Source organism: Eschrichtius robustus, chromosome 3 (assembly GCF_028021215.1).
Source record: "Eschrichtius robustus isolate mEscRob2 chromosome 3, mEscRob2.pri, whole genome shotgun sequence".
Lineage (NCBI taxonomy): Eukaryota > Metazoa > Chordata > Mammalia > Artiodactyla > Eschrichtiidae > Eschrichtius > Eschrichtius robustus.
The window spans coordinates 73,722,926-73,867,104 of NC_090826.1; the positions used below are offsets into that span (position 1 = coordinate 73,722,926).

At 35.8% G+C, this 144,179-nt stretch overlaps 1 protein-coding gene across 4 annotated transcripts; it reads right to left on the reverse strand.

The window, feature by feature from the left end:
- Positions 1 to 1,587: 1,587 nt before the first annotated feature.
- On the reverse strand, positions 1,588 to 100,226 carry TTLL7 (tubulin tyrosine ligase like 7). 4 transcript variants are annotated; one of them, XM_068540180.1, is made up of 20 exons: positions 100,057 to 100,226; positions 99,723 to 99,818; positions 95,306 to 95,427; positions 94,608 to 94,675; positions 92,293 to 92,451; positions 87,759 to 87,975; positions 83,103 to 83,267; positions 78,019 to 78,177; positions 67,182 to 67,276; positions 52,519 to 52,666; positions 52,360 to 52,433; positions 51,131 to 51,266; positions 47,021 to 47,107; positions 42,708 to 42,903; positions 38,994 to 39,199; positions 37,765 to 37,899; positions 35,893 to 35,973; positions 22,371 to 22,531; positions 15,810 to 15,983; positions 1,588 to 4,961 (listed from the first exon to the last, which is right to left on the reverse strand). In XM_068540180.1, exons 1-20 carry the CDS (start codon positions 100,079 to 100,081, stop codon positions 4,841 to 4,843), a joined length of 2,625 nt encoding a protein of 874 aa, XP_068396281.1. In that variant the 5' UTR covers positions 100,082 to 100,226; the 3' UTR covers positions 1,588 to 4,840. The 4 variants fall into 4 exon arrangements, with proteins under 4 accessions (XP_068396281.1, XP_068396282.1, XP_068396280.1 ...); XM_068540181.1 differs by having other exon boundaries at positions 37,765 to 37,824; positions 99,723 to 99,854; XM_068540179.1 differs by having other exon boundaries at positions 99,723 to 99,854.
- Between the last annotated feature and the right edge of the window lie 43,953 nt (positions 100,227 to 144,179).

Here is a 144,179-nt window from a genome sequence, read left to right on the forward strand (position 1 = left end):
GAGGAATTGACACCAATTCTGTTTACTCAACCTGACTTTAATAGCAGGTAAAGTTATCCCCACAGTTCTACTGCTGACTCTACAGCAGAAGAAAATTACTGTGAAAATATATTTCATCACCCTGAAAGCTTAATTGAGAGCCAGTCTCTTCTACTACTAAGAACAGTGTGTGTGTGTGTGTGTGTGTGTGTGTGTGTGTGTGTGTGTGGGCGGGGGGTGGGGGGGACAGAAATAACCATTTGATGACATATGTAGCTTTCTTATATTAAACATTTTTTATTATAGTAACATATCTGAGTAATTGAAATAACTTCACCGTACAGATATCACATGCTGAAGCATGACAATGCAATACTAATTGCACATTGTGTTGACATTTCAAGCATATTTTCTGTAACAGCATTTGCATTCATATACAGGTAGCAAAACACATGGGGATAATTTGAGTCATGATTCATGGTAGCAAATGTATTGCTTTCAAGCTAATCCTCAAACCCAGAATCTTCAGCAAATCTATTAATACTCAGTGTAGTAGCATGTACATTAGTTATTGTATGAACCAACCAGCTCAGGACCAAGAACTGTCATTGTTAGCCTTTGAAAGCGAAATATCAGCATTATCTGATTATTTTTGTAAGGTAAGTCTTCTTACTAATTTAGAAAATATTAGTGCACTGATTGATGATTTTACCAATAGTTTTCAAATTAGCAGGTGGGGATAAAATACAAACTTTATGTAGCTCTTTTTAGGTAATACAGCCCAGTTAATGCAGAATGTTTCACCTGAATAGTTTTCCTTCAATACCCATAACAAGGCAAAAAAGCACCAAAAAAGGGCAAGAATCGCAAAGTGTGCAATTAGTTTTAATTTAACAATTTTTGGTCGCAAGACTGTTATTTGTGGCCATTATCTTGGTTCATATGGATCCAGACAATTAGTGCTTTTCAGACATTGAAACTTCAACCTTGTTCTTAAAAATCTCAGCAGAAAAACTGAACTTGATCCAATAACACATCTTATAAGTTTTATTGTTGCTGAAGCAAAAATACACCACCATAAACCAATGTTTAAAAGGCAGGATTTCTCTTTTCTTAAATTTGTCCATGCAAAGGTCAAAACTTCAAATGGAACTTAAAGTTTAAAAAAGAAGAAGAAAAGGAAGAAAAAACAGTTGTAAGGAGTAAAAATTTCATCATCAAAATACTTTCAAAATTTTAATTTATTGGTAAGTAGCATTAGTGCAAAATATTTAGATAACTAATTCAGTTCTTGAAAGCTTTATTAAATTTCTCAATTTAAAGAGAAAAGAAATTTTCAAAAATCATCAGGTCACAGGAACACAACTAATTGTACTTACACTTTTTATTATTTAACCCTTAGAACCAAGTAAACTGAGACTCAAAATGTAAAACAGCATTACAGAACAGAAAAGGAAAGTATTTATTGTCACTCTTCTCAAGGTATTTGCTATTATATTCTAAAGAATATACGTTTAAGAAGGAATCAATGCTTTACAGAAAACTAGAAATAATAGAGTTTATGCAACTATCAATTTTTTGGTACTTTTGAAAATAAGTAATGTGGAAGTTTAGATTTAAAGAGAAGTTTTAAATGGAATGACTTTGTCATGCTAAAGAAGAAAGCATTTGGATTAATTTATATTAAAACGTGAAATTTAGAGTTAGATAACAAAATTCTATAATCATATACTTTCCAAATTAACAAAAGAATTAGAATGAAATCTTTTTCTTGATGTCTAGAAGCCACTATCATCTAGCTGTGTGTAAATGTTAGATGAGAAGAAGATCGGGGTTTTTTGCTTGAGTTTGGTTCATTTTAGTTCTGGGGGGAGGAATTAGTAGAAAAATTTTGTGTATTTAGACCTAATTCAGATATATGAAAAAATCTGTATAGATCTTTGCATCTGATAGAGGTTACCATTGGCATTTCCATATTTGATCCTGTTATAATTTCATTTTTACACATGCAACATGAAATAAAATTTGTTGCTAATAATCATAATATGAATCACAAATAGTTCCTTCAACAGAATACATAAAGCAAATGGTAATTATTACAATGCTGGGTTATTACAGTGAAAACGAATCTGCAATCTCATACAATGTTCATAGATGATAATTTAACATTAAAAGGTTACTTCTTGTACAATTCTGGAATCATTCCAAACATATACAGTTCTGGAAAGCATTAGTCACAGAATGAGCAGGGATATATTTTTTAATAACAGAATGAAAATATGCTTTCATCATAAGTAAACCAAAGTCCCTATCAAAATCTCTTGGTAAGATTGAATAGCTTCTGAGTTTTTCAGATAAAGTTATTTTCTCTCCTAGAAGAGAGAGAGTCAGACCCATACTATCACTTATACCGTTACATTTTAACCCTATGAATAAAAAACCTATAATAAAAACTAAGGAATATTTTATATCACTAAAATATTTCTATGGCCTCTAAAGACTTCCACGGTTTATTACTGTATCTTCTTTTCTTAGTTTCTCATTAGGGAATAAGCATTAACACAACCGTAGTCCACAGCATACCAGGTAGTATACATAAATAATGAGCACATGGCTTTTATTCACAACTTCATCATATCAGACTAGATCAGGATAAAGAGGCAAATGTGGGCAATAAAATTCTAGCACTCAAACAAAGGCAGACTTAGGTAGCTAGAGGAATGAAAATGAAATTTGCTCATCAGTAACTAACTGGGTAGTTTCATCCATTTAAATTTACTTTTTTTGTATTTATTTTTCCCCAGGGGGAGACATGTTGGACATTCTTTTTTTGTTTTAAATAAAATTTTCACTTTTATACAACTAAGAAAAGAACTTCCAAAGTACCCACTCTAGCAAATTAAGTCACCATTGTGATTTAAGCTAATGCAAGTGAGTGGCCAACAAAATGGGTTGATATCATATATCAGACACTTGAAATTGTGTCTCATTCATGAACAAATCATGAATTTCAATGAAAAATGACTAAAACTGCTCCATGAAAAGGCCTACTTGATGATCATTCTTATAATAATTTTGCTAATATCCCAATTTTTGCATTATTTATTCCAAAAAATTCTAAACATATTTAAGAATTCACAAAATGGCGTCATAAACACTCAGAGCTACACTGCAATTTCCTTCATCCTGACATCCTTAATCCTCTTTTCCCACAAAGACAATAACAAACTCTTCTTTGGGATGCAATTAGCAAGGAAAAGTATCCACTGGAATACGGATGGTAGGTAGTCATAAAGAATCAAGTAGCCATCAATAATTTAGGGGAGGACCTATTTTATCCTAATACAGCCTCAGGACATGGCTTTAAAAGCACAATATATCAACTTACAACTTTGGGTTGCCAGTTATCCAGCTTGTGAATTAAAGCAGGCCAGTTTGCCCCTCTCAGTTCTCCTTCTGCTTTGGGACCATTTCTCGATTTACTGGAAATAGCTTTCAGGATAGTAAAAGGAGGTAAAACACTCATGAATGTTGCAAATAATTACCATCTGTGAGAAAATAAAACTACTGGGAGAAGTTTAAATAAAATTCTAAAAGGTGAATATTGCAGTCTCTAAGGATATCCATGGTACTATTTATATTTTTATAGGAAACTGAAAGCTCACTCATTGTTTTTGAAACTGTAAGCAAAAAAAGGAAGTAAACTGCTATGAAACTTACACATAATAACTTTGGACAAGAAGAAAACTTCAAACTCTATTTTGATTTTTTTAGAATTCTCAAGGGCACGTCGATGACTAATAATATTTAGTAATCAGAATCTTCTATTTGCAATAATTTAGATTATTTTCTATGGTGCAATATGAAACTCTGTATTAGTCTTTGCAATGTAAGTTGGTCTCAGCATTGAGAGACTTATAAAATAAGTGTGACACATCATTCTGTAACACTGAAATAAGTTTAAATATCAGCTCTTTGAACAGAAGAAATTGTTTTTGACCATATGTACTCATCAGAGATATACTTTCCAAAAAAAAGTGAGTGGTAACAGTGGTAAGAGATACAAAAATCATATGGAACGATTTTGTCATTACCACCATTTTCTGTTCCCTTTATGTGACTCCCAATAAAAAGTAAAAATACAAGCTAGTAAGTTTTGTTTATTTTTAACCCACTGGATTGTCTTCCATTTTAGATCATAATATGACCTTACTAGATCCTTACTGAAAATTTACATTATCACTTTCACAAGTAGCTAAATTTCCACACTGAGGGACAAAAATCTTGGAGAATCTGGTTGGGATTTTTATAGTACTTTACAGTGTGCTATAGTAATGACAAACCTGTTTCATACTTAATCCTATTATCAAGCAACACCAGGCTTCTAATTTTTGTTTTCATTTTAAATAGCTACTATATATGAGAATTAATAAGGTAATTTACTATTAATGCTTTTTCAAGTCAAAAGACATATTACCTAGAAAATAATTTAAGACTGTAACGGGATCTTCAAGATCAATTCTGTTTTATATACTCTGCAGCAAAAATAACATTTCTAGTAGGAAGGTATTAATTATAAACCTAGCAAATTCTAGACATTCACATATTTGTGTAAACAATTTTAACATGGTTTATTACATTTCCAGAAAGGTTAAATCTTATATCCAGTTTCCTGCTAATTCTTCCTTCATATATTATAATAAATATATATGTTATTTGAGTGCATGTGTGAATATAGTTTCACACACATATATGTCATATATACATAAAACAGCACTTAATGGTCACTGTCTTTGCAATGTTAAGTTGGGAAAAATATGAATTGCTATTATGCATAACCCATGGCGATCTTCCCTCTGTTTCACAAATGGCCATACCGGGATGTAAACAAAACATTGGAGCGAGCCATTCCAGGTGAACTGTATTTCAAGTTGTAGGTTGGTGTTCTCATGAAGAATTGTGTACTTCCTGGTAGTAAATACCTAAAAATGATAGTTAAAAAATTAGACTTTACAAACTAATATTAACATCTTTCACTAAAATATTATGTGGTTAATAATTTGTACATCTTACATGAGAAATGATACTATAATAATGCAACCCACATAAAAAGACTTCTTCTCCTGAGCTGAGGAGGGGAGGCAGGGAGAGGGTCATAAAGCCTCACCCAAAGAGTTGAATACAGATGTAACATGTGATCTTAGTGTCCCGAGACATCCCATAAAGAGCCATGAACTCACATGCTAGGAGACTGTTTATATGACTCATGTTAATTTGGAATTCATCATTCACCTCTGTAAATAATGTGTGTAACCAAATAATTCTTAAAAACATGTGACATGAGAATTTGGCTAACCAATTAAAATAATTGTTTCAAGGATGTTGAAACCATTGATTATAATTTAATAAATATATCATTGATGTGTTATGACTATAGGTAATCTAAAAGAAAAAGTTAAAGATTAACATTCATAACTAGATTGTAAATTTTATATTCTTGGACTACTGGGTGCTTGTGATTACAGAAGACCAAAAACAATCATAATTACAGGTTGCATGCCACCTTTGTAGCCAAATATATTTCAGAATACATAAATTTTCCAGATTTTTGGACACTATAGTATATATATTATATATAATGTAACATCATCAGGGTCTTGGCGCAGCATCCTGTAAACAAATCATTAATATTTCTGTAGTGAAATAGAGAAATATTCACAATAAATTGGATAAAGACTGTAAACAACTTCGTGTCAATTCAGATGTGCCAACAAATGGGTTACTTTTATTTTATTTTTATTCGTTTGAGTTTTCAGAGCTTTGGGATTCAGTAATTGCAAGTAGGAGTGTGTGCCTGTATAATCTGTTTTCTCTGGAAAACCTCTGATTAGCATTAGGCCAGTCCAATCTATATGTCGAGAGAGAAATGATCAAGGAAATCCACATGAGCAAATGCAAATAAGCATCACTATTAAAAGCGTTAAGTCCTGGTAATGATGAGAGGGACATGCTAGAAAGTCAGGACAAAGATATCTATAAAAAATTCCAAGAGCAGAAGTAGCAACAGAAGGAGATTTACAATTAGTCTTGAAAAAAGAAACGAAGGTAGAGCATCAAGTCACTTATTTTCTTCACTTGACTTTAGCATCTTCCAGCCACAGTATCATACTTCCAAAGACACATGAAGAAATTGAAGGCCAAGGATTAGCTACCTATTCTATACGAAATAATGTTGGTAACTACTAACCTCTGTGTCAATGGGAAATTACATTTATAGTTGTGTTATATGAATTTTGTAGAAGAATATGAATTCATTATGATCAAACTGCATACAGCATTCAGATTAAAATGGCAGAATTCTCCATAATATTCATAAACATCATTTCATCATGAAGTATCTGGTAATATCCCCTAAATCTATTACTTAATATCACGAACTATAAATAATTGCTCAAATCATTAAGTTAATAGAGCAGTTAAATAATATACAACAAGCTAAATTAAATCAAAATTGCCCAATGGGTGATGAATAATGAAACAATTGATTTCTCACATCACAGATTATATAAATTATTTTCTTAATATCACTTAGGTAATTTATATGGATTACTTATTATGTCAAGAGCTAGTGGAGTCATGATGATTGATCTGATATCTTCTGCCAGGAAAAGGCTACCCTTCCTATCTAGGGCAAAGGTGCAAAAGAAACTAAAGCGTTTGTTTGGTCAAAAACCACTATTCCACATTAGTTGAGAGTTATTCTATCTTCTACTGAAAATACATTCTGATTTGATTGATAATTATTATAGTAAACAGTAACTTTTGCCGACTTTCTTTTGAAGAATTTCCAAGCAGTAGTTACTACTGACATTACAATAACATTCACATAGCCTTCTGAGCTAAAGATCTCCATTTTCACAGATGAAAAAATAAAAGTACAAAATCCAGGGTTACAGCTAACTTGTACTATTTTCTTTAACACTATTTTGTATTTTAAAAGTGTTTTTGTGTGCCAGGACCATTATAATTGATTTAAAAATATTAGTTGTTTCTAATGATTCTCTATGATATGTATTATTATCAGCTCCATTTTAAAGATGAAAACACCAGAGTGCGCAGGAGTTAAATGCCTTGCCCACAGGCACGTAGCTAGTAAGTGGCAGAGCCAGGATTCAAATCCATTTGGTCTCACTCAAGAACCAGTGCTCCCAGCAACTATACTATACTGTCATTTCTGTGTGAATCCCAATTTTAAAACTAAAGGATATAAGGATTATACTCATTTTTTTCATAAATATAACATGTAAAAAACCTAGAGAGTAGAAAAATATTATATATCCGCAAACCTAAACTTTTTAATAGAAGCAGAAAAGGCTAAAATAAAACTTTTTTAAAGACTTAGAAAGGAAAAGAAAGTCAGTGTGAACTAGAAAAAGCATATAAAATCACATGGGAAGAAACACTTTGCTTCCCTAAAGCAAGTGCTGTGGGATATTTTAAAGCATTACAGGGAAACACAATGGATTATTTGCCTTAATATCTCCATTAGTATCTCTTGGGAGATCCCACACTAGCTGAACATCAAAGATTATTTTTGAAATGTTCTTTGCAATGAAGTTAAATAATTTGATTTTTTTAGCAGGAAGAATCTCTAGAAAGTGGATCTGTAGACTGTATCTAAAGAGTTTGTGCTAAAGCACCAAAATATGTGAAGTTTCCAGCTTTATTTTTATTGTAGCTTACCCTCAAAGTACAAAAATAGCTAACTCGTAGCTAACTCATCCCAAGGAGAAACACCTCAGACTGCCCTATTTGCTTCACACACATACCCTTACTCCTCATCTCTGAGACTAGCTAGGCACATCTTCACATATCTATCATATAAATGTAAAACATGCATTTGTCTAATTCCTCCTTGAGATAGAATTGTTTGGTTTGTCATGTACCAACTTACTGCTGCCCATGGAGAATCTCTAGAACGTGAAGTATTTCGAGAGTGGTAAGTTAATTAGGCTTGAAAGAAGCTACACCCACCACTGAGATCTTCCTGGAGGAAGACCAGGACCCCCAATCCTCCTAGAATAAACTCAGCTTCCTCGTTTGGGGAACACAAGGTAAATAAAGTTCATCGCCATATCTGGGCTGTGTTCTTTTTAATTTTTTTAAATTGTGGTAGAATATATATAACATGAAGCTCCTTACCATTTTTAGGTATGCAGGTTCAGTGCATTAAATACATTCGCAATGGTTGTGTAACCATAACTATGATCTGGTTCCAGATCTTTTTCATCATCTCAAACAGAAACTCTGTACCATTAAACACTACATCCCCATTTCCTCCTCCTCCAGTCCCTGGTAGTCTCTATTCTGCTTTCTATCTCTATGAATTTGTCTGTTCTAGGTACCTCATATAAGTAGAATCATACTACATTTGTCCTTTTGTGTTTGGCTTATTTAACTTAGCATGTTTTCAAGGTTCACCCATGTTGTAGCATGTATCAGAACTTCATTCCTTTTTATATAGGCTGAATAATATTTTATATTTATAAATTTTATATAATATTATGTAACAGTATTATATTTATATTTATAATTTTATATAGGCTTAATAACATATGTATATACCACATTTTATTTATCCATTCATCTGTTGATGGACATTTGGGTGGTTGCCACCTTTTGACCTCTGTGAATAATGTTGCTAATAATAATGTGTACAAGTATTGGTTTCAGTCCTTGTTTTCAATTCTTTGGGGCATGTACATAGGAGTGGAATTGCTGGGTCATATGGTAATTCTATATTTAACTTTTTGAGGAACTGCCACTGTTTTCTACCGCAGTCACACCATTTTATATTCTGAACCAGTGCCAGCTTCTCAATGTCCTTACCAACACTTATTGTTTTGCATTTTAAATATAATAGCCAGCACATTGTATTGTGGTTTTAACTTTGATTTGGGGGGAAGCCCTAGTTTCAAGTCCCACCTCTTGTCATATGCTAGCAACGTGGATTTGGACGAGCCATTTAACCTCTTTGGGCCTCAGTTTTCTCACTGGTGAAAAGAGCCCAATAGTTTCTGCCATGCCTGTCTCACAGAGTATGGAACCAATTAAACAGTGCACATAGGTGGAATATTATTATTTATGTGTTATTAACATCAGCCTTATTAGCCACGCCATGCCTGTTTTAAGATAGATGTATCAAGCTATCTTAGCCTAAGATCAAAATGGTACCATGTATTTAACTTGATTTTTTAAACTTTTTAATCTTAAAATATAGCACACATTCAAAAAGTGCATAAAACATAAATGTCCAGTAAATGAATAGTATAAAGTGATTACTTATGTAACCGCTACCCAGGTTGAATGACTGAATATTGCTAGCACCCCAGAGCCCTGTATTACAGCACCCTCCCTCCCCATAAACTTACCCACTATCCAGACTTCAGTGGTAATTACTTCCTGTTTACCACCTAAGTACACATTCTGTAAACACTATAATTCAGTTTTCCCTGTTTTTTTATTTAAAAATAAATAGAATGAAGTATGTATGCCTTTGGATCTGGCATCTTTTGCTCAACTTTCTGTTTGAGACTCATCCATATTGCTATGTTGACATGCAGTTTGTTCATTTTTGATGCTGTATAACATTTCATTGAGTGGATATTACAAAAAATGTGTCCACTCTTCCAGAATAGACATTTGGGTTATTTCCCATTTTTAGCTATTATAAGTAAATGCTGCTATGAATAATTCTAATTATGTTCTTGATGCACATGGGCATACATTTCTGCTTAGAGTTACTGGGAATAGAAGAGCTGAGAAAATGGTAAACCTTAGTAGGTGATGCCAAACTTTTTTTAAAAGGTAACAATTTTCACTATCATCAGCAGTGCAAGAGAGTTCCCATTACTCTACATCCTGATCAACTCTTGGTCTGAAAGATGGGTTTCGCATTTCCCTGAATATGAGCTTAAACAGTTTTTCAAATATTTACGGTCTTTAAAAAAAACTCTTTTGTGAAGAGGCTCTTCAAGTATCTTCCCCATTTTTCCATAGTGTTCTTTTTTCTTCTTAGAAATCTGTAGGAGTTCTTATACAGTCTGTATAACAATCTTTGGTAGGTTATATGGGTTGCAAAACTATCTTCCATCTTGAGGCTTGCTTTTTCACCTTCTTAGTAGGGTCTTCTGATGAACATATGCTCCTAATTTTAATACAGTAAAATTTATCTTTTCATTTATGATCTGTACTTTTCAGCCTGATATTTTATAATCTTTGCATACCTCAAGTCATGAAAATATTCTCCTATATTATCTTCTCAAATCTTTGGTTTTGCCTTTCACATCTGTGTACTCAATTCTTTGGAAATGATTTTGTATATGGTGTAGGTAAAGGCAAGTTTCTTTTTTTATTATTATTTGGAAACCCAATTGCCCCAGAACCATTTGCTTAAACAAACTTTTTTCCCATTTGTTATAAGTTAAGTGTCCTTTTGTCATAAATCAAGTCCCTACATATGCCTGTATCTATTTATGGCCTTTCTGAATGGTTCCATTGGTCTATTTGTCTATCCTTTTGGCACTATTACACTGTCTTAAATTACTATAGCTTTATTATAATTCTTAGTACACTGTAGTTAATAAATTCTACTATTTTATTGTTCTAGTTCAAGAATGTCTTATCTATTGTTGACCCTTTGCTTTTCTGTATAAATGTTAGAACATGCTTTGGTCAAATTCTGCACCCTCCAAAAAAAAATTGTTGGAATTTATATGAGGATTACATTGAATTTATAGATGTGAAGAACTATTTGAGAAGAACTGACATATTCATATCGATTTCAATGATGAATAAGGTATAACTTTCCATCTTTTACATTTTCCTACTTAAAAGTCTTACACATTTTTGTTACACTTATTCCTAAGAATTAGTTATTCTTTGATGTTATTGAAAAACGATATTGTATCTAAAATGTCATATTCTAGCTGTTTGTTATTAATATAGAAAAAATACAATTGATTTTATCCCAACTTTGATTTCATCAAAATTGTTAAATTTACTTAATAATTTATCTGTAGATTTACTTAGATTCTGTGAACACAATCATATTCTATGAACACAATCATATCCATTAGTAATGAGTTTTAGTTCTTTCTCTCAAATCCAATGCCTTTTACTTCTTTGGCATGCTTCTTTGAACGAGCTAGGTCCAATACAATGGTAAATAGAAATGGTAATAACAGGCAATCTTGTCTTGTTTCTCATCTCAGAAGGAAAGCCTTCAACATTTCACCATTAAGTATATGATTGTAGGGTTTTTGTAGTTATCCTTTATTAGATTAAGGAATTTCCCTTTTGTTTCTAACTTGCTAAGCATTTTTTAAGCATGAATGTAATATACTGAATTCTAACAAGTGACTTATCCATATATTTTTAAATGATTTTTTGTTCTACTAAAATTACATTGATCACTTTTTAATGTTATTGTACCATTAAGTTGATGCAATAAACAAAAGTTAGTCATGATACATTATCCTATTTAAGGTTTCTGGGTTTGTTTTGCTAATATTTTATGTAAGCTTTTTCCATCTATGTACAGGAGTGAGACTAAACTGTCATTGTCCTTTGCCATAATGTCCTGGTCGGGTATCAAAGGTATGGTAGCCTCATAAAACAAGTTAGAGAACATTCCTTCCTTTTCTCTCTTCTCTGGGTGGGTTTAACTAGATAGAATTAGATAGTAATTCTCTCTTCTCTGGGTGGGTAGAATTAGATAGTAAAGACCTACGAATCTGGACTTGTCTTTGTGGGAGGGTTTTTAATTATTGATTCAATTTTTTCAATAATTAAGAGAACATCTTCTTCTCACTTTTGGTAATATGTGTTTTTCAAGGAATTTATTAACAATCTAAATTACCATATTTATCAGCATGAAATTATTCATATTTCTTATAAAATTTTCAATATTTATAATATCTGCAGTAACATCTCTATTTCTATTCTTGACATTAACTATGTTTGTCTTTTATATTTTGATCAGTCTCACCAGTTGCTTATCAATTTTATTAGCCTTTTAAAAAACCCACTTTTGCCATTTTGATCTTCTTTATTCCGTTTGCGTCATTATATTAATTTCTGCTCTCATTTTTATTATTTCCTTTTTCTGTATTCTTTGGGTTTACTTTAATATCATTCTGTCACCATTCAGGACGGTTGCTTAGATCATTTAATTTTTGCCTTACCCCTCCCTAATATGTTCATTTAAGTCTGTAAGTATCCCTATAATAATGATTTATGTACATACTGTGTTTTTATTTGTAATATTTTTGTTATCATTCAGTTAAAAATATTTTCTTACATTCATTATGATTTCTTCTTTGATTCATGGGTTATTTAAAGTGTATTTTTTATCTTTCCAAAGTATGGATTTTCTGGATATTTTGTTATTTTTAATAGCATGTGATGAGAAACAATACTCTGTGTGATTTCAATTTTTCGAACTATGTTTTATTATTCCACTATATAGTTGATTTTTATAACAGATTCAGATATGCTTCGTGTATTGTATTCTGAGGTCACTGAATTCACTATTATGTGACAGTTAAATCTGTTAATCATATTGTTAAAATAGTCTTTGTCTCTAATTTTTTGAGAAGTATATATTAAAATCTCCCTCAATGGTTGTAGATTTGTCTATTTTTCCCTGTAATTCTGTCAACTTTTGCTTTGCAAAACATCTGGGACATTGTCACTTGAAGGAATCTATGGTGTTTATCAAGGCCCCAATCTTTGACAGGCCCTGAACTCCTACGTTTTTCCCTTAGGCCCATGAGTCTGTCAAAAGCATTATTCAGTACTAACAAGTACTCACTAACAAGTACCTGGTTTTAACTCTGATGTCTTCAAGCAAATGTTTTGGTATTTTGTCCAGCTTTTCTTGTTGTCAGCAGAGGGAGGATTTGTCCAAATACCTAGTGCTTGCTCTATTACCAAAGGCAGAAGCCCTAACTCAGTGGTTTTTAAAAACTGTTTTTAGCCACGGAAATGAGCTTATATGGAAGCTCAGTACATGAAAGATAGAAATACAGAGATGCTGAGACTGAAAATTGTTTGGAGATCCCAAAGCTTTCCAAATAAGTCTGGTTACAGTGAAATATTGAGTTGGTCCCAAAGACTCTAGTATCTTGGAGATATGGGTATAGATATAGATATAGATATGTATATAGAGACAGAGATAGATATAGAGATAGAGAGAGAGAGAGATGATAGAGATAGAGATAGAGATAGAGATGACCATCTGGGTGTAAATATCAATTATATTTGCTTAGTTATGAGTCTACCTCTGAGAAATGGCTTCTCAGTTGGCATGCCTATTAAATTGTTATTTCTGCGAGACTGCAAGTTTGAAGGCCACTCTCTTCCATGTAACAGGGGACACATACACTTTTAAGCCTTTTAAGAAATATCCTGCAGATAATGTGGTCAAAATAAAGATGGTACATGAACCTGACTGATGTTAGCTCTATTATCTTCTCTTTTAATTTTACAGATAAATTAGCCAAATATATATCTCCTTATAAAATATTTAGGTATACCCTACACATTATTTATATTAGGCATATTTATATTTACTTATAAATATAAATTTATATGTTACTAGGCATACTTCAAAAATGAAATTTATCCAATCTATTAATTAATATGAAATTAATTGACTCCTACATATAAAGTAAAATGCTATATGTTCCTAATCTACAAGGGAAAGAATATATGGCCACTTTTTCCATGTTTTTAAATTAATGTGACATTGACTTGGACTTTAATAGCTAGATATTAGGAGGACATGTTTCTCTCTCTTCTTTGTCTCCAAGTAAAACCTTCACCAATATAAACTTTCTGGCCTCTTACCAGAAGTGAGTTATCTAATATGCAGGTTTAAAAGAAGGAACCAGGCAGGCTTGGCTCAGCCCCTTTCTCTTTTTGGGTCAGCCTATCTGCAGAAAGAATGCATTTTTACTTGCTCTCCTGCCAACATTAATAGAATTAGACTTCATGGGATAGTGCTAGTGGAAGGTTTGGGTTGATCCAGCTCTGTCTTTGACTGGACAGGTACATTTAATTCTGGAATTCAATATTAGAAAACTCACTTGGCTCACATCTACTCCATGTCCCTCAATAGCCTTCCTCAGTAATGAAGGTACATTTTGATGATCACCTGTCTGACTCCTACACTTCTCTCTCAAATGGTTCTGAACTTGGGAAGGAATGAAAGACTGGTCCACCCCTCCCCTAAAATGCTTATAATCACTACACTGGGGTCATAGGGAGCGTTTACCAGAGTCCGGAACTCAAAATTCCAAGCTGAGGAATATTTCTTCCGACCACTAAAAAGGGAAGAAAATAAAAAGGACTGAAGCAACTGTAAAGTATAATTTCTCCCTACAGAATAGCCAGGAAGACTCATCCTATTTTGCTCACCCACAAAAGTTACAAGATCCCTCAACAGAAAATGGGTTATGAAATCTGGAATTGCAAGAGGATATTAAAGAGTTTGATACCATCCTTCCTAGACTGGAATTTAAGATTTTCCTGATCATGCTCCCAGAGTTTCATTCCTTGAAGAGAAGGCTCTTCATTTATATGTTGTAATGTCTTAAAGATGGCCATCATTAGTTTAAATCATATGAGAATATTAATGAAAGTAATGTAAGCTTTATTCAATAATTTGCTTCAGTCAAACCATTAAAACTATAGAATACAGCTTTGGTATTTACATATTTTAAATATTAATGTCTAACTTTACCTCTACCATTTTTGTGATCAATCAGCTTCCGTTGGCAGGGGGAGAGTTGAAATAGGTTAAAGGTACTGCATTATACTACAATAGTATAATGACAGAATACAAGACAAACAAACATTAAAAATATATCTCTCAATACTTTTTGTGAAAAGTGTTCCAAACCATTCTGCTGTTGCAGGTCAATTTTGTAGAAAGTTAGCTATATTATAATCCCTGTGATCGTTTTAATAAACGGATCAATTTCTAGACGTTTCAAAAAGAAAATCCAAGTTATGGTAGTTTCATTTTCCTAACCGTCTATTCGACTGTTAGCAGATCCTATTATCTTTTGACTATCACTTAGTTTTTCAAAGTCATGGTTTATTCTCTTCTATCCTGAGAGTACTACAACTTACACATACTAAAAGTCACATATTCGTCTTTAATTCTAAATGAAACTACGACTGTCTTGAGAAGTGCTAAAATGTACTTCCTGTTTATTCGTGTATCTTTGCAGCTTAAAAACAATATTTTCATACTTTTGGAAAGCTACCTATTTTAACTGGACAATATTTATAAAAATCCAGTTTTTAAATGGAATTTAAAATACACCTCCCACAGATCTGTTTGGCGATGAAGGGAATAGTAGAGGCATACTGAACAATAAAAATTAAACTAAAGGCATCTTCTCAACTATATTAGGATAAAAGACAAATGTTGAAATATCCCTATTGGGGGAAAAATTAAATTTATTACCCTTCTGTATGCTCTTTCTTGGCTTTGAAAGCAAAAGTATGTAAGTTAAATAATATCATCTCCATGTAGGTTATTTCTGTCACCTCCGGGTTTGTGATTGCTGTCCTTGTTCAGTCCTTTAAAGGTAAAGATTGTTCAAATTAAAAGAATCTTATAGATAATAGCATGTATGAATTTTTAGTCTTTAGCTTTTTCTCTAGCCATAGAGACAAAAAGAGACTTTCAATTTCAAACTGCATTGTGTCCTTACTTTATATAAAACTCATAGGGTCTAGGAAATGTAAGCAAGTACCTGGAATTACCCCAATTGGTACCAATGCCTGAGAGTGATCCTCTTGAGTCAGTTGCATATTTGTAAACCACTAGCAGGCAGTGTTTACAAAGCTCGACCAGGCGCTGGCAACATTGCAGCTGCAAAGGAGTCACCACCTCCGGGCTTTTACTGAAAATACTCTCCCAAGAGGATCTGTTGGCATGGAAACAGACATGACCTCATGTGGCTGTTAAAAATGGCAACCAACTATATCACTTACCTAGCAACAAGCCCATTAAAAAAACGTAGAAATGGCCTCACACATTTGAAGTGACTACAGATGGTTGAGAGGTATAAAGTAAATATATAAATTTGGAAATTAATCTTTACATTAAAAAAAACACAACATAGAATTCATATCTTTAAAGACTTCACTGCTGCTAGCTCTAAGTAACAGGATGGTTTCCCAACACCTCCTAAAAATAGAGTTACTCTACATTAAAGTAATTGTAAAATACTGAGCTAATTTCTCACAAGTTAGGTATCCTAGGAATTTACGTTTTCTAGGAAGCTACATTCATTTTTATATTAATAATGATCCCACAAACAAATTAAAAAGTTGCTGCAACTTAATTTGTGATCTCTTAATTGTGATCTCTCAGATTCTCTCTGAGAATTTAGGTTAATCCTTTGCTTATGACCACCCCTTTCAAAACACTTTCATATGTAATTATGTCCATGATATTCCTAGAGCACAGGTTCTATACTGTAGAAGTAATGTAATCTCCACAAGTCCTGCCCTAGTGCAGTTCCAAAGGCAGTGTCTTCCCCCCTTCAGTGCACTCAGCTTAGTGCACAGCAGGCAGTAGTACATACTGTCTTGGTAAATTTAAATGCGTGCATGCGTGCGTGCGTGCGTGCGTGCGTGTGTGTGTACACATATATATATGTATTCACAGTTTCTAAGCTGATTGTCATGGCCCAAATCAGGAAACATCTTATCACCCTACCACCATCGAGAAAGAGAGAGAGAGACAGAGAGAGAGAGAGACTGACTTATTTCCTTAGTGTAACTGAAACTCCTTTCAAGCCTCAAGGGGAAGGTTTGCTTTAAGACTTGGTAATGGTTCAAGTCTCATTTTACATAAACCAATTCGCTTAACCCACAGAGAGAGAAAAGACTAGATTTTCAGAAAGAAAAAAATATTAAGGAAAATATTTTTCTGAAGAAATGTACTTCCCAATGGGAAATTCAAAGATTCCATTTGCAATCTTCTGTGGATATTTGGTATCATTGGAATTTTTAAAAAATGCTTTAGAAACTCAGAAAGGTATTTTTTAGTAGAAAGGCTACTGTTTATTTTTTCAGGAGAAACATGGGCCCAAAAAGACAGCATGTCATCAGTGAATGACAGATTTTCTTAAAGGGAATAAGATTCAAATAAGTAGATTGAAAGGAATAAATTTTCTTCCATGTTCTAAGATGTTCAGGGCTAAATACAATACTGTTTTTATTATGTAAAAAGGATTAAAAGTTACTTTCATTCAAGAAACAGTAATATGTTAGTTAAATTAACTCTAAAAATTTAAATTATTACTAAATATAAGAAAAACTAGATATGATATGCATGTGTTTATATCTCTATATTTGTGTGTATATAGATATATCTCCAATTTACTTAATGTAAGCAAGAAAAACAGGAGAACACCAATTAATAAGGGAATATGTTTATAACTAATAAGTCTTGATCTAGCAAGGCTTACATGCCTGGGCCCAGAGAAATCAAAATTTCATACAAACGTAAATACACAAAGAAAACAGTCTGACTCTCTGACTCTCAGCTGAGCACTTTTACTTTCTCTCCCCTGGGATTCTGGGTATTTCTGTAAAAGCCTACCTCCATCACCACCCTCCCCCCTGAATTTGAATATATTTATATTTTGATACTTTGGAGCCATCTGATTAGATTCACTATCAGGTTACTCACATCACAGTAATTTTTCTTTTGCTGACTTGGAGTACAGACGTAAGAAAAGAACACATAAAATGGAGGAAAGGCAAAGGACCTTCTTCAAATAACACCTTAATTTGATGTAACACTCTGAGTAATATGTGACTTATAATATGAGCAGCTTTGGCCTCTCATTCTCTCATTGTTCCTTAAATATTTAAAATAAACATATGAATCAAGATTCTCTACCTAATTTTGGTGTGTATGTTCACCACCACTGACCAAAGACCACATTCTACTCTATTAATCCCTATTTAAGTGTCAACACTCCAGAATCACTCATAAAGAAAAAAAGAAAATGACCAGGACTTGCTTTGTTTGGTACTAGGCTAATGGCACCCCCTCTGCACAAAAGAAACCTATTCTTCAACCTGAATGTTTTTGAACCGTGTCCCCTCCCTCCTACCCACTACCTGGCACAGCTGAGTAATATGAAATGCCTCTAGAACACTACAGTATCTCAATTTTCAATACTAACACAAAAAATTTTAAGAAGCTGAAAGGATGGAGAAATAATTTAAAATACCAGTGCCTTTATCAAAGAACCCAGGGTCTTATCTGCCTGCTTTCTAAATCTAAATTCCAAGGAAATGGGAGGGCCAAAATCTATGAATTCAAAAACAAAAATTAAATGGTTAAAAAGTTCTCTCCAGTACTCCCTAATCCTCAGAGAAATATGAAAAGAAATGACTTCAAATGACATTTTTAATAATATAACAATAAGATACAGAATACTGAATAACCTCCCGGTAACAAAGGGGAATGATTAATGAAATCCAGAGACTTGAAAAGCCTCATATTATCCAGTAATCCAATAATTTTTACCAGCTTTTTCATCAAAATATTTAATAAAGCAGCCATCTAAAAAGTGAAACATTCATTTCTTTCTCCTCTGGTAGAAGCCCTAATGAATGACTGAGTAGCCCAAAGAGGAAAGGAAAGTAAAAAAAAAAAAAAAAAAAAAAAAAAATCTGGACTACACCAACTTGACAATCAGCAACAGAAAGATTAATGAGCTGAAAAGTATGAACAACACAACATCCAGTTGAAAGTGATATGAGAACAGTAAGATTCACATCATTTTAAGTAGTCTATATGATATGCATACATTTTCAGGTAGGCATATAATTCAGCCTAGAAGCAGACTGCTGCCTTAGAATATTCCTTACAATTTCTTCTTTCCCCGAGATTGTAAAAGAAAAGCTTATCTATGACAAACTTCCATAGGAAAATGTCTTTGGCTAAAGGGTCTAAACTAGATTCTTTTCTTTGGGGTTTACATATCAGGAGTTTGAGTGGAAAGAGGGCTTTTCCAAATAATACATTCCTTCTCCCATAGTCCCCCTGCCTCCTCCTCTTTGCTTTACCTGGCAAATTCCTCTTCTTCCTCATCCTGCAAGTCTAAGCTGAAATGTTACTTCCCTTGGCCACCCTTCCTGAGCTCTGTGGCCTGAGTTTGAGTCCCATAGCACCTAGGCTTCCCCTAGCTCAGTAAAACATGGTGGATAATTGTATGCATGAAAATTCCAAGAGCTATTCCCCTGGAGAGGACACATTCAGAACGTGGAGCATCAATCTGAATAGCACTCCCAGGAGGCTGCATGTGATAAAAACGGTCACTGAGCATGGGCTTCAGCAGCCTGGAAGAGCAAGAGGCGGGGGGAGGGTGTTTTCTATCTGATGCATCAGCAAAACCCCGGGGCCAATTCTAGGCAAACCTATGACAAACATCTACAGTATTCTTTGAAGTTTCTGGACGTGGACAGGGAATGGTTTATTCATTTTGTTTTATTATTGAGATGTTGACAGGCAGAGGCAGGAATCAAGGTGGCCCAGCATTATTTGGAATATTTTTTCTAAGAGTTTTACACCTAACTGTGAAAGACAGCTGCACCTTTTATTAAAATCATTCCTTTAGAAATGAGCTAAGAGTAGATTTTTACCTAGACCGCTAGGCTGTTAGATCAAAGGTTAAAGGAGTATACATTGACTAGATACGATTCAAAGAATAAGCGGAACTATTCTGGGTCCAAAGTGACAATCAAACACACACAACACTATGTGACTTCACTAAGTTGAAGAAGCCTAAGAATGCCATTTGTAGAGGTACAAAAAAAAAAAAAAAAAAAAAAAAAATCTGATGTAAAACTCATCTCTACAAGCCTCCAAGTTTTTAAAGAAATGGATGGAGAGTGGAGGTCAAATTGGACTCAAAGCTACTCCTGCAATGGGCTGGGGATTGGGCTAATGCTATGGGGCCTGCAGTATAGCAAGCTTGGCAACCATGGGCAATGCCGCTTTGAGAGGACTGAATAAAGCACAGAGTTAAGAGCTTGGGCTCTTGACTCAGACAACCTGGGTTTAAATCCAGGCTCACTATGAAAACTTGGGCAAGTTATATACTTTATGCTTCAATTTCCTTATCTATACAATGAGAATAATAATAATAGTTTACTCAAAATATTGTAGTGGTAATTATAAAAATGTTTAATATGAAAAACAGTATCAGGCACTTAGTAATCTTTCAATAAATGTTATTTACATTCTTTATGATTACTAGTAGTAATAGATACCACCGGAGAAATCTGGGGGGAAGTAGTGTGCTAGGTACAAGAGAAAACGATTCTGAATGGAGTCAGAGTAAATTACCAAAATAGTGTCATCAGCACCAATTTCAGTAGCAGACTATCTCACTGCCTTCCATTTGTGAAGAGTAGCTGAAATCCATGTTCAACATTCCAACCAATGGACCAACAAACAGAAAAAAATTCTAATTATGACTTTAGATTAAGAGAACTTCTACAGACAGCCATCAACTAAGGGCCATGGAGTACAGTTCAAATGTTTCACTTAAGTCTCTGTAGAAATAATTTATGGCCAAGATTATTCTCAGATTTCATCACAACCCAGAGCACCTTGTGAATTCTCCCTGTTGGTGAATGGTAGCTGAGGAAAATTATGGTGGTGAGAATAAGTCTGCAAATGGTATAAATGATTCAGTACTAGATGACTAGAATATTTAAATGGAAGACATTCAGAGATCATGTCAGACTAGAATAGTCTGTTAAGGTTTTACCCAAAAAAAGGGCATGGTCTGGGTCTTTACATAGGATTTAAATAATGCAGAAGGGATTGGAGAAATGGGGTTGTAGAAGGCAGCCCAATCAGCTACTCACTGACACTAACAGTTCGGAGGCAGAAAAGGACAAATTTTTAAGATATTTGAAAAATAATGAATTTGGTTTTGGGGAGCAAAGTTTAAGTAGGAGAGTAATGAGAGAGAAGACTGGAGAAATAAGAAAGAATCAGCATATTAGAGAGTCTTATATCTCTAGATAAAAAGTCTAGACTTTAATGATAAATGAGAGAAATCATTACAGATTTTAGGAAATGACTCTGACAGTAGGATGGATAAGGGAAACAAAAAACTGGAGGCAAAAATGCCTGGGAATCTATTAATTTCATTTAGCCTTTCTACCAAAAAGGCTCCTCTTCGCTGAAATCCTACAATAATGTATCTGTCATCTCCTTCATAATCATGACTTTTGCATGTATCTTATTTTGTCTATTAGAGACAGCAGAGTTTTATTGGTTAAGAGCATGAAGTCTGGGGCCAGGCTGCTTAACTTCAAATGCCAGTTGCACTAGGTCCTTAGCACCTATCTGTGCCTTGGTTTCCTTATCTATAAGATGGAAATTACCGTAAAACCTGCTTCAAAGTGATGTTATGTGGATTAAATTACTTAATACATGTACAGTGCTTAGAACAATGCCTGGCACATAGTATAAGTGGTATAGTGTTAGCTATTACCATTTTTAAGTTTCTTCAGGGCAGGATCTATGTCAGATTCAGCTTTGTATCTCCAAAAGTATTTAAATTATCAAGTAAATACTCGATAATTGTGAAGAACAGTGAAGAACAATCTACAATTAAATAATTGATAATTGTTAAGAATAATGAAAAACAATCTAGAGTAGCCACAGTGGGGATGTGACAGAAAAACTAACAAGATTTAGCACATGACTGAATAAAGACAATGAAGGAGAACAAGGATGCGGATGCCCCTGAGATATCAAACCCATGTGATTGGGAGAATAACGATGGGATTTTGGGAAGTCCAGAAGGGAAGCCATTTCTGAATAAAAGGGAGGTATGGAGCGTTTGGTTTTAGATATCTTGAAGACAAAATGACAGTGTGTCACAACAGCTTTGACAGGACTGAAAGTCTGGAGAGGAGCAGGAGTGCAGCCATGATTTTGGAAGTCTGCTACATAAAGGCAACAGCAGAAGAGCTGTAAGGATACAGATTTGGATACAGAAGGATACAGAGAACTGAGATTTTTCGTTAATTAAGACTACTTTCTTTCCACTGAATTCAAATTTGTTGGGTGGTGTTGTGTTCATATCCATCATCTCATCTACATCAGCTTAAATGCTATAAATTATAGTTGAGTACTGAAACTTACATGCAGTTACAAATCCACATTTTAAGAGATTAAAGAAATTCAGCCATTTTATTGAACTAACTTTATAACTAAATAGTAAAATATTAAAAATGACAATAATAAAAGATAACTTAAAACTTACCCTGAATCACAGAAACAGTTCCACAGTCCTTGGCCATGACTCCAGAGTAAGCGATTAAAAACTCGGTTGAAAATCCGATATAAATTTACTTCCTCGACATCAGGTACCTTCCAGATGCGTGGAAGAACTGTACGGACACTTGTTTTTACTATGTCCAAAACCTAGTGGAAAAACCAAAATATTTCAAAATCTAGGTGTATACGTGTGTGTCTAAAATTCAAAGAGAACATATATAATTCAAAAATGAATACACAGACACACATACTCACTCACTCACTCACTAAATGACAGCACGGAATAAAAAGTCCAGAAATAGATCCAGTATTTATGAAACTCTGGTATATGACATAGGTGGCAAACCTGACTCATTGGAGTAAGAAGAGATTAAATTTAAAAATTAAAGGTAAGTGAAATTTAAATTAAATCAATAAATGGAGATTTTTTAAATAGTAATCTTCATGGAAAAAACAGATGGAGTTGAATCACCCAATTCACAAAAATCAACTCTAGAGTGATTAAGGTTTTAAGTTTGAAAAATAAGCCATTAAATATCTTAGTGAAAAGTATTAGTGAATATCTTTTAGACCTTGGTTTAGAAAAAGGTTACTTAAGTAGCAAAAAAGTATAGAACATAAAAGATTAATAGGTTTCCCTTATATTAAAATTAAGAACTTCTGGCCATCAAAAGATACCTTAAAGGAAATAAAGATCAAGTTACAAACTGGGAAAATACATTCAAAACATACACATCTAACAAAAGATTAGTATCAGGAATATATAATGAACGCCTAACCAATTGTTAAATACACACCAACAAATTAACAGAAAAAAATGGACAAAAATACATGAACAGGAATTTCACAAAAGAGGAAATAAATATGCATGATAAACATAAAGAATAAAAATTAAGACTATAATAAGACATCATTTTCTACCCATTTAATTGATAAAAATGAAAAGTCTGACAATACCAAGTGCTGGAGAAATATGGATCTATAGCATCTCTTAGACATTGTTGGCAGGAGTACAAATTGGAAAATAGCTGGGCATTATCTCCTAAAGTTGAAAATGCATATTCCTAAGAGAAACTCTCTCACAGGTTAAAAACAAGAGCCATGTACAAGAATGTTCAAACAGCTGTTCACAATTACAGACACCTTGAAAAATCTAACTCTCCATCAATGGGAGAGGGAATAAATAGTCGTATACTCATTCCCTTGGACTTTTATACAGCAGTCAAAATGAATGAAATAAAAGGACACACAACAACACGGAGCATCTTAATTATTAATGGTTACGTTTTTAAAAAATACATATCAGTCATTACATACGGTATGAAGCTCTTTTAATAGAGGTAAAGACAATTAAATTTTAAAAATACTTACGAGGAATACACATAGATATAATAAGTATATATAAAGAAAGAAAGCAAGGGACTGGGGAATACTGAATTTAAGAAAATGTCTACCTGAGACATGAAGGGCCGGGGGATGGAAGGTAGTCATTTGATAAGATAATAGATTATTGCCAAGATACTTGATTTGGGTGTTGGGTTCACAAATGGTACAATAACTTAAAAACACTAACTAAATAAAAGCAGACCATATATGCACCAATAATGAGAAAGTATCATGAAACAAGGCCTAGGATTAATCTAATTCTGGGAAACTAAAATCCTAGAGGTTCTGAAAAATTTATAAATCCCAAAAAGCTACTTTGACTAATTCAATGGTTTTATTTATTTATTTATTTATTTTTAATTAATTATTTATTATTTATTTATTTTTTGGCTGTGTTGGGTCTTCGTTTCTGTGCGAGGGCTTTCTCCAGTTGCGGCAAGCGGGGGCCACTCTTCATCGCGGTGCGCGGGCCTCTCACTATCGCGGCCTCTCTTGTTGCGGAGCACAGGCTCCAGACGCGCAGGCTCAGTAGTTGTGGCTCACGGGCCCAGTTGCTCCGCGGCATGTGGGATCTTCCCAGACCAGGGCTCGAACCCGTGTCCCCTGCACTGGCAGGCAGATTCTCAACCAGTGCGCCACCAGGGAAGCCCAATTCAATGTTTTTAATACTTTTGCAATTCAGGTGTTTGCAAGGAAACACTTTTTTTAAAAAGTAAATGTGAACAAATACAGTTATCCTAATTTCAGTTCACCAAAGTAGATTTTTCACTTCTGATTTCATCTAATTAAAGGAACTCCTTGTAAAGATGAGAGTGAGAGATGAAAAGAGAAAGACTTTCAAACATAAAGACTGAATGAAGATACGATTTTTCTCCATAGGCACACACGTATAGAAAATTGGAAGCATATAAAAGAATAATTTAATTTGTTTTGCTTTAAAACAGCCATATTTAAAGAAGTGATATTAGTTCTCTCTGATAAAGGCAAATTTAGAATAAACATCTGTTTAAAAATCAATTTAGGGAAAAAATTTCAAAATAACATTTTATTTATAGAAGAATATCAACTACAGCTTCTCACAGTGAATTGTGTAAGCAGCATGATTCCTTCCTTTCCTGCACCAGCTTCTTTCACTGTGAAGTGGGAACAGTACGTAAACCCTACAGGCGTCAGGGGTGTGTGGGCTGAAGGGGAGGAGAATGAGGAGAGATAATGCAATCTGTTATAAAGTAGCCTGTGAAAAAAATTGTCCTGGAAAAGCTTGTTATTACAGATAATGAAAGCTTAATTATGAAGAGGGATTTAAAATTTTTTGATATGAGTTGTTCACAATAATACTGATATAATTTGGACATCAGACATTAATTCATACCTATTATTTTTTTACGATTTTCAGTTAAGCTAATAGTTTAACCTTTTATATTTTTAATGTAGAAAACGGGACTCATAATTGATGTGATACAAGCATCAACACTAGCAGTAAACGGTAAATTTTAATCAATTCTCTTCTCAATTTCCCTTCCTCCTTTCTATGTATTAGTGAGTAATAACAGGCCAAAAGTCATAACGCAGGAAGAATTTAAAAAGCAGCAAAGATAACCCATACATTGGTTTCAAGAATAAATACGAGTTCTACATAATAAATGAAATTAAAATGTTAACAATACTGGAAATTTTAACATTACCTTCATTTCATATTCTATTATTAAATAATTATTCAGCTTTAAAGTGACACAGCATTTGAGATGACGGATTACTCGTTATTTCCTTCTGAATATGCGCACAGTGAAATGCATACGATGCGAAAGAACCAAAGAGGAGGGCAGCTCACATGAACTGGCTGCCTGCTCCGCGCCAAGCACTGCTCTCGGTACATCACTTAGAGAGGCTCTCTTGGCCGCTACTCTGTATATGCTTTATTCTTAATTTCGAGGGAATTTTAAAGCATGATGGTCTAATATACTAGCCTATACATGGCTAAAAGCAGCAACTTCGGAAAACGGCCCAGGAGTTAGGGATAGGGAATGCAGCTGCTCCACTCCTAATGTTTCCTCCAACATGGAGATGGACAAATCTTCAGGCCTCTTGCAACCCAGCAAACAACTCTGCCTGAGGAGTGATCTCCCAGATTGTGAGACCAGCCTGGTCTGGGCAACCCAGAAACTTGCTCCTTCTTTGCCAGAGCACCTCCTGGGAAGATACATTCTCCTTTGCTTCCCTTCATCTTTCAATTTCAAGCTCTGGTCCTGGAGAAAGGAGTGGGTTAGAGAGACCTGTAATTTGGAGGGTACAAGGGCATATAAACCAAGGAAGCAAGAGCCCAAACCCTTCATCTCTCGTCTGAGTCTTCACATAGCCTCTCTCCTCTGCCTGGAACAGTCTTGCCCCATCTGTTCACCTGGTGAACTTCTATGTTTTACCTCAAACATCACTTCTTCAGGGAGACCTTTACCTGCCACTAAACTACTGTATGATCCCTTAACGCCCAACTCTTCCCCTATTAGTAATTATCTCACTTTATGTTAATTTCCTGTTGAGTTAATGGAGACTGTTAGCTACATAAAAAGAGGAATTATACCAGTATACCTACCATGTCCCCAAGGCTCAAAAGAGGTCTAGCACTTAGTAGGTGTTTGTCTTAGTGAAAATGCTTCTTGCAAGAAAGTAAAACCTATGCAAACAAGGTAAAAATCAGAGCTAACACTTATTGAGGGCTTACAATGGACCAAGCACTGTTCTAATCACTTTTACATATAGCAATTCATTTAATCCTCAAAATAAAAACATTGAGATAGATAAAATTGGTCCACAGTCCCTTTCCAAAAATCTTCAGTCTAGATTTCATAATCATACACATTACTACTTCCACAGGAAAACATGTGAATATTCAAGCCAAGAGACAGACAAAAATAACAAATAACTTCCTGTAGGGTCATTGTCTCCAAATGAGTTCCAGTGGGTTAGGTTTTGCTGCCTAATGGTTATGAAAAATGTTTGGTTTTGAAAACATTTTGGATCTCATTTTATGGATGAGAAAACTCAGGCATAGGGCAGATAAGTAACTTACCCAAGATTGCACAGTTAGGTAATGGATAGCTATGTAGCCAGACCCATGATCTTAACCACTACCCGACAATGCCTCACAATTAATTTGATCTGTCCTGGTGCCAATAGCAAAATCCTAGAAGAAACTGTCTCTTCTTAGATTCAGATTTACCTCTAGTCAAGTAATACTTGGGAAAATGGGTGGAGTCACTGTGTACAAACAAGGTTGCCCAGGCACCCCCTCCAATAAGGCCACGCAGTCCATCAGGAACCAGTTTGCTTAAAAGGCCACGCAGATGGGGAGACAATGCCTGTACCTCTAGCAAAACACTGGCTGAGTAATTTTAGGAAGGCAGAAAACAGGCAAGAAATCAGACTGGGATGAGGTAAATTAGTGTCAGTTCTATCTGCAATGCTATTTGGATTTCTGGGTGTTTTGGGGTTAGAAGTAAATGCATGGGAGATGAATAACTTGTGAAACACAAAAACAAATAGTCAGCAAGGTGCCCTTTGTGTTTATCTGTGGACTCACGTGAGGCTAACTTATACAATATGGGTATCCATTTCCTGACATTGTGACTTTTAAAAGCATCCCGAGCTTGATCCCAACATCAGGCTCTCCAAGGGAAAAAATAAATGGGATATTCAGTCAATGAAAGCATTAATAACATGAAAAGATTTATCTTTTCCATATGAAATATAGCACATTTGAAGGCATAAAGCACACAGACAAATTCATATTTTGCAAGAACATACAGATGCTGAATGGCAAACTACTCCATATGGCTGAACAGTTGGTCCTAAATTAAAATAATGGCATGAGGTGAGGGCGGTTTAGAAATAACATTAAAATCACTACATGCTGTACTAATGATGCATGCAGCAGCCATGACTATAGGGTAAAGGCATCTTTGCTGATGGAAAATGAACAGCCCTGTACAGCATCTATGTCAGCCCAAATGAAAAAGAGATGGAAAATAATAACATCAAAATTCATGCAGAAGCAGCTACAGTAGGTATTTTAAAAACTGCTATTTAGAGAAGAAATACTTGATAAACAAGGATTTCTTAGAACCCTAAAATAAATGCAAATATTGTACAACCTTATTATCACCACTTATTTCTCTTCCTTCTTCAATCTTAGTTTATGCCTAGATATCAGAGAATAAGCTTTTCAGAAAATTTGGCATTCTTCACAGCCCACCATCACTGCGATATTTTCATACTTCAAATATATTCCTTACAAACTATATAAAGCAACTGCATTCTTAGCAGAAAGCTGAATTATGCTAGTGTGGAGTTACCACAACATGACAGTAAGTAAGATTAGCTGATTCCATTTTCACCTGGTGAGGATTCCTTTCAGTAGTTCAGTCCTACATCGTTAACCCTTAAATTTTACACGCATTAAGGAAAATTTGAAATAAGACACGTGTTAAGAGTTTGTGTGTGTGGCATTCTAACCTTAAGAGTTTTGCAACATTCAAATGAGCAACTAGCAAAAGCTTCGATACTGGAGCAGAAAAAGTGAGATACACATTTCAACAATGGTTTCTAAATGGAATTAAGAGATTTAAATGAGAGTCTTGTGCATGCCACATCTAGAATTCTGCTTGGGACGTGGTTGTCTCTCAATCAACATTGTTGAGTGCATGTTTTAATGAGCAAATAAATAAATGAATGAATAAACAACTCTCAAAATCCCCAATAGTGCCCAGTATAGTTCTTGTACAAAATTGGCAACCAATAAATGTTTGTCAAATTAAATTGTATCACACACAACCTTTGTGGTAGTCATGGAGACATGCCATTTGAATCAACCAGCTTCTAAGAGTGCAGTTAGCTGACAGCATCCATCCCCATTCAGGATCCATTACAACAGTCAAGCCAAGCTTATACTCTCCCCAGACTGCTCCCGACCGAGGATTGAGCATTGTTGGGATACCAGAGCGGGGCTATTTCTGCCCAGTGTGATCCCTCTAACAGGCAATCTGTGTTCTGGGCTCCCCATCAGCCTGACAGGCCTTTCTCAGAACTTCACTAAAGTCTGAAGATCTTCCTCCCCAGTCCTCCTGCCTTCCATTCACTGGTGTTAGAGCAATATTGTAGGTGGAAGGCTCTTCTACCTGCTCAAACTCTCTCTCCCCTTTATCCTTCTTGGGTGTCTTCTCTCATAAATGTTTTTCACTTCTAATTCTGTCTTATGTCTGCTTCCCAGGGAACTGAACTGACATAGCCATCCAATGATTATTGACTATCATCATAGTCCAAAGGATAGATCTGATTAATCCACATCTAGATGTTAAATTAGTTAAGTTCTTGGCCTTCTAAATGGGTAACTTTTAATAATACCTAATTCTACATTCTAAAGCTGACCCACATTTCTAGGTTTCTTTTTTGTCTTGGATGCAGTTTCTAGCTTAATAAAGCAATAGCACAGGTTTCAAACAGATAGTCAAATGAAGAGTCAACATGTTACAACCCAACAGAGAAATTTTTATACTTCATTTATACATATTCTACATAAAATAATTCTACACATGAAGAGTTCTTAGTAAAATAAAATACATCAGAGAAACAGCCTGGCATGAAGATCCTTAGAAGGAAAAAAAGTCACCTGCATTTTACACCTTCTAAGCCTAGAGCACCTTGCCATATGATGGCTTACTTCCTCACAAGAAATGTCCAATACTTAATGCTACGAACCTCAGAGAAGTTGTGAGAAGTTACCTGCCCCCGCAAAAAGGGCAGGGGCAGTACTCAACCCAAGTCCATATGACTACAAGTCCAGTTCCTCTTTCCACTACCTATTATTGCCCCTTTAGTTTAATATCAACATATAAAAGCTTTAAAAAAATTTTTCAATACACTTTGCAGCTAATTATTATATTGGCTCTCTTGTTGTCAAGAAAAAAAATATTCCAGTCAGTCAGTCATTCTCTGATCCCACTTTACCTCTGATTTCATCTGAAATAAACAAGGTAGGGAATAATGTATAATGTATACATTATTATAAATATATAAGGACGTCTCATCCATCGCTATATATCTGGGAAATTAGAGTCTGTTTTGGGGGAAAAAAAGCCTTTTAAAGAACAAAATGGTTGATGAAAGAACGGGAAACAGAGTAATCGTAACAACTGCAAGAAAAGTTGCTACAGATAAGTTGCACACTGTGTAAATGCTGGGCTTCCTCTTCTCATCATAACCTACACCTAGCATCCCTCAGCCACCTTTCCGGACCCTCCATGAACCTGGGCAACTTAGCAAGATAAACTTATTCTTGTTAAGATCAGCCCTTACGCTTCTCTGAGAGTCAAAATTCAAGCTATGAAATAATGTCATTTGCAGCAACATGGATGGACCTAGAGATTGTCATACTGAGTGAAGTAAGTCAGACAGAGAAAGACAAATATTGGGTTGGCCGAAAAGTTCATCCGTAAAGTGTAATGGAAAACCACGAACGAACTTTTTGGCCAACCCAATATCATATGATATCGCTTATATATGGAATCAAAAAAAAAAAAAGGGTACAAATGAACTTACCTAAAAACAGAAATAGAGGCACACATGTAGAAAACAAACTTATGGTTACCAGGGGGTAAGGGAGGAGGAGGGATAAATTGGGAGATTGGGATTGACATATACACACTACTATATATAAAACAGATAACTAATCAGGACCTACTATATAGCCCAGGGAACTCCACTCAATACTGCGTAATGACCTATATGGGAAAAGAATCTAATAGAGTGGATATATGTATAACTGATTCACTTTGCTGTACAGCAGAAACTAACACAACTTTGTAAATTAACTATACTCCAATAAAATTTTTTTAAAAATTCAAGCTATGAATTCTTCTGCCCAAAATAGAACTGTCTATTAAATTACCTTGTAGAAGAATGACTGTAACTGCTTGGGTAGCTTTGTGTTGGAGATGGGACATCTTATCACTGATAACAAGCACAAAGGAAATATAGTAGCTTTGATTAATGCCAAAATGGAAGATGCAACAAAGGAGCTCAAAGAAAAGGTAAAAAGGTGTTTAAGTTGTAATAAAAAACATGCCCTCTCTCATCAGTGCTCTCATTCCCTTAACATAACAGGGTATGATGAATGCAGAGGTGTAGCTGCACATCTGAGAACTGGAGGGAAGGATTACACAAAGATGACTTACTCCACATATTCTTAGAGTAAATCAGTGTAGCAGAAGTCACTATACTGACACAAGTACTTGCTAGTAAATTTATAAGCAAGTATTTACTTTTACTCGAAATTTATAAACACAATTGAGCATAACAACCCTAAAACATGAAATAGATTGTTTCTTCTAATTGATAAACATCGTTACTATGCATGCACATCATTTGATCACCCCATACAATGTTTTATCAGACCTTCTCATATCACCTGTTAAAAAAACATAACAGCATTATCTTAATTTGTTGATGTTCAGATAAATACATAGCACTAGGAAAGAAACAAGGGTAAAGAAAGAAGAAGCTAACCTGCTATTGACAGAGTCCACAAAAGAGTCTAGATTTGAATCAACTGAACAAATGTTTATAGAAAGCCTACAGCTGACTACAAAGTAAGACGCACCTACCCCCCTCGCCCCTGGCTTTTAGAAAGGTGGAAAAATTAATACAGAAACCTCTCAAGTCAGATCATAAGTACAACTGAGCATGAAGTACTGGGAGGATTTAGAATAGGGAAAGATAATATCTGGTTATGGGGGCATACAGACAGGCCTCACAGAAACGCCTGTGTCTCCCTGTCATTCTTTCATTTCTAAAAAGATTATGTTAACTTGAAAAAAACAGAAATATACAAAAACAAAAGGAAACATGACACCAAATATTACCACTTTCCTTCCTCTGGCTCAGTAAGTCTATCCTCCAGAAATAAAATATCTTAATAATTCGGAACTTAGTTTTTGAAAATTTTTAACACTAGATATATATTTTTAAAACAGTAAAAATCACAGTGGTGATTTAAAGCAGGGCAACACATATTACTGTATAACTTGTCTGTTTAATTTACTATCTTGGTATCTTTGTAAGATGGCATATGAAAAGGGAAAAGGCACTCTCTCTTTGAGATGCCCAAGGCAATGGTGACCTTAATGGACATTCTTGCGAGCCCTCTGATAGAATTTCTCAGCAGGAAAATAACTGAGAAGGTTCTCATCTAAGAACTTAGAAGGCTACACGTGGTCTGTCTAGATCCACGCTCTTAAATGCAGTAGCCACTAGACACATTTGGCTATTTACATTTAAGTTAATTAAAATTAAAAGTTCAGTTCCTTAGTCACAATAGCCACATTTCAAGATCTCACTCAATGGCCACGTGCAGCTAGTGACCACCGTATTGGACATCACAGATACAGAACATACCCGTCATTGCAGAAAGTTCTATGGGACAACACCCATAGTAAATAAACCTGGTATTTTTATTTCACCTGGCTAGAGAATGGATTGGTCACAAAGACTGCATGGGTAACTAATGAAGAATAAAGATGAAGGCCACCCAAATCTGGAAGGCTCCCTCAGTGCCAACGAGAACCACACTTAGTTGGCACTCATCACTCTGAACCAGAATGCTTCCCATATGTGAAAAGAGATGCCTGAGGGCTGATGGACTCATGGCCTCCCAGAAACCATGCACTTGGTGGCTGCTTATCGCTTATATTCTTCACTCATGATTAGTAAAGTCTGGCTAATTTTACCAATGTACATATGTTGCATACGTCACAAGTCATAATCTTGTGCTATATCTCAAGTTAAGGTCTATGATTCCAGAACAGTACTCAATTTAACACAACTGAATAGTATGGATGTACTATAATTTATCTAACCATAAATCTACTGATAGGTATTTAGGCTGCTTCAAGTGTTTTGCTTGCACAAATACCACTGCAGTGAATGCTCATGTGCATAAATCTTTTACACATACATTTTATACAGATTATTATTCTGTAGGACAGAATGCTGGAAGTGGTTTTGCTGAGTCATTAAGGTTGTGAACATTTGTAACTTTAATAGATACAGCAAACTACCTTTCTAAAGAGCTGTACCAATGTGTTCTCTCTCTAATAGTATAATAAAGCTCCTTTTATCCAGACTATTTCCATCACTGGGTATTATGTCTTATTAATTTTTGCCGATATGATGTTTTTTACTTGCTTTTCCTTCAGCATTAGTGAGGACGAGATCTAGTTACATGTTAATTGGCTCTTTGAAGATCCACAAATTGTCTTTTCATGGCTTTTTGTATATGCTTTTCCATTTTGTTTATTAACTTTACAAGATAGTATGTCTTCTGCTGATTGATCGGTAGGAAGTATTGGTTTACTTGTGCTACTTTGTGTTTTATGTGCTGCAAACATCTGTCCCCTTCAACATCCACCCCTTTCCCCTGCCACCCAATTCTCCTCACCACTTCTGCCTTTTAACCTGGTTTAAGACACCTTTTGCCATCCATTAAGTTTTTATGTCATCAAAACTGTCTTTCTTCTCCTCTAAGATTTCTGGGTCCTAAAACCTAAGTCTTCCTTAAGAAGTTGTTCCTTCATTCTAAGATTATAAACATCGCTTTCTGTATTTTCTTTTAAACTTTTAATATTTTTTTTACATATAAAACTATCATCTATCTGGAATTTATTTCTGCATATGGTAAGAGGTAAGGCTGCAACCTAATTTTCTTACAAATAGGTAGTCAATTGTTTCAGTATCATTTAGGGGAAAAAATTATCTTCACTTCACTGATTTGAAATGTCACATTTATCAAGTATTAATATCTTATAAGCATTTTAATCTGTTTCTGGGTTATCTATTTTGTTTTAATTACCAATTTAGCGAAACTCTTCTATCTTCTAGGTTACAAAAAGTACATGGACTTGAAAAGATTCAGGGTTCCAGTTCCACTCAGAGGTCCTCATTTTAATGAATAAGGCCACAGTTAGTGACTTGAGAAACGGGAGTTCTGGGCTTACAGTATGTTTTCAATCTACTTCTGTTACCAGCTTTGTTACACCCTCCTCAACAGCAGCACAGTGTTTGGCACATGACAGGACACTAAGTTGTCCTTTGTTGAATGAGTTAATGCTTAATAATGAGCTCAGTTTACTCAGAAAGTACATAACTTCAAAGTCATTATTTGATCCGTGCCAACTTTCAGCTTACTAGCAATAAATCCTAGAAAGGGGAAGTAATAGTTTGCACTATTTAGGAATACAACAGCTTCACTAAAGCTACTAAAATAGTACATCTCCCCCCATATAATGTTGCAATGCATCTATGGGCCCCTCGGGCTGCTGGCCACTCTCCTCTCCTACTCTCTGAGCTGTTGTGCTGTCTCTGCAAATCTCCACAGCCCCTCCCCATTGGAGGAAAACCTTCACGTCTTCCCACCACAATGCCACAGACTCTACCTTCCCTCCTATTAGAATAAGTGCTCCTGGTTAGGACAAACCTTCCCAGCTCACTTACTTTGAGGATTTTCTATCACCTCTCTTTCCTGTACCACTCCTCTCTTCTAGATCATTCTCATCAGCAACTAACAAGTGTGCATAGCTTCATCTTAAAAAAAAAAAAAAAAAAAAAAATCTTGTCCTTAACCCACATCCCTCTCCAGCTACCATCACATCTAACTTTCCCCTCCATAGCAAAATTCCTTGAAAAAGTGCCTGGACTAGCTGTGCTTTTTCCCATATCTTGAACCTACTCCATTCAAGTTTTACTCCCCACCATTCCCCTGAATTTGTTATGATCAGGTAACCATTAACCTCCAAGTTGTCAAAAACAACAGTCAGGTCTTGGTGTTCATCTTATAACTCCTATCAGCAACATCTGACTCAGTTGATCACTCCATCCCTGAAATAATTTCTTTACTTGGTCTCAAGGACCCCAGGTTCCCATGGTTCTTCATACTTCACTGGCTGCTCCTTCTCAGTCCCCTTAGATTAATCCCTCCGCCCCATCTCTCTGATTTCTATACATAGAAGCGGCCCAGGGCTCAGTCCTCAAAACTCTTCTCTTTTCTAACCACACTTGCTCTCTAGGTAATCTCATCTAGTCCCAAGGCTTAAATATCCTAGTGACCCTTAAATTTTGTATCTCCATATGCAACCTTAGCTCTGAACTAAAAAGCTCATATATACACCTACACACTCAATATCTTCAGTTGGATGTCTAACCAATATATCAACCGTAGCAGGTCCAAAATCAAAGTAAAACAAAACAACAGGAACAACAAAGCCCTGCTCTTTCTCCAGCATCCACCCAATTCAGTTACCACCCTAGCTAAGCAACCATGAGCTTTTGCCTCAGTTACTCTAAAAACCTTCTACCTGGTCTCTACTTCTGTTCTGCCACATTCCCTCTCCCCTAGTTCTATTCTTCACAAGTAGCTCTCATGAACCTTCTAAATTATAAACCAGACTATGTAACTCCTCTGCTCAAAGTTTTCCAGTGGTTTTTCATCACTTGGAATAAAACCCAAAGACTGTCCATGGCCTGTAAAGTTGTGAGCTGACCCCTGCTTATCTATCCAACTGTCACCTCCACATCACTCACTCTTAACCAGCACAAACCAACTATCCTGTAAATAAGGAAATAAATGGTGTCTCCTGTCTCATGGATACATCAAGCTAACTTCTACCCCAGGGCCTCTGTATCTGCTCTTCCCTCTGCCTGATGCATTGTACCTACAGATGTCTGCATAGTATTTTTCTCATTTCATTTAGGTCACCTTCTCTCAATTTTTTAATCCTGATTTATTTTTCTTCATAGTACTTAATACTACCTTACCTTCTAGTATATATTGGTTTATTGTCAAACACCTTAACTAGAATATAAGCTCTATGAGACCATGGAATTTTTTTTTAATCTACTTGTTTACCCTCAGAAGCTAGAACAGTGCCTGAAACATAGTAGATACACAATAAATATTTGTTGAGGAAATGAGTAAGCAGATGAGCATGTATATAGTTTGATTATGAATGTGGCTTAATGATCTTAGCTTAATACATAATCCAAAAGAGCAAACCTGTTTTTGGGTATTCATTACTCACTTTTCGTTGCTTTACAGAGTCCAATTTTATGAGCCAATATGAAGCCACTTTTGTTTTATGATACTTCCAGTTATCAATGATCTGTTTTGGGGGAGAAACATTAAGAAATTTAATCTAATTAATTTGTGAAGTGAAAGCACTATAATACTATTTGCAATAAAGAATGTCTACTTTCATAAAAAGACATGTGAAAAGACTTTTAATGTAATATAAAGAAGCCATCTGAATTTAAAGCTTTTCTCTTCTTGCTGTAAAAAGCACACAATCTCTAATGATTGAAAGTCAAATGTCTTCAGGAATATAAGGTTTGGGAAGAAGCCCAAAACATAGATTTTTCATTTTAATTCCAAGAACTGTATTTACAACATCATTCACAGTAACAAGATATTGAATAACACATTAGAAGATAGCCTATATTTAATTAGGATTCCATTATCCCCTTATTTTGTTTTTTGTGCAAATCTGCAAAATTTCTGAATATATATTCTAGTTATATACGTTATAATAAATAGATTAAAATAGTTGCTGCATAAGTAAACATATAGTAAATAATCTAATGTCTTGTATAATTATTAATATCTTTTATCAATTATATAAGCCTATATACATGTTCTTTATAGAACAATCACAGTAGCCACAAATATTAGTTCTACTGTCAGATTATCTAATTTTTCATCTAGCTGATTCAGAAAGGTATTACATAATTTATATCTCTAAGAAACAGAAATAAAATGTCTGGTACAAAGACGTCCTACTTTATTGAATAAGATAACATACGTAAATAAAAATATATCTAGCATAATGCTTTATAACTAATGTTCATTTTTCTTCCTTTTCCCCTGATGTAACAAATAGCACCTCATTTGCAAACAAGATACCATTTCACTTTTTAAAAAATACATAACAAATGCAAAGCATAATATTTGGGGATTTTGGTTATAACTATGTTATGACTACTAAATACAAACTGCCATTATTGACTTGTTAACTAAGAAAGTCTTTTTTATTATTGTTTTTTGTTTGTTTTGTTTGTAGACAGCACTTTAGACAGGTCTAAAGTAAAGCTAAAAAGTGAAAAAAGCCAAATGTATGGCTGTGGTTTTTATCCTACAACTGGCCACTAGATGGTGCCTTCTCCTCTGGATTAAAAAAACACAAAAAACAGGGAAACCAGAAAACAACGTTCTATTCTGAGGAATTATCTAAGAATGACAATTTGAAAAGAATGCTTGAATGAAGAAATAGAACTTTGAGTGAAGAAATGCTCTTTCACCAAAAATATTCGAATAACTTGGACCTTCTTTCTAAATTAGGAGTAAGTCATGGACTTTAATGTGAATTTTAGGACTCTGGCATTTTAGAACCTTCCACTGGGTGGTGCAAAGGCTTGTGTAACAAGAAAACACACACAACATAAGCCATTTCAAAATCTGACTAACACCATGCAAGGCGTCACATTCAAATATTCCTGACACTTTATGCCCATGGCCCCACTTTTTTCCTTATTATCTCATTCCATATTAGATCTTTCTAAATAGTTATAGAAGCAGCCTTAACTCGATGTGTCTTTAATCATTAAGAACAATAATTATTTAACACTAATTATTTTCACTTGATGAAGCGTCATTAAAATAGAACTATACACTAAAAGATATTTTGCATTGCTGATTATAAATGTGATCTCATTGCTCATGAATCATAACAATTAAAATAACCCCTGTATCTTCTAAAGCTTGTGGAGGTTGAAAAGAACATCAATTAAGTTTACTATGTCACTGAGGATAATGCCATCAAGCAATAAATTTTAATATTTTAAGAAGAAGAATAAAAAGGTATGAGCTCCTTGGTACTTTATATACATCAAATACTCACATCTTCTATCAGAAGTAATGATTCTGCATCTGATTTTCCTGGAAACCGGATCTTCATGTCCTTGAGAACAAATAAGGTCTGACTTGTTAGATCGTCTTCTTGTTCTTTTGGTCTCAGTTGCTGCAAAGACTCACTCTTAAATTTGAAAGAATACAGATATTTGGAGGGGGTCTTATTTCATTGTGCCACTATAATCTGGAAGATATTTCTAGGTAAAAATCATGCACTTTTAATTGAAAAAATAACAATGAAAAAGGAAGAAAATAATGTTTTTACATTTATTCTTAGCATTAAAATCTTAGGATTAAAAGGGTATGATTTCCCAAGAGTGTCTTTCACACTTCCACACAGTTGTATTTTATGTAGCTCAAAATACTAAAACAAAAATACAAGTGTTTAAAAAAGACTTCCTGGTCAGTTTCATTTTCTACATATACCTTAGGCAATTCTTGATTAGAAAAAAAAGCATTCATTGTTACCCAGTGAAATTCATTCACTTATATTCTTCAGACTCTTCCCTTTGGAAGCAACATCCACATTAAATAAACAAATTAAATAAGTCCCTGGTCTATGTGAAGGTACATGGAGATATCTATTTGAGCATTTACAAGTAAGCCTGGTTGCAAAATAAATTCACTGACTTCCTCAATACTGAATCTCTGGGATTTATGCTAAGACATATATATATATATATATATATATATATATATATACACACACACACACACACACACACACATAAACATAAAACTAATACTATATGTTAATTTAATATACAGAAAACATTATAAACAATGCCACACTTCAGTGCTCTAAGGATAATTTACCAATAGTTTATTTTTATAACCTATTAATCAATAGTCCCATTAAGGAAAATTTTCCATACAACAAATTTCCCCAAATTTACAGATATACTGTACAGTGCACTGCAAAATCACATATTTACTCAGATGATTTTCAACAAAATTATCCTACTCCATCAGCAAATGGAAAATAAAATACTATTCTCAGTGTTCATCCTCAAGTTCTGTGATACAGTGAAGTCTGCCTTTTAAGAGTCCATACTCAGTTGTAGGTGAAGAAAGATGAATAAACCCAAATTCCAGGAGACCATGAGTTGAATTATAGAAAGGATCTAAAGTTCAATCTGTCCTCCTCCTAGCTAATCTCTTTGCCACTTAAATCCTAAGTACAGCGCTAATCTCAGAGGAGCAAAACAGAAGACTTACCATCGGAGCGTCAGTAGAGCTGGCATCATTACTTTGAGGCAGATGCCTCGTGTAGGAGGAAGCACGGTTTAAAGAATGAGACCGAGACCCTGAAGCTGACCGGGATGATGATATCACTTGTTGAGCAGAAAAGGGGCGGTTGTCTGCACTGGATGATGATTGAGAAGAGATGGACCGAGGGCAACTGACTGAACGCCTTATGGAGCCTATGGATGATGGAGAGGAGGGATCGCACAGTAGCAGAGTTAGTAGAAGTTCTCCACTGTATTGGATCTATACAGAGTAATGAGTAGCAGGGTGGCAGTAAATGTCAAAGCATAGGCATCATCGTGAGAATATGAGTTTCGAGTTAATTCTTCAATTTAAGCAGTGAACTTGGTGCAGAACCCCTGTCATGTATGAAGAATGGCTATCATGAGAATAATACTTCAACGGTACTTGAATGTTCTATTCTCAAAACGTGACATAAAAGGAACAAAAGAAAGGAATGCTAACATGTATGGAGCTCCTTCTATAAACCAGGCATCGTGCTAGGTGCTTCACTTTTATTTTTGTTCTCACAGAAACCCTCCGAAGCACAAATCTCCATCACCTGGAGACTCAGAGAAAGAAATTTCTCAAGGTCACATGACAAGAAAGTTAGCAAGTTCAGATTTAAATCCTGACTTAATGGCAGCAACCTCCCTCTTTCCATAATGTCATGATGCCACCTACTATCTTTGGACTAGACTGGTCACTTATTAGAATCTGTGTAGAGGTTAGAAATAGAATATTTTACAGCAGGATTCATAAGGGGAAATGGATAGGAGTCTATAGAATGGCCAGGCTAAATGGATGTTATAAAATTTAGGGCCCATGAGAATAAAATAATGATAATAAAACAGAAGAAAAACAAAGATTATCCTAATGAAGTTTAAATACGTAACTGCTTATTATAAGAGTAGTACTAGACAGATAAGTCTTCTTATTCACAGGACAGAAGAATTTTAAAAATTAGATTTACATTCCTATAGTAAAAGATTTAAGTGAAGAAAAATGTCTGGATCAAAAGGGTTGTTATCAGAACAACTAGGGAAAACCAAAGAACATCTTCCGCAGGGCATATCGAGAACATTTCAAAAAGAGAACCAACTATTCCAGATAAATTTTAATTCCTGACACAGAGAAATAGAATATCACTCAATATTATCAACATTTATATCTTTTTTAGTACATATATTCTATATACCCTCTGTTGTATATTCTCTCTCTGCTTGGGAAATATATCAATCACTCTTCATTAATTAAATAATTTAATAAAACTCACATGAAGGCAGGCTGAATACCCAAATATTTCTCTTCATTAGCTGTTGAAAAAATTTAAACCTTTATAAAGGCAATGGACATGAACCTTATATTTAGGGAAGTATTTCTAAAGAATATTTTGAATTGATGACAAGTCTAATAGTCCTCTTTTGGTTCTGGAGAGGACCAAAGAAGTATACTCATTCAAGCTATAAAAGATGTTAAAAAAAAAAAAAAAAACCTTCCATTTGTTCCAACTATTAACCTCCTTCTGAACCTGAAAGTCACACTATTTTTTTAAAGAACGGTGCTTCCAAAAAGGGCTGTGTGGGGTACATAACACTGGTCAATCTTCTACTAAGAAATACCCATAAGCATGTACTAATACCTACACCTTGGCCCTGCTCTCTTCAAGGGCTTATGATGATGGGTTTGGACATACATAATCTGATCATAGCTGCAGAAAGAAATATCCTTTCTCTTGAGTCACCAGAGATTTCCATTTTTTCCTCTGCATACACTAGAATTCAGACAGAATAACTAAATAGCTACACATGCCAATGATACTTAGGTAGATTAACAAAAAATGGCTGAAACTTGCATACACAAATTATCTGAGAAAAAAATACTTCATATAGTTTTGCGTAGGACTACCATATATCCAATCTAAATATATCCTTTGGTACTGTAACAAGTTTAAATTGCCTAAATTAACTATCTACAACAGAAAGCATTGTACATAATCTGGATTTTTGTCCTCGGTTATCAACATCCCTTTGTAGAGAAAACTCAAGGAGTGTTTGTGGCTAAAATATTCCTTAGTGTAAGATTAAAGAGGGAATATAAAACAAATTGAAACCCTTGCTGCAATTCTTAATGACTATAAAAACAAATAACCAATAAGGAAAAAGATATTAATTGAAATAGACTAGCTTTAAAATGTGAATTTATACTTAAAAACATTTCTAGTATACTCTTTGTCTGATCTCAATTTATTAACCTATTGGTCTGAGAAGAAAGAAGAATCTCAGAGCTATAGGAGCCCTAGCAATTTTTTCTCACCCCTACCCTTATCCTCTGTCAGTCCCTGCTGCTAAGGATACACACATTAGCCAGTAGGAAAGGGGCTCCAAAACTGACAAAATCTGGGCAGAACAATGTCAGCTTCCAAAAGAGAAACAGAGCCATACTTACACAGAGATGCACTGAAAGTACTTAAGGAGTCTTTAAGAAAAAGGGAAATAATAGATAAAACAGCTTACAAACTCTGGAACAGGTGCTCAATAAACATATATTAAAGGAGTAAATAAACAAATGAAATGGAACATAATACATTATTTCCCCTCCAAACACATAAGCCCTCAAAGACAGGAACTTTAGCACGTATCTTTATGGAATAATTTGGAAGTAAAAGAAAGACCATTAAAAATCTTCAACTATTATAGGTCTGCATTCCTTATGCATTTTCTCATAAGTCTGGAAGGCCAGGTTTAAAACATACATATTATCAGGTAACTATTAAACCATTGCTGGAGATAGAGCAATAAAGGCTCAGAAATGTGTTTATAGCGTGATTGGACCGGTCCCTTTGTGGAGCCCTATGATGAGGGAGGACAAGGCAAACAGAGAGATGAGAAGCAGAGGTTAAGAAAAGTCCTGCTTTGGAGGCAGCATCAGGAAGGGGTATCCGACTGAGCCTGGGCAACAGCAGTACCACACTGGACATCTGGGGATGAAAGAATAACAGACACAATAGTGGACATTTGGGATCGAAGAAGGAATGAAAGACAGGAGAATGGAAGAGAGAGAAAATGGGAAAAGGAATAAAAGATGAAAGAGGAAAAAGGCAGCAGGAAAGGAAGGAGACAGAGAAGCTGGTTGGTTCCTCTCCTGAATACTTCCTTCCTATACACCGAAGGCCTGACTGAAGTGCTTACCCGTGACGAAAATGGGAGGGAACAAAACTTCAACTATTTCACAATTGTGTGGCTCACAGATACATTCAAGTCAAATGCCTAGAGAGATACACACGTTTTTAAAAACAGGTGAGAATATGAAACAAAATGAGTGCCAGAGTGGGGAATACAACGAGAGAATATTTGGGCTTAAAAGAGAATGCACTCATCAGATCAACCATGAGGCACATTTTATACAATTCATGCAGAAATCTAGGACTTAACAAAAACTTTGAAATATAGAAGAATGGACTGTAGAGATCCTTAAGTCAACTCTTTTGTTTTCTATTTGCAGACCCCGAAAAGGGTTGTGGGATCCAGACCTAATCAAGTTCTGGTTGGAGAAGGAAGTGGGAGAGAATCCAGGTCTCCTCACACACAAGGGTTCATTTGGCCCAAGATCTTTTTATTGAGTTCAGTAATTTCAGTTCCATAATTTTTCACATAACAACTAAATTAGAAGAAATTAACTTACTGGATGGTTGGATTAATCTGTAGTGGTTGGACTGTTTAAGATTATATGTAACTTGATTTTCTGTTTTCTTATTTTGGGACTCTTCTTTTTCATTTTCCTCTGATTCTGAGCTGCTGCTACTACCATAGCTGCTGTCACTGCTGTAGTACTTGTGTCTTTTTGTGATCTCGGTACTCTCGGGCATGGAAGACAGAGGCTAAAATGGAAGGAAATGTGATATTTTGTTAGAATTCAAAAAGGCTCATTCACATGATTAATTACTATTTTTAATTTCCCACTTATGATTGCTGCTTTTCACTTAAGCCTGAAAAATACCCCCAAAGTACTATTGCTCTAATGCTATCCACTAATTGTTCTGTTTCTGTGAAATATTCTTTCTTAAATAATACAGTTCAGTCATAATGAGGAAAATCTGTTTATGCACAATTCAAATGAAGGACCAAAATATCCACAAAGAATAACAAAATAAAGAAAAAACATTCGAGATAACAACATAAAAATCAAACAGAGCTTTTCTTCATTCCATGCAGAGTGATTACTCATTACTCATCAAGACTCAGAGGTATACCTCTGTTGTATCCCTAATGTTCAAAATCACTCAACAAATGCGTATTTGTGTGTGTGTGTGTGTGTGTGCACTTGTGAGAGAGAGAGAGAGAGAGGAGAGGAGAGGAGGGGAAGGAGGGGCAAGAGAGGCAAAAGTAAAATAAAAAAAGGAAGCAGCAGCCAGATAAACCACTATAAGTAAAATAATCCACTATCAATAAAGTAGGCCACATCTTAAAACAGAGCCTACGAGCCTATGATGCACTCAGATGATATGCAACAAGAAGCAAGGTATTCCTCACATGTCTAATTTCTCTTTGGACATTTTTAGAAATAAAAATGTTTGTTAATTATCCACTTTTCCAAATTGGCCATGCACAAACTCACAGCTTTTCTTGGAGGATTCCTACCTCTGTTACATAGGATCTGGCCATAATGGAGCAACATTACTTTTCATTGCCCACACTACATTTTCAAAAAGGGATATAATGTAAAAATCAGTATGGCATAAAGTTTTTAGAGGATAAGTGCCATGTAGAAGGGTAAATCTGTAAAGATTTAAAACGCCAGGCTATCATGTTCCAATATCTCCATCAGAATCACTTGTCTCCGAATCTCCCAATCAGTGTGTTTCCAGTGATGCCAGCTGAAGGAATAAAAGATAAGGAAAGTGGGACATCTTCACTTCAGAAAGAATGTGCACAACCAAGAGCACGACAGTTTTGTAACTTAGCTATTTTAAGAGGCAATTACACATGCCACATGCCTCTTATTCCTCCTGGGGAAGGTTCCTGCAGTTGTATACTAGTTTCTTGTTCTCTGTTAAATCAAACAAAAATGCTTTGATGTTAGGATATACCATAATGAAATCCTTGGTTACCCTGAGATCTCACTGAAATAAGGTATATCCTCTCATGGAACAGTGTAGGATGAAAGACAAAGAAAGAAATAGCGTTTCACGAAGTGCCTGGAATACATAGTAAGCCAAAGCATAATGTTCTTAAAGTTACTGCCTTAGCAAAGGATGAAAAATAACCAAAGCAGGGAAGTAGTTTAACACACTAAGGTACCAACTTGTGTTTAAAAATATGTTCGCCTTTTGGTAGTCTAATATTTACTGAGCACTAACAATGTTCAAAGAGATATGCATAAAAACATTTACCAGTAACACAATCATCAAGCACTTTGATAGTCTTAGGGAATATGAATTCTAGAGGAAGGATGTTTCTTCAGAAGTCTAGCATACCCAGAAGAAACAGTGGCACAATCAGGCTTGCTAGTAGTGCCTTCCTTCAAGTAGGCAAACAGCTTTAAAGTTTCTTAAGGAGCTTGACTACATAATGAGTTACTCGATCCTATAAAGAATCACAAAGGGAAACGGATAGTTGAACCTTTGTGTCATATATGCATTTGGGATTTGTTAACCAATACACTGTTAAAGCAATAAGTAATAAGAAGTCACAGCAACATAAACTCCAAACAGTGCCGTAACTACAAAATGGAATTTGTAAACCGGTGTTGAGTTCTGACACAAACCATACCATCTATTTTTATGTCCAACTGTATTATGAACTGGCTCATATATTAAAATATATATAAATGGCACAAAGAATAATAAAACAAATACCAAGTACCTAGCACCTAGCTGAAGAACAATGCTAATACTTTATGTGATATTATTTACATAGCTAATTAATACTTCTTAGATTCTCGAATAAGGGAAAGTTATTTCTCCCAAGTTTAATTTAACCTTGATAACCTTCAATTATTCTACCAGTTAAGACACTGGAAATCAGTGTTTGACATATGATAACAACCCTCTAAAACGGAAAGGCTGCTTTGAAGTTTGGCTCACTCCAGACCCTCAGTATAACTAAGGTTAGAAGTTATAAAAATACTTTTACTTCAGACTGATTATGCAGTTTTCAACACTTCGAAATATTTCTGGTGTTAATAACTATAGGAACTAACCAATTCATTTCATTTCAACGAATACATTGTTAGTTCCTACTATTTGCCTGGAATAAGAGGGGTTGAAAAATACACAGTGTGAGTTCTGCCCTCTAGGAGGTTATATTTTTATTTGGATGATAAGCCTTATTTGATGAAGCAAAGGAAAATATAAGACAGTAGAAGACTGACTTAGAGCCTTTGCATTTGCCGATCTGCCATGAATATTGTGCCCACAGGTTGCCTCACATCTGGTTTGCCAAATTGCTAAATAATCAATATACAAAGTTTAGAGACTTTCCAATGTTTTCCAGAATGAAGCAATAACTCATGAAGGTACTCACTTTTACAGATACTCTAAAAAAATATTTGTTCCAAAGGAATTATCAACAACATCTTCTACAGTTCTTTGATATAGAATACATAATTCAGAAGAACAGTGCCTGACATTCAAGGTCTCTGGTCTTCATCAGATATGTATCTTTTACCAGGTTCATCTTGCACCAATTTACTCTCCAAGAACCTTCCACCTGAGTCATACCAAATTCCTTGTCATTTCTCCAACACCCTAGGCAGCATCATACCTCCATGTCTTTGCCTTTAATGTTCAATTCAAATGGCACTGCCTTTATGAAGCCATCCATAATCTACCAATCCCTTTCTTCTCTATGTTGCTGTAGCACTTCCCACTCCCTTAATTACAGTACTTGCCACAATATACCCTGGTTTTTGGTTCACCTATCTGCCCTTCCACTAGTCAGTGAGGTCCTTGTGGACACAGTCAACAAATTTAACTAATGGTTTTGAGAACCTACTAAGTGCCAGATGCTGTGCTAGGTGCTAGAGATGTAAAGATGAAATACACCTCCTATCCTCAAGGAACTTACAAGCTCATACTAAGGCAAGCATGCAAACAATTATTTGTCACAGCTGCTCTATAAAAGTGTCATTTGTGGTACAGCAATAGAAGGAGGGGACAGAAGATCTACGTCCAACTAGGAGAATGAGGGAAGATTTCACAAAAGCAGCAATGGTTCAGCTGGATTAGGAGGGGGTTCTCTAATCAATCAAGCAATGAATCAATTATTCTTTTAATAGGCAAGCATTCCAGGCGTATAGAAAAAGCATGAAAGCATGACAGAGCATGATGTATGTGAGGACATAGTAATAGTTCAGTATTGCTGAAATGTAAAGTGAAAAAAAGCAGAATGAAAAAACTTTCCAAGACTTTACAAATTCAACTCTTTCCTACTCTACTAGCAAGGACTTTGACATATAACAAAAGAACATGTGGATGTCATCACCACAGAGCAGATGAAGGTAAAGCAAACACCTGCCTATTTTTGTTCAGCATGACAGCTTTCTATGTCTTCCTAGAAACTGTAACTATTTTTCCTTACAAAATTTCAAGATTGCCGTGCCAGCAAAAGATGGGGCTCCCCATTAGGATCTCTGGAGTCATGATTTGCCTGATCTATAATGCTACTCTTCTCTGATAATCATATGTTTGGAGATAGGAAAACATAATACTGAGTAAAGAATGAGGGTACCAGTTCTAGGTTCTACTTGGCCCTGACTCACAAGGCTTTCACTAGATGAGGGAAAGAGTTAGAAAATGAGGAAAACTATCAAAACAAAACAAACTTCTCCTGAGTATAAGAAAACATGATCTTCCCAATTCTATCTTTACTGGAAACATAGTCCACAGAGTTCCTTGAAAGGGGCATCAGTCATTCTTACAGTGAGAAATACGAAGGGAAAATCAACTGTCCTTAGTAGAGTCTACTCTGATATTAAGGAAGATAAAGGTACTGCACCTTTGGTCCTCGAGACTTGGCAGTTCTGCCCATCAACTTTTCGTCATCAATTTCACATTGTTCCAGAAGATCCAAAATATCTTCCTCCTTAAAAAATATTTAATTAAAATCGTGATCACTAATGGACTCCAGAATTAATTAAAAGATTATTAATCTTGTGTACAAGGATTCCGAACAGTATTTAACAAAAATTGCTCAGATCAAATGAGAAATAAAGATTCATGGCAAACCCTCTTAAAGAAACTTTCACTAAAACCTGGCAATAAAAATAATACTTAGCTGAAATCTATTATGTATTGATTACCATAAACAAATATATCCTTATGTTCTAGTATAGTATTAAAATCTTAGAATACAATACTTCAATAAATTAGCCTATTGGACACTTTAAAATTTCTAAAAGTTCACTCTAATTTTTCCAGACCGCAATTTCATCAATCATTGCTGTATCAATTAGTGCAAAATAATATTACAACTGCAGACAGAACACTGATGATTGCCCTAATAGTTTCATTTAGAACAATCTAATGTTAGTATTTAAGTAATAGGCACAATTTAATAAAACTTTTAAATTTTTAACTATTGCACACAAGTATCTTTAGAACTTTATGAAAGGCTTTCACTCTATAGGCCTAACGCCTTTTCTCATGCTCTTCTAGAGTCACTTTGAGGTCAAAGGGTAAAGTTATAAAAGCATACACCCAAGTGGATGTTGAGCAAACCAGAGCAATAGGAGTACAACAGCTTTACTAAACGAGGTAGAGTTAACTGCTTTCATTGAGTTATTTATTCAACCTATAAAAATATCACATCTTCATTTATATATTTATGATTTATATCTGTGTTTCTTTTTTTAAAACAAGGGTTTCAGAGAAACTAGAAATCTCACTGTGCAGTGGAAATCTGTAAAATAGGTTACTCTTCATCCCAATCTAAGATTTAGCTATTAAAATATCAAGACTCTTAATATAAAGTTTGATTAATCAATAATCCTACAAAGGATTCCAAAGACAGCAGCACAAGACAGTTAAAAAGTAAGGAGTTTTGCTTCTGTTTAGGAGAAAGAAGGTCATATAGACACCATTTTCATCATAAGAGCTAAAAAAAGATGATAAACTAAATAATCATATTTTTTAAGACATTAGAAAGCTGTGGATAAAAGTAGTGTAAAAGGAATTATACCAGAGAGGGAAAAGTTCTCCCTACGTGAGCAGGGATAAGTGGCCACTTTCTGCTTTACATTCATTTGTCAGGTCTGGACACATATGAGCAGAGATTAGGTCTATAATAGAGAGATTCTGTGGGGGTAAAGAGAATCCAATGGAGTTTTCAAAGGTCACGTGGGCTACTGAGACATCTAGAAGAGCCCCACAGAGCTGGTTCTCTTTGCCTGCTGGGTCTTTCCAATAGCAATTTTAGGTGAGTACGTAGTAGAATAGGAGGATAGAGGCATGGATGGAAAACCAGAACTAGAGAGAAGCTCACGCGCTGCAACAAAGAGCTTGCGCTGCAACGAAAGATCCCGCATGCCTCAATGAAGACCCACGTGCTGCAACTAAGACCCGCTGCAGCCAAAAAATTAATTAATTAAATAAATAAATATTAAAAAATAAATTAAATAAATTAAAACTCTATAACCATCGCCTGTAGTGTACACATTATTTTCAAGTAGACTTGGACATTCACTAATATAAGTACCATATTGAGTTAAAGCAAGTCTCAATTTATTTTACAAGACTGAAATCAGAATATGTTTTCTAACACCAATGAACTAAATTAGAAACTTTACCAAAAATAAAACTAGAACTTTTTAAATGTATGGAAATTAAGCAACAAACTTCTAAGTAACCAAAATAAAAATCAAAAAATAATTTGAAATGCAGTTAGTAAAAATACAATATATAAAAATGTTAGATATAAGGGTAATATACAAAAATAATCAGGTGTTTACATCCTGGCAACAAATTAAAAATAAAAAAATTTACAAACAATATTACCAGCAACAGCAGCAAAAACATCAAATACTTAAAAATAAATTTAATGAAAGATGTGCAAAAACTATAAACTGAAAACTACCAACATAGCAGAGTTATTAAAGATCCAAGTAGATGGAGAGATATGCCATATTAATGGACCGGAAGACTCAGTATTGTTAATTCCCCAGAAGTTGTTTTGTAGATTCCTCAGTCCAAATTAAAATCCCAGCAGCCTTTTTTTGTAATTAAAAAATTAATCAAAATTTAGAATCAAACTGATTCTAAAATTTGTATGAAAGCATAAAAGGACCTAGAAAAGCCAAAAGGGTTTTAAAAAGAATAAATTTGAGGACTCACACTACCTAGTTTTGAGACTCATTATAAAACAACAGTAATGAAGACTGTGTGAGTGTTATATGAGAAGAGGCTCCCAGATCAATGGAATGGGGCAGGCAAAGTGGTGACATTTAAACTAGATTTTGAAGAATCAAATTGAGACTTGAAGCCTATTTATTATGTGCCAACGTACTTTAAACAGACTATTTTAATTAACCTCAATTTTATTTTCACAACCTGTCAAGTATAATTTTAATACTACTATTTTAGTGATCTGACTGATCAAATAGGTTAATGTAAGTTTACAAAATTAACATGTGGGGGAGCTGGAATTTGAATGTAGGTCTATCTGGCTCCAGAATTCTTAGGATTTCTAGGAGCAGAGTGATGGGAAGACGCAACAGAGGCTGCATCCAGAGGAGACAGAAATGACATTATAGAACAGGTAGAGGAAAAGGAACAAAGGTCTCTCACTGTCTGGGGTCAGGAAAAACAAAAAGACCACAGAACATAATTCTAATGGTGGAAATACTTGCATATGTCAAAAGAGGGAAATTTAAAGGAAAAGAGCATTGGAGTATACAATATTCCTTCTGCTTCTGTCCCTTAGGCCTAGCCAGCTTGAAAATGGCTTTATATCCTCCTGTTGCAGAATTTTAGTGAAAAGATCATAGCAAAATCTATCTATAATAAACTTTATCATGATTTTTGAATCACTCAATATAACAGGGTATCCAAGATACTGGAGGTATCACTCTAGGGAGATTTCCAGTAATATAAAATATAAACAATTTTAATAGGTCTGTGTGATGGAATGAAGGACACAAGAAAGGGTAAGTATGTGAGTAAATATGAATACTTAGAAAACTATTAAAGACGACTGACTGTTTAGACAACAAATAAAAACTTATTTGTCCAATGGAACATTAGCAAGCATGATGCTAGCAGAGGCTTGATTAGTTCCTGCACTCTGGGCTTGTCCTCTTGAAATGCTCCATTTTGGAACCCTGAGCTATCGTATTAAGAGATCCAGTTACCCTCCTTACATGGTCATGCAGAGAGAAAGAGACACCCAGCCTGCACCCCAGATGTTCCAGCTATCTCATCTGATGCACCAGACACAGGAGTGAAGCCTTCTTGGATTTCCATCCCCAGTTGAGTTGATAAATGCAAATATGTGATTCACACCAAGCTAGCTCAGCAGAAGAACCACTCAACTGAGCCCAGCCAAGACTGCGGAATAATGAGCAAATAAACGTAATGGCTTATTATACTGCAAAAGATAACTAACAGACCTTTTAGTAAGGCAAATAGATTAGCCTGTGTGTGTGTTTCAATTACTTCTCATATGCCAGGTCTATGCAGTACCAGGAAAAAATTATTGTATAACTTTAGTTACAATCTAACTATGTAACAATATAGTTACATAGTTAACTATATTGTTAACTATGTAACTCATAGTTATATCTCATTCTCAAACAATGAGAACATCACAAACAACTAGGTTATTTCAATCTATTTTTTTATTCAGTTATGTATACATAACTGTAATAAAACATTTATTACAATAGATTACAACATAATATCAACATTCTCTACTGCTTAACTTGTCTTGTTAAAAGACATCTTATTTATGAAATCATTTGGTTGGTTATGAAACATTACCAGCTGTTAAAATGGAAGGAAAGTGCATCTTAAAAGTAAAATGTTTTTATATGTGGAACTAAGATGGGTTGTTTATAAAGACATATTGTGTGGCTTCATTCTTTTATTTCTTTATAAACATTCATTCCTTTACCTTCATCCTTTTCAAAGGATTATTCAGCTCTCGCTGGAATGAAGCTGCTCTTCCTGAAAGGAAGGTCTGAAAGGCAACAGCCAACAAATTTTCATACTTTTCAAGTAGTGTTTTATCTTCAGGAGGATAAATTCGCCTACAATAAAATCAGATAAACCAGCTTGTTTAAAAAAAGCTACCACAGCACAAGAGTTAAGGTCAACTACATAGATAATTCTTGACCATCTACTCTGTCAGTCACTTTACTAGGTGCTAGAAATAAAGATGAATATAGTTACAAGAAATCCATAAATTTTCGTTTGGTACCAATACAAACTGAAGTTTATCTAGAGAATTATCATTAAACAATGCAGTTCCAGAAGGCACAGTATAAAGGTTTGGTCAAGGGCAGGTGGTTGAAGAAGAATTGCAATTGGGCATATTGAGAAATATAGAACTTTACTGGAGAGAATTTAGGTGATGAGGGATAATTTGAGAAGTTTTAGACTCAGTGTGATTATTGATGTATACAAGAATGTAGGGATTAATCCTAATGATCTTTTGAGGCGTGGTGGAATTTGTCTCTCTGGTGGAGAGAATTAGGTAGACGTAGGGTGAGAGGAATGTGTTCTCATCATCACTGTTGATAGTGTTAAGGCTGGAAAGAACATCTTACCAGGAGGGCGGGAAGCTCTATGACGTCAAATCCTCCTAATTCTGCTGGGTCAATGTCAAAGCTTGGGAGGAGGGGCTGTCTTTCCAAGAACACAAAGAGCTTAGGGGGTCCCCTTTTCTCCTGTCAAAGGTGATACTGTGGAGGAGGTACAGTTCTGTACAGTCCAAACCCCTTTCTATTGTCTCACACCTGCCTCCTCCAAACATTTTCATTATTTGCCTGGTTCCTGATATATTTGAACTTAAAACAAAGTACAGCAACCACTCTGAACTGACAGAAAGAATACTAAGAGACCTGAAACCTGACTTTTTCAAAATAGTGTATTATAATTAAATAAGGTCACACGATAACATCAGCCTGAAAAGACTTCACACAGCCACCCCAGGAGTTCTCCCCAGATCTGAACCATCTACTTGCTAACTATCTTTTCTTTCTGGAAATAAATTAAACAAAAAGCACTTTCTCAGAATGAAATAAACAGTGCTTAAAATAAGCCTAAAAGTTAAAAAAATGCAGACACTTCTGTTTCGACACTTCACTTCTTCAATCCATTAAAAAACAAAAGCACAGTTACCTGTAATTCCCCATGTGTCGATTTTCATGTTCTTCTTTCGAGATCTGCTTCCGTACCTGAGCGAGTCTCTCCTTCTAGAAATGAAGAAATTTTACAAATAAAACCTGAAAAATGAATTATGCAATTCAAATTGCAGGTACATTGTTAAATTTTCCATACCAACTCTTCTTTCCGCTTCTCCAACTGGTGTCTCTGCTGTTCCGAGTCTGAGGAACCCGGTAAAAGCCTTTTGATTGAATTTTGACCGTAAAGCCTCCTTTGAGCCTCAGCTTTTTGTTTAGCCAAGTTTCTCCTTTTATCACTGGTCCTAAAGTATAGAACACAAGACCATATTCAAGAATTCAAATAAGCTCTAACCTTACCCCTGTGAGAATCAGCAGAAGAGGGGAGCCAGTGGGGATAAGAATCAGTGTTTATTAAATTTATATATTCACATACGTTATATTCACCTAGTCATTCATCAAATATGGATCTCCATACAGTAAATAGAAGTTCTGAAGGTAACAAGATAAAATGGAGACAGTATAGCAACTTACTATCAATACAACCTTAGGGCAATTAACTGCTGGGTCTGTTTTCCCATCCATTAAATGCTAACAGTATCATTTCCCTCCTAGAGTTCTTATAGAGATTAACTTGGGATAACATTAATAGGTCCTTAATAAATGTTGTTTCCTTTCCCTTCCTTCAACCAGTGTCCTTTATATTTAAGCATTCTCACTTATGCTGACCACTCTTCAGCATATTTTCAATTCAGATTGAAATCTCAGCCGAACAATCACTGCTTAATTGAAAGCATCTGCATAGTCCTTCTCATTTTTGCCCAACAAAGCAAATTTACTCATAGCGGTCTGGTTTTTATTGGAAAATTCCTGTTGTGAGATTGCTTTCCTCTGAACTTGTTTCTCTCTCTTCTCTCCCATGTAGCTGGTACGATCAGATAAGCCTGAGGTCTCTTCTCCTCTCTCCCTCCAACTTACACTCTTATATACCAATCTTAAAGATCTAGCAGGAACAGGGTGGACTCTAGAGAAAAAAGGAAAGGCAAAGCCAATTTTGCCCTCAGCCATAGGAAAAAAATAGAGTTCTTATTCTTGAGCTTACATTTCCATGCCTTGCAATGTCATTAGCCTGGTAGGGCCCAGATGAAGTTGTAAACCAAAGGAAAGGGTACACGGAGGCCAACTGGCCAGCTTCTAGTGTGGAGAGGTAAAAAACACGCTTAAGTTTACAGGTGGTCCCATTCTATTCAATAAGGGATTGCACTGAGAATACTGGGCCAAGGCCCTGGATAATAGAGAGTGTTCTTTTGCCTCAAGTATGTACCACCTCACAACTTGAACTTGCAAGGGTGTTAGGAAACTGATCTATTATCTTTCGTAACAACATTAAGGTTTGAGTGGCAGGAGTTCAACAAGTGAACAGGATAGAAGGAATAATTTGAGAAAAGGAATAAACATGTCCAGAAAATTGTAAGTCATTTAGTATGTCTGGAGCTATGGGTGAATGCAAGAAACTCAGCTAATTAAAGCCTTCTAGCTTTAACACTATGTTACTGAGTCTCAAATTGAACTTTAGGCAATGGGGGAGGGGAGAGAGTGAGTTTTAAAAGGAGAAGGGCATAATTATATTTGCAGGTTTTAAACGTTATGCCTTGGCAGCAGAAGCAAGAAGAACTACAATCCTGCACCCTGTAGAATGAAAACCACATTCACAGAAAGACAGACAAGATGAAAAGGCAGAGGACTATGTACCAGATGAAGGAACAAGATAAAACCCCAGAAAAACAACTAAATGAAGTGGAGATGGGCAACCTTCCAGGAAAAGAATTCAGAATAATGATAGTGAAGATGATCCAGGACCTTGGAAAAAGAATGGAGGCAAATATCGAGAGGATGCAAGAAATGTTCAAAAAAGACCTAGAATAAGTAAAGAACAAACACCTAGAAGAATTAAAGAACAAACAAACAGAGATGAACAATACAATAACTGAAATGAAAAATACACTAGAAGGAATCAATAGCAGAATAACTGAGGCAGAAGAATGGATAAGTGACCTGGAAGACAGAATGGTGGAATGCACTGCTGCGGAACAGAATAAAGAAAAAAGAATGAAAAGAAACGAAGACAGCCTAAGAGACCTCTGGGACAACATTAAAAGCACCAATATTCACATTATAGGGGTCCCAGAAGGAGAAGAGAGAGAGAAAGGATCCAAGAAAATAAGGAAGACGTTATAGTCGAAAACTTCCTAACATGGGAAAGGAAATAGCCACCCAAGTCCAGGAAGTGCAGAGAATCCCAGGCAGGATAACCCCAAGGAGAAACACACTGAGACACAGAGTAAGCAAATTGACAAAAATTAAAGACAAAAAAAAAGTATTAAAAGTAACAAGGGAAAAATGACAAATAGCATACAAGGGAACTCCCATAAGGTTAAGAGCTGATTTATCAGCAGAAACTCTACAAGCCAGAAGGGAGTGGCATGATGTATTTAAAGTGATGAAAGGGAAGAACCTAAAACCAAGATTACTCTACCCGGCAAGGATCTCATTCAGATTTGATGGAGAAATCAAATGCTTTACAGACAAGCAAAAGCTAAGAGAATTCAGCAACACCAGAACAGCTCTACAACAAATGCTAAAGGAACTTCTCTAAGTGGGAAACAAAGAGAAGAGAAGGACCTACAAAAACAAACCCAAAACAATTAAGAAAATGGTCATAGGAACATACATATCGATAATTACCTTAAACATGAATGGATTAAATGCTACAACCAAAAGACACAGGCTTGCTGAATGGATACAAAAACAAGACCCATATATATGCTGTCTACAAGAGACCCACTTCAAACCTAGGGACACATACAGACTGCAAGTGAGGGGATGGAAAAAGATATTCCATGCAAATGGAAATCAAAAGAAAGCTGGAGTAGCAATACTCATATCAGATAAAATAAACTTTAAAATAAAGAATGTTACAAGAGACAAGGAAGGACACTACATAATGATCAAGGGATCAATCCAAGAAGAAGATATAACAATTATAAATATATATGCACCCAACATAGGAGCACCTCAATACATAAGGCAACTGCTAACAGCTGTAAAAGAGGAAATCGACAGTAACACAATAATAGTGGGGGACTTGAACACCTCACTTACACCAATGAACAGATCATCCAGACAGAAAATTAATAAGGAAACACAAGCTTTAAATGACACAGTAGACCAGATATATTTAATTGATATTTATAGGACATTCCATCCAAAAACAGCAGATTACACTTTCTTCCCAAGTGCACACGGAACATTCTCCAGGATAGATCACATCTTGGGTCACAAATCAAGCCTCGGTAAATCTAAGAAAATTGAATATCATATCAAGCATCTTTTCCGACCACAATGCTATGAGATTAGAAATAAATTACAGGGGAAAAAAAATGTAAAAAACACAAACACATGGAGGCTACACTATATGTTACTAAATAACCAAGAGATCACTGAAGAAATCAAAGAGGAAATCAAAAAATACCTAGAGACAAATGACAATGAAAACACAATGACCCAAACCTATGGGATGCAGGAAAAGCACTCCTAAGAGGGAAGTTTATAGCAATGCAATTCTACCTCAGGAAACAAGAAAAATCTCAAGTAAACAATCTAACCTTACACCTAAAGGAACGAGAGAAAGAAGAACAAATAAAACCCAAAGTTAGTAGAAGGAAAGAAATCATAAAGATCAGAGCAGAAAACAATGAAATAGAAACAAAGAAAACAATAGCAAAGATCAATAAAACTAAAAGCTGGTTCTTTGAGAAGACAAACAAATTGATAAACCTTTAGCCAGACTTATCAAGAAAAAGAGGGAGAGGACTCAAATCAATAAGATTAGAACTGAAAAAAGAGAAGTTACAACAGACACCACAGAACTACAAAGCATCATAAGAGACTACTACAAGCAACTCTTCGTAAATAAAATGGACAACCTGAAGAAATGGATAAATTCTTAGAAAAGCACAACCTTCCAAGAATGAACCAGGAAGAAACAGAAAATATGAATAGACCAATCACAAGCACTGAAATTGAAACTGTGATTAAATATCTTCCAACGAACAAAAGCCCAGGACCAGATGGCTTCACAGGTGAATTCTATCAAACATTTAGAGAAAAGCTAACACCCATCCTTATAAAACTCTTGCAAAAAATGGCAGAGGAAGGAACACTCCCAAACTCATTCTATGAGGCCACCATCACCCTGCTACCAAAACCAGACAAAGATACTACAAAAAAAGAAAATTACAGACCAATATCACTGATGAATATAGATGCAAAACTCCTCAACAAAATACTAGCAAACAGAATCCAACAACACATTAAAAGGATCATACACCACGATCAAGTGGGATTTATCCCAGGGATGCAAGGATTCTTCAATATATGCAAATCAATCAATATGATACACCATATTAACAAACTGAAGAAGAAAAACCATATGATAATCTCAAGAGATGCAGAAAAAGCTTTTGACAAAATTCAACACCCATTTATGATAAAAACTCTCCAGAAAGTGGGCATAGAGGGAAACTACCTCAACATTATAAAGGCCATATTCTTGGATTGGAAGAATCATTATTGTGAAAATGACTATGCTACCCAAAGCAATCTACAGATTCAATGCAATCCCTATCAAATTACCCATGGCATTTTTTACAGAACTAGAACAAAAAAATCTTAAAATTTGTATGGAAACGCAACAGACCATGAAGGGCCAAACCAATCTTGAGGGAAAAAAACAGAGCTGGAGGAATCAGACTCCCTGACTTCAGACCATACTACAAAACTACACTAATCAAGACAATATGGTACTGACACAAAAACAGAAATATAGATCAATGGAACAGGATAGAAAGCCCAGAGATAAACCCACGCACCTATGGTCAACTAATCTATGACAAAGGAGGCAAGGATATACAATGGAGAAAAGACAGTCTCTTTAATAAATCATGCTGGGAAAACTGGACAGCTACATGTAAAAGGATGAAATTAGAACACTCCCTAACACCATACAAAAAAATAAACTCAAAATGGATTAAAAACCTAAATGTAAGACCGGACACGATAAAACTCTTAGAGGAAAACATAGGCAGAACACTCTATGACATAAATCAAAGCAAGATCCTTTTTGACCCACCTCCTAAAGAAATGGAAATGAAACCAAAAATAAACAAATGGGACCTAATGAAACTTAAAAGCTTTTGCACAGCAAAGGAAACCATAAACAAGATGAGAAGACAACCCTCAGAATGGGAGAAAATATTTGCAAATGAATCAACGGACAAAGGATTAATCTCCAAAATATATAAACAGCTGCTCGTGCAGCTCAGTATTTAAAAAACAAACAACCCAATCAAAAAATGGGCAGAAGACCTAAACAGACATCTCTCCAAAGAACACATACAGATGGCCAAGAGCCACATGAAAAGCTGCTCAACATCATTATTAGAGAAATGTAATTGCAAAACTACAATGAGGTATCACCTCACACCAGTTAGAATGGGCATCATCAGAAAATCTACAAACAAATGCTGGAGAGGGTGTGGAGAAAAGGGAACACTCTTCCACTGTTGGTGGGAATGTAAATTGATACAGCCACTATGGAGAACAGTATGGAGGTTCCTTAAAAAACTAAAAATAGAATTACCATATGACCCAGCAACCCCACTACTGGGCATATACCCAGAGAAACCCATAATTCAAAAAGAGTCATATACCACAATGTTCATTGCAGCACTATTTACAATAGCCAGGTCATGGAAGCAACCTAAATGCCCACTGACAGACGAATGGATAAAGAAGATGTGGTACATTTATACAATGGAATATTACTCAGCCATAAAAAGGAACAAAATTGGGTCATCTGTAGAGATGTGGATGGACCTAGAGATTGTCTAAGTCAGAAAGAGAAAAACAAATATCGTATATTAACGCATGTATGTGGAACCTAGAAAAATGGTACAGATGAACCGGTTTGCAAGGCAGAAATAAAGACACAGTTGTAGAGCACAAACATATGGACACCAAGGGGGGAAAGTCAGGGTGGGTGGTGGTGGGATGAATTGGGAGATTGGGATTGACTTATATACACTAATATGTGTAAAACTGATAACTAATAAGAACCTGCTGTATAAAAATAAGTAAATAAAATTAAAAAAAAAAAAAGATTATCCCTTGGCAATATGTACAGTGGCTTAGAAGTGGATGAGAAAAGCAGCAGGCTGTTAAGATAGTCTATGGTCTGAATGTTTGTTTCCCCCCCCCCAAAACCCATATGTTGAAATCTTAACTCCCAAAGGTGATGATATTAGTAGGTGTGGCCTCTGGGAGGTGATTAGGCCATGAGGGTGGAACCCCCTTGAAAGGGATTAGTGTCCTTACAAAAGAGACTCCAGAGAGCTCCCTAGACCCTTCTGCCATGTGATGATACAATAAGAAGTATGTGACCCAGAAGCAGGCCTCACTCAACCATGCTGGCACCCTAATCTTGGACCACCAGCCTATAGAACCATGAGAAATAAATCTGTTTTTTATAACCTATTAAGTCTACGGTATTTTGTTATAACAGCCCGAACAAATTAAAACAAATGGAATGCTAGTTCATTAGCAAATATAAAATATGACAGCCTGGACCAGGGAAGCAGCAGTCAGATTAGAAAATAAGGAAAGATTTGAAGGGTTATTTTAGAGGAAGAATGAATGACTTTGGTGATTAATTATTATTATTAATTAGATGTGAGGAGTAACAAAAAGGGCTGAACTTGAGATGGCAACAAGATTTCTGATTTTAGTGACTGGATGATTGAGAATATCATTTTTCCTATGGTAAATACTAAATCTGGCTGAGTTTCCTTTGTTTAGGGAAAGGGGAAATGTGGTTTAGGTAGCTCTTAACTTTTAATTTTTTTGATATTCCATTTTATGTAGAGCAATCATTTCTATTTACCATACAATTTAAAGGAAGGAGAGGAGAGAAAAGGGGAATAGAAATGAAAAGAAGAATAGAGAAGAACAAAGACCAAACAGTTGGTAAGGAAAAAATGTAAGAGAGGAAGGAAAAATGAAATGACAGAAAAGAGGAAGGGAGAATTAAAAAAAAAAAAAGGATTGAGAATACTATGAGAATGCTGTGGAAGAAATCAACATAGAGCTATATGTACCTTCACAGCAAACACGGCACTCACAGACAAGGACACTGACACACACACAGCTCAAGAACATACCTATAAAGAAGAGTAACAGAAATAAGCTCACAAAGAAGTTCCTTTAGACACACTGAGAAACAAAGAAAAGCCAATCACATACAGACATTTTCTCTAGACGACTGCTCCCATATTCTGGCCTTGAGAAATACTACCATTCTAAAAACTATGTTTGGATTCCTATAAATATAGGTATAAATCAGCACTAACGACTCTTAGTCCAAAATAAAAATTTAACCAGAGACCAAATGATCTCCATTCACTTAGTATTGTAATCAGCATTTTTCCATTCAGCTTTATCCACACACTGTCCTAAGGAGTTTTGTTTACAGTTTCTGGAGCTCTTTCCACTACTCATTACCCTGTGATTCCATACAAGGGATTTCTCTTTCTAATCAGCTGGCTTTGCACACTCAAGCTCCTGTAATATGGAATCCCTGGAAGTTCTATGAACATCCTGTGCTTGCCTTACTTCCTTATCTTACCACAAGGAGTTACCTTGGAATGAAATGTCCTTCCCCAACCCTTGTCTTCCAACCTAAATTTTATTTAGTACTCACTATACGCTAGTTCTAGATATAGCCCTGGGAATACAAAGATGAATAGACAGAGACATTGCCCTCAAGTGTCAGCAATGGCATGTGAATAAATACATAGAGTACAATGGATGCTATTTAAAAAGTGATAGTAAGTAGGGTGATGGCACAAGGGAGGAAGTAAACCACTTTGCCTCAGCAAAAGCTTCAAATAGGAAGTCAGGCCTGTGCTAGGTATTTAAGGATGAGTTGACAAAAATGTGGTATATACATGCAATGGAATATTATTTGGCCTTAAAAGGGAAGGAAATTCTGACACATGCTACAACATGAATGAACCCTGAAGACATTATGCTAAGTTAAATAAGGCAGTCACAAAAGAGCAAATACTGTATGATTCTACTTATATGAGGTACCTAGGCAAATTCATAAAGACAGAAAGTGGAATGGTGGTTGCCAGGGGCTGGTGGCAGGGGGAAATGGGGAGTTGTTTAATGGGTACAGAATTTCAGTTTCGCACAATGAAAAAAGTTCCAGAGAAGGGTGGTGGTAATGGTTGCATAATAATGTGAATGTACTTATTGCCACTGAATTGCACACTTAAAAATGGTTACAATAGTAAATTTTAAGTATATTTTACCACGATTTTTAAAAATGAATCAACATTCACCAGAGGAACAAAGCTAAGAGAAAATTTAAATAAGAATACACGCAAAACCATGAACACGTGAAACAGCATCGCACGAGAGCTCTTAGAAAAATTAATTCTAAGTCAGGGAAAAGAGAAGAACAAAAAGTGATCAGATTGGTGAGATATGCAAGGGCCAGATCAAAAGAAGTCTTGTATCTAAAGATCAAAAACACTTTGTAGGCAATGCTTAAACTTTATCTGATAGTGTGGAAACAATCTGAGCAGAATATTAGAGTTTATAAATATCTCTTTAAATGTTGGCATCCCTCAGGCTCTGCCCTTGCCCCACTTTACTTCTCAATATATACACTCCAACTGTATGTTCTCATCCACTGGATTCAACAGCAATCTATACACAGATGTCAATCACATAGATGTCTCTATCCCCTGGAGCCCTGTATATCAAATCTCCCACTTAACGATTCTGCCTGGGTGTCTCAAAGCACTTCAAAATCAACGTGTTTAAAACTGAATTATCTCTCATTTCTACCTTCCCCCATCACTTCTAAGCCCGTTTCTTGTCTTAAAGCTCTATCTAAATAAATGACATACTGTCAAACAAGTCATCCAAGGCAGAAACCGAGACTCTGAACTCCCAGCACCTACCCCTATAGTAGCGGGCACTCAATAAACACTTGTTAAATGATTTGCAGAGCAACAGAGTGGACACTGCAAAACGGGGTGAAGGTTAGTGCTGAAGGAAGGAAAGAAACCAATAAAATAGCCCAGGAGAGAAATGAGAAGTCCCTAAACTTGAAAAGGAGTCTAAGAAATTAAGCGGAAGTCATACATTTGACAGGACTACTTAAACAATATATATGCCAAAAAATGTATAGGCATATTGCTTAAATAATCTAAAATACTTGATACACTTGTATAAGCTAAATAAAATTTTCCCATTCTACATTTCTTTCCTTTCTATTCATTTCCTTTAGAATAATTGAAATATCAGTAGAATTTAGGCAAATCATTCTTTGATCATACAAAAGAAGGGGCCATATGAAAATTTCTGAACAAGTTTATATGTCAATCTTTTTTTAATAATGCCTTCCACATAAATCTACTTCGTAATCAGGCATCTGCTAAACGCTTAAAAACATTTCAAATAAATAAATTGCTTGGAAGTATCCCACAACTCTTTTAGAGTTCTTGAAATGACAATTAGAACCAACTGAGATCATAAAATTCCTGAGCTTAAATGACCTCAGAGGTCCTTTAATCTAATACCCTAAATGCTATTTGTTTTTTTTTTCACACACACACACTGTATTTTATTTTTACAAGAGATAAATAAACTGACACCAAGCATTGTAAATGGATGACCACAACAAAAGCAACAATGATTGCAATTACCAAACACGAAACACACTCATACTATGTCACAGTATTGACATTCAGTCCAGTAATCCTCTACTGTAACAGCTCCTTTACTTTGCAGTGAAAATTGATTTGTATATTTTTTGCTTCTGAGTCCTTGTGGGAATTTTTTATTTTAATTCAAACAGAAAGTCACAAAAATTATAATCATCCTCATCAGTTCACTCAGTCCCATGTAATTAATTTTTTTTTCATCTTGATCTTTTGTTAGCACTTTTATGAATGCATCAGTTTTCCATTACAGTTCTGAAAATGCTTATTCATTCAGTTCAGCAGTATAGTCAGTTACCAGAAACCTGTACTTGTCAGAGTCTTTTCCATGAATTCCTTGAAGATGAAACCCTTTCATAGGAACATTTTTGCAAAAGCATCAGAGTACACCCAGAACTGTCTGTAAATGACAAAAGACTTAAAAATGACCACGGTTAAAGATTTGATGAAAGTTCATAATAATGCAATTGACAAGGAAATTTAGTTATTTCTGAGAGATACATTTTAAAGTAGTAACTAGAATTATGACTTATAACATTATACCAGAACATATAAGATTTTTAGAAATTTCATGTAACGTCTGAAACATTTATATTAACATATTTCCATACAAATAACCCAAAGAAAGTTTAGTATTCGTTGTTTTTTATTGGTTTGTTTCTCTGGTTTTTTTATACTGCAGGTTCTTATTAGTCATCAATTTTATACACATCAGTGTATACATGTCAATCCCAATCGCCAATTCATCAAACCACCATCCCCACCCCATCACGGTTTTCCCCCCTTGGTGTCCATACGTTCGTTCTCTACATCTCTGTCTCAACTTCTGCCCTGCAAACCGGTTCACCTGTACCATTTTTCTAGGTTCCACATACATGCGTTAATATATGATATTTGTTTTTCTCTTTCTGACTTACTTCACTCTGTATGACAGTCTCTAGATCCATCCACGTCTCAACAAATGACTCAATTTCGTTCCTTTTTATGGCTGAGTAATATTCCATTGTATATATGTACCACTTCTTCTTGATCCATTCGTCTGTCAATGGGCATTTAGGTTGCTTCCATGACCTGGCTATTGTAAATAGTGCTGCAATGAACACTGGGGTGCATGTGTCTTTTTGAATTATGGTTTTCTCTGGGTATATGCCCAGTAGTGGGATTGCTGGATCATATGGTAAGTCTATTTTTAGTTTTTTAAGGAACCTCCATACTGTTCTCCATAGTGGCTGTATCAATTTACATTCCCACCAACAGTGCAAGAGGGTACCCTTTTCTGAACACCCTCTCCAGCATTTGTTGTTTGTAGATTTTCTGATGAAGCCCATTCTAACTGGTGTGAGGTGATACATCATTGTAGTTTTGATTTCCATTTCTTTAATAATTAGTGATGTTGATCAGCTTTTCATGTGCTTCTTGGCCATCTGTATGTCTTCTTTGGAGAAATGTCTATTTAGGTCTTCTGCCCATTTTTGGATTGGGTTGTTTGTTTCTTTAATATTGAGCTGCATAAGCTGTTTATGTATTTTGGAGATTAATCCTTTGTCCGATGATTCATTTGCAAATATTTTCTCCCATTCTGAGGGTTGGCTTTTCGTCATGTTTATGGTTTCCTTTGCTGTGCAAAAGCTTTTAAGTTTCATTAGGTCCCATTTGTTTATTTTTGTTTTTATTTCCATTACTCTAGGAGGTGGATCAAAAAAGATTTTGCTGTGATTTATGTCAAAGAGTGTTCTTCCAATGTTTTCCTCTAAGAGTTTTATAGTGTCCGGTCTTACATTTAGGTCTCGAATCCACTTTGAGTTTATTTTTGTGTATGGTGTTAGGGAGTGTTCTAATTTCATTTTTTACATGTAGCTGTCCAGTTTTCCCAGCACCACGTATTAAAGAGACTGTCTTTTCTCCATTGTACATCTTTGCCTCCTTTGTCATAGATTAGTTGACCATAGGTGCGTGGGTTTATCTCTGGGCTTTCTATCTTGTTCCATTGATTTATGTTTCTGTTTTTGTGCCAGTACCATATTGTCTTGATTACTGTAGCTTTGTAGTATAGTCTGATGTCAGGGAGTCTGATTCCTCCAGCTCCGTTATTTTCCTCCAAGACTGCTTTGGCTATTCAGGGTCTTTGTGTCTCCATAAAAATTGTAAGATGATTTGTTCTAGTTCCGTAAAAAATGCCATTGGTAATTTGATAGGAATTGCATTGAATCTGTAGATTGCTTTGGGTAGTATAGTCATTTTCACAATATTGATTCTTCCAATCGAAGAACATGGTATATCTCTCCATCTGTTGGTATCATCTTTAATTTCTTTCATCAGTGTCTTATAGTTTTCTGCATACAAGTCTTTTGTCTCCCTAGGTAGGTTTATTCCTAGGTATTTTATTCTTTTTGTTGCAATGGTAAATGGGAGTGTTTCCATAATTTCTCTTTCAGATTTTTCATCATTAGTGTATAGGAACGCAAGAGATTTCTGTGCATTAATTTTGTATCCTGCAACTTTACCAAATTCATTGATTAGCTCTAGTAGTTTTCTGGTGGCACTTTTAGGATTCTCTATGTATAGTATCATGTCACCTGCAAACAGTGACAGTTTTACCTCGTTTTCCAATTTGTATTCCTTTTATTTCTTTTTCTTCTCTGATTGCCGTAGCTAGGACTTTCAAAACTATGTTGAATAGTAGTGGTGAGAATGGACATCCTTGTCTCATTCCTGATCTTAGAGAAAATGCTTTCAGTTTTTCACCATTGAGAATAATGTTTGATGTGGGTTTGTTGTATATGGCCTTTATTATGTTGAGGTAGGTTCCCTCTATGCCCACTTTCTGGAGAGTTTTTATCATAAATGGGTGTTGAATTTTGTCAAAAGCTTTTTCTGCATCTATTGAGATTATCATATGGTTTTTATTCTTCAATTTGTTAATATGGTGTATCACATTGATTGATTTGCACATATTGAAGAATCCTTGCATCCCTGGGATGAATCCCACTTGATCATGGTGTACGATCCTTTTAATGTGTTGCTGGATTCTGTTTGCTAGTATTTTGTTGAGGATTTTTGCATCTAAATTCATCAGTGATATTGGTCTGTAATTTTCTTTTTTTGTATTATCTTTGTCTAGTTTTGGTATCAGGGTGATGGGGGCCTCACAGAATGAGTCTGGGAGCATTCCTTCCTCTGCAATTTTTTGGAAGAGTTTGAGAAGGATGGGTGTTAGCTCTTCTCTAAATGTTTGATAGAATTCACCTGTGAAGCCATCTGGTCCTGGACTTTTGTTTGTTGGAAGATTTGTAATCACAGTTTCAATTACATTACTTGTGATTGGTCTGTTCATATTTTCTGTTTCTTCCTGGTTCAGTCTTGGAAGGTTATACCTTTCTAAGAATTTGTCCATTTCTTCCAGGTTGTCCATTTTATTGGCATAGAGTTGCTTGTAGTAGTCTCTTAGGATGCTTTGTATTTCTGCGGTGTCTGTTGTAACTTCTCCTTTTTCATTTCTAATTTTATTGAGTCCTCTCCCTCTTTTTCTTGATGAGTCTGGCTAATGGTTTATCAGTTTTGTTTATCTTCTCAAAGAACCAGATTTTAGTTTTATTGATCTTTGCTATTGTTTTCTTTGTTTGTATTTTATTTATTTCTGCTCTGGTCTTTATGATTTCTTTCCTGCTGCTAACTTTGGGATTTGTTTGTTCTTCTTTCTCTAGTTCCTTTAGGTGTAAGGTTGGATTGTTTACTTGAGATTTTTCTTGTTTCTTGAGGTAGGCTTGTATAGCTATAAATTTCCCTCTTAGAACTGCTTTTGCTGCATACCATAGGTTTTGGATCCTCGTGTTTTCATTGTCATTTGTCTCTAGGTATTTTTTGATTTCCTCTTTGATTTCTTCAGTGATCTCTTGGTTATTTAGTAACGTATTGTGTAGTCTCCATGTGTTTGTGTTTTTTACTTTTTTTTTCCCTGTAATTCATTTCTAATATCATAGCATTGTCAGAAAAGATGCCTGATAAGATTTCAATTTTCTTAAATTTGCTGAGGCTCGATTTGTGACCCAAGATGTGATCCTAAATGCTACTTGGACACTTATAATAGCATACAACTCACTACCTCATTAAGCAGTTCAGTTAAACTTCTAACAAATTTCTTTCATAATGAGACAAAGCTTCCCACATAATAACATTTCAAATATTTGACATCCATGATTATGTACGCTGCAACCAAACTAATAATATTCTATTGATCCAGCAATCCTAGTTTTCGCTATATATCCAAAGAAGTTGAAATCAGGATTTGACTGATCCTGTTGAACCAGGATTCAACTGATACCCTGTGGGTATCTGATCTAAAGATACCCACATTCCCATGTTCACTGCAGCATTATGCACAACAGCCAAGACATGGAAACAACCTAAATGTTCTGCAATGGATGAATGGATTAAAAATGTGGTATATATAAGATGGAATATTATTCAGCCTTGAAAAAGAAGGAAATCCTGTTTATGCTGTTCAATGGGAAGGTTAACTCTCACTTAACTGCTTCTCTTTTCTTCTCTGTTTACCCAGGCAGCATGATACAGTGGAAAGATCTTTGGACAGAAAGATTGGAAACGTATTTTTGAGGTTTTTTAACTCCCTGAGTGAACTTTGTGCTTTAGTTTCTTCTTGTGAGGTGAGGAAAACAGTCTAGAATGTTTCCTAAGGTATTCTCCAATTCCACCCCATAGTCTGTATTATACCAACAATGCAATTTAAGCATATTTACTGTAGGTTCAAATCATACGGGGAGAAGGAGAAGCAGAGCTCAGGAGAAAAAGAAAAGATATTTAAAAAGAAGAAAACTAAATGGGTTTGAAGAATGGAATCAAGAAATTCACAATACAAAATACTAAAATTACAAGACAATTCCACTTACAAATGATTGTTCTATGCCAAATATGGTGAAAAAAATTCCAGAAGATGGAGGAAACACTTTACCTAATATTTAGTAGCTTCAGTGCATTTAGCAGCACTCCCCTTTTTACATCATAGTCTATTTTCTGATCAGTTCCAAAGCTTGGAGCTCGATTGATCTGAAATTTACAAAGAAAACAATGAGTAAACAAATGTTGGTAGGTCAATAAATATGCAGTACAAATTTGTTAATTTAATGTGGGCTCCCCAACCAGTAGAAGGACTCTACAATAAATATCAAAGCACTATACGGTAGATGGCCCAGTCACCATTGCCACACCTCCCTTCCCCAATACCTTAAGTCAAGGAGTTGCAAGGAATTGACTGTCATCACTGCCCCTTCCCCCTGCTGCCTTAGCTCCAGATTTTCAGTCAGCATATCAGCCCTCTCCCTCCTCTCCACTCTCTCCAATCTATTACCCCATGAACTCTAGGTCTTAACTTTAGGAAGTTAAAGTGATTCATCCAGACAAAAAGGTTGGAGGACCAGTAATAACAATAACAATAATAAAAATGGAACAAAAAATAATAGGGATATTACCACTATAGTAATAATTATATTCATGTATGTATTTCCCATATTGAAATTATCAGTGCCCTTTTCTCACTGCTTTCAGACCTTCTGGATGAATATGTCTATTGTTGCCTGAAAAATAAATTTTATTTCTTTCTACCTGGGTCAGACAATAATTCATCAATTTTCGTTTCATTTCATTGAAATTACTCAGAGGATACCATTAAAGGTAGCTGCAAACTAACCTCTATGAGCTTTTCTAACTGTTTAAGGACTCATGGGAATAACTGAGCCATTTGTGGTTGTTCTTCTTTCCCACATCATTTCTAGGATTTCACTAAGAAGAAAAATAAGAAGTAACTACATATACCCTGAAATCTAGTGTACAATATATTACCACTTCAAGAGCTGGAGTGTTTGTTTTTGTCTTTGTTGTTGTTGGGTTTTATTGTTGTTGTTGTTGTTGTTGTTATGAAAATGTAATTGCGATAGCAGATGTTTAAGAAAATTACTTACTCAAATAACTCAACTGGTGAGAACACTGCTGAGTTCAAAACTACAGCTTAGCTTCATGACCACCAACTAACTCCACAGGCTATCTCAAAAAACATGCATGCTACTCCTCATAGAGGAGGGTCATCTTATTCAAAACCATCACCACAAAAGACAAGATAACTGACAGCATGCATTTTGCAACTGGCAGCTGAAGGAAATGCCACATTACACTTAAGAAATCATCCAGGAATACAGATACCTCTAATTATAAATGTGGCACAAGATCACTGCAGAAAAATTAGAAACAGAAGCCAAACAAACAACAGAAAGATCATCTGCAATTCCACTACCTTGTGTCTTGTTAATCATTTGATAAATGGTGTTCCAGATATTTGCTATGTATACATTTTATAATATTCATTTTGCCTTCCAAATATATCTCTATGCTAAATATACTATTTTATAATCCAAGGTTTTCTCTTAACAATGTATCGTGAAAATCTTTCATGTCATCATTTTGATGGTTACCTGGTATTCCTTGTATAGAATTATGGCAAACTGTATTTTTTTCAATAGAGAAATGCCTTACTATATTATGCCTTTGCTGACTTCTGATTTAGAAGGTGATGAACATATTCTTGTCTGTGTGATGTGGTCTCAAGGGGAAGAGAATAGCTTGGTAATTGCAAGAACATCCATTTATTCCAGGTAAATTTGAAAAAGGAAGTTTATTAATCTACTACTTCAAAGCTCCAAGTATTTCCTCTTACAAGTGCAGAGAAAGGGTAAAGTAATATTTTTATGAAATAAAATATTTCATATTTTATATGAAAAAAGTTTCAACCATTCAATACTGATTCAAATCTCTGGAATTTGCAAAACAAAGACAGTTCTGCTACTACATGTAACGGGATTATTTAAAAAAAAAACATTTTTGAACTGATGATTAAGTGGTTTACTGAAATGTTATCTATCTTTATAGAATTCCTTAGTGCTTCATTCTAAAACTGCAGTCTGGTATTCTGCCAAGCATATGCCTCCTCCAGGATGGTAGGCAGTCTTGGTACAACATAAGCTCAGACCCTCTCTCTTTTCTATTTCAGATTCTTCACTCTACTCTCATGTAAGAGAAATTGGTCTATCAAGAAATGTACCTACACATCAAATAAACTAATACATGGAAAGGTAGAAAAACTTAATTCAATTAACATTTTGGATTTTTTTTAAAGTTTTATGAGAAAGGTAAAGAAAAAAATAAAAGAAAAACCACAAATGGCTGACAGAAGAAATGCTGAAAATTAGGGTTCCATCCAGCCCAAGTTCTACTCTGTAACGTGGATGGCTTCTTTGGTTCTCATTTCCTAACCCAATTGTAAAACAAACAAAACCCACAAGTGTTAGAATCTTAAAGCTCAGCAGCTTGTAAATGCGTGCAAAAAGGAAAATTATTAGAAAGCAAATTAAATTAATAAATACTATTTATTAACCATCCAAATCACAGTTTTATTATCAATATAAGCACAATCATTTCATGCACACATAAAAGTTTCCATAATAGATTCTGTGCTCCTAAATTAGTGCTGTTTCCTCTGGCCAGTAACTTCTCCCAGCCCCAACCCCTACCCCACTTTCTACCACCTTAAATACTCTGCTCAGGTTTTCCCTCTTCTGCAAAGACTTTTTTTTAAACTCTCAAATATACACATGTACACAGAGAGATTAATCACTCTGTTTGTGCTGGCTCCTTATTCCCTACTTATACTTGTAAATACTACCATAAACACATATCTGAGTCCCCACTAGACCAGAACAACCTTATTTTTCTTCTATCTCCACCATCTGGCCCAATGATTTGTTGAAATTAATTCAAGGATACTTAAAATATTAGCATTATATTTTTACTCCACTCAATTTCCATGTTTTTCCCTAAAAATGTTTTCTATGATTGAAAATTTCTGCAATTTGCCACTAAGAATCATTGCCTGCAATTATTCCAGTTAACTAAAAGTTAACATGCTCAGAGGCACTCTCTACCTAATTCCACTTGATGGCGCCAAAAGGTTTTTACCAATGTATATTAGAAGTACTATGATTGCAGCTGGGAGAAAATACAAAGGAAGATCTAAGTAAGATTCTTTTAACTGTTTTGATATAATAAATGTTCATTACCCACAGCTGTTGGTTATTGCAGAGTTTTTAAATGGTTATGATTGATCTGAAAATGATGAAAGAATGAATAGAAAATGAAGTTATTGTGGAGTTTTTTAGTGGTTCTTATTGATCTGGAAATGATGGAGAAAATAAAGTATAAAGAAACATGAATGTAAACAATGGTATTTTTGAGCCTTTAAAAAATACACAACCATTTAGTCAATTCTGATCTACCAAGCTAATGGTAAGCTCCAGTTAAGCAAGTGCTTTTAAAAACAGGTAAATAAGATATCTATAAAATCATTATTCCTTGCTATCCTTTCAGTTCTACTTCATGCATGCTGCCTTCACTTCTTTCCCACCCCATCAAGGCTACAAGACAAGCAGCAGGGGCAGAAAAAAAATACAGGTAAAAACAGGAAAGGAAAGTAAGAACAGGAAAACAGCAAAAATAAAGGAAGAAAATGTTGGGCCTTAGGTGAAGGGCCATAGTCCAGAGTCAAGTGCTTTCATATCCAAGGAACAGAGGAAGCAAAATGATAAGCAAAATTCTTCACATTTATCATATGTCTAGGACACAGGCAGAAGCAAAATTTGAATACCTGACAGAACTGTATTTGTTTGGAAATATAATACACATTATTTGCTCACAGTAGATTCAACACACACACAAATGAAACCAGTAGCCCTCAAACTGGAAAAGTGTTCTTTCCTAAATATATATTTTGAATGTCTTGATCTCACCTATCACTCATTCAATTTGCTTTTGCAAACCCTGATATTACAGATGTAACTTCTAACTTCTAAATCATTAACAATAAAAGAGATAACCAACTTAAAAGGACAGGTAGTTGTTGATGATATCTTCTATAGTAATATTTTCCTTAAAATGTAACTAATCTAGTAAACACTGTTTAGGTAGGTGTTATTTTCTTGACAAAGTTTCCTAAACACAGTATTCTGTGGCCATGTGATCTATGACCATGGAGCTCGATGATCAGAGCCAGATGCTCTATGATCAAGGAACTTAAGGGAATTGCTGGATGTGGTACTGTGTGGCTTCTAAGGTTTCTTCTGCATACAATATAAATACAAACATGACTGAAAAGGTACAAAAATCTTAGACATCATTTTTATTTTTCCTTTATATTATTCTATATTTTCCAAATGATCTTTTATAATGGAAGAAAAATAATGACGACTCTGACCAAACAAGGGTCTGGCAGCAAACCCAAAGGCACAGTTGACAGGCTAGACATGAGGAGAGCCCCAGGCACATAATATGGCCTTAAAGGAGAATTCATGTCACCTGGGGTGTTAAGTATTAACTACTGATTAATGAACTAATTGGAGCCTCTCTCCTCTTGGAGAGTTTGAAGGGGAGACACACTGAACCCAGGGAGCTACAGTTCTGCAGCCTAGGCACCCACAGAGAGGAAAGACAACAACCAGAAGTCACGAAGTGGTAGAGCTGTGAGGCTGAGAAAATAGTGGAGAGAGTAAACAAAAAATCAGTAAAAGCAGATTCACGCGTATATGCAAAACGCCTAACCTAGAAATTCACCCAGTGCTAATTTGGGAAAACTAAAATCAAATACACTGACCCACTCTCGGAACTGTTCTACTCCCTGAATGCTCATTCTCTTCCTCCCACATACTCTATTCAGGCTTCTTTCTGCTCAGTTAATGAAACAACTGTGCCAAGTACACATGTAAAAAACATTTGTTTTAGTACACAAGAATACGGATCACAGGGGCCCTGAACCAAGATGGCAGAGTAGAAGGATGTGCTCTCACTCCCTCTTGTGAGAACACAAGAATCACAACTAGCTGCTGGACACTCATCAACAGGAAGACACTGGAACTCACCAAAAAAAATACCTCACATCCAAAGACAAAGGAGAAGCCACAATGAGATGGTAGGAGGGGCGCAATCACAGTAAAATCAAATCCCATAACAGCTGGTGGGTGACTCACAGACTGGAGAACAATTACACAACAGAAGTCCACCCACTGGAGTGAAGGTTCTGAGCCCCACGTCAGGCTGCCCAACCTGGGGGTCGGGCAATGGGAGGAGAAATTCCTAGAGAATCAGACTTTGAAGGCTAGTGGGATTTGATTACAGGACTTAAACAGGACTGGGGGAAAGAGAGACTCCACTTTTGGAGGGCACACACAAAGTAGTGTGTGCATCACGACCCAGGGGAAGGAGCAGGGACCCCATAGGAGACTGAACAAGACCTACCTGCCAGTGTTGGAGGGTCTCCTGCAGAGGCAGGGGGTGGCTGTGGCTCACTGTGGGGACAAGGACATTGGCAGCAGAAGTTCCGGGAAGGACTGCTTGGCGTGAGCCCTCCCAGAGTCTGCCATTAGCCCCATCAAAGAGCCCAGGTAGTCTCCAGTGTTGGGTTGCCTCAGGCCAAACAACCAACAGGTAGGGAACCCAGCCCCATGCATCAGCAGTCAGGCAAATTAAAGTTTTACTGAGCTCTGCACACCAGTGCAACAGCCAACTCTACCCACCACCAGTCCCTCCAATCAGGAAAATTGCACAAGCCTCTTAGATAGCCTCATCCACCAGAGGGCAGACAGCAGAAGCAAGAACGACAATCCTGCAGCCTGCAGAACAAAAACCACATTCACAGAAAGACAGACAAGATGAAAAGGCAGAGGGCTATGTCCCAGATGAAGGAACAAGATAAAACCCCAGAAAAACAACTAAATGAAGTACAGCTAGGCAACCTTCCAGAAGAAGAATTCAGAATAATGATAGTGAAGATGATCCAGGACCTCAGAAAAAGAATGGAGGCAAAGATCGAGAAGATGCAAGAAATGTTTCACAAACACCTAGAAGAATTAAAGAACAAACAAACAGAGATGAACAATACAATATCTGAAATGAAAAATACGCTAGAAGGAATCAATAGCAGAATGACTGAGGCAGAAGAACGGATAAGTGACCTGCAAGACAAAATGGTGGAATTCACTGTCATGGAACAGAATAAAGAAAAAAGAATGAAAAGAAATGAAGACAGCCTAAGAGACCTCTGGGACAACATTAAACGCAACAACATTCGCATTGTAGGGGTCCCAGAAGGAGAAGAGAGAGAGAGAGCACCAGAGAAAATATTTGAAGAGATTACAGTCAAAAACTTCCCTAACATGGGAAAGGAAATAGCCACCCAAGTCCAGGAAGCACAGAGAGTCTCATACAGGATAAACCCAAGGAGAAACACACTGAGACACATAGTAATCAAATTGGCCAAAATTAAAGACAAAGAAAAATTATTGAAAGCAGCAAGGGAAAAACGACAAATAACATACAAGGGAACTCCCATTAAGGTAAACAGCTGATTTCTCAGCACAAACTCTACAAGCCAGAAGGGAGTGGCATGATATACTTAAAGTAATGAAAGGGAAGAACCTACAACCAACATTACTCTGCCTGGCAAGGATCTCATTCAGATTCGATGGAGAAATCAAAAGCTTTACAGACAAGCAAAAGCTAACAGAATTCAGCACCACCAAACCAGCTCTACAACAAATGCTAAAGGAACTTCTCTAAGTGGGAAACACAAGAGAAGAAAAGGACCTACAAAAACAAACCAAAAACATTTAAGAAAATGGTCATAGAAACATACATATCGATAATTACCATAAACGTGAATGGATTAAATGCTCCAACCAAAAGATACAGGCTCACTGAATGGTTACAAAAACAAGACCAATATATATGCTGTCTACAAGAAACCCACTTCAGACCTAGGGACACATACAAACTGCAAGTGAGGGGATGGAAAAAGATATTCCATGCAAATGGAAATCAAAAGAAAACTGGAGTAGCAATACTCATATCAGATAAAATAAACTTTAAAATAAAGAATGTTACAAGAGACAAGGAAGGACACTACATAATGATCAAGGGATCAATCCAAGAAGATATAAGAATTATAAATATATATGCAACCAACATAGGAGCACCTCGATACATAAGGCAACTGCTAACAGCTATAAAAGAGGAAATAGACAGTAACACAATAATAGTGGGGGACTTGAACACCTCACTTACACCAATGGACAGATCATCCAAAATGGAAATAAATAAGGAAACACAAGCTTTAAATGACACAATAGACCAGATAGATTTAACTGATATTTATAGGACATTCCATCTAAAAACAGGAGATTACACTTTCTTCTCAAGCGCGCACAGAACATTCTCCAGGATAGATCAAGTCTTGGGTCACAAATCAAGCCTCAGTAAATTTAAGAAAATTGAAATCATATCAAGCATCTTTTCTGACCACAACGCTATGAGATTAGAAATGAATTACACAGAAAAAAACGTAAAAAACACAAACACATGGAGGCTAAACAATACTTTACTAAATAAATAACCAAGAGATCACGGAAGAAAGCAAATAGGACATCAAAAAATACCTAGAAACAAATGACAATGAAAACACGATGATCCAAAACCTAGAACTGCAAAAGCAGTTCTAGAGGGAAGTTTAAAACTATACAAGCTTACCTCAAGAAACAAGAAAAATTTCAAATAAACAATCTAACCTTACACCTAAAGGAACTAGAGAAAGAAGAACAAACAAAACACAAAGTTAGCAGAAGGAAAGAAATCATAAAGATCAGAGCAGAAATAAATGGAATAGAAACAAAGAAAACAATAGCAAAGATCAGTAAAACTAAAAGCTGGTTCTTTGAGAAGATAAACAAAACTGATAAACCATTAGCCAGACTCATCATGAAAAAGAGGGAGAGGACTCAAATCAATAAAATTAGAAATTAAAAAGGAGAAGTTACAACGGACACCACAAAAATACAAAGCATGCTAAGAGACTACTACAAGCAACTCTATGCCAATAAAATGGACAACCTGGAAGAAATGGACAAATTCTTAGAAAGGTATAACCCTCCAAGACTGAACGAGGAAGAAATAGAAAATATGAACAGACCAATCACAAGTAATGAAATTGAAACTGTGATTTAAAATCTTCCAACAAACAAAAGTCCAGGACCAGATGGCTTCACAGATGAAATCTATCAAACATTTAGAGAACAGCTAACACCTATCCTTCTCAAACTCTTCCAAAATGTTGCAGTGTAAGGAACACTCCCAAACTCATTCTATGAGGCCACCATCACACTGATACCAAAACCACACAAAGATACTACAAAAAAAGAAAATTACAGACCAATATCACTGATGAATTTAGATGCAAAAATCCTCAACAAAATACTAGCAAACAGAATCCAACAACACATTAAAAGGATCATACACCATGATCAAGTAGGATTTATCCCAGGGATGAAAAGTTTCTTCAACATACGCAAATCAATCAATGTGATACACCATACTAACAAACTGAAGAACAAAAACCATATGATCATCTCAATAGATGCAGAAAAAGCTTTTGACAAAATTCAACACCCATTTATGATAAAAACTCTCCAGAAAGTGGGCATAGAGGGAACCTACCTCAACATAATAAAGGCCATATACAACAAACCCACATCAAACATTATTCTCAATGGTGAAAAACTGAAATCATTTCTTCTAAGATCAGGAACAAGACAAGGATGCCCACTCTCGCCACTATTATTCAACATAGTTTTTGAAGTCCTAGCTACGGCAATCAGAGAAGAAAAAGAAAGAAAAGGAATACAAATTGGAAAAGAAGAAGTAAAACTGTCACTGTTTGCAGATGACATGATACTATACATAGAGAATCCTAAAGATGCCACCAGAAAACTACTAGAGCTAATCAATGAATTTGGTAAAGTTGCAGGATACATAATTAATGCACAGAAGTCTCTTGCATTCCTATACACTAATGCTGAAAAATCTGAAACAGAAATTAAGGAAACACTCCCATTTACCACTGCAACAAAAAGAATAAAATACCTAGGAATAAACCTACCTAGGGAGACAAAAGACCTGTACGCAGAAAACTGTAAGACACTGATGAAAGAAATTAAAGATGATACCAACAGATGGAGAGATATACGATGCTCTTGGATTGGAAGCATCAATATTGTGAAAATGACTATACTACCCAAAGCAATCTACAGATTCAACGCAATCCCTATCAAATTACCAATGGCATTTTTACGGAACTAGAACAAAATATCTTAATATTTGTATGGAGACACAAAAGACCCCGAATTGCCAAAGCATTCTTGAGGGAAGAAAACGGAGCTGGAGGAATCAGACTCCCTGACTTCAGACTATACTACAAAGCTATAGTAATCAAGACAGTATGGTATTGGCACAAAAACAGAAACATAGATCAATGGAACAAGATAGAAAGCCCAGAGATAAACCCACGCACCTATGGTCAACTAATCTATGACAAAGGAGGCAAGGATATACAATGGAGAAAAGACAGTCTCTTCAATAAGTGGTGCTGGGAAAACTGGACAGCTACATGCAAAAGAATGAAATTAGAACACTCCCTAACACCATACACAAAAATAAACTCAAAATGGATTCAAGACCTAAATGTAAGACCAGACACTATAAAACTCTTAGAGGAAAACATAGGCAGAACACTCTATGACATAAATCACAGCAAGATCCTTTTTGACCCACCTCCTAAAGAAATGGAAATAAAACCAAAAATAACCAAATGGGACATGGAACTTAAAAGCTTTTGTACAGCAAAGGAAACCATAAACAAGACAAAAAGACAACCTTCAGAATGGGAGAAAATATTTGCAAACGACTCAACGAACAAAGGATTAATCTCCTAAATATATAAACAGCTCATGCAGCTCAATATTAAGAAAACAAACAACCCAAACAAAAAATGGGCAGAAGACCTAAACAGACATCTTTCCAAAGAACACATACAGATGGCCAAGAGCCACATGAAAAGCTGCTCAACATCACTAATTATTAGAGAAATGTAATTGCAAAACTACAATGAGGTATCACCTCACACCAGTTAGAATGGGCATCATCAGAAAATCTACAAACAACAAATGCTGGAGAGGATGTGGAGAAAAGGGAACCCTCTTGCACTGTTGGTGAGAATGTAAATTGATACGGCCACTATGGAGAACAGTATGGAGGTTCCTTAAAAAACGAAAAATAGAATTACCATATGATCCAGCAATCCCACTACTGGGCATATACCCAGAGAAAACCATAATTCAAAAGGACACATGCACCCCAATGTTCACTGCAGCACTATTTACAATAGCCAGGTCATGGAAGCAACCTAAATGCCCGTCGACAGACGAATGGATAAAAAAGATGTGGTACATATATACAATGGAATATTACTCAGCCATAAAAAGGAACGAAATTGGGTCATTTGTTGAGACGTGGATGGATCTAGAGACTGTCATACAGAGTGAAGTAAGTCAGAAAGAGAAAAACAAATATCATATATTAACGCATATATGTGGAACCTAGAAAAATGGTACAGATGAACCGCTTTGCAGGGCAGAAATAGAGACACAGATGTAGAGAACAAACATATGGACACCAAGGGGGAAAGCCGCAGGGGGGTGGGGGTGTTGGTGTGATGAATTGGGAGATTGGGATTGACATGTATACACTGATGTGTATAAAACTGATGACTAATAAGAACCTGCTGTATAAAAAAATAAAGTAAAATTCAAAAAAAAAAAAAAAAAGAATAGGGATCACTTCTCTTTCTTCTTAAAGAAACACCTTACCTCCAGAAGCCATGGCTTTAGTTTTCTATCCAACAAAATATCAAATCCCAGGACTTCGAAGCAGACACTTTCACTTCCTGGAGGTTGACCAGGTCTGCACATTCGATATGCATGCAGGACATGAGGTTCTGCTACAATCAGAGTCTTTACCACCAATTCCTGTAAAGATTGTGATTTTAAAAAAATGATGAAAAGCCTTATTTCTTTGTATCTCATTTACATACATGGAAATCAGGCCTGGACTTACAAACTAGCATCCTGGCCAGGTTCACAAAGCTCTGTGGCATCTAACCCCTGCCACTGCTCTGACTTCATGTCACCCAACTCTCCCCCTGCCCACTGTGCTCCAGCCATGCTCCCCTTCTCTAGGCCTCTCACACTAGCTGATCCCTCTTCCTGGAACACACTTCCCCCAGTATTCCCATGTCTGGCCCCTTGATACTCAGAGAGTCCTTCCCTGACCCCTGAAGTAGGGAAGGCACCCATACATCAAAAGTAGGCACCCATACATCATTCATTACTGTGTCACTACACAGCATAGGACCAGCTGACCTTTTTCTTTTTTTGTTAAAACAGAGTCCTTGTCTGTATTATTTACAACCCCATTCCCAGCGCTTAACAATAGTGCCTGGCATTTAGTAAATGCTCAAGATCATCTGTGAACAAATAAAATTTTATGAATGCGGCTTGTATTTGTTAAATAAGTAAGGTAGGATCACATGCTTGCCTTCTCAGAAACCATACAGAAGGCGAGGGGATGGGAGGGAAGACAATTCCAAGGAGAGTAAACTATTTCACAAACAACATTATAGAACCTCCACTTAGACAAAGCCTGAAAGACCAAGAGGACAGAATCTAGGAGAGTTGGGTTTCTCTGTGCAGTGATGATTCTGTTGTTCATACGGTTTATCTGAAATCAGAGTACTGCCAATTAACAAACTAGCTGTCAACATTTTCTGTGAGAACACATAATACTACTAGGGTGAGTTACTAATGCTAATAAAAGAAAAAGTTGGCTTACCGAAGTTTGAGAACAAGCTATGGATTGTGGAAAAGCTGTCTCGCTGGTTTTTGCTTAGAATATACTGTCTTTTTAACTCCCATTCTACAGGTATAGGCAATATAGCATGGCAGTTTAGAATATGGCTCCAAAGTAGACTTTCTGGCTTTATCCCAGGCTTTGCTACTTGTTAGATGTGCACCCTCAGTCATGTTGCTTAAACTTTGTGAGTCTCATTTTTCTAAAATGTAAACTGGCAATAGCAAAAATACCTGCTGCAAAAGACTGATGGAAGGACAAAATGAGACTCCATGTAAAACTCTTAGCATAGTGCCTAGAACAGAGTAAACCGTCAAGAGGGGTTAGCAACTTAACTACTATTGTTATATTTATTCTATTATTCTTCTAGAATTCCACCTCATATATCTGGTCAGACACAAACACTCAGCTGCCTGGTGGGAGCAGTATTTATTATATGAAAGAAAGAAATGGAAGATGAAGTTAACCTCACTGTTACCAAGAATCCCAACCCAGAACGTATTTGGGGATATCAGAGATGCCACAAGAGGCTGTTCTTAGAAAATTCTATTCAAAATAACAAATGCATGGTAGCACCACAGTATATGAGGATAAAAAAAAAAGGTCACGTTATATAAATCTTGAGATATTACTGAAATCACCTGGGTAGGAAAAAAAACTTAAAACCTTGACTAGTAAGTGTCTACGTGAAACAAGATAGGTGGGGGGATGGGGGGGCAGGGTGAGGGGGAATGAATATTTAGACTCTGGATTACAAATCTGTGTTTTTTTCTACATAAAAAAACAGCACACTTTTAGGAATGCAGAGGCAAGACTGCAGGTATATGTGAAATCAGGAATGATACAACCAAACACAAATTCCACTAATCAAATCAAATTCCACTAATGCATTTGAGAATTTCCAACATTGCTTTGAAAGATGATTTTGTAGATTTGTACTTAAAGTATATACAAAGCATTCATTAAGGATGATTTTATGAGTGATTATAGTCATTTTTAACCTCCATGGCCTGCTTTTCTATTGATTTCTTATTTATTCTTGACCAGCACAAAAGCACATATATCTGTTCTTCATAGACGGTATTGCTGAATGTTAGTTTTCATATGCAGACAGCTACTTTTCAGAGAAATTACCATCAATAAAGTAGTCACCAAAAAAAAGTTCTAAGTTAAAGTCATGAAATTTGTAAACTATTAAGATAAAAATTTATTGCACAATTGCCTTCTTCATCTCCTCTTATTCTCTTTTTATACTATCCCATTGATTCACCTTCAACAGACATCTGTAAGTACATGCAATTCTTAACAAGGAAGGCAAATTTTAAAAGAATTACATAAGTGCAAATAGTTTGACAAGATAATTGTAAGAAGGTACTTGGAAAAGTTAATGTTATTAATTATTTATTAATTGGTTACTTATAGATTATTAATATACATTTTAACTAATGTAGGCAAGAATGATGCAAAATTTACCCATTTATAGAAAAGATCATGCAATGTATCAGAGCTTAATAGGCCCGCAATTGCTATGTTCAGGTCATATCTGAAAATCATATTTTAAGCTCTAACTAAGGAGTTAATTTCCATACTCTTATTAGTATTAGTCTTAGTTGTATACCTTGTCCTAATTCAATTATGTGGGGAAAGTACCACTTAAAACTAATATCTGTAAAGCTAATGATATCCATTTTTCTCTCTGACTGATTCTCTCCGTACATTCCTCACCAAGGCAACCCAACAGGTTCCACCTTTTCACAAAGACTTCCCTGAACAATCAAACTCATTCTTCACTCATCCCTGAACAATCAAAGACTTCCCTGAACAATCAAACTCATTCAATCAAACAGATTCTTCACTCAAGAAGTGAAGAATCTGGTAAAGAAAAAGAACACCAGAGGGCATCTAAAACTTTCTTGGTCTCACTGAGCTAGTCACCAAACGACCCATTCATTAAATCATCCAGGTATCACCAAGTAGATCTTCCATCATTGAGCTATTGTATCAAAATTGCAAATTTTACCACTTTGATGTTTCTGACCCACATGATAGTAAACTATCATTATTAGAATATTTTTTGGAATTTCCAAAAAACTGGCCTTGATAAAGTAAATAGATAAATAAATGGCATTGTTGGAATCAAATTTCTTGTTTGGATGTATCAATATTTAGTCCCTCAGGAAGATATAATAGAAAGTTAACAAGTTCGTGAGAATCTGACCAAATCCAAATGACAAACTTTAAAATTTGATGGAACCCCTAAATTTTTAAAAATTTTGAATTTGTTGCTAACATTTATAAATCAGGAGACTTAGGGCATCTATTGACAAATTAGAGAATGAGGCACACTGGGCCCAAAATACCACATGGCATCAACAGGCTGGTGCTGAGTGGTATCTACCCCCTTTAGACCTCTTATGCTCCTCAAATTACCACCATTCTCAGCCTGCCCTATTTTCTTCTATACAGACTACTTAACTCCTTTTTACTTGTCTGATACCTAAAGATCTTCGGGTCTACATTCTGTGACACAGAAAATAAGATTTTAAAAAAGATTTAAACCAACAAAACACTAAGAAAAGGAATAAATATAATGATGCTGAGTTTTTCTCTGATTTACTCAAGAGAACCAAGTTCAACCAACAATGAACTTTCACGTCCATTTTCCATGATATTTTTGTTTAAATATATATTATTCGTCCCAGAAGTCAAATTGTATAGCCCTAATCATGTTAAGTATTTTCAACATACTCTTCTTAACTATGAATACCATTTTAATATTTCTGCTAGGATTAATAAAAGGTTCTGTTTCACCAAGGTCATCTTCTCATACGTGTTTCCTTTTCTCTCTTTACCCTTACCATTTGGAATTTCATCTACTGCCATGGCTTTAATTATCCATTACACCTCATACGTACACTTTTAACTGCCTGTTCAACTTTTCTACCTGAGAGAGCATTTCAAGTTTAACATATCAAAAGTAGAATTCATCATAGCCTCATGGACTTTTAAAAAACTGAGTTCAGGTGTCAGTGCCTCCAGGAAGTCCTGCTATGCCCATCCACTCAAAGCTACTATATGTGGTCTTCCTCTACAACCCCACAGAATCCAATGTATGCCTCTGTTTTTGTACTTGCTACATTGCATTTCATTAACAATTTATGTGCAAGTGTTCCCTACCAAACTCTTGAGTTTTTTGAGGCTTGGAGCTGTATCTTATAAATCCTCAAATTATCAGCCAGGGACAGGCTTATATTATGGGTTCAATAAATGTTTACTGAATAAATGTATAAATGAACTAGCAAATAAGTGAATAGAACTCTTTTCTCTCATCTGCAAAACTAAGCTCTACATCTCAAAATAAATTCCTTCCTATTCTATTTCAAATAATGCCACACCCATTCTCCTTATAATTATTCCTCAAAACTGCAGAAGAATATCTGAATACTTCTTCCCCCCTCCCCATTCTGAACATTCAGTTAATCTCAAGGTCTACTTCATTGTCACCTCGTTTATTGTGGTTCAATTCAGGCCATTCTTTTCCCTGAAACTACTCCCAAATGTCCTCCTCTACCTACTTCTGGTCTTCACTCTAACCCATCCTATACCCATTGTCAGATTTATCTTTCAAATGCATGGTCTTTGGCCTTATTACTCTCCTCCCTTAAAAACTGAATGAATCCTTACTGCCTACCAAGTGAAGCCTTGATTTTCAGACCTAAAACTTGGCTCCACATATCTTTCCAGCCATTAAGTCCTCATGAATCTCCCACAAATATGATATGTGCCAACCTGGGCCACTTTGAACTATTTTCATACCTCCATGCCTTTACTCACGCTTTTGCCTCCGCTTAGCATTCCCTCTTTCCGAGCCTAGCAGTAAAAGTACTACTTATCTATTAAGGTCCATGACAAATTTCACTTTCTTCATAAAAGCACACTTTATCTGCCCAATCTAATGTAATCCGTTCTTTATTTAAAATGGTTGATGATCCTTTCAATTAATATGAGGAAAGACAGTTAAGATTGTAAAATGGTATAATCTTACTGAAATATCACTCCAAAACTTAGCAACATCATGTTGATTTGCTTGTAGGAATTCTGTAAACCATTTGATGGAACGTTTGCTGCCTTTGTTTTCAGTTTCATCCCTTTCAAAATGTTCATTGTGCTTGTTCACAGAGTAGTTTGTCAGATGCATGAATAACTGGGTCTGTAACAAGTCAGAACCAAAGTTGTTATCGCCTATGAGACTCTAGAACCATGAAGTTACACAGAAAAGAAAGCATCCAAAGAGGAAAGACAATCTTAAAGTTTAAAATATACATATTCATAATTTAATGATTATAAAGATAATTTTCAAAATGCAATGGCACATTTTTCTAAAAAAGGTTGTGAAAGTAGTTACCTACAAAGTTACTTTGTATATTACTGAAAATATATCTACCATAGAAAGTATGAAAATAATAAGGATATATAGAGTAATTAAATGAAAATGTGAAACTACATATTGCTAAGCAAGAAAAATGCTGTAACTTTGAAGTTTGTTTTTCTTAGTTGGTTTGTTTTTAATGTTTTTCTAAAATTTTCATCCTAACTTGTTTTGGGAAAGGAATTTTCTGAGAGAGAGTATTCTGTATCCTCTCAAACAAAGATTTAAAAGTGAAAGCTCAAGTAAGTAGCAGAAACCTAGAGGCAGGATACCAACCTCAACCTCTGCCCTCCCATCCTGACTGGAAGATCACTGTAACTTGTTAACAAGACAGAGTGCACTCAGAGTCAGCAGACAGAAGCACCACACGATGCTGTACAAATGTCTAAATGATTAACAGCAAATTTATAGCACTCCATACTGGAGTTCTTAGGTCTTAGTCTCTTTATATTCTTATGTTTGTTGACAACGTTATCCTCAAATAAACTTGAAAAAGAGTACAAAATTTAAAATTTCTCATAATTGTCAATTAATATACATTAATAGCTCCTTATCAATCTATCATAAACATTCATGAGGTCTGTAAATCCCACCCTCATGATCCTACTCCCAGAAACCACTTTAGATAGCAATGTTGCATCACAATGAATACATACTTTGGGCACATCATTACTCTTCTGATTTGTTAATAACCAATGATATTTATATCATATTTTATTTTCACTGCAGTTACTTAAGTCTACAATATTGAAATCTTTGAAGCAAATATGCAGAACTGATCATATGAGCTACATGTTGTTTATTAATCCATATGCCCACCAGTAATTAAGAATTTTATTTTGTTCATTGAACAATATTTAAGGAGCACCCACCACTGGCAGGAATGTGTGCTGTGCACTGTGGACACAAAGACTAACAAGGCAGACATAGTCCCTACCTTCATGAAAATTATCACTTTAAACTAAGTGATATTTAAAAGAAAGAGCATAACCTCATACTTGTCTAATTTTACGTGCTTGATTTAAAGAAAAAAGGAAATTAATCAAACTATAACATTTCTTAGTTTCCAAAATAGAAATTATTTTTGTTTGGAAAATAATTTTTTGAGGAGCTCTCCATTTGGCAGGAATTTCTTAAAATAAATACTAACAGCAGTAATAAAAACTCTAGATATCCTAGTGGAAAAGTGAATAAGAAATGGAACTTTGCATTTTTCTTAAAACATTATCTTTATATGTAGCGTTGGAAAGTCCACAATTTCACATCTACCTTGACAAAAATCCCCTTCTAAACAGTTCATTGTCAGTTGGACATTTGCCATAAGGAGAAGTGATGGCAGCTCTGAATCAAATAGCAACCCGCAACGCATGAAAAGTATATAACTATTCTCCACCCTATTTTATAGTGTATAGGCTCAAAATTATGAATTGGAACATACAGAACCTTTCAAGGATTGACTGACTGCTACATGGGGTGGCAAAAAAATTTATGTTTATTATATTTCAATTTCTGAAATTCTCTCTTATGATTTCCTTACATGTAGCTTATCAATATACAGCTCATGACAAAATGCACCTATTTTAAAAATTGGAACTACGAAGGAAAAAAATATGAAGCAGTCTGCTGTCCAAAAACAACCAATGGGAGCATTTTGGTTTATTTTTTCCACCTTTTTTCTTAAACTTATCTTTTACATAAGAGTGATCTCACTTTAGATAAAGTTTTGTACTTCACTTTTAAAATTTTTCATATCTTCATGTAGGAATTCAATCATGAAATTTCAGAGATATATGAGGAACACTGATGTTTATACAGGAGAACATCATTTTTCATACATGTGAAAACCAAAGCCAGGAGATTATGTGACTCAAGAGCACTTGGCAAAGCGAAACCTAGAGGCCACGTTTCCTGACTCCCAATCTTTCAATATGATTTCCTAACCCAGTGTACTTAAGCAAATCACATACATCCAACTTAAGAAATTAGAATAAATCACTTTATCACCTAAATGAGCTTTCAAGTCTTACCCTTTCCTATCTCTTCCCTTACTCTTTCCTCTCAAAACATGACTATCTGCCTTACATATATATAATCCAGTCTTACCCACTCCAACTATTTTAATTATAATCTATAAACTGACAAGCCCCAAATTACGCCTGTAGATCAGTTCTCTCATCTAAGCTTCAGACCTATACTGTATATCCAAATGCCAATAGTATAGATCCATTTGGAAGTCACACAGGCATCTCAAATCAACCACATCAGCTTTCTGCAAAACTTTAAAAGCGCCAATACTCCCTATCACAGAGAATGTCACCATCCACCCAACTGCTGTGCCAAAACTCTTTTGAGTTTTATCCTTAATTTCTCTCTCTCTTTCCCTTATTCTACAAATCAACCTGTCGGTATATCAGTGTTACCCATGGTATCGTAAATATATCTGAAATCTGTGCTCTTATTCGTAGTCCTGTCCTACTATCACTTCAAATTAAGTCATCTTGTCTCTCACATGTGGTTAGACTAGAATACAGCTTCTTGTCTCCCTTACTCTAGTCTCTCCCATCCATCTACAGCCCCATCTCACATTCCCCACACTATAGACCAGGTGACCTTTTTAAGACAAAAATCTCATTCCTTCTTTCCCTTGTTTAAAATCTTTCAATGCTTCCCTTCTTCTTAGGTTAAGTTCCAAAATCCTAGCCATGATCTACCAAGATCTGGCCTCTGGGACTCTCCATCCTGATGTCAGAACACCCATCCTTTCTTAGTCTGTACTTTAGCCATATTGAACGTGTGTGCTCTCTCCAGACACATCACTCTCCCTCCTACCTCTGGACCATTCTTCTACCTGGAGTCTTAACCCATCCCACCCCACCTCTAACTTAGCTAACCCCTCACTCTTCAGATTTCACTTTACAAACTCCCTCTCTAACTGTATCTCCGACTGAGTTAGATGTTCCTGCTATGCACTGCCATAGCATTCTCAGTTTCTTAAACCATTACACTTACCACTGGGTATTATAATTGCTTATTTATTTTCTGCCTCCCCACTAGATTGTTGCTTTTGTGAGATCAAGTACGGTATCTGTCTTGGTCACCGTTTTTCCAAAACCAGCACAATGTCTAGAATGCAGTAGAGTTCAAACATTTCTTGAAGATTGGATGTATCCACACCTTATGACCTTTGAAGAGATGATTCTTTCTTTTATCTTCCTTTCCTGTAAAAACTTTGACAGTTCCCTTATTCTTCCTTAGCCAGGTTTACAACATTTCTTAGTTAATTGAACGTAGCAACATTTATGATTAGTCATTTAATTTTGGAAAATGACCACTCAATGTAGTCATTTATGTGCATAATATTATAGAAGAACAATAACCAGGCCTTTGACAAAAATGGGAAACAATCCTTAATTAGGTGTAATTTTTACTGTAATTAGTAGCTCCAAAAATAGAGGTAGAGGTTAACTAAACTTTTAGGTATGGATAATAAACTACGGTTTGTCTCTCATAAACTATAAATTACATTTATGACTTTCATGATAAATTATGATAATAAATTACAGTTTGACCTTCATAAACGACACAGTTATGACTTTCATCAATATGTTGTGGCTACACAAAGATAATCTTAATGGAAAAATACTAACAAAAATCTCCACTTAATAGAATTAAAAACGTACTATGAAACTGCCAATTTATGTCTCTACTTCACAATTGATCCACATAAATTTAAAATCTTCTCTTTTGTTCCAACAAAAAATAATAACTCTACTTTCTGATAACTTTTGCTTTCTCTGTTTCATGTACTTTCTCCCACATTCTACATGTTTAAACCATACCTTTCATACAAAGCCTGCTCAAATACCACCTCTCCCATGAGAAGCTGAACAAAACCTATTCCTACACTCAATTCTTTAACACTTTATCTGTATTTCTCAATGGCATTATTATTTTAATTTGTATTTCTGTATCAATCATTTCTATCCAGGACCACTACACACACATATATACTTCGAAATCCATCCTCATGCTCACAGCAACCAGATGGGGTGTGTTTTCCTAATTAGCCTACTTGGAGCAGCAGGCACTTTTTTTTCTAATTTCCACAAAGCTGTCTTAAATTAGAGGCAGTCTTATTTACGTATATAATTCTTCTAGACTATACAAGCCTGAGAGGAGGAACTTTGTTCATTTAACATTTATACACAATGGGTGTTTTAAAAAATAGATGTTGAATAAATTAATAAAATCATAGTGTCTGGTATCACTTACCAAATTGGTCTCATTAGGTGGAATGTACTTCTCTGTTCCCATTCGCACAAGTCCATCATGGTAGAGAAATATTTTTAGTGGATCACACGATGTTACCAGAATATAAATTCGTAAATCAAACTTGTAACCTTCCATTAGGAAAGGCTTTTCAATGTATTCTTGAACAATCAAATGATCCTGAGATGGAAGTTTGTCACCATTTCTTATCAAAGAAATCCTAAATTTAGAGAAAAGATTAAAAGAATAATTTGTTATGGAGTCAGAATTTTAATAAAGTTATAGGTAATACTCAAGAGGAAAGTGGTCCCATCACACACACACAAAAACAATACGGCATAAAAATACTGTCAGAAGCAACTTTTTCAGAACCATGGATACTAACCAAGGAACATGTGATAAAAACAAACAAACAAACAAAAAAAAAACAGCTGAATCTGTGTAAAAGAGATTCCTAGCATTTTAACTTACTCTGGTACCACCCCCAACCCCCAGCTCAGCAGTGGCCTTGAGCAGTAACCCGTGTTCCCAGTACAGGTACTGATTCTAGAGGCAGCAGAACAGACCTATTCTTGTGGTTGTTTTGTTTGTTTGTTTGTTTATTTGTTTAAATCAGTTCTGTGGTTCCCTGGACAATCTCAAAGGTTTTCTTTTATCTTGTCTAACTGCGAACTCTCCCAGTGCTGAAGCAGCTACTTGGGGGGATTGGGGGGGGTGGTCAGAGACATATGTTGAAAACATTTAAAGACAAATGTAGTAGTCCCTGCTGCCTGGGGCAACAAATAGCAGTTGGGAAAAACAACAGACTAACTGCAAAGATTGGGGAAAAAGACAGGAATGACAGTCTTTGGGGAATAAGGGCTTTGAAAATCTCTCACATATTTCTGGGATTCTAGAAGGCCATATGAATGCCCAGGGCTAAGTGCATGCTCAGGAAAGACCTGAGATGGCCCTAAACTCTTACCTCCAGCTAACCATCAAGCTCTGTACAAGTAGGAAGTGAAGGCTAAGGCAGAGTTATAAACTACCTAGCTAAGTGTTGAGGGCATGCTCCAACACACACACACACGCACACACACACATACACCATCTGCAAGGATTGGGGGATAAATATATATCTATACCTATATCCATATACACACACACACATATATATATGTGTGTGTGTGTATATGGATATAGGTATAGATATAGATATTTGGTTCCCAGTGTTTAAGGAAATCTCTATTCAATTACTAACGGATTGGACAATTACACTGACCACTGACCTAACAGAACAGGAACTTCAGAGGTCACACACAATAAAAAATACAAACTTTACAAAATTATTTCAGAAAGGTCACTAAACAAATAAACATCAATGGTAACAAAAAACCCTGTAGAGGAGAGAGAATCTAATTGTCAGAGTGGCTACATTACAATACACAAAATGTCCAATTTTCAACAAAATATCATGAGTCATTCAAAAAAAAAAAGTATGACCCAGACACAAAAAAAATTCTCAATTAATAGAAACTATATCTGAGGAAACCCAGACATTTGGCTTACTAGACAATAAATTATTTAAATCAACTATTTTAAATTTGTTCAAAAAGCTAAAGGAAATCATGTACAAAGAACTGAAGGAAACCATGGGAATAATATCTCACCAATGCAGAATATCAGTAGAGATAGAAATTACTTTTAAAGGTGGTGGGGTAGGTGGGGGGAACCAAACAAAAATTCTGAAGTTGAAAAGTACAATAACTGAAACAAAAATACATTAGAGGGGCTAAACAGAAGATTTGGGAAGGCAGGGAAAGAATCAGCAAACTTGAAGATAAATCAATTGAGATTAGTCTGAGGAACAGAAAGGAAAAAGAATGAAGAAAAATGAACAGAGCTTAAGAGTCCTGCAAGACAACATCAATAATATCAACACACTCATAATGGGTGTCTCAAAAGGAGAAAAGAGAAAGGGGCAAAAAGACTCTTTGAAGAATTAATGGCTGAGAATCTCCCAATCTGATGAAAAATATTAACCTACAAATCAAGAAGCCTAATAAACTTCAAGCAAGATAAACTCAAAGAGAGCCACACTAAGACATGTTCTAATCAAACTGTCAAAAGCCTAGAGAAAGAGAGAAAAAAGTAGCAAGACAGGACACTCATCCCACCCAAGGGATCCTCATTAAGATAAAGAGCTAATTTCTCATCAGAAACAATGGAGGGCAGGAGACAGTAAGATGACATATTCAAAGTGCTGATAGAAAAAGAAAAAAAAAAACTGTTAACCAAGAAATCTATATCTGACAAAATATTCAAAATTGAAAGAGAAATTAAGACATTACCAGATAAACAAAAACTGAGAGAGTTTGTTGCTATTATACCTGGCCTATAAGAAATGCTAAAGACAATCCTTCCGGCTGAAGCAAAGGGACACTAGGCAGTAATTAAAATCTACACAAAGAAATAAAGAACACCTGTAAAGATTACTACATAGGTAAAAATAAAAGTCACTACTAGTGTAGTTTAGGTTTGTAACTGCTTATTTTTCCTGTATTATTTAAAACACAACTGCATAAAACAATTATTATAAATCTATTTTGATGGGCACACAATATATACAGGTGTAATTTGTGACAAAACATCATAAAGGGGGCAGAGGCAAATAGAAGCAAAGTTTTGTTGTTGTTGTTGTCATTGTTTTTACTGTTAAAAGTAATTATATTAATCCAAACTAGGTTGTTATAAATTGAGATGCTAATTGTAACCCCAAAGCAACCATTTAAAAAATAACTCAAAAAATATATAGTAAAATAAATGACAATGAAATTAAAATGGTACACTAGAAAATACCCATGTAATACACAAGAGGGCAGAAATGGAGAAATTGAGGTATGAAAACTATATAAGACATAAAGAAAACAAATAGCAAAATGCCAAAAGTAAATCTTTCCATATCAATAATTACATAATAAATAAGAATGGATTAACTCTCCAGCTGAAAGACAAGATTTGGCAGAATGTATAAAAAATATGGCCCAACTACATGCTGTCAACAAGAGCCACACTGTATATTCAAAGACTTAAATAGGCTGAAAGTGAACAAGTGGAAAGGATATTCCATGCAAACAGTAACCAAGAGAGAACTGAAGTGGCTATACTAGTATCAGACAAAATAGACTTTAAGACAAAAAGTACTGCAACAGACAAAGAAGAACAGTAATATAATAATTTTTAAAAGTCAATGCATCAAGAAGATATAATAATTATAAACATATGCACCTCATAACAGAGCTCCAAAATATATGAAGCAAAAACTGATAGAATTGAAGGCACAGATAGACAGTTCAACAATAGCAGCTGAAGTGTTCAATGCCCCCCACTCTCAATAATGAACAGGACAATTAAACAGAAAACCAGCAAGGAAATAGATACATTCTACAGATGAGAGAGGTGTACTTCACCTATGTACTTTTGCATTGCATGAGATAAACCCTGGCAGCACAGTATGTATAGTATACTTTTCAGCTATTTTATTACTGTAGTCAATTCATATTATTAACTATTTACACTAACATTAAATATATATAAAAATGAATTTTTAACATAATTTTTAACATTAAAATTGAGAAAATGTGAACTTCAATTATCCCCCCCAAAATGTTTACCTTGATACTAACATATAGTGAACCAAATTTACATTAAACAATTAATATACAATTTCCACTAACACTACATGTTGTTTGTCTTTTAAATTACTAAACCACAGTTTAAAATAATGTCTGATTAAATTATTAAATTATGATTAAAAGTTAAAAGGAAATGTGTTGAACAGTAATTTACCTGGCAGCTATATTTCCAAATATCTTTTTTCCCCACAGCACTCTAAATCAAAGATAAAAATTACTTGTGTTTTTATTAAAAGTAGCCTCAGCCACATTTTCTTTGAAAAAGTAAACAGCAGAAAACTAGCATAAGAAAGCAAAAGTAAACAGGAATATTAAGTTGTATAATCTATCCCCAGCTAACAGGTCTAGTTCTCAGCACTTTAGCTTAAAATGTGTTCTACTCATCTTCAATCCAATTACCATGGCTACATAAAGAAAAAAATTATTTGTAAAGCAAAGAAAATAGATATTTTGTGCTTAAAATTTTTTTTAAAGATGAAAACAGTAACACCCTTTCCATTTCATTCACCAACTCAATTTAGCTCTACTGTATCAATTGATTTTCCTCTCCAAGCTTACTCTAAAATTATGATGAATGCAAATTTTATGTTTAAGAAAAAAATTAGAAAATATTTACTTTTCTCTATTTTGTAGTCTCCTATCAAAGTCTCACAACCTGCTGATTAAATTTTCAGATTGAATTATTGAAGTCTCCGGGACAGGGTAAAAGGGCTCATTAAATATTTAGTTCCAAAAAAAGCAAAAGTTAGAAAGCCATTTTATTATTTTTTTCATATTAGTACTCAACCATGAGCAAATGGTCACACTTATTCTTTCCCCCAATTTTTTAAAATTTTTATGTATTCCATATGAAAAATACCTACCCATGACCCATTGCACCATTAGCTGGTTTTACTATAAAAGTCTTCTGCTTTCTTTTTTTCTTTAATTCTTTCATATAATTCTGAAATTGTGTATATTCAGCAGGGAAGATCCATGTTCGAGGAACAAAGGTATAATCCAGAGGCCGGGACTTGATCATTCTGTAAGTTAGAGATAATATGAAAAGTAACTTCTATTCAAACTTATCTAAACTTTCTTTCTCTGTGCTACTGACATTTACTACAAGGATTTAAATTCCCTCCATTTCTTCATTTATTGATCTATTCATTAATTTTTTAAAATGCCTATTAATCACCTACTATATGTTAGGCACTATTCTAGATACTAGGGATACATCAGTGGAAAAAATAGACAAGAATTTCTGCCCCATGTACTAATTTACATATTAATAGATCAAACATTTGAGTATATACTACGTGTTGGGCACTGAGGATTAACATGGTCTCTGTTCTAAGGGATTTACATATAGGCTGTTAATTAAATACAGTGTGATAGGTGCAATAAAGCTGTATAAGGCAAGGTAACATGTGGAAGGCGTCATTAACTCTGCCTCCGGGATGGGGGTGGTTAGTATGGTTCACAGCCAGGTGCCATTCATATTGCTTCTTAAAAGATGATTTGGAGTTTGCTGGGTCATCCATAGGGAAAAATTTTAGATTGCCTTTTACCCTGGTGTTTTCTGGAGTTTTACTACTTTTGTGAGAAAACCATTGAAGCCTCTGAGTCAGGTTTTGTTTATATCAACTACATCTACCTATACATGTAGTTTTATGGCTACAATGTATGGCCTGACATTTTTGTATTTGCTATAAATCAGGCTGCCTATTTGGTACATAACTTAGGGATATTGATACAATACTAGGTATAAAATGTTTGTTTTTGATTAATCCAAATGCTAATTATTTGGTACATATTGATTCCCAATAACAATTTTAAAATTCTTAGAAATATTTTAAAATATTACCTATTAAAGAAAATCTGATTGTTTCAAAAAGTCTTCTTTAGAAATGTATGCAAGTCTTTTATAGATGAGTAGTTACTGTTTCCAAACAAGGTTAGTTAAAACTAAAATGGGACCATAGTATATAATATGCACAGAAGCAGGGCCTATACTGTAAGACTAGGGTGTGGAATATATAAGCCACCTGGCTTCCACAACTGGAAGGTCATACAGTTATCATATTTCAAGTGCTCTTTCAAGAGAACCCTATACAAAAAGTTATGTTTCCAATATGAGAAGGAAAATAATCACCAACTCCATCTGTCAAATCCAAAATAAGCCAACCAGGTAAATAATCTCAGTACAAAATAGGCTAACACTGATTGCTTTGAAACACACACACACACACACACACACAGACACACACGTACACACACACATATCTAAAATATCTAAAGGAAGCACAATAACAGTGCTAATGTACTTGTTTTTATTTCCAGCACCTTTACATGTATTTATTATATTTTAACAATAATGTGAAATTAGATCAAGTTAAAGCTTTAATAGACCAATACATTTTAAAACTAACCATGAGGTGTTTATGAATGATACCATTCTTTGTTATACTTAGAAAAAAATCCAAGCATACAGTTTATCAACTTTCTTAAAATAAAAAAAAAATCTAATCAACAGAAATATAAGCTGCACAAAAATTCTGCAGTATATTCAGTATAACACTTTACCTGTTAACAGTTTTTCCCATGAAAGCAGATTATTACTCTAAATAATGGTCTCTGAGATAAATATGTGTGCATGTATCCCCGGGTAGGAACATATACATGTGTGTATGCATATATGTGTGCACACAGGCACCTATTACAGTCCCTGGCACATATTAGATGCTCAATAACCAGTATTCTGAACACACACATACCCACAGGCGGGATATAATGCAACAACTTAGTTCCTGCAAGGTTTAACTGAAAATAATTAAGTATATATTGAATGCCATGTACAGAAAACTTTTTACATTTAAAAGAAAAACTTATGCTGCTAGAGAGACAGCAAGTTGCAGTGAAAAGAACCCTGAAATTCTGGAGACCAGGTTTCTACTCCAGCTCTGCTGTTAGCTATTTGACTTTGTGCAAGATATTCATGTCTCTGACCCTCAATTACCTCCTCTGCAAAGTCAAAGAATAGAACCAGGAAAATTTTAAAACACTTCCAGCTCTAAAATTCTATCTCTTCCGACAAAATATCATTTCAAATCAATATAAATTTGTGAAAGATAGCACTATGACATTCAAAATGTAATTTTTGAACAGGTCTTCTCTATTACAAGAAAATGAAGATTACTTGGTCATATTTCTTGCTAGGAAATCCTTCCTACAGATCTCCCCCATTCCTGGAAAATGGTTGATCCTCTGGAAAATAAAAAGGTCAACATTAATATTTTCATTAACTTAATGAATATATTCATTTATACTATAATACAGTTACATTCATTCTTTGAGTTTAATTTTTTTTAGTAAAAAACAAAAAAAACTGATGAAAATGGACTAATTTGTTGCCTACAGCCAATTTTGTATAACCCTCTACACTAACAGGAAGAACTATTCAAAATCTCAACTGTCTAAAATTCCATGTATTTGGCTTTTTTATTTTTTAATATGTTTGTATTACATTCCAGAAATAAAATAATGAAGCCAAATTACACATAGCTGACATTACAAGGGATATCCGTATTCAGATCTCTTTATGCAGTCTACTCCGCATCGTTCATCTTTAAGCATAATGCAAAGCACCAGCCTAGGAAGAGTTTTCCTCTATTAATTCTTCCTTAAAGATGGAAAGAGGTTAAAAGTTAAATTTGAGAGGATGCAGTCTTCAGGCAAAAAGTCAGTACAACTGGACAGCAACAAAACAGGCTATTCAGGTAAATTAGAACTGAAATTTAATACGTCAACATATTAAGAGCCTTATGTAAAGAAAATTATAATGGAATTCATATAACTTTCCTACTAACCAAAAATTGGTCATGATTAATTTCCCACCTGGTAATTTTGCAGCTCTGCAATCTTCTCCTGCTGAACAGCTGAATCACACCATATAAGGTTACTTGTTTCATCCTCATCTGGCGTTTTCATAAATCCCATTTCATCTATTACTAAACGAACTGCAAGTAAACAGTTAAGTTAAACCAAAATTAAAATACTTCTGAAATCCATTCATTATGAAAATCTTTTTTGATATATATCCATTTTAGCTCACAGTATTTCACTCGTAAAATTTCCATTAGTTATAGCATAACCTTATTTTTAGCTACAACAATTTAATGCCAAATTATACTCAATAGCAACAGAGAACTGTTTTTAAGTGGCACCCAAAATCCTTAGTTTCAATTTTCTGAGATTTAACAGGTACACAACACTATTAAAGACTTCAGTGATTATTCATAGCATAGTGAAAATACACACACAGCTGACAACACATCTACTCAGGAAAATGTACTTTTATGGCTTTTTCATGACCTTGGGTTAGGTACAAAAGGGAAAAGATAAAAATAGCCCCTGATCATTAGACCTAACCTATATTTTCCACCTCCCTAGTTCAAATTATTTTTAGCAGTTAAAACCAAGTCAGCTATATTGACACAGGATACAAAATAATGAAGCAGAATTACAGGAGAGATTTGGAAACTCTGGCCCTCCTATCTGCTCCCAACCCTCTTATCCTATGGAAAAAATTTATGCTCAGAGAAAATCTTGTTTTTTAGATTTCACAATCAACACATTGATATCACAATTACACAATTAACATATTGACATTTTTCTTCCAATGAGGTTCAAATTTAGAATAAAGATCAGCAAATACTTAGGATAAATTTAGGTTCCAACAGAATTTGGAGTCTTAATAGAATGGTGTAACAAATTAGCAGCGCTTCGATGTTTATTTTTAAACATTTTCTTTATACTGCCCTATATATGGGGAGGTACGGTAAAAAGGGATTAATTGTCTGAATGTACTTGGCTCAGGTATGAAACTGATGACCAGACACCTGCTGGTCTCAAGTCCTAGGGACTCTTGATTTCTTTCTGGCTGAGGAGAAAGAACGGGCTTGTTATGCACTAATGCCTGGAACACAGGCATAATAGAAGAAGACAGTGACTGGAGACGGGTGAGGTCGGGGAAGGGACTGTTGAGGTGAAGCTGCTTTTATCCATGAGAAGCTTGATAAAACGCGGGGCTGTTCTGAAGGCCTAGGTGACAACGTACAGTACAAGAATTTGGGGAAAGGGCTGTTCCGCTCTCTGCCGCAGACCACCATGCAGTGTTGGCGTCCTGAGGGCCCAAGAGCTTCTGTGTCATCTAGAGCTCGTGGGGAGGGCAAGGACCATAGTGACACAGCCTAGGAGAGTTCTTTCAGTGGCTCACAAGCAGAAAACAGTGACAAGGCCAGAACCGCAGCTCAGGGGCAGACCCATTTCTGAATGCATGGAAGTCATTGCCCTGGGCCTCTCAGAAATAACTGGGAAACCCCTGAGGAGAGAAATGGAACTGGTGGCAGTTACGGACGGAGGGAGTATAATGAGCTACTAAAATGTGGGTATTAATGTACACATGAGCTGGTGAGGCTGGGAACATTCAGGGTACATAACAATGGTGGAAAAGACCCATTCTTTCTTTAGACTCTCAAAGTCAAATTTGTAAGGTCGGTCATATATAAATCTCTCTTATTATGAAATTCAAAGCTTGGAGAGCTGACAAAGTTGAACTTCAAAGAAAAATACAATGTAGGGTATTAAACTGTCACTTTTTTTTTCAGCTAAGCTATTTGATCATATTTTTGTTTGAACTGAAGTTTTAGAAATCAATTGGCATCTTTTTAAGTATACCATCCTCCACTGCACAGAAAAGAACTTCCTTTAACATGTCAGTTCCAAATAGAAGGCTGTTGGCAGCCAAAGCCTAAATCCGTGCTCTTAAATGTTGGTCTTTTAGGAGCTCTCTTTACAAAAAGAAGTGAAGTAATTGCCTCAATATTGAATTTCTACCAAACCAAACTCCCCGTTGGTAAAATAGAGATAACCACACCAACCATTTTTCTCACATTTCCCCTTGCATAATTAAGTACCCCCTTCTCCAATCTGTCTTGTCCCTATTTAATGAAAATTACCAAAAATACATTCCTCACAAATTTGTCCTACTTTTTTTTGCCTTGACCCATAGAGCTTTCAGAGGCTGTTCAGGAGTTTTAAAAATAGGAATCCATGCAACAACTCTCTGAATTTTAGATACAGAGGACACCTTAATGTTCCTCAATTTAAATTTCAATTCATATTTTATTTAGGCTGTATGATAGAGTAAAAAGAACACTAAATTTGGAAGCAAATTAATTCAGATTCAAGTTCTACTTTTGCCATCTGTACAATCTTGAGTAAGTTGCTAACTCTCAGTGAGCTTCAGTTTCTTCAACTGTGCTAAGGGGCATTTTAAAAAGTAATAATTAAAATTTCATAATGTATTAATTATAGGACTACTGTGAGAATGTAGTTCACCATTCCACAACGTGTCTCCATGAGGAATTATGGGAGAAATTTCTCTCAAGACTCGGAAATAGAAAAAATTGCATTTCCCTTGAATAACCAGTATGGTTTTATCTTCTGGGCACTGTGTATTCTATAGCTGATTATGTTTCGATTATTTGCTTTGCTTGCTAGGAAGCTCAGAGTCAAACCCATGCTCATCTCTAACTATACAGGATTTCATAGAATGCAGTTTGTATTCTGATCAGCCACAAGATTCATCCTATTTTACTGTTTTTATTTTTCCTTATTTATTTTCTTATGGCTGTTAGCCACTTCAAATTCACTATTAGAGTGAGGAAAGTCAGGGAAAAGGACAACAAGGGAGTAATGCAGCCTATTTGACAGGGTTACTGGAAGATTAAATGAGGTAATTCATGTGAAAATATTTGGTCCAGGGTTATAAAAGAATTAATATTAAGACCAGTAGTGATCAAAGTATTCTACATGAGGAAACAGGCAACACCAGGGACAAAACACAAGTGTCCTGACTATGGCTTAATTATCTTTCTATTATATAATTCAACCTGTCAAAGGAGCAGTAATTAAATTACAAGAAGTAATCTGTTGCATATCACAAGGTTAAATAAGGGAAAGCAAGGTAACACTTTCTCCTGGACACACAGCCAATTGTCTCTTTCCCTCCCCTATACTTAGCTTTGTATTCTCCCAGCAGTCCCTGGTCCAAGTCTCCAAGCCTGATCTAGCCAGGGCTTTTGCTAAACACAACTGAGCAGGCTCAGCAAAGAGGTCTGGAATCAGTGTGAAGCAGCCTAATGCAACTTCAGCCCTTGGAAGTGAGAGGGAACTACAGTTAAAAACACTCTCCTTTGGATCAAGTTGCTTATAAACCCCACCAGGACCTTAAAAGCAAACAGGAGGATAGGTTGACACCGCCCATTAATCACTTTGACAATGGTTACTCTTGTTTTTTCACTCTAGAAAATACGCTGCAAATAATTCACATCTCACCCTCCCACATTAACTCGCCCAAAGTTTTTTCCTCTGAGGAACACTTGTTGAAATAGAGTATTAGGGGACCTCGATTCCTATGAAATATTCCATTGATTGCTGATGAACTTTGGTGAATTACTGTTAGTGGAAACACGACCCTCAAAGGTTAATAAGAGTAAGAATAATTAACATCCTTGAGATTCACATGGTTTCCTCAACTCTTTTAATGCAAAATTATTTTTTAAAAAGAGGAAGATGTTTTGAGTACTTGTAGTAGTAATGAGTTTCTCAGTGCCGGGCAAAAGTATCTTAATTTAAAGTAATTAATTCTTATCTATTCTCTCCACTGCAGATACTGCTTACATATAAAAACTAAAATTCTATTAATAAAAGGCAACAGTATCATCAAAATAATTTTTAAAGCATAGAGAGAAATATGTTCTTACTCTATTGTCAGGTTCTCATTGTTTAATATAAATCTCAAATTCCGCACTTTTCATTTTACATTTTTAATCTGTTTTAAAAATGATTTACAAAATAATGAATGTTAAAGGGTAAACATAATTTTAGCCCCAAGTGAAAAATGCATTAGAATAATACAATTTTCCTAAGCACATCTGTATTTAAAGATTAAAGCTAGAACCATTGGTTTTACTGCTCATATTACTTTATATTTGATTTAAAAACTAAGTATTAATCAAAATCATATATATTTAATCCAATCCCATCAATAACTAAAGCTTTTTAGTTTACACTGATGTTCTATTTGATTACTGACATGTTAAATATCTCATAAAAAAGAAAATTTTATAGAAGGCATTCAAAAATCCATTACATAGAAGATAATTATCTCTGAATTTCTATGTTGTTTTCAACATCAAATTAGTTTTTCTGACAATTATGAAAATCTCATGATTCTGAGGAGACCTACCAATTTCAAACTTTGTCCCAGCAACATTTGCTGTAATGGTTCCCTTCTTTTTCTTCTTTCTGACTTTCCTTTTCATCGTGCTTTGATAAGGCAATTCTGTATTCAGATCCAGGGGAGAGGGTCCCTGAATAACTTTAAAAGAAATGTAAACCAACCAAACATCACTGAAATAACAAAAACTCCATACCAGAGAACATAAATGCCCCCCACAAGGTAAAATTATAAATTCTGATTCTTTGAGTCCCCAATTAATTTTTAATTCTTAAAAAGTTAGCAGTGATGATCTATAACACAGCCACATAATAGGTACACATGATTAAATCAAGCTGCTTACCTCTTTCTTGAGGCAAAGATGGCATTCTTGCCTGTGCCGATTAACAAGCAGTGTGCGCTGCTGCTGTACAAGCTCTTAGGAAACCTGGAAGGCCCGCATTAGTCCAAGTAGGATATGGCTCCAAATCACTGAAAGTTCCTATCATATTATCTTGGTGGAATCCTCAGATTTCAGGACATTGAAATTATGAGATAAGAAGGGACCTGCAGGGATTTTAAAACAAGGGCATTTAGAAAACAACTTTTACGACATTTTTTCGATACATGCCAATACTCTTCTTTTTAAAAGTCAAGGACAGATGAAAGTTAATGTAGTTAATCAACAAATATTAGTTAATTTATTAAACCTTATGTAAAAATGCCAAGCAATAGTCCCCTGTTTTTAAAGTGCACAATCTAAAGGAGGAGGTTGTAAGTCATGTATCATATTTACATACAGTAAATAACACGCTTTACACAAACAAGAACAACAATAACAATATTCACTACCATTTGTTGAACGTTTACTATCTCAGGTCACTTATACCACTTAATCTTTCAACAAAACTATAACGTAGAAGCTTTTATCCCCATCTAACAGATAAGTAAATTGAGCTCAGAAAGGACAAATCTTCACAAAGAAAGTAAGTGACAAAGTAGAGATTAAAATAACATCTCTCTGATGTTAAAACCAGTACCCTTAACCAGGACCCCATACAACCTTCAACCCAATGCCTGTAACTTGGCTGCAGCCCCGCTTTTAATATGAAACAGTGAAATAACTGCCAGTGCCAGGGTAGAGATCACATGCTGACAGAATGGAGAAAAAAGAAATTCCCTTTTAAGTTGTGTGAGGGGGAGGGGTGACTTCATCAAACAGACCACATTTGAATTACGCCTTTAAAAATGAGAACAATTTTGAAAGGCAGAAAATTGGAGTCATTACCATGATGATCTTATTTGGGCACACAGAGGAACACAGTAAACATTTTGTAATGAATGAACTAATTAGTTTGGCTACGCCTCAACATGGCCTATTACACTTCACTTATATTTTCATTGTGTATGTATGAACCTAGGGGTTGTGCCCTGACTATACTATACTGCCCAGGCTATACTATCAACTTTCTAACTTCTTCCTTCACACTTCAAGAATCTTCAAGTTCTTGTAAAATGTCTCTAAACATGATGAAAGTTATAAAAACTACCACAATAAACAAAGGTATGACATCAACACCTTTATCAAGACATTATCAGGTTTATGAGAAGTTCAGAAGTATTTAAAAATTCAGCTACATAAAATGTGACTCATACATACCACTCCCAACAGTCATTATTAATAATAAGATTCATTATTAAAGAAAATATAGAACTTAATTTGTTCTCAAGTATCATTTTCACTAGAATAATTCTCTAGAATAATTCAATATCAAAACCAGGGAACTATTATTTATTACAGACCAACTGTGGGCAGGCACTATGTTAAGAATCTGAACTATTTTACCTCATTAACAAACTTGGAACTTAGGTATCATTTCCCCCAATTTTCTAGACATGGAAACTAAGGCTAAATAAGTTAAGTAAATCAAGGTAATACAGCTTATAAATAGAAAACCTGGGCTTTGAACCCAATTTTGTCTGATTATCTGTTCTATTCACTGAGCCCCACTAGTTTCAGACAGCGTGCTAATATGCTACATAGATGTACAAGAAGTTTGTGACCCTATTGCAGTCCATACTGCAAGATATGGGTGTATCTGGGAATTCACGATACTTCAAACCCAACAGTGAAATCACAGTAAACATCCCTAACCTGACGACAGCTCCCAATTCCAAGCTGGAAATAGACTAGATCATTTTTCAGAATAAAAGAAAGGAGTAGTCTATGGCTCAGTTTGGTTTCCTTCTGGAAGGTCTGATACCTCAGGGAGGTAACTATTTGAGTTTACAAGTCCTTGTGCAACACCTTGTTACTGGAGTAAACAAAGATCCTCTTATGGTAATGGAGTACTTATTACATTGAAAGTAGGTGACAAAGTCAACAAGAGCTTGAGAACAATGTTTGCCTATACTAACAATAAATTAATAATTGTTATAGGCTGTAAAAACAGACTTATTAACTTCTGACTTACATAATGAGCCTAACAACTTCGATTTGTATAGAGCTCAAAACAAGAACTGTTATCCCTTCCCCCAACCACACAGAATTTAAAGGCCTTAAACTTATTCTCTCCATAGATTATGCTTAATTCCATTTATGGTTTGGTGATTAACAATAAAAGTGCTCTAACAAACTCCAGGACCTCATTCTGCCATCCAATTCTAACCATTTCACTTTATTCTAAACAAGAGATTTGAGATGACAGATTGATCACACCACTCAGATGAACCATGGTTACCTACTTTCCAAAAGGAGAAAGCATGTTTTGGTTACCTCCCAAATAAGCCAAGTTTCGCTGCAAAGTAAAATCACCTGAGGCACTTTTGAAAATCCTGGTACCCAGGCCACACCCCAGACCCAGGTGGGGCTTAAGCATCAGCATTTTTAAAGCTCTCCAAATGATCCTAGTGTACAGCCAAGGTTGACAACCTCTGTTGTAAGCACATAACTGCACTAAAGCAAATAATAGTTAATTACAACATACACATATCAAATTATAAGAAAAAAGTAAAACAAAGATGAAAACTCTTATAACTGAATGAAAAGGGTCAAATAGGTAGAAGTCATCTATAAAAATCCTTATATCTAGTTCAAGTAAACAAATTAGAAGAAAAAAGAATTAGGAGATCAGCAGAAATTGATTTCTAAGACAAACAATTTTATTTTGCAAGTAAAGAAGCCATTTCCAAAAGGAATCAATTTACTAAAATGTCAAGCAAATAGTATCCTTAAATGTAGAACTTCAAGTGCTACCACGCAAAACAACAGCTGCATAAGACTGAAACAACAAAAATTCTAATATATTCGTGATGGAGTACCCTTCCTTCCCAGTTCTTCCTGCTGAATTTCTACCCATCACTTAAAATCCAAATAAATTTCCACTTTTTCCTTAAAGCTTCCTCTGATCATGTCTGAAAAAATTCATTTCTCCCTCTTCTGGCCTATCCTAGAGACCATTATTTGTACCCCTATCATATCACCAATCACAAACCAAGAAACTAAGCTCTGTGAAAACAGTGGTTTTCTTCTATCTTGTTCACTCTTCCACTCCCAGAGCCTAAAACAGTGCCTAACACAGTGCTCAATAAGTGCTTGTTCATGAATTTTTAAAAGTCAATCAACTAACGACACCTGGGAGTAAGAAGAGGTGGTTATGGAGCTCTGAGAAGCAAAACACATGTATATATTACTTTCACATTTTTAAGTGAAAAAAGCAAAGTACATAAAAGTTTACATTTGTGTAAAATGATAGGTGAATACATGGATATATGCACAGAGCAGTGGTGGCCTTTTGTAGCTGGGGGCAGAGCTAAGGGAGGCTAACTTTCATGTATACCCTTTAGTGACCCAAGCATGTATCACCTATTCAAAAAGTTAAATATATGTGATAAAAGTTTGTGTCAACACTATCATGTTGACAACAAAAACCATCAAATTGTGTATTTCATTTAGATGAAAATAATTTAATCTAGATGAAAGTATAATATGGTAGAAAGAGCACTGAACAAGAAGTCAATTAGAACTCTTACCCTTTACTCTGCCATTTACCAAATAGATGACTTAATTTCTTAGTATGCAAAAGGAAGGAATTGATTCTTTCCAGCCCTAAAGTCTAAAATGTCAACCAATGAGGATAGCATTGTTGATATTTTGGATGACAACAAGATGAAGACAAAACTACTTTTGTGTAAAAAAACAGGGAAACTCAGACCTTCTCCAACAATCCCCCCAAACCCATGCCCTGGTGAATGGTATATGGGCTCTTTGTACATACTGAGATTTTAGCTTACCAAAGATTACTAAAATAATCTAACAAAAGGTCATGGGAACCAAAATTAGAGCTAAATTGAAAATATGTGCAATAACATTAAATAGAAATGTAATAAAAGCTGTTTTTCTGGTGATGAGAGAAAGGAGACGGGACCCAAATAAACCAGCACCTACTGTATACTAAGCACTTTCACATAACTTTATGTGTATTTAGTCTATACAAAGCATTTTTTATTCTAATTTTACATATGGTAAAATTTAGATTCCATGGATAAGTAACTTGCCCAAAGTCACACCTTAATAGGTGACAATGAAGTGATTTCTCTCTAAAGCCCATATTCTTTCCCACTTTTTGTGCTACCTTCAAAACTCAGTCTTTAAACATGACATAGTAACGATTTCACAAAGAAGCTTAATTCTGCTTGACAGGAACTATTTTAAAAGCTAGGGAATGAAAGCAAGAGAATCAAAGTGTAGTTTAAAATGTGGTTGAGATCACCAAGTTGCATCAGCTTTAGTTTCCCTTCTTGGAACACCTAGGCAGCTAGCAGGATCCAGATCATCTTCCTGGGTTTCTCCTTCATGAATGTACTGCAATTCAACAAGTACTGTTATATACCAGGTACTGTTCTCAGTAAACAAAATAGATAAAAATTTTCTTTCTCCATGGTGCTTGCATTCTAGTTGGGGAGAGACAAACCATAACAGTAAACTACAGAAATCTTCTTAGGTCAGTCTTCCAAGGCAATAGAAATAAAAGCAAAAATAAACAAATGGGACCTAATGAAACTTACAAGCTTTTGCACAGCAAAGGAAGCCATAAACAAAATGAAAAGACAACGTACGGACTGAGAGAAAATATTTGCAAATGATGTGACTGACAAGGGCCTAACTTCAAAAATATACAAACAGCTCCTACAATAACAAAAAACCCAGTTGAAAAATGGGCAGAAGACCTAAACAGACATTTCTCCAAAGAAGACACATGGATGGCCAATAGGCACACAAAAACGATGCTCATCGTTGCTAATTATTAGAGAAATGCAAATCGAAACAACAAGGTACCACATCACACCAGTCAGAATGGCCATCATTAAAAAGTCTACAAATAATAAATGCTGGAGAGGGTGTGAAGGGAACCCCCCCATGCTGTTGGTGGGAATGTACATTTGTGCAGCCACTATGGAAAACAGTACAGAGGTTCCTCAAAAAACTAAAAATAGAATTGCCATATGATCCAGCAATCCACTCCTGGGCATATACCCAGACAAACTGTAATTAGAAAAGATACATGCACTCCTATGTTCATAGCAGCACTATTTACAATAGCCAAGACATGGAAGCAACCTAAATGTCCATCAACAGATGAATAGCTAAAGAAGATGTGGTATATATATACAATGGAATATTACTCAGCCATTAAAATGAATGAAATAATGCCATTTGCAGCAACATAAATGGACCTAGAGATTATCATACTAAGCAACGTCAGTCAGAAAGAGAAAGACAAATACCATATGATATCACATATATGGAATCTAAAATACGACACAAATGAACGTGTACAAAACAAGAACAGACTCACAGACATAGAGAACAGATTTGTGGTTGCCAGGGTGTTGGTGGGGGGGGGGGGAGCAAAGAATTGGAAGTTTGGGATTATTATAATCCCAAACTCCCAATTATATATATTATATATAGGATTTGCTATATATAATAGCAAACTATTATATATAGGATGGATAAACAACAAGGTCCTACTTCATAGCACAGGGAACTATATTCAATATCCTGTGATAAACCATAATGGAAAAGAATATGAAGAAGAATATATATGTATAACTGAGTAATTTTGCTTTACAGTAGAAATTAAAACAACATTGTAAATCAACTATATATGTCAATAAAATGTATTGACATAAATTTTTTAAATAAGTAAATAAACTAAAGAATATGCTAAGTTCTATGGGGAAAAAAAAAACCAGAACTAGTAGTTAGGATGTCAGGAGTGTGGTGGGGGGAAAGGGTGAAGGTTTGCAATTTTAAGTACTGTATCCAGATAGGCCTCACTGGGGATGATATACTAAGGAGGGCAATGATTTGTAATCACAAGTGGAGTTGATAAAAATATTATGCAGGGGCTTCCCTGGGCACAGTGGTTAAGAATCTGCCTTCCAATGCAGGGGACATGGGTTCGAGCCCTGGTCCAGGAAGATCCCACATGCTGCAGAGCAGCTAAGCCCATGCGCCACAACTGCTGAGCCTGCGCTCTAGAGCCCACCAGCCACAACTACTGAAGCCCGAGTGCCTAGAGCCCGTGCCCTGCAACAAGAGAAGCCACCACAATGAGAAGCCCGCACACCACAACGAAGAGTAGTCCCTGCTCGCCACAACTAGAGAGAGCCCGCGAGCAGCAACAAAGATCCAACTCAGCCATAAATAAATAAATAAATAAATAAATAAATAAATTTTTTAAAAAAATATTATGCATATGTGACCATATGGGCATGTAAGCATGTGTGGATGTGAACATGTACGACAGGGAGGAAATGGGGAAACCTACTACCTTCTGGGTACTGAACAATCTTTCAGCCCTTCAACATGATTCTTCTTCCTAAATCTTAGTTTTCCTATATCATTTTCTACACTGATTTTTATATTTCTATTTTCACACTGGCAAGGAGTAGAACAGATATGTTTCACAATGTATGTAGTTTTGTATACTTTTGATAGTGTATCACTTTTCTGAAGGAGGGAGGCACCAGAAAGATCCCAACCACTCCCTCCACCTTGTGTCCCCTATACTGACACTAGATTGTGACACACTCCTAAGGACTCTCGTTGGTTCTTGGGCTCCTAGCAAAAACTGTGTAGTTTTTGGCATCTAGCTCACTCTCAGCCCCCTTCCATACTTTCAGTTTTCAAAACCCATCAAAAAATCTATATTAGTCAGTACAAGCTATATAATGCTGCAATAATAAACAACCCCCAAATCTTAGGAGCTTGAAACAACTAAGGTCTATTTCTTGATCATGTTACATCTCAACCATGGCAGGGGTGCTCCACATATCATAGTCACACAGAAACCCAAGCTGTCAGAACAGCCATCATCCTAACAATAACCAGTCACTGTGCCAGAGGGAAAGAAAGTTTTGGAGGATCTTATCCCAGCAGCTAATGACACACACAACTTCTGCTCACAATTCAATGGCCTCAAGCAGTCACATGACCCCGGCCAACAAGAGTTAGGAAGTGCAATCATATCAAATGACTAGTAGGAAAAAAAGCCAGTAAATAACACTAACCACCATCACAGACTCAGACCTTGATTACTCCCTACATGAACCTAGTTTCTAGTTCTCCGCAGCTCCACTTTATAGTACTCTCCCCTGCCTGGAAGAAAAATTGCTGAGATCTGTATTGGGTCCTCTCTACCTCTCAGCTTTACACAGTAGATAGTTAAATTTCTCTATCCTGAGCTGCTATGGAATGAAATAACGATGGTGAAGAAGAGGAAGAAGACAAGGAGGAAGAGGAGGATGGGGTTGACACAGTCATTTACGTAAAACATACTATGTGCCAGGCACTCTTCTAGGTTTCTACATATAAAACTCTGATCTTCCCAACCCTAAATGGTATCCCATTATTATTATCCCCACAGACAGTTGTTTAAAGAAAAGAGGTATAATGAACAATGGTATTAAAACACAAATAAAATTTTTAAGTGATAACGATTTTGCAAATTTGCCTCAAGATAATTCTCTCTGGATGTCAAACTGTTATCATCTGATGAAAGATGTTTCGACTACTACTTCAAGAAAAATGAAAAATAATAAATATAACAAAAATTATATCCAATTAAGCTTTTACTTGGTGGGGAAAACACTCGCCATACACATATTATTTGCAGAGAGGTTATTGCAAGTAGCTGTCAGGAATCTATTATTTCATGAAAATCATCAAAATAAGGCAGTTGGTTTTTTAGGTAAAAATAGTAATATTTCCAAATATCAGGTCATAAATACAATTTTGTCCATTGTTGTGTTTTAAAACATCATTAAATTTCAGCAGTTGGTCCTCAAACCAAATTTGATATGTTATTTTTATTTTCCAAGAAATGACACATTTTCTTACATGAAAATAAGATAATGAAAGTAAATGAATCATGTGCTACTTTTTAAACATTAAAATTTGAAGTGTTTCTTATTTGTTTTAAATATTATCAGGATCAGATTTAATGTGAGCCTTAGACCACCAACTTCAATTTTAATGTGCATACTAATCACCTGGGTATGTTGCTAAAGTTCAGATTCTGATTCATTAGGTCTGGGGTGAGGCCTGAGAGTCTGCATTTCTAACAAGTTCCCAGGTGTGTTGGTCTACAGACCACACTTTGAGTAGCAAGGCTCTAGACAACCACAATGCTTAATACTATGCTGATAGAATTTTTTTAACTTAAAGCCTTTCTTTATAATATGTAAAAATTATGAAATTATAAAATGATTTTTTTAATTTTTTTTTAATTTATTTATTTTATTTATTTATTTTTGGCTGCATTGGGTCTTCGTTGCTGCACGCGGGCTTTCTCTAGTTGCAGCGAGAGGCGGCTACTCTTGGTTGCGGTGCGTGTGCTTCTTATTGTGGTGGCTTCTCTTGTTGCGGAGCACGGGCTCTAGGCCCCCGGGCTCAGTAGTTGTGGCTCGCAGGCTCTAGAGAGCAGGCTCAGTAGTTGTGGCGCACGGGCTTAGTTGCTCCGCGGCATGTGGGATCTGCCCGGACCAGGGAACGAACCCATGTCCCCTGCACTGGCAGGCGGGTTCTTAACCACTGTGCCACCAGGGAAGGCCTAAAATGATTTTAAAATTCATGTAGTGATGTGAAGTTATGCATTAATATTAAATGGGTCCATGAGTCAAAAAAATTAAAATAAAATTTAAAAGGTTGGGAAATGTTGACCTAGAACAGTGATTCTCAAAGTACGGTCCTAGGAACAGCAGCATCAGCATCACCTGCAAACGTATGAGAAATGCATATTCTCAGACCCAACCTGAGATCTTCTGAATCAGAAATCTGGGGGTGAGGCCCACCAGTTGACAAGCTCTCCAGGTGATTCTGATGTAGGCTAAAGTCTGATAACCACTGGACTAGAGGGCACATGCAAACCCCACGAAAGTAAGGGACGCCACTACTGGAGCCTCTTCTCTCCTCACTGGTCTTCTGAAGCAAAGCCATATGAGTTAGAAATCACCTGGCCAAATGACAAGTAGAGGAGAACGCACACACCACGCAGGGCTCTGAGCAGCTGCAAAGGAAGGCATTTGCTACAAAGGATCTCATTTACTACTGCAGACAGCCCTGCTAAGTGAGGTGAGGTTTTGCTAATTTAGAAAGACAATTTATACCCCTTGCTTGAGCCCGAGGCAGTTGCCAGTGCTGACCAACAAAGACATTCATTTTAAAGATAAGCAATCTACCAAAAATAATTATTTGAAGATTAACAGCAACCACAGAGATCAATTACATACCCTCTACTCCCAAGTACTGGTCCAGGAGCGTGGGAGCTTGATCTGAAAAGGTCATGGATAGCAGAAAAATGGTGGCGGAGGGGATGAAACGAACATCAACAGGAGAGTGCGTACATTGTGGTACACTCATACGGTGAAAGTACTATACACAAGTGAAACTAAATGAACTAGAACTACATGATGAATCTCACAAACAATGCATATCAAAAAAAGTTGAGGAATATACACAGCAGTACATTATTTACATGAAGTTTAAAATTATTAAAACAATAATATGTGATAAACATTGAGATATACATATAGATCTCTTAGAAATTAATGCATCTGAAATAAAAGTGTAAAGAACTACATGGGGATGATAAACACCCCATGATACCTCTTGAGAGGAAGGGAGAGCACCTAATAGCCAGTCCTGTTTTACAGAAAGTGAGCAGCTATGCTCCTATACATGCCAAAGATGTAACTCTTAATGTAAAGAATGAATATACCAGGGCTTCCCTGGTGGCGCAGTGGTTGAGAATCTGCCGGCCAATGCAGGGGACACGGGTTCGAGCCCTGGTCTGGGAAGATCCCACATGCCGCAGAACAGCTGGGCCTGTGAGCCACAATTACTGAGCCTGCGTGTCTGGAGCCTGTGCTCCGCAACAAGAGAGGCCACGATAGTGAGAGGCCCGCGCACCGCAATGAAGAGTGGCCCCCTCTTGCCACAACTAGAGAAAGCCCTTGCACAGAAACGAAGACCCAACACAGCCATAAAAATAAATTAATTTAAAAAAAAAAGTCCTTCCCCAATCTTTAAAAAAAGAAACAAAGCTAAAATAAAAAAAAAAAAAAGAATGAATATACCCTTATCATTTTAGCCTTTTGAAAGAATAAGTAGAAATGAAATAGCCAAAATACTTTTGTTTGAACCACTATATGTCTCCTTGGAAGTATTCTGTTTTAAGTCACACTGTTGAAAATGTAGGTCCAATTCTGACTCATTAGCAATATGGTGGAGTCACTGAAGGATTTAAAGAGGAGTAACATAATCCAAATTTCTTTTTTATAGATTACACCAGCAGTTATTGTGGGGGCTGGATGGGAGAGGGGCAGGAGTGAACAGAGAGTCTCAAGAGTTGCACAAGTCCAGGAGAGAGAGGGTAAGAGTTTGATCATGGATACAAGCAACAGACACAGGGAGAAAGAACACGGTAACTACGGAAGAACCACAGAACTTAGTGATCAAGAAGGAAAAAGTAATCTTGGATGACTTACAGATCTCTGCCTTAGGAGAAATGGGTAGAAGGCAGCGCCATTCAACAAGAGAAGGCAGAAGGAAAAGTCATTTTGAGGGATAAGATGATTTCAGTTTTATATTTGCAGAAAAGGATAGATGGAAAAAAATAGACAATAAGACAATGGAATTAGTGATGACTGAAGATAAGGAAAACCTCCACTTTTATAAATAAAATGTTTTTGGTTAAACACAGAAAGGTCCTTTCCAAAGCATAAATGCTCTTATCTCTGTGCTCTCTGCCAAGAAATGGCAACAGATTTTCAAATTGCCCAGCTGCCTGACTGGTGAACAAATGACATCACCCAAACAACTGTCACAGTGATACTGCTTTGCCACCACTCATTGTGTGTACAAATTAAAAGGGTTTTTAGAGAAGCTACTTACTTCCTGAACACAGAAACTTTTGTCTCCCTTTCCCAGACTGGGTATACTCTCAAAAGCTAGATCCCGTAGTGTTTTCCAGACCTTAAAAAAAACCATTTGATCAACCACTTGTAAAGACCCAATAGGAAGCCAAGTGTGACATTACATAAGAATAAACAGAAGAACTATTTATTCATTCTAGCAACAATTAATATTTACCTTGAGCAACAGTAGCTCCCATGAATGTACTGCTTATTTATATTTCAAGTTGCCTTAGACTGTTTAGCATTTGTTCAATGTTTATAATTAAATTACAGCACCCATACAAAATTCCACTAAGCTCTGTGGAATTCCTTGTCTTTGGAATTTTGATAAATAAGTAATGATAACAAAGCATAGCTTGAAGGCATTTTTTTCCTTATTAATAGCTGTATTTCCAGTACTTAGGATAATGAAAAATACCCAACCCATGTCTGACTCCACAAAGACCTCTCTTTTGTTCTAAGCTATAGCATTGGAATTAAAGGTTCTTTGGACCCAACTTTCCATGATTTTCAGGAACCTAGATCACAAGTTGAAAGAGAGGGACTGAGGGAAGTGGAAAATTTCTAAAGTATCTAGTTCTCTGTACTCTGCCAGAAAATGCACAATAGATATCAAAGTGTGCAGCTGGTGAACAAATGACATCACCCGAAGGTCATCTGATGCCAGCATTTATAGTTTTCAATGTCCAGAACTTAACTCTTTAACTTCTGCTGAAAACCTGGCACTCATCTTATGTTCCTTATCTTAGGCAAAGGCATCACTACAGCCAAGTATTCAAGAGACAGATAAGTCAGAATCATCTTTAACTCTCTTTTTGACTTCCTTGTTTGATACTCATTCAATGCACACCCTGTTACTAATTTTAGGGTATATATTAGTTCCATTATTCATCTTACCATCTACCTCTAAAATGTGTTTTAAGTCTTAAATGTATAAAATGCATTGGGTTGTTAAACCTCAGATGGTATCCGTATCAGTTAATAAGTTAACACATGTAGAAAGACCACTAGCTATCTACCTAATAGCCTTTCACTAGTTCTTGCTTACTAACAAAACACCTATTGAGTTATTATTAGAGGTGGCATTGTACCGATCTAAATAAGTACATTTCCCAGACCTCCTTACAGGTATACATGGCCATGTGACCAAGTTCTGCCCAGTGAGGTGTAAGTAGAAGTTGTTGAGCAGGACTTTTCAGTAAAAGGGAGGTAGACAATTGATGGACACTCATTTATTTGCTTTCTTCCTTCTATCCTGGAATGCAAATGTGACTGCAGGAGCTGCAGCAATTCAAAGTGACGTTGGTTTTGCCATGGAAATGCTAATTCAGTCTTGGACTGCCTACCTGGGGTGAGGGGGCCTCCATCTTGTTAAGCTATGGTTATTTTAAGTTCCTGTCATCATCAGCTAAATGTGCCTTCTAATGGACATGATACTCCAATAGAAATTATGGGTTTTGTTTCTGAAAAAGATAAACCAAATGCAAAGTCACTGGCACAAGTGACTTTAGGCATTTATCGTTTTTGCCACAGCTTACATTTACCCATTTTCTGTGAACAGTGATCTGAATCTCCTGTGAAGAAATATTCCCCCCTGCTTTCATTCCATGTGCCTTCATGGGGTTGATGCCAATCCCAGCTCCAAGGTTAGGCAAATGACTCAGATCTAAAGTGATTGTGGAAGTCCATTCCCTTGACCATGGAACTGGTTCAGAGAGGAACATGGGATCCAACTAAGACCGGCAAGAATCAAGCCTAGAACTCGTCTTCAGACTCTTAAAGAATATAGGTTCTCTTCTGAGCTGGATTTGAACCTGAGAGGATCTGCATTGCCGGTCCTCATCTTGCCTCTACACAGAGTCTGAGGATAAAGTCAACGTGAAGGAGGCAGAGACAAAGACAGAACATATTCCTGAACTTTTCAGTAACATAACCTAAAAAATTCCTTTTCTGCTTAAAACAGATTCCTAACCAATGGAACCTAACCAACATAGGTTCCAGTTTTAATTTTGATTTTAAAGAAAGAAAGTTATTTCTAAATGTCCTTGCATAAAATGCCACAACTCAAGTGAAATAAGAAGAGGCTTCCTTGCACGTTTCCTCCATGAGACAACTGGCTCCAAGGCAAAAGCTTTAGAGAAAGTATTTTAATTTATGTATTCTTCAATCTCACACACACAGCCTGGAGCATAGAAACTAAACTGCTGAGCTTCCATATCAGAGGGATACAGTTCTGTAGGAGGTTTTTGAATTTAAAATAAGAAAGCAGACTCACAGATATAGAGAACAAACTAGTGGTTACCAGTGGGGAGGGAGGGGTGGGACAATATAGGGGTGAGGAAGTGGGAGGTATAAACTACTGGGTGTGAGATAGGCTACAAGGATGTATTGTACAACACGGGGAAGATAACCAGTATTTTGTGATAACTGTAAATGGAGTGTAACATTTAAAACTATATAAAAATTTTTTAAATTTCCGTTGTATTAATTTCTATCAATAGAATCATATACATTTGTCAGTTTTCAAATCCCTCTAATGAAATTAAATCCCAGTAAAATTAAGCCATGGTCTTAGAGTCATGCAGTCTAAGCGTAGAAAATCCATATGGAAAAAAGGAAAATGCACAGGCCTAGTTCATATAATGCTCTGCATGCCCCCATCAGCTAAATTAAGCTGAGTATGTCACCATAAGATCCTAAGGAGGGAAGGAGTAGTAAGACTACTTTGTTTCTAGACCGTTAAACTAGGTGTAAAGAGAATTTACAAGATCAGCTTTTGGAAAGAAGTAAAATACTAATAGCTTTTATCTAACAGGTCCACTATTAAGAAAACTAATTAAACTTAACTGTATTTTAATAAGTTTAGCTCATTTTAAGATAAGAATCTTTCCCCAAAGTCATTCCATACCTTTAAAAACAGTGTACCTATCTGGCACCACAATCTTTGCTGTGAAACCAGTCCTTTTATAGAAATGCAGAAAAAAGAATTATTTTTGTCCTTCATTCTAAAAACAATAACGGAATGCAGAATAGAATTAGTGCCCAAAGTTAACCAGTGCTCAATAATATAATATCCACAGATACTAAACGCTCAAACAATACAAATTTCTTTTTTAATAGTTCTTTCTTCTCTTAACCTCTACCTTCCCTTCTCACACAGAGTAAATAAATACTATTAGGATGTATCACCAATCTGTTTGAAAGTTTAGTTAGCCTCCATTATTTCATTACATTTCTAATTAAGGCAATACACATTTTTAATGCTCATCATTTTATTAGGTGCTCTATTGAGGAAAAAAATATGCATCCTGCCTTCAACATACACATTTATCTTTGAGAGAAGTAGCTAAGCATATCCAAAACTACCTAAAAAACAAGAATTCATCTAAAACAGACTGACATACTGATTATATCAATAGAAATATACTTAAGAATGAAAGTAGACCCTAAGTATCTATAAAATTATACATGCAACCATATATCCACAACATGTATCTCAGTGTTATAAATTAACTACTATATAAAATCAAGAAAGCTGATTTTCAGTTGTGCCTCATGGGATTTACATTTACTGTTTTCTAATCTTACCTAGTATTCAAAGTTATCCATATACAGGAGATCAAGATGGCAATGTAAGAGGATGTGGAGCTCACCTCCCCCCACAAATACATCAAAAAAACAACTACAAGTGGAATAACTCTCATGGGAAACTAACTGGAAACCTGCAGCAGGACTCCTATATAACCAAGGCTGCAGGAAAGATTTACACAGAATTGGGTAGGGTGGGAAGAAAAGCATGGGGTCGGGAAATGTGCCCCTAGGAAGGGATTAGGAGGAAAAGGGACATCACACAGGCAGACATTCCTCCTGGGGAATGAGTGGGTCCAGCACAGACTGGGTGTCCCAGTCCTGGGGTCCAACGTATAAGAGAAAAGCCACCTTGACTGCTTGGAGAACTGCTGGGACAGATAGAAAGACTGGGGAAGCCTAGACTCCACTGGTGAGAGAGCACCGGTGCTGGCTTGCCTCCAGGCAGGGCGGAAAGAGGTCTGCCCTAGCAGCTACCGACTCTCCGCTTCCTAACCTGAGCCAAGTGAACACCCCAGCCCCCCTCACTCCAGGCCACAGCTTGATGCTGGGTCTATAGCAGCCAGGACCTGGGAAAAGACTTGATCTAGGGATGCACAGGTGACCCAGGGGCCTAGGGTGTGGCCCAGGCGGGGCAGCAGCAGCAGCGCTGTTAGCGCTTACACAAACAGCACCCCAGAAGCAGCCCAAACTCCTGGCACCATGGCCACCAGAATTCCTGAGACCACCTTGCCCTACCCAGTGCTAGCTGAGCAAATGCTCCTGCCCCACCCACTCCATGCTATAGCCTAGCGCTAGACCTGGGGCAGCCACGACAGGGGAAAAGACACGACTGGGGGCTGCATCTGAGCAGAGCCACAGATGCCTACACAAGCAGCCGATCAGATCTCTGTAAGTACACAAACTCAAACTGCTTCAGCACCTCCCTCTATTGGGGCAAAGGCCCCAGTGCAGAGAGAAGGAAAAACACACACTTAAAGGGAACAGAGTCAGCTCAAACCTGACACTCAGGGATTCCACTCCAGCAACTTGGGAGCAGATAGACCCTTAATCAGGCAGTGACAGCCACTGAGCAAAGAGGAAGTCCTGCCTCACACCTTGCACAGGCTCTAGCTCCTCCATCACCAGCCACACCACCTACTAAGGTGACAGTGGTCAGCACACCCTGAGGAAAGATGCAGCTGGTGTCCACATCAAATCCAGCCCTCCCACCAAACGCACTGGGCAAACACAGTCTACATAAGGATGCTCCTACATAAGAATATCCCTTCAAAACCACAACAGATAACTATTTCACCTAAATTCATAGAGACAGATAAAGTTAAGTAAAATAAAAAGGAACTACTCTCAACTGAAAGAGCAAGAGAAAACCCCTGAAAAAATAATGAAACAGAAATAGTCAATCTACCAGACAAATAATTCAAAACCTTTGCAATAGAAACACTAACTGAATTAGAGGAGAGAACTGATCTAAACACAAATCATTTTAACAAGGAACTAGAAAATATAAAGAGCCAATCAAAAATAGATAATTCAATATCTGAGATAAAAAGCACCCTAGAAGCAATGAATAGCAGACTAAATGGCACAGGAGAATGCATAAGTGATCTGGAAGAGAGAATAATGGAAGTCACTCATTCAGATCAGCAGACAGAAAGACAAATAAAAAAAAAAAAAAAAAGAAAGAAACATATGAGATCTATGGGATAACATTAAACATGCCAGCATTCATATTATAAGAGTTCCAGAAGGAGACGAGAGAGCAAGATGAGTATTGAGAATGTATTGGAAGAAATTATGGCTGAAAAAATAAACTGAAAAATTCCTTTTTTGCTTAAACCAGGTTCTTAACCAATACAAATAATTATAAGCTTACGTTCCGTTTTTTATTTTGTTCTTAAACAAAGAAAATTACTTCACAATGTCCTTGCATAAAATGCCACAACTCAAGTGAAATAAGAAAAGGTTTCCTTACATGTTTCTTCCATGAGAAAATTAGCTCTGACGCAGTAGCTTTAAAATTGTCTTTTAATTTACATATTCTTCAATCTCAAACATACAGCCTAGAACACAGGAGCTAACCTGATGACTATCAGGACTGAAACAGGAAGAAATAGAAAATACGAACAGACAAATTACCAGTAATGAATTTGAATCAGTAATTTAGAAACTCGAAACAAGCAAAATTCCAGGACCACATAGCTTCACTGAGGATTCTACCAAAAATAAAACGAACTAATACCTATCCTTCTCAAACTATTCCAAAAGACAGAAGAGGAAGGAACACTCCCCAATATAATAAAAATCCTTTATGACAAACCCACAGCCAATAGAATACTCAACGGTAAAAAGCTAAAAGAGAGAGGGCAGACAGCAGAAGCAAGAAGAATTACAATCCTGCAGCCTGTGGAACAAAAACCACATTCACAAAAAGACAGACAAGATGAAAAGGCAGAGGGCTATGTCCCAGATGAAGGAACAAGATAAAACCCTAGAAAAACAACTAAATGAAGTGGAGATAGGCAACCTTCCAGAAAAAGAATTCAGAATAATGATCGTGAAGATGATCCAGGACCTCAGAAAAAGAATGGAGGCAAAGATCGAGAAGATGCAAGAAATGTTTCACAAAGACCTAGAAGAATTAATGAACAAACAAACAGAGATGAACAATACAATAACTGAAATGAAAAACACACTAGAAGGAATCAATAGCAGAATAACTGAGGCAGAAGAATGGATAACTGACCTGGAAGACAGAATAGTGGAATGCACTGCTGCGGAACAGAATAAAGAGAAAAGAATGAAAAGAAATGAAGACAGTCTAAAAGACCTCTGGGACAATATTAAACACAACAACATTTGCAATATAGGGGTCCCAGAAAGGGAAGAGACAGAGAAAGGACCAGAGAAAATATTTGAAGACACTATAGTCGAAAACTTCCCTAACATGGGAAAGGAAATAGCCACCCAAGTCCAGGAAGCGCAGAGAGCCCCGTACAGGATAAACCCAAGGAGAAACACACCAAGACACATAGTAATCAAATTGGCCAAAATTAAAGACAAAGAAAAATTTTTGAAAGCAGCAAGGGAGAAATGACAAATAACATACAAGGGAACTCCCATAAGGCTAACAGCTGATTTCTCAGCAGAAACTCTACAAGCCAGAAGGGAGTGGCATGATATACTTAAAGTGATGAAAGGGAAGAACTACAACCAAGATTAACTTACCTGGCAAGGATCTCATTCAGATTCGATGGAGAAATCAAGATTTACAGACAAGCAAAAGCTAAGAGAATTCATCACCACCAAAACAGCTCTACAACAAATGCTAAAGGAACTTCTCTAAGTGGGAAACACAAGAGAAGAAAAGGACCTACAAAAACAAACCAAAAACAATTAAGAAAATGGTCATAGGAACATACATATTGATAATTACCATAAACGTGAAGGGATTAAATGCTCCAACCAAAAGATACAGGCTCACTGAATGGTTACAAAAACAAGACCCATATATATGCTGTCTACAAGAGACCCACTTCAGACCTAGGGACACACTCAGACAAAGTGAGGGGATGGAAAAAGATATTCCATGCAAATGGAAATCAAAAGAAATCTGGAGTAGCAATATTCATATCAGATAAAATAGACTTTAAAATAAAGAATGTTAAAAGAGACAAGGAAGGACACTATATAATGATCAGGGGATCAATCCAAGAAGAAAATATAACAATTATAAATATATATGCACCCAAAATAGGAGCACCCCAATACATAAGGCAACTGCTAACAGCTATAAAAGAGGAAATAGACAGTAACACAATAATAGTGGGAGGCTTCAACACCTCACTTACACCGATGGACCGATCATCCAAAATGAAAATAAATAAGGAAACATAAGCTTTAAATAATACGATAGACCAGATAGATTTAATTGATATTTATAGGACATTCCATCCAAAAACAGCAGATTACACTTTTTTCTCAAGTGCACACGGAACATTTGCCAGGATAGCTCACATCTTGGGTCACAAATCAAGCCTCAGTAAATTTAAGAAAATTGAAATCATACCAAGCATCTTTTCTGACCACAACACTATGAGATTAGAAATCAATTATAGGGAAAAAAACGTAAAAAACACAAACACATGGACATTAAACAATACGGTACTAAATAACCAAGAGATCAGTGAAGAAATCAAAGAGGAAATCAAAAAATACCTAGAGACAAATGACAATGAAAACACGACGATCCAAAACCTATGGGATGCAGCAAAAGGAGTTCTAAGAGGGAAGTTTATAGCTTTACAAGCCTACCTCAAGAAACAAGAAAAATCTCAAATAAACAATCTAACCTTACACCTGAAGGAACTAGAGAAAGAAGAACAAACAAAACCCAAACTTAGCAGCAGGAAAGAAATCATAAAGATCAGAGTGGATATAAATGAAATAGAAACAAAGAAAACAATAGCAAAGATCAATAAAACTAAAAGCTGGTTCTTTGAGAAGATAAACAAAATTCATAAACCATTAGTCAGACTCATCAAGAAAAAGAGGGAGAGGACTCAAATCAATAAAATTAGAAGTGAAAACGGAGAAGTTGCAACAGACATCACAGAAATACAAAGCATCCTAAGAGACTACTACAAGCAACGCTATGCCAATAAAATGGACAACCTGGAAGAAATGGACAAATTCTTAGAAAGGTATAACCTCCCAAGACTGAACGCAGAAGAAACAGAAAATATGAACAGACCAATCACAAGTAATGAAATTGAAACTGTAATTAAAACTCTTCCAACAAACAGAAGTCCAGGACCAGATGGCTTCACAGGTGAATTCTATCAAACATTTAGAGAAGAGCCAACACCCATCCTTCTCAAACTCTTCCAAAAAATTGCAGAGGAAGGAACACTCCCAAACTCATTCTATGAGGTCATCATCACCCTGATACCAAAATCAAAGATACTACAAAAAAAGAAAACTACAGACCAATATCACTGATGAATTTAGATGCAAAAATCCTCAACAAAATACTAGCAAACAGACTCCAACAACACATTAAAAGGATCATAAACCATGATCAAGTGGGATTTATCTCAGGGATGCAAGGATTCTTCAATATACGCAAATCAATCAATGTGATACACCACATTAACAAACTGAAGAATAAAAACCATATGATCATCTCAAAAGATGCAGAAAAAGCTTTTGACAAAATTCAACACCCATTTATGATAAAAACTCTCCAGAAAGTGGGCATAGAGGGAACCTACCTCAACATAATAAAGGCCATATATGACAAACGCACAGCAAACATCATTCTCAATGGTGAAACACTGAAAGCATTTCCTCTAAGATCAGGAACAAGACAAGGATGTCCACTCTCGCCACGATTATTCAACAAAGTTTTGGAAGTCCTAGCCCTGGCAATCACAGAAGAAAAAGAAATAAAAGGAATACAAATTGGAAAACAAGAAGTAAAACTGTCACTGTTTGCAGATGACATGATACTATAGAGAATCCTAAAGATGCCACCAGAAAACTACTAGAGCTAATCAATGAATTTGGTAAAGTTGCAGGACACAAAATTAATGCACAGAAATCTCTTGCATTCCTATACTCTAATGATGAAAAATCTGAAAGAGAAATTAAGGAAACACTCCCATTTACCACTGCAACAAAATGAATAAAATACCTAGGAATAAACCTACCTAGGGAGACAAGAGCCCTGTATGCAGAAAACTATAAGACATTGATGAAAGAAATTAAAGATGATACCAACAGATGGAGAGATACACAATGTTCCTGGATTGGAAGAATCAATATTGTGAAAATGACTATACTACCCAAAGCAATCTACTGATTCAATGCAATCCTTATCAAATTACCAATGGCATTTTTTACAGAACTAGAACAAAAAATCTTAAAATTTGTATGGAGACACAGAAGACCCTGAATAGCCAAAGCAGTCTTGAGGGGAAAAAACGGAGCTGGAGGAATCAGACTCCCTGACTTCAGACTATACTATAAAGCTACAGTAATCAAGACAGTACGGTACTGGCACAAAAACAGAAACATAGATCAATGGAACAAGATAGAAAACCCAGAGGTAAACCCACACACCTATGGTCAACTAATCTATGACAAAGGAGGCAAGGATATACAATGGAGAAAAGACAGTCTCTTCAATAAGTGGTGCTGGGAAAACTGGACAGCTACATGTAAAAGAATGAAATTAGAACACTCCCTAACACCATACACAGAAATAAACTCAAAATGGATTAGAGACCTAAATGTAAGACCAGACACTATAAAACGCTTAGAGGAAAACATAGGAAGAACACCCTTTGACATAAATCACAGCAAGATCTTTTTTGACCCACCTCCTAGAGTAATGGAAATAAAAACAAAAATAAACAAATGGGACCTAATGAAACTTAAAAGCTTTTGCACAGCAAAGGAAACCATAAACAAGATGAAAAGACAACCCTCAGAATGGGAGAAAATATTTGCAAACGAATCAACGGACAAAGGATTAACCTCCGAAATATATAAACAACTCATGCAGCTCAATATTAAAAAAACTAACAACCCAATCCAAAAATGGGCAGAAGACCTAAATAGACATTTCTGCAAAGAAGACATACAGATGGCCAAGAAGCACATGAAAAGCTGCTCAGCATCACTAATTATTAGAGAAATGCAAATCAAAACTACAATGAGGTATCACCTCACACCAGTTAGAATGGGCATCATCAGAAAATCTACAAACAACAAATGCTGGAGAGGGTGTGGAGAAAAGGGAACCCTCTTGCACTGTTGGTGGGAATGTAAATTGTTACAGCCACTATGGAGCACCGTATGGAGGTTCCTTAAAAAACTAAAAATAGAATTACCATATGATCCAGCAATCCCACTACTGGGCACATACCCAGAGAAAACCGTAATTCAAAAAGACACATGCACCCCAATGTTCATTGCAGCACTATTTACAATAGCCAGGTCATGAAAGCAACCTAAATGCCCAACGACAGACGAATGGATAAAGATGATGTGGTACATATATACAATGGAATATTAGTCAGCCATAAAAAGCAACAAAATTTGGTCATTTGTTGAGCCGTGGATGAATCTAGAGACTGTTATACAGAGTGAAGTAAGTCAGAAAGAGAAAAACAAATATTGTATATTAACACATATATGTGGAACCTAGAAAAATGGTACAGATGAACCGGTGTGCAGGGCAGAAATTGAGACACAGATGTAGAGAACAAACGTATGGACACCAAAGGGGGAAAGCCATGGGGGGTGGTGGTGGTGGTGTGATGAATTGGGCGATTGGGATTGACATGTATACACTGATGTGTATAAACTTGATGACTAATAAGAACCTGCTGTATAAAAAAATAAATAAAATTAAATTAAAAAATTAAAAAAAAAAATGTGACACAGACACTAAGTAAGCAAATGCTGTTGGAAAAATGGCACCAGTAGACGAGCTCCATGCAGGGTTGCCACAAACCTTCAATTTAAAAAAAAAAAAAAATACAGTATCTGTGAAGTGCAATAAAGTGAAACAATAAAAAAAAAAGAAAGAAAAAGAAAAGCTAAAAGCCTTCTCACTATATTCAGGAACAAGACAGGAATGCCCACTCTCACCACTTCTATTCAACATAGTATTAGAAGTCCTAACAACAGCAATCAGACGAGAGAAAGAAGTAAAAGATATCCAAATTAGAAGGGAAGAGGTAAAATTATCACTATTTGCAGATGACATGACACTCTTATATAGAGAATCTCAAAGTCTCCACCCAAAAAATATTGGAACTAATAAATGAATTCAGCAAGGTTGCAGGATACAAGATTAATATACAGAAATCTGTTGCATTTCTCTACACTAATAATGAAATATGAGAAAGTTTTTAAAATCCCCTTTAAAATCTTATCAAAAAGGAAAAAAAAAAAAAAAAAACTAGTAATAAACTTAACCAAGGAGGTTAAAGACCTATACTCTAAAAACTTTAAAACATTGATGAAGGAATGTAAAGATGATACAAAGAAATAGAAAGATATCCCACGCTCTTGGATTGGAAGAATTAATATTGTTAAAATGGCCGTACTACCAAAAGAAATATAGAGATTTAACATGACACCTATCAAAATACCCATAACATTTTTCAAAGAACTAGAACAAATAATCCTAAAATTCATATAGCACCACAAAAGACCTTGAATTTCCAAAGCAGTCTTGAGAAAAAAAAACAAAGCTGGAGGTATAAACCTCCTAGACTTCAGACAATACTACACAGCTACAGTAATCAAAACAGCATGGTACTGGCACAAAAACAGACACAAAGATCAATGAAGCAGAATAGAGAACCCAGAAATAAACCTATGCACCTATGGTCAATTGATCTACAACAAAGGAGGCAAGAATATACAATGGAGAAAAGACAGTCTCTTCAACAAGTGGTGCTGAGAAAACTGGACAGCCACATGTAAAGCAATGAGATTAGAACATTCTCTCACACCATATACAGAAATAAACTCAACATGGTTTAAAGACCTAAATGTAAGAGCGGTTTGAAACCATAAAACTCCTACAAGAGAATGTAGGTGGAACACTCTTTGACATAAATTGTAGCAATATTTCCTTGGATCAGTATCATAAAGCAAAATAAATAAAAGCAAAAATAAACAAATGGGACCTAATTAAACTTAAAAAGCTTTTGCATAGCAAAGGAGACTATCAACAAAATAAAAAGACAACCTACGGAATGACAGAAAATATTTGCAAATGATGTGACTGACAAGGGGTTAATATCCAAATTATACAAACAGCTCTTACAACTCAATATCAAAAAAACAAACAACCCAATCAAAAAATGAGCAGGAGACCTAAATAGACACTTTTCCAAAGAAGACATGCAGATGGCTAACAGGCACATGAAAAGTTGCTGAACATCACTAATTGTTAGAGAAATGCAAATCAAAACAATGAGATATCACCTCACACCTGTCAGAATGGCTATCATCAAAAAGTCTACAAATAATAAATGCTGGAGAGGGTGTGGAGAAAAGGGAACCCTCATACACTGTTGGTGGGAATGTAAGTTGGTACAAACACTATGGAGAACAGTATGCAGGTTCCTCTAAACACTAAAACTAAAGCTACCATATGATCCACCCATCCCACTCCTGGGCATATATCTGGAAAAGATGAAAACTCTTAATTCAAAAAGATACATGCACCCCAACGTTCATAGCAGCACTATCTATAATAGCCAAGACATGGAAGCAACCCCAGTGCCCATCAACAGATGACTGGATTATAGGATGTGGTATATATACATATATATGTAATATATGCATAATGTGGAGTATAAAATAGAATATTACTCAGCCATAAAAAAGAATGAAATACGGCCATTTGCAGCGATGTGGATGCACCTAGAGAGTATTATGCTTAGTGAAATGAGTCAGACAAAGAAAGACAAATACTCTATGATATCACATGTGAAATCTAAAAAGTAACACGAATGTATATGTAAAACAGAAACAGATTCACAGATATAGAAAACTAATTTGTTACCAAAGGGAAGAGTGACAAATTAGGGGTATGGGATTGAGAGATACAAACTGCTATATATAAAATAGATAAACAACAAGGATATACTGTATAGCACAGGGAATTATACCTATTATCTTGTAATAACCTATAATGGAGTATAATCTGCAAAGATACTGAATCACTATGCTATACACCTGAAACTAACATAATATTACAAATTAACTATACTTCAATAAAAAGAAGAAATTTTAAAAAGCTAACCATATATTATACAAGTCTGACTATAAAAATGTGCATTCTTTAGAACAATTCTAATCAAGGTACTGGAAAACTGTCATCTATTTCTGTCTTGGGCTGGCTTTGGTAATCATGCCACATTGCTAGAACTTATACTAACAGATTATTTGTTTAAAGCTTCATTTATATCTTCCCAATCAATCTATTAAAGAAAAAAGATTTGCTTTCTTTAAGAACATGGAAAAGATGAATCTTAAAACAGCAATATACATTTGGTGTGCAATTTTAAATACTGTCTCTACCTACATTATCATTTTCTGCCATTATTTAGTTATTTAAATACTCACTTAAATGTCTTCTTTAACTAGAATATAAGCTCTGTACAGTATATATAGTCTGCATTCTCCACAGCACTCTGCATGTTCAAAATGTGGGTGGGCCTCGTTCAGTTAGTTGAAGGCCTTAAGAGAAAACACACTGAAACCCCAGAGAAAGAGGGAACTCAGCCTCAGACTGTCCTGGACTTGAGTTGCAACATCAGCTCTTCCCTGGGTCTCCAGATTGCCAACCCTGCAGATTTTGGACTTCCCAGTGGCCACAGTCACATAAACCATTTCATATTCATTGTCTCTTTCTCCCTCTCCCACTCCCTCTCCCTCTCCTCCTTTCCACTCTATATATACTATTGGTTCTGTTTCTTTAGAGAACCCTGAGTAATACATTCATTATTCCACAGCGTCAGCTACATTTCATGAGACTAAAACCATGATCTAACATACTCTTTAAGGCAAAAAGATTCTGGAGGAAAAGATATACCAACCTAAATATAACCAAGGCCTAAACTAAGGATGTTAGATTATTATAAAAAGGATGGATGAGGACAGTTGTATAAAGAACAATCTACAGGATTTATCTCAATAGAAGTGAGAAAAACAGTAGATTATATAGACTATTTCATAATTACCACCATATTTCTTTGATTCTAAGCCATACTGTTTTGTTTTTTAACATTCAAAAACATATAAAATTGTGATGCATCTTACAGTCGCTGCCAGCCGGGCGGCAGTCCTGGCATAGTGATCACTGCCTGTGCATTTACATCAAAATTCGCAGAACCAGCGTCAGAGACAGAGAAAAACGCAGATATGATAATGGAACGTTCTTTTCAGAAATGTTGCATCACCAACTCTTGATGACAGAGAGGATAACGTGGTACAGAAAAACATGGACAATGAGGGCTCTAAAGAAGAGATTCAAAAGTCTCTGCCTTTGAACGTGAAGAAGTTTAAGGAATGCCTTGATCAACTTATTTGACTTATATTTTTCCTTTTCTTGTTTGCATGAAAGTGATGTGACTTTTTAAAATTATTTTTAAGAGCATTTAAAATAAACGCTCTTCCAGTGTGTATAAAATAAAATTGTAGTACTAAGAAAGTGTCGCTTCATAGTTGAAATTGCAGAGGGTTTTTTTTTTTTTCCCAAACTAATAAAACAACAGTGTGTCTTACAATGAATGTGATCTTAACTGCAATGAAAAATAGCAGCATACTGGCTATCAGAATCTCGAGTGTATAGAACTAATGACAACTCCAACCACCTTTTGAACCTTTACTCTACACCAACAGTTCTCAAACTTGAATGTGCACCAAAATCTCCTGGAGGGCTTGAATAAGATCGCTAGGCTCCTTCCCAAGCTTTTCGCTCAAGGCAGCACAACTCATGTCAGACCTACTCCAGCAAGGCTGCGAAACCTCATATACTCTTGACCTGGGCAGGATTAGCTCAGGGCAAAGGGTTGAGCCTGCAGAGAAAGGGTATCAGTACCTGCAGCTGCACAGAGGGAGGGGAAACAGTGACTGACACATGAGTGATCCATTTCCAAATCCAATTCTGACACCAACAATCTGTGTGATAAGTGCACAAGGTACTAACATTTCCAATTATTAACCTGAAAAAAAAGGAAGTAGAACTAAGACCCTTTCTAGCTCTAAAATTCTAAAATCTTTGTCCCAAGCAAAGAAAAAAAAATTATAATCTAGGTCATTCATGATCTGGATAGGCTTTCTACTCAGGCCTCACTCAAAATATAACTTTTAACATTCCAGTTAAAACTAGATTCCAGATGCAGAACTTCTAAAGTAGTGAAGTGAAAAGTTCAGCAATTCTTCTCCTCAAAACAATGAAAAAACTGCACAAAACTGTCACAAACAACCATTCCAGGACTCTGGAATATAAGAAATTGAAAGGCTTTCATTCAAGAAAAAGTACTGAACTTGGAGGAAGAACAGTGGGAGTGGCATTTTAGCCTGGAGCCATCCTCATACACCAGTACCCTCCAGCTCCATCAGTACCAGGGCTGGGCAGGGCATGAAATGCAGCAGCTTTGCTGCTGAATGGACCTGACTTGATTTGAAGCAAAGTGTGGAAAAGCACCATGCCCATAGACATTATCAAAAAGAATAGCAAACTTGGTGGCAAATAATCAGGGAAGGCCAGTTGCCTGTGGTTGTGATCCTGTCTATACCATTACTGGACCAGAAAAATACTGGAGTCATAAGTACCCACCCTCCATCACACCTAATCCCAAAATGAAGAGTGGCCTGTCATTTTCTCTGCCCTCTTTACTCATCACCTCCACTCCTTACCCACCCCTAAAGAGGATAAGAACTTAAGCATGGAATCCAAAGACACACAGATTATATCTAAATTCACGTTTTCAATGAAGACATTACTCCCCTCTGGCTAGTGAGAAGTCAATTATATCTGCCTCTTGACTCTCAGCTGGGTTCTAGTTAGATGAGACGTATTACAATTGAGTTCCAAGGAGAAGAGGTTTTATTACAAACACTAATAAAAGTCAGCTAGGATATTGGCCTGGAAAAGTATCTTTTCTTTTGCGCTCTTGTAACGCTAAGGTTAGGAAATTGAGATATCTTTCTCAACTTATGAGTCCCTAATGTTTATCCCCACAACACAGTTTCCATCTTATGCTGTCAAAGAAAAATGGAAATGCTGACTTTATAATCTCAATCTATATAACTGTCAAATGAAATTTTCCTTCACCCAAGGAGGTGGTAAGTTGTGGTGAAGATATTAATAATAAATGTAGAAGTTGTATATAGGAAGTCTCTCTGTCTACCCTTTATTTAAATTTATATTTTATTTATTTATTTTTTTTTATACAGCAGGTTCTTATTAGTCATCAATTTTATACACATCAGTGTATACATGTCAATCCCAATCTCTCAATTCATCCCACCACCACCCCCACCTGCCGCTGCTTTCCCCGCCTTGGTGTCCATACGTTTGTTCTCTACATCTGTGTCTCAATTTCTGCCCTGCAAACTGGTTCCTCTGTACCATTTTTCTAGGTTCCACATATATGTGTTAATATATGATATTTGTTTTTCTCTTTCTTACTTCACTCTGTATGACAGTCTCTAGATTCATCCACGTCTATACAAATGACCCAATTTCGTTCCTTTTTATGGATGAGTAATATTCCATTGTATATATGTACCACATCTTCTTTATCCATTCATCTGTTGATGGGCATTTAGGTTGCTTTCATGACCTGGCTATTGTAAATAGTGCTGCAATGAACATTGGGGTGCATGTGTCTTTTTGAATTACGGTTTTCTCTGGGTATATGCCCAGGAGTGGGATTGCTGGGTCATATGGTAAGTCTATTTTTAGTTTTTTAAGGAACCTCCATACTGTTCTCCATAGTGGCCGTATCAATTTACATTCCCACCAACAGTGCAATAGGGTTCCCTTTTCTCCACATCCTCTCCAACATTGATTGTTTGTAGATTTTCTGAGGATGCGCATTCTAACTGGTGTGAGGTGATACCTCATTGTAGTTTTGATTTGCATTTCTCTAATAATTAGTGATGTTGAGCAGCTTTTCACGTGCTTCCTGGCCTTCTGTATGTCTTCTTTGGAGAAATGTCTATTTAGGTCTTCTGCCCATTTTCGGATTGGGTTTTTTTTTTTAATATTGAGCCGCATGAGCTGTTTATATATTTTGCAGATTAATCCTTTGTCCATTGATTCGTTTGCAAATATTTTCTCCCATTCTGAGGGTTGCCTTTTCGTCTTGTTTGTAGTTTCCTTTGCTTTGCAAAAGCTTTTAAGTTTCATTAGGTCCCATTGGTTTATTTTTGTTTTTATTTCCATTACTCTAGGAGGTGGATCAAAAAAGACCTTGCTGTGATTTATGGCAAAGAGTGTTCTTCCTATGTTTTCTTCTAAGAGTTTTACAGTGTCCGGTCTTATATTTAGGTCTCTAATCCATTTTCAGGGTATTTTTGTGTATGGTGTTACGAAGAGTTCTAATTTCATTCTTTTACATGTAGCTGTCCAGTTTTCCCAGCACCACTTATTGAAGAGACTGTCTTTTCTCCATTGTATATCCTTGCCTCCTTTGTCATAGATTAGTTGACCATAGGTGCGTGGGTTTATCTCTGGGCTTTCTACCCTGTTCCATTGATCTATATTTCTGTTTTTGTGCCAGTACCACACTGTCTTGATTACTGTAGCTTTGTAGTAAAGCCTGAAGTGAGGGAGTCTGATTCCTCCAGCTCCATGTCTTTCCCTCAAGACTGCTTTGGTTATTCGGAGTCTTTTGTGTCTCCATACAAATTTTAAGATTTTTTGATCTAGTTCCGTAAAAAATGCCATTGGTAATATGATAGGGATTGCATTGAATCTGTAGATTGCTTTGGGTAGTATAGTCATTTTCACAATATTGATTCTTCCAATCCAAGAGCATGGTATATCTCTCCATCTGTTGGTATCACCTTTAATTTCTTTCATCAGTGTCTTACAGTTTTCTGCATACAGGTCTTTTGTCTCCCTAGGGAGGTTTATTCCTAGGTATTTTATTCTTTTTGTTGCAGTGGTAAATGGGAGTGATTCCTTAATTTCTCTTTCAGATTTTTCAGCATTAGTGTATAGGAATGCAAGAGATTTCTGTACATTAATTTTGTATCCTGCTACTTTACCAAATTCGTTGATTAGCTCTAGTAGTTTTCCGGTGGCATCTTTAGGATTCTATATGTATAGTATCAGGTCATCTGCAAACAGTGACAGTTTTACTTCTTTTCTGATTTGGATTCCTTTTATTTCTTTTTCTTCTCTGATTGCCATGGCTAAAACTTCCAAAACTATGTTGAATAATAGTGGTGAGAGTGGGAAACCTTGTCCTTTTCCTGATCTTAGAGAAATGGTTTCAGTTTTTCACCATTGAGAACAATGTTGGCTGTGGGTTTGTCATATATGGCCTTTATTATGTTGAGGTAGGTTCCCTCTACGCCCACTTTCTCGAGAGTTTTTATCATAAATGGGTGTTGAATTTTGTCAAAAGCTTTTTCTGCATCTACTGAGATGATCATATGGTTTTTATCCTTCAATTTGTTAATGTGGTGTATCACATAGATTGATTTGCGTATATTGAAGAATCCTTGCATTCCTGGGATAAACCCCACTTGATCATGGTATATGATCCTTTTAATGTGCTGTTGGATTCTGTTTGCTAGTATTTTTTTGAGGATTTTTGCATCTATGTTCATCAGTGATATTGGCCTGTAGTTTTCTTTTTTTGTGACATCTTTGTCTGGTTTTGGTATCAGGATGATGGTGGCCTTGTAGAATGAGTTTGGGAGTGTTCCTCCCTCTGCTATATTTTGGAAGAGTTTGAGAAGGATAGGTGTTAGCTCGTCTCTAAATGTTTGATAGAATTCACCTGTGAAGCCATCTGGTCCTGGGCTTTTGTTTGTTGAAGATTTTTAATCACAGTTTCGTTTCAGTGCTTGTGATTGGTCTGTTCATATTGAGATCTTATATTCACCACTTACCTGCTTTACATGTCACATTCCATTTGTTTTTGTTTGTTTGTTTGTTTTAACATCTTTATTGGAGTGTAATTGCTTTACAATGGTGTGTTAGTTTCTGCTTTATAACAAAGTGAATCAGCTATACATATACATATATCCCCATATCTCCTCCCTCTTGCGTCTCCATCCCACCCTCCCTATCCCACCCCTCCAGGTGGTCAAAAAGCCAAGCTGATCTCCCTGTGCTATGTGGCTGCTTCCCACTAGCTATCTATTTTACATTTGGTAGTGTATATATGTCCATGCCACTCTCTCACTTCATCCCAGCTTACCGTTCCCCCACCCCACATCCTCAAGTTCATTCTTTACATCTGCATCTTTATTCCTGTCCTGCCCCTGGTTTTTCAGAACCTTTTTTTTTTTTTTTAGATTCCATATATATGTGTTAGCATACTGTATTTGTTTTTCTCTTTCTGACTTACTTCACTCTGTATTACAGACTCTAGGTCCATCCACCTCACTACAAATAACTCAATTTCGTTTCTTTTTATGGCTGAGTAATATTCCATTTTATATATGTGCCACATCCTCTTTATCCATTCATCTGTCGATGGACACTTAGGTTGCTTCCATGTCCTGGCTATTGAAAATAGTGCTGCAATGAACATTGTGGTACATGACTCTTTTTGAATTATGGTTTTCTCAGGGTATATGCCCACTAGTGGGATTGCTGGGTCATATGGTAGTTCTATTTTTAGTTTTCTGAAATTTCAAAATACTTTAAAGCAAAGATACAAAAATCATCAATTATGAATTATATGCCAGGATGAACTTTACTATGCAGTATTAATAAAAACCACTTAAAATAAATCTATAAATTGGCTACTTCCAAAAAAAGACTGATTCCTAAGTAGTACACAAGGATTATGATCGTGAATTACAACATTGTGTTTATTTTGGTACTTGAAACATTTTCTAAACTACCTCAGACTTTAACACTTCTAGAGTAAATCAAAATGTAAACTAAGTGATCCCAGATTCCAGGAATTCAAGCCAAGACTTAGATCATCAAGTAAAAATATCTAGCAATGAAGTTACAGTACAATTTATACTTGTTTGAGGTTTTATTCACATTGCAACTAAGAGAAAATTAAGAACACATAGTAATACTGAACTCACTTAAAAATTTTTCCATTTAGAGATGAATAGAAAATAAAGCAAAATCTTAGAAATCTTCTTTCCCTAATCAATCTGGGAGCAGTGTGCTTTTTAAGTTCTGATTTCAGTTTGACATTATCAGTGGGATGTCCGAGTAGAAATGCCAGGAAGCAGTCAGAAATCAAAACAATTGCTAATCAAAAAAGGTAAATAAATAAGATGTAGTTCTTCACTTGTCTACCTTTCATCTGGGAATATTACAAAAGAGATCTGCCTTAGTTTGAGATCCCCATAAACAAACCCTAATATTAGGATTCAGATACAAGTAGTTTATTTCAGGAAGTACAGGGAATCCTGTTAGGGGAACTGGGAAGTGAGACAGGTAAGGGAAGGAAGCCAATCAAGCCAGTCAAAGCCAGCTACACTATAGGTGGCTGAAGCTTAATCCCTGAGGAAACTCTGAGAACCAGGGTAAAACACCACGCTTCAGAGTTAACCCACCCAGGGATCAGTCATTGGTTGACGGCTGCTGTAGGGGGCAGATGAGTATTAATTCCCTAGCACTTTTAGCCCTCCTGAGAGGTGAGAGTGGGTGTGGGGAGATGAGGCCTGGAAAGGCAAGGGGCCTGTAGTTCCATGGCTTCCAGAAAGGTCCTCAAAAGCCCTAAGGGAAAGTAATGCAGACGTTGGCAAGCAGGTGGAAGTAGGGAGAGCATAATGAAGTGGTAAAGTACCAAAGATATGGGCAGGACACTGAGGGCTTTTAATCAACAGCTATCCCTAAATTACATTATTTGTGTCCAAAACTTAGTTATTACTTACCTGATGATGGATCCATTCTACACTATGATTTAAATTCAACCAACAGACCATCTATCGTGGCCCAGCTACCATATAAAAACAAGTTAAAATATCGGCACCAGTTCTTAGCAAGGTCTAGGATCCAGTTTCTATATGGAGAACTTAGGAATAACAATCTGGTTTAGATGGGTGTGCTAGGAGATTTGATATTGCACATCAAGTACACTATAGTTGCTTATATTGTTTACTTGCTGTATTTGCATAGTAGGTATTCTATATTAATTAGATTGGGTTTTGTGTGTGTGTGTGTGTGTGTGTGATTTTGAAGTTGATGTAGAGGTTCTACATATGTGGTTCACATCCACAGGATACACCTCAGTGGCCCACTGCTGGAACCTTTCATTCTGTCAACTCCACTGCATGCACTGGAGTTTGCTACACTCCTGGTTCTGTACTCCATCCTTGAATGTTTCTTCTGGATCCTACAGTTTTACTGCCTATTCAGACTTACCTTCTAGTTCTTGGCATATAGTCCTTGGTTCTCTTTGCTGTTAAGGTATTAATGTCTCTGTTATCTCTAATAATAAACTTCCCACTCCAGTCCCCCTGCCCCATAAAAACCAATCCTAAAAATATAAGGTAAGAGGAAAAAAGGAAGAGATGGGAAGAAAGGATTTACACCATTTAAACCTCTAGTTCCTAACTCTCCTTTAAACTCCAGATTCTATAACCAAAGCTTTTCCCTCTGACATTTCAAACTTAGTAGCATTTTCTATCTTAAAACTTCAACAATCCCAGTAAGTAACACATCCCATATGTCTACCAAGAGACTTGTATGAGAATATTCATAGCAGCTTTAGTAATAATAGGATGAAACCAGAAACAACCCAAATATCAACTAAGAGTAAAATGAAGAAATAAATTGTGACATATCAATACAATGGAAAACTACATATTAAAAAAGAATGAACTACATCTAGTCACAACAACATGGATTACTATCACAGCATAATGATGAGTGAAAGAAGCTGGATATGAAATAGTATGCCCATATATTCTGAATGATTTCATTTATATGAGGTTCAAGCACAGGAAAAAACTAAATCTATACAATAATCAAAACAGCATGGTACTAGCACAAAAACAGACACATAGATCAATGAAACAGAATAGAGAGCCCAGAAATAAACTCATGCACTTATGATCAATTATTCTACAACAAAGGAGGCAAGAATAAACAATGGAAAAAAGACAATCTCTCCAATAAGTGGTGCTGGAAAACTGGACAGCTACATATAAAAGAATGAAATTAGAACATATTTTCATACAATGTACAAAAATAAACTCAAAACGGATTTAAGACCTGAAACCATAAAACCCCTAGAAGAGAACATAGGCAGAACGCTCTTTGACTTAAATAGTAGCAATATTGTTTTTTATCTGTCTCCTAAGGCAAAAGAAATAAAAGCAAAAATAAACAAATGGGACCTAAAAACTTAAAAGCTTTTGCACAGCAAAAGAAACGACCGACAAAAAGAAAAGACAATGTATTGAATGGGAGAAAATATTTGCAAATGATATGACTTACAAGAGGTTAATATCCAAAATATATAAAATGTTCAAACAACTCAGTATCAAAAAAATATAAACAACCCGATTAAAACATGGGCAGAAGACATGAATAGACATTTTCCCAAAGAAGATACACAGATGGCCAACAGGCACATTAAAAATGCTCAACATCATAAATCATCAAAGAAACTGCAAATCAGAACCACAATGAGATATCACCTCATGCCTGTCAAAATGGCTATTATCAAAAAGTCTATAAATAACAAATGGTGAGGATGTAGAGAAAAGTGAACCTTAGTACACTGTTGCTGGGAATGTAAACTGGTGCAGCCACTATGGAAAGCAGTATGGAGGTTCCTCAGAAAACTAACAATAGAAATACCATATGCTCTAGCTATTCTACTCCTGGGTATATATCCAAAGAAAATGAAAAACTAATTCAAAAAGATACATGCACCCCAATGTTCATAGCAGCATTATGTACAATAGCTAAGATATGGAAGCAACCTAAGTGTCCATCAACAGATGAATGGATAAAGAAGATGTACACACACATACACACACGCACACACAGACAGGGATACTACTCAGCCATAAAAAAGAATGAAATAATGCCATTTGCAAAACTGTGGATGTACCTAGAGGGTGTTATGCTTAGTGTAATAAGTCAGACAAGGAAAGACAAATACTCTATGTTATCGCTTATATGTGGAATCTAAAACGATAAGACAAATGTGTATAACAAAACAGAAACAAACTCACAGATATAGAGAACAAACTATTGGTTACCAGTGAGGAGAGGAAACAGGAGAGGCGCAAGACAGAGGTATGGTATTAAGAGATACAAACTACTATGTATAAAATAAATAAGCAACAAGGATATATTTTATAGTACAGAGAAATAAAGCCATTAGTTTGTAATAACTGTAAATGGAGTAGAATCTATAAAAATATTGAATTACTATGTTGTACACCTGAAACTAATATAATATTGTAAATCAACTATGATTCAATTTTTTAAAAAAACCTAAATCTAAAATGATAGAATTCAGAATAAAGGCCACCTCTGGGTAGAATCAGAGGTCATTCACTGTGATCAGTCATGAGGGAAACCTGGGATGCTGGAAATGTTCTATATCTCTACCTGGGTGATGCTTACACAAGTTTAAACATACTTAAAAATCCATCAAGCCGTATCCTTAATATGTGTGCTCTTTACTCTATATATGTTACATATATTTGTGTGTGTGTGCATGTGTTTGAGACCTCAATTTTTAAAAAGGTAGTGATATATAACCATCAGAGATAGGAGGAGAATAAGGAGACTCCAGGGTCACAGAAGTCAAAAGGAGAACAGGGTTTCCAAAAAGGTAAGGTATGATCAACCACATGAGTACTACAGAAAGAAAAATCAAAAAGAAAAACGACCAAGAAGTAGTCACCTTATTTAGAAAAGTGGAGGTTATGACTGTTTGGGGGACAGCAACAGGAAAAGTCAGATTACTGAGGGTTTACTAGATAAAAGAAGGAAGAGATGACCTTCAAAAGGGAATGGGAAAAGAAAGATGGCATGTAGTTTAGGGGAAAGAAGGTCTAAAGGAAAGTTGGGTCTTTTTGGAGGTGTGTAGTAAGAGAGGGATATGAGAGAAAAAACTTGAATATGTCGGGCCAGTGAGTTGAAAATAATTAAAAATAAAAAAGAAATGAAATGCCTAATGGGCTAGGCACAAGGATCTAACTACAGCCCACAGGCCAAATCCAGCCTACTGCCTATTTTATAAATAAATATTTAGTGTAACACAGCGACCCCCTATTTGCATATTATTGTCTAAGGCTGTTTTTTCCCTAAAACGGTAGGACTGAATAGTTGCAATAGAAACCATCTGACGTCATACAGAAAAGTTTACTGACCCCAGAATGAGGGTTCTCTAAGAGCTAAAAGGAGAATTAATAGACGTAGAGAGGTTAACTCTCTACAAGAGTAGAAAATGTGAGATTTTGTCAACAAATAGTGTTCCAGAGAGGGAGGGATATAAAAAAATTAGTCCTATTCTATGCCAGGGAATGAGCAGTGCACTGAGTGTCCATATATAAATTAGAAATGGTTTCAGGCCCCCAGAAAATAAGTCAACTATAATATTGTTAACAACTACTATTGATGGTTCTACTACTACAGCAATGACTAATATTAATATCATACTGCTTACTGAACATTTCCATCTGGATATTCTCAGTGTCACCACAAACTCAAAACCAAACTCATAATCTTGGAATCTTCCTCTCCCTACTCCCTAGCAATTCCATGCTCAAGTCCTGCTTTGTTTACCCCCTGATTATTTTTGGAACCCATCTACTTGTTTCTGTCCCCTTCACCTCCACATCTAGTCCTAGCCACCATCACTCTTTCACTTGAACCACTACACTAGGTTCCTAATAGAACTACTCATATTTATACTCTTAGTCCCCTCCAATCCATTTCCTACAAGGCAGATTCCAAAATACAAATCTGATCACAATCTTGTCATGTTACTCTCGCACTTCCCTTCCCCCCGTCATCCTAGCTGGCTTAAACCCCTTTGACAGCTTTTCAGTGTTCATCTGATAAAATCCAAAATCCCACTCATGGCCCAAAAAGACCTTTCCCAAAAAGACCTGTGGTACTAGTCAATTCAGCTAAGCTAACAATATTTCCTAGATATCCCTTCCTTACATAGTTTCAGGTTAGAGTTAGCCACAAGAAGAAATCTGCATGCAATTTTGAAGGCAGAAGTAAAGAAGTAGCCTTTGTGCTCCAAAGGTCAGTACAGGGGCGCCATGCACTGTTGTGCATGTTGACACTAATCTGCTGGCTCCCCCTGTTGGTATAGAGCAGCATCTGAGCCTGCAGCTGCTCCAGATCCTGCCAGATCTTCTTCAGCTTCTCCAAGTCCTGGCACATCAAGCCTTTCTGGACCAGGCACACGTGCAGCTCCATGGCAAAGAACAGCACCTCTTCCTGAAGGTCACCCACATTGTCAAGACTAAAGAAGGCAAGAGTCAGATATACGTTCCAGTTTGTTCTTATGGGTTCCAATCTGTTCTAGGAGATTCTAGTTCATATTAGTTCTTTCCGATTTTCAGCCCTGCTGACTCAGCACCAGATGCAAAATTATAAGCCCTCCGTAGACTGCTTTTCATCTTTATAATAAATATTTTATTCCGTATCACTCTTAGTGGTTCTGCTTCCCTGATGGAACCCTGAACAGATGCAAGTGCCCATTAGTCTGCCTGTCTTTCCAGCCTCTGAGCCACCTTCCCTTTCACTCTCTGTGCGGTAACCACCCACTGCATGTTCCCACTACATAGGCTTTATACGTGATACTCTTTCTGACTGAAATCCACCTCCATCTGTCCCTGGCCTTTGCCTAGTTAGAGCCCACCTTCCCTGACATTATTCTCAGAACATTGGGTACTTTTCCTTCATAGCACTAATAGTAATAATTATACATTTATTTTTAATCAATTCCATCTCTGTCACTGGCCTATAAACTTGCAAAGAAATGCGACTGTGTTTGGTTCTGCTCACAGGTGTTTTCCAAGCACCTAGAAAAGCACCTGGGACATGACAGGCGCTCAATAATGAGTGAATAAATGAATGAATATTTGCTCTGTACAAAGCACTATGTAAAATGCTTTATATAGATTATCTCATGTAATACTTACAAAAACGCTATGAGTCTGGAACTATTATCATTCCCATTTTACAGATGAATAGATGAAGTTACATTGCTGTAAGTGGTAAGACTGGTACCTTACCACTTATGCACAAAGAACAGCTTTACTCCAGCATTCACACTATCAATCCCTTTGCCCTTCACAACACTATAAGGCCAACTTAATAAGATTTTTCTTTTTCATTTGACAAATGAATAAGCTGAAAGTTAAGAAGTTAGTTGACTTGCCTAAGGCCATGCTAGGTACCAGCTAAGGCTAGAGCCCAGGTCCAACACCAAATTCGTTGCTTTTTTAAAAAGAAACTTAATCCCGCTACCTCTCTACAGCCAGGCACAAAATTCATCCTTATACTGTATCCATTCAGATTCACCAAATCTCTCCTTCTGTGACTAACCTCCACAGTAAACTCTCTATGAGCACGATCTTCTTTTCAGAAATTAATAAAGTTAATGGGAAGACATAGCACAGCACTTTAAACAACACAGTTGTATGCTAATGTCATACAATGCCATGGCTTAGTTTCCGTTAGCATCATTTTAACACATCCTAAGACCTTTAATCAAAGGGAATATAGAATGGGGGGAAATGTATATCATAGCATATTTATATGGAAACGTTTTTCAAAAGGATGAAGTTAATTTTTCATAAGGAAAAGGAAGTAAGGAAGAAGAAAGAAATAAGAGTAAGGGAGGGCTTCCCTGGTGGCACAGTGGTTAAGAATCCGCCTGTCAATGCAGGGGACACAGGTTTGAGCCCTGGTCCGGGAAGATCCCACATGCCGCGGAGCAACTAAGCCCATGTGCCACAACTACTGAGCCTGCACTCTAGAGCCCACGAGCCACAATTACTGAGCCCGCGTGCAGCAACTACTGAAGCCCACGCACCTAGAGCCCATGCTCTGCAACAGGAGAAGACACCACAATGAGAAGCCTGTGCACCGCAACGAAGAGCAGCCCCTGCTCGCCACAACTAGAGAAAGCCCGCGCGCAGCAACGAAGACCCAACGCAGCCAAAAATAAAAAAAGAGAAAAAAAAAAGAGTAAGGGAGGAAAGCCAAGGGAAGAGGGTGGAAAGGATGGGTTGAGAGTTAAATTTTTCTTCCTAACAAAATTAAGCCATTTTTTTCAGTCACATAGGAGTGTATGATTTCATTTGCCTCTACAAAATATGCTTAGTCATTAATTCTAAGTAAATCACATGGCCTCTGACAATGGCTGTCCTGTGTGACACATTCTAGATTTCAACTGTCAATCACAAGAGACTCTAATAGTTCCACAGTGTCAAAGGTAATAATTTGAGAATGATGACAGCAGAGTGAGAGCACATGGCAGATAATCATACTGACAATACATGTCAATCTTCATAAGACTCAACTCAATGGTTTAGATACTTCTCACAAATTCTAGAGTCCAATCCAAGTGGATTATTCCTAGCTTGGGTTTTACCATATTGGAATGCTCTGGAAACAAATAATCCTTCATTCAAATCCTACATTCAGAAAATGTTCTTCCTTTCTCTACTAATACTTCACCTCAAAACTGTTCTACTGCTATCAAATGAATTTAATTTTGTGCCTACAAAGGCTAACAAAGTAAAGGATTAAGCCCTTCTTTAGGCTTAAAATTCTTCAATTTTCTTGATATCCTCAATAGCAAAGCTTTTTAAACTAAATCAGCTGTAAAACCTTAAAAAGCTAATTTTCCTTCCTGAAATCTGACACTTCAATTTTAAATACCTAATTTCAGCTTTGAATACATGATGCCTGTTGGTATATCAAGCATTTCATTTTCAGGTGCACTGACAAGCAGAAATACCAACTTTTATTCTCAGTCAGAAAGCATAAAGTTCTTCAACTTCTTTTGCAAATATCTGACTCTACCATGATACAATTTTGCATTATGCATTTTTGTAAGTCACTGCCAATAAATAATAACATATAGTAAATGCTTACTAAGTACCAGATACTACTCTAAGAACTTTACATCTACTAACTCATTTAAATTTAAGAGCATATGTACCCTACAAATGCTTTAATATGTGAATAGGTTGAAAGAAAATGCACAAAGGAAAAGGTAAGACAAGAATGCATTTTATCTAAACAAAGTTGATGTAGCAACTTACAAATCCATTTCCTGGACACAAAAAAATGTTTGTTTTGTTATTTGAACATTATTAAGTATAAGGAACACATATATCCATGAAAAATGAATGCTTTCTCAGTCACCATTATGGAAGCTGTTATTGAAAACTAAGAAGCAAACTAAAGATTATGACAAGAACTAGTAAATTCTTATTTAAATGCAAAGGCAACTAATAAATTATATATTTGAAATAAATCATTCAGATATTCTTTTTGAAGCAATTATATTATAGAAAAATCATACTGAAAAATAATTATAATAAATAAATAAGCTTCCTAGGACCAAAATCAAAACAAACAACAATAGCAAAAAGCATACCAGAAGACTACTAAGTATATCGACTTAATACAATGAAAAATATAGACCTTGTTAATAAGCACACAAAAAATATTCCAGTCATCATGACATTAAGCATAACAGATTTTGACGTCAAGTGGCAAAAGCATTTGTAGGTTAATACTCACTTTTTTGTACTTTCTAGAAAATATACACCAGACACAATCCACTATATAATATCAATAAATTTCTACTAAAATTAGAATACTTATGTTTGAGATATTTATCTGAATCAAACTGATCTGCTATACCTGTGTAAGTATAAGTCACTGTGTAAGTCTAAAATATTTTTTAAGGTATCCAATCTATATTCTTGAGGCTGTTCAGTGAAAGACAATTCTATAATTCATTGAAATAACTGCATGGGTAACTCAGCTCCTGATGATAAAAGTAGCCATTTTCCTCTCTAGTAAGCAGTGTTCTCCCTTTTTTTCTCAGTCATATGATATTCTATTGTTTGACAGAACAAAAACAAAACATAGTGTTTTCTACATGATATGAAAAGCGCTTATTAACACAGTGCCTAAAACATAGTAAGCACCACAAAAGGGTTAGCTATACATTGTTGTTGATGTTGTTAATCAAGGAAACCAGACATGTATCAAATGCCTACCATATTCCACACATTGCACTATAGGCTTCACAGTCAGGCATTTCAACATACACTGCACCAGAGGAGGTTTCAAAAAATACTTATGCCTATACAATACTTAGGAATAAGCTTAACTAAGGACGTGAAACTTGCACACTGAAAACTACAGAACAGTGACAAAAGAAATCCTAAAAGGGCCAAATAAATGGAGAGACATCCCACGTTCATGAATTAGAAGACAATACTGTTAAAATAGCCACACTACCCAAAATGAATTACAGATTCAATACAATCCCTACCAAAATCCCAATGACATTTCTTATAGAAATAGAGAAAACAATCTTAAGATTCATATGGAACTACAAAGGACATCAAAAAGCCAAAACTATTTTGAGAAAGAACAAAACTGAAGGTAACACACTTCCTAATTTCAAAATATATTACAAACTTATAGTAAGTATAATAGCATGATACTGACATAAGGGTAGACACACAGACTAATGGAACAAAAGAGAGTCCAGAAATAAACCCACGTAAATATGGTCAACTGATCTTTGACAAGGATTCCAAGCATAAACAATAGGGAAAGGATAGTCTCTTCAACAAATGGTGTTGGGAAAACTGTACATCCACATGCAACAGGATGAAATTGGACCCTATCTTAACACTATATGCAAAAAATCAAAATGGATTAAACACTTAAATGTAAAACCTGAAACTGCAGAATCCTAGAAGAAAACAAGGGAAATGCTTCATGATAGTGGTCTTGGCAATGATTTCTTGGATATGACACCAAAAGTACTGGCAACAAAAGCAAAGATAGACAAGTGGGACTACATCAAACTAAAAAGCTCCTGCACAGCAAATGAAACTGTCAAAAGAGTGAAAGTACAGCCTTCAGAATAGGAGAAAATATTTGCAAACCATATATCTGATAAGGGGTTAATAGTCATAATATATGAGAAACTCCTTCAACTCAATAGCAAAACAATAAACCAATTAAAAAATGGGCAAAGGAGTTGCATAGACATTTCTCCATAGAAGACTTGCAAATGGTCAACAGGCATATGAAAAGATTCTCAATATCACTAATTATCAGAGAAATGCAAATCAAAACCACAATGAGATATCACCTCACACAATTAGACTGGCTATTATCCAAAAAAAAAAAAGATAACAAGTGTTGGTGAGGATGAGGTGAAACTGGAACCCTCTCACATTGTTGGTGGGAATGTAAAATGGTGCAGGCACTGTGAAAAACAGTATGAAGTTCCTCAAAAAATTAAAAATAGAACTACCATATGATCCAGCAATTCCACTTCTGAGTATTTATCCAAAATAATTGAAATCATGATTATGAAGAGATATCTGCACTCCCAGGTTCATTCCAAGACATGGAAACAACCTAAATGTCCATCAGTAGATGAATGGATAAAGAAAATGTGGTATATGCACACAATGGAATATTATTATGCTTTAAAAAAGAAAGAAATCCTGCCATATATGACAGTATGGGTGAACCCTGAGGATATTATGTTAAGTGGAATAAACCAGTCACAGAATGACAGATATTGCATAATAACATTTTTATGAGGTGTCTAAAATAGTCAAACAAGGAGAAACAGAAAGAAGAACGGCAGTTGGCAGGAGCTGAAGGGAGGGGAATATGAAGAGTTGCTATTCAAAAAATATAAAGTTTCAAAAAAGAAAAAAAAAAAAAATACTGATGCTTGCCTGGGTCCCAGCCCCAAACATTCCAATTTAATTGGTCTGAGTTACAGGCTGGGCATTGAAATTTGTTAAAGCTCCCCATATGATTTAAACATACAGAAAAGTTTGAGAACCACTATTTAAATAGATGTGTTATTTCATTTGATCCTCATAGATTGTTTTATTAATTCCATTTTATAGATGGGAAAACTGAGATTCAGGGAGATTCACTAACTTGTCAAAGACTTGGACAGGTCTCCTCAACTCTCAAAACCTTCGAACTATACCATGTTGCCTTCTGAACTGCAAATATGCTAAAGCCATCGTGTTTCTCACAATCTTGAAACCCTGATGAGAAAAAGCCAAATAGTTCCTTTGTAAACCTGCATATTGGGTATGAAAGGGTCCTCCCTATGAATTCTGAACTCTAGTACAGGTTTTTGCTTATTTGTTTTTTAAATACAGACCATGACCTATAGAGGGTCATGAAATCAATTTTTTGAGATTCAATCAGCATTTTTAAATGAAAGAATAGAACAGATGAAAATATAAGAGAGACAGACTGCATTGCATGTAGGAGGAAAAGTAAGTACTGAGTCTTGACATTTTTCTTTCTGGTAGGGGGCGGGGGGAACGCATGGGTGTGTTTGGGTGTATGTATACTATGGCAAGAAATAAATTGTTATTTCTTCTTACCATGAGTTGCAGCCAAATATGTCTGAAAAATATTCTAGCTAGAGATAAAAGCATGAGATAAAAAGACGATCCTGAAAATGGTATTCATTTTCTAATTTGCATACACTTAACCTGTGTTTTTCTCTAATCCTGGAATGTTCTCCTTCACCACCCAACATTCAAGCACAGCTTAGATGCCCCTTCTTTTCCTTCTATCTCTTAGGCAGAATGGTCTGTCCTTCACATGAACACTGTTACAAAATCTACCACGTTGTATCATATTTTTAAAGTATTTGATTTAAAGTTCTTTACTGGAAAAGGCAGTGTCTCTCATTCTGAGCAATATGAACAAAACACAGAGCCTGATACATAGTAGAGCTTAATGTGTTTGTTTGGGTTTTTTTTAATTAGGTTACAGCAACTCTGCATTATTTTACTCATGAAATTTTGGTGACACAAAATATAAATTAAGAATGAATCACATCTTCCATCTTTCTAAATAATCACAAATATTGTTACATTAATATCTGGCTTATCAACACCTAGTCTACATGACACCCTTTCTCTGCCAAGGATTACATCAAAGAAGCAGGAAGACAAACTTTGACAGTATTTCTATTGCATTAGCCTACATTGTTTATACCAGCCTACTCTCTTATCTATTTTAATATTAAATAGACTTTTCCAATTTCTGTTTTCATACTTGGTTTTAATTAAACAGATTTACTGAACACTTACCAAACAAAATACACTAAACAGGTTATGTTTTGTTTCCATTTTACAAATGGTAATGGGGAAAAAAAACATTTTTACTAAAAGGCAAATCAAAACGAAACAAATAATGATTTATTCTCTCTTAATCTTAAATTCTTAACTCCACCAAACTCTTTTTATCATCTATGTTCGTCTAAATAAAGGTATTTTATTATGTCTTTCACATTTCTTAACTTCATTGAAATACTGGCACTATTTGATTATTCAAAAAAAGTCTTTTAAAAATATACATTATATATATAAATATATATACAAATATACAAATATGCAGTTTTAATATCTTATATCCCTGATCAG

Coding starts and splice junctions, on each gene's coding strand:
- TTLL7 (XM_068540179.1), bottom strand. CDS start 100,081: ATGCCATCTTTGCCTCAAGAAAGAG. Junction 39,200..42,707: donor CAGATTAATCCAACCATCCA/GTAAGTTAATTT, acceptor CATCATCCATAG/GCTCCATAAGGCGTTCAGTC. Junction 4,962..15,809: donor ACCAATTGGGGTAATTCCAG/GTACTTGCTTAC, acceptor TATCATTTTTAG/GTATTTACTACCAGGAAGTA.